At 33.7% G+C, this 144179-nt stretch overlaps 1 protein-coding gene across 1 annotated transcript; it reads right to left on the bottom strand.

The window, feature by feature from the left end:
* Positions 1-23757: 23757 nt before the first annotated feature.
* LOC149546400 (F-box/kelch-repeat protein At5g15710-like) lies at positions 23758-25292 on the bottom strand. The gene has a single exon (XM_089794576.1). The coding sequence runs from the start codon at positions 25153-25155 to the stop codon at positions 24400-24402; it is 756 nt and encodes a 251-aa protein (XP_089650702.1). The 5' UTR covers positions 25156-25292; the 3' UTR covers positions 23758-24399.
* Positions 25293-144179: the final 118887 nt, after the last annotated feature.

Raw genomic sequence — 144179 nt, 5'->3', positions numbered from 1 at the left:
AATATTTTTGCCAAGCGCTATGTTGCTATGGAGATTTTTCGACCGATATGCGATAGCGACATAGCGCCAAGGGTGTCAAGAACCTTTTCCGACCCACGGAACGTCGAACCCACCCCTACAACGTGTCATCAGGGTGTCATCGCGCTATAATAAATATTGTGCATTTCCTTTATAGCATGATGGCACCAACCGTCGGTACTGCTTAGATCTGACGGCCAAAAACTTGCAGGTCGTAACATTAAAATACTAATTTGGGACTAACTGTTGCACGAGCCACGCTTTCAAATTTAAATCCTTGGCAGTAAAACCAGAGGTAACACTTCTGGTGACTTGTAGGGGGCATGAGCCTGCTCAATGCATGACCAGTGCCTGAGAATGATCCATTGGGCCATGGAGTCAAAAAAGAGGGCCTAGAAAATACGAAACCGAGAGTTGAAGGAAACCCTAACCCTTAATGAGGAAATCAAGACATTAAAAACCCTTGAACTCTGGCTCTGTCTCTGCGACTTGGAAACAAAAATAGGACCTCCTTAGCAACCTGAGACTTGTCAAAACTTTGGGAACTGGCAACTCAATAAGTGAGCCATATGCACGCGCACTTATTGCAAAATATGAACAAACAGGAAGCAACTAAACTAACTATGTACATGGATTCACACCTTTTTCAGAAACAGGGCTTCAGATGGATCCCATTGACTAGAATGGGTAGAATTTCACCATTTGGCCTCCTTAGCTGGAATGCATTGGCTTGTTTGTGGCTGGAGAGCAGATAAGGGCCACTCCATAGTGGATCAAATTTTGAGTGCCTTCCTGGTTTTCCTTTGTCTGAGTCCCACTTGAGAACTAAATCTCCCTCTCTGAAGATTCTGGCCCTTGCCTTCTTATCAAAACTCTTCTTCATCTGCTGCTGGTGTATCTCCAGGGTTGGCATAGCTTTGTTTCTCTTTTCTTCTAGTTTAATCAATTCTGCCATTCTCATTGACATGGAACTATTTTCAACCAATTCTAGCTAATGAGCCAACTCCAAGGATGGGAATTCCAACGAGATTGGAAATCTAGCCTCCCTACCATATACCAGCACAAAAGGTGAATTCTCAATAGATCTCTTAGGTGTTATCCTATCAGCCCATAGAGCAGTCCTTAATTTTTTATGCCAGACCCTTTGATTGTCTTCTATCATTCTCCTTATGATTCTGATCAGATTTTTGTTGGAAGATTCAGCTAAACCATTACCCTGGGGGTAGTAATTCGATGATGTGCTCAAATAGATATTGTGACTCATTACCCATGCACAAATCTGGGTTCCAACAAAAGATTTGGAATTATCTGAGATGATAGTAGAAGGGGCTCCAAACCTAGATACCATTCCATCAAGGAATTCAACAATTGATGGCTCTGTAGCATCCTTCAAGGCAACTGCCTCTGTCCACCTAGTGAAATAATCGGTAGCAACCAAGATCCATTTATGACCTGCACTAGATGGAGGATTAATGGAGCCTATAAAATCCAACCCCCACTGGGTGAAGGGCTGATCCACCTAGATAGGATGAAGAGGAGGAGCTGCAAGTCTCTGTTTGCCTAAAAAAAAAAGCACATTTCTCACATTTTCTCACATACCTATAACAATCATGGAACAGAGATGGCCAATAATATCCAGCCCTCATGATCTTCATGGCGATTGTTCTTGCAGAGAAGTGGCCACCATCAGGGCCATCATGAAGTTCTTTAATCATCCTCTCAACCTGATCCTCTTCAATACATCTCAACAGGGTCCCATTAAAATCTCTCCTGAATAGGATATCATCAATCACAACATAGGGAATGAACTGCAGTCTATATTGTCTTCTTTTAGCTTTGTCCAATCCCTAAGGGTATCCATTCCCTGATAAAAAGTTCCTCATGTCATCCATCCAGCTCCTTGGGGCATTAACATTTCTTTCCTCCTGCTGCTCTGCAATTACCATAGCAGTCCCTTCATCTGAATCCTGACTTGATAACATTTCTTTGCATAATCCTCTCCCTCTTACTAATTTGGTAATCTAAATATCAACATCATATTCCATTACCCTAGTAATCCATCTAGCTCTCTTTTCACTGATGTCCTTGCTTAACAAGAAGTCTTTTACACTCGCATGGGGCACCAACAAATGGATCCTATTGTGGGATAAGAGGTGTCTAAATTTCTTCAAAGCTCTAATGACTACAAGGGCTTGCTTCTCGACAAAGCTATATTTTGTCTTCATATTCCTTGAGTCCTTCACTAAAGAAGGCTATGGGCTGCTCCTCATTCTTGTCATTTGTCTGAGTCAAGACAGCAGAAATACTTGACTCACCACCTAAAGTGTAGAGGATGAAATCTTTCTCAAAATTTGGGTTCATGAGAGTGGGAGCTAAGGCTATGGCTGCCTTGATTTCTTCAAAACTCTCCTTCCCCTCCTTGGTCCATGAGAAAACCATATCTTTCCTAAGCATGGCTATAAGGGGTTTCACTATGATGGCAAGATTAGGAATAAACCTTCTTACAAAATTTATCTTACCAAGGAAACTTTGCAGCCCTTCTTGTGTTTAGGAAGAGGAAGGGAAAGTATTGCTTTTGTTCTTTCTGGATCAATGGTCAATCCATCCTTAGATACAACGTGTCCTAGTAATTTTCCTTGGCTTGTAGCAAAGACACACTTGGCTGGGTTGAGGGAAACCCCAAACTCTCTACATCTTAGAAATACCTGTCTCAAATGATCAAGATGATCTTCTACATTCTTGGAATATATAGTTATATCATCAAGGTATACTAAGACAAACTTTTCAATTAATATTTTGAAAGCCACCTCCATTTCCTTTTGGAATGTGGCACCTGCATTTGTTAATCTGAATGACATCTTGCAATAAGCGTAGGTGCCCCATTTAGTAGTAAATGTTGTCTTATATCTATCAGATTCTTTAACCAACACTTGGTTATAACCAGAAAATCCATCAAGGAAAGAGAACCTCCTTGACCCACTGACCTTGGACAGAATTTGCTCCATAGAAGGGAGAGGATGGTGATCTTTAAGGGAAGCTTGATTAAGATCCCTAAAGTCCACACACAATCTGATTTCTCCATTTTTCTTCCTTACAGGGACAAGGTTAGCTACCCATGATGAGTGTTTGATAGGAAAAATTATGTTAGCCTCAATCAACTTGGATAGTTCCTTCCTCATTAAGGGTTCAATCTTGGGATTCACTGGCCTCTGTTTTTGCCTTATTGGTTTGACCCTATCAACTAAATCTATGGTATGCTGAAACAAACTAGGGTCAAACCCCCTTAAGTCATCATATGTACAAGCAATCACATCATTAAATTCTTGACATAGATGAATGAAATTTTCTTGCTCAGCCTCAGAACATACCTTCCCCATGTTAAGAGATTTTCCATCAGCAATTGTAACTGGGGCATGATCATCTTTTTCTGCAGCTAGATTCATTCCTTTGCCTCTTGTCTGATCATCAAGATTAAAGACACTCTCCAAGGTAATGAGACCCTTGGGAAACTTGTTGGAACTGAGGTGAATGATTTGATCACCATACTGATCTTGTAGTCTTGACTGATTTCTTTCTAAAAATTCTGCTTCATTCTGCAAGAAACTCACAATCTGCTCATCAGACTCAAACACTTGCCAATGAGTATTATTATCAGGAATAGCAAGCCTTACTACCACCTTTATTTGTTGCTTCTTCTCTTCCTGAAAATTCCTTGGCACATCATAAGATGCCCCCACTGCTGCAAGTCTATTAGCATATTTGTTTTCTTTCCTAGGAATGCTCTGGATATTAAATGCTTGGAAACCCTCAAGCAAATCCCAGACTTTGTGTTTGTAAGACTTGAGCAGGCAATTTTTGGTGATATTCTGATTTCTCACTTGGTTCACTACCAACTCACTGTCTCCATATACTTTCAAGGCTTGAATTCCCCTCTTTTGGGCAAGTAGGAGACCTTGGATAAAAGATTCATACTCGGCCACATTATTGGAGCCTAAAAGAGAAGTAGTATCTTATTTGTGCAGGAGAGATCAACATAACACCAGCCCCTGATCCATTTCTATTCCTTGAGCCATCAAAGTACATACTCCATATTCTACTTATGTCATCATTAGCTCCAACAAGATCTGGAACTTGAGCCTCCTTCTCTATTATGCAATATGTACTAAGGCCTGTCTCAAGAGTTTCCAACATAGGCTCAAACTGACATGTATTTTCCCACTCATCTAAGAAGAAATCAGGAATCTCTGCTATGGAGGTGGCAGGCTCATTTACTATGTCATTTTCATCCATCTCTAGAATAGGGCAATTCATATTAATGAAGTTGGGGGTGTAGGGTTCAGTGTGATGAAGGGCTTGAGGTTCTTCTCTAATTGAAGCATTGGCCCCATATCTGGTCTTAAATGACATATAAGAGCAATCAGCAGATATGAATCCACCTATTTGGGTAGTGAAGTCTCTTGAAAGACAGATGGCAAAATAGGGCTTGACTTGAACGAAAAATATGTCTTGAATCATAGTACAACTAGGGCATGCATGTAGGGCCATTTCCACATTCTTAAGGATGCCTACGGTTTCGATAGTACTCCCATCTAGTTGTAACACATCCCTAATAATGGGCTCATATTTCATTCCTAAAGCATCAGCAACACACCTAGGCATTACTGAGCTACTAGCCCCCGAATCTATCATGCAATTATGGACTAATTTGGCCCCTATAATTAGAGAAACATAGAATGGAGGAGGTCTAACCTTTTTATTTGTCTCCACATCACCTACTAGTTGTACTAAAATAGTGTCACTCTCCATGGTAGATGACTGATCTTTGGGTTCAATCTTTTCCAATTCTTGCTGCAGCATCCTTTTCTGCATTGGTATGGTGGCAACTGCATCCCACATCGAAATGCTTACATTGGTTTTCTTCATTTTCTCTACCACACTCAAGGGTGCATTAGGAATTTTGGCGGAAACTTTGGGAGCTGTACCCATGAGAGGCTGAGATGGAGCAACATAGGGATCACTTGCATCCTCCTTTCTTGGACCTTGCCTTTGCTGTTGTGAAGTGTTTTTCTGCTCATTTATTGTTTGTGTATGAGGTATAACACTCGAAGTTGAGGCCTGCTTAGGAGAAAGGGAGGTAGTATGTTCCATAGCTCTCTTCTTGCTTCTTGTGTTATGAGCAATGGAATCCTAGTTTACATTACAATGCTCCTCTATCTAGTGATTCATGAAAGAGCAATCACCCTCCCTCTGAATATATGAGGCCTCCTTGGGATAATCTTCCTTGTATGATTACTTTACTGCGGACTTCTAGACAGTTAGGGACAAATAAGATTCTGCCTTCTGACATAGGCAGTAGGCATAAGAATAGTTACATGAAGGACAGAAGTCTTGATCTTGGGCTAAGTTATTTTGAGGAACTAGAGCTTTGCTCTGATTTGAGCTTGAAGCAGCAGCATGACTATTTTGCCTATTCTGATCAAAAGAGCTATTCCAATGATTAGGAGGCCTACCACCACTTGGAGCCTGATGTTGTAATTGGGGGGGCTTGCCACTTTGGGCTTGCTGCCTTTCTAAGGCCACCACCTTGTTACTCATTTTTTGTATTAGAGAAAAACTATCCTCTAATCTCTTCCCTTGGTCCTTCAACTCCTTCCCCTGCTCTTGCAATTTTTTATCCAGAGTCCTCTCTCTTTTATCTGTATTCAGCACTAGACCTTGGAGCATTTCCTTGAGTTCATCTATTCCATTTGAGGATGTGGAAGCTTGGGGAACTAGAGTAAGGGCTTGTGATGTAGAAATTGTAGGAAGGGGGGCTATTGCTGGTTGGTGGTTGGGAACATTAGGAAAGAAAGGCATAGGAGGCTTTGGAGCCAACTTTCCTCCTTGTATTAGGATGTTCTCATCTTTTATAGCTGTCTCATAAGCATTCAGTAATGTATCTCCTCCCATAGTTTGGATTTTAGTGGCGATGTCACTGTTGAAAGCTCTAAGGTAATGCAAGAAGGCATTACCAGGGGTAGGTTTCACTATAGTAGGTATTCTATCCCATGTCTTTTGGAATGTGTAGTTAAAATCAGTCATACATTCATGGGGGGCTCTTTTTATTGTAGTCAGATGCTCTAGTAGTGACAAATGGTCACTCTTATCCTCAAAATGTTTGCATAATCCTGCTCCTAGTCCATCCCAATCAGTTATGGAACCATGAGCTAAGCCTCTATACCGCTATAATGCTTTTCCTTTTAAAGATGAGGCTAGAAGTTTGGCAGCAACATTGTCTTCTGTAATACCATGAATATTGCAGACATTCGCTACCTCTTGGATATGCTCTAAAGAGGAAATAGAAGTTTTACCAGTAAAATCAGGTATACTTTTTAGTGCAGATACTGGGATATCATGTCTTTGGGCTAACAGTAGAGGACTTCCACCATTAAAGGTGGAAAAAGCATGAACTCTTGGTTGTGCCATATAAACAAATGTTCTATTGATGAGTGTTGATGGCAATCTAGGCTCAGTTCGAACAATAGGGGGAGTAGAGGCAGATCTTACAGATATATCAACTATTATTCTACCCCTAACTGGTGATAATGAAGTTCTAGTCCTTCTTCTCCTAGGATTTGAAAGAGAAAGCTCTTGATATTGAAATTTACCTCTAGAAGATGCCCTTGTTTCAGTCCTGGGCATGAATTACTGCAAAATTGGTCTGGAATCAGACTTTTTTGATGTTCAGAGTCGCCAAGTACTTGAAGAATCAGCCTCTTGAAGGCTCGAAAACTGAAGCCAGCACTACTTCTTCAGAATTTATCTCTAGAATTCTTTCTTCTTGACATCAGTAGACCTGAAATCTTCTGATATGAGTCCCACTGGGTGCGCCAAAAATTGTTGTCACTTAGGTTTGCACCCTTGTCCAAGGCCTATGTGCGAGGACAACCTAGTGAAACATGGAAACAACCTCCAAGCTGTGGGACTTGAACTACAAGGTTGAGTCTCCAGAGAAGGATGGCTTCCTCTTACTGTTAAGGCACACCTATCTATTCTCAGAAGAAAAAGGGAGAAGGAGAGCACGAAAGCAAATCTACCTAGTCTAATCTAAGGTGGTGATGCACCAAAACAGAGTGTTCAGACTCATTTCTGCCCATGTATGCACTACAGAACTAGGGTAACATCCAAGGTCATGCATTCATTCAGACTTATATCGATCAACAACCACATACAGATCAGGAAACCAACTAAATAACACCAGGAAAAGAAGATTTCGCTTGTATATTATTCAATAGGCCAAAGATAGATACAGTATGCAGACCACTGATCTCAATGATACATCAATGAGAGGCAAAACGATGCACATACCCGTTGATGGCTGAAAGAGATGATACAGGATGCTTATCTAGCACAGAGACAAAGGGATTTTTTACACTGCAAGTCTGCAAGCAGTAGCAGAGAAAATCAAGAAGAGTCGACCCTAAGAACAAATCACCAAATTGCCTTTATAGATTAGGCATAACTGAAGATTTTTGCATTACATTCACTTCTCACCTATTGGCATTAACTTTCCATCCTGAGAATCCAATCAAAGATCTGATTGAACATGGCTTGCATACCAAGAAATCTGATATCCCTCTAAGAAATAGCCTGGAGAAGACAGGAACGGTGCCACAACATTCTCTGACATGGTAGATGGATCGACCGGATGGATGGAGTGTCTTCCTGCACTTGGCATTCATTTCGAGTTGGTAGCAATTAATCCCACTATCAGATTGTGGCAAAACTCGAATTTCTCATCATTCATGATTTGTGCACCCATCATAATCGATCAGTCAAACAAGCTCGACGAGCCAACTGGGCCATGCAGGCCAATCACACCTTTGATCTCACCACCCTAGATGTCTCTTATGTTTGACTGGGCGCTTACCACCCTTTTCGTGCGACTGAGCGCTATGTCACTATCGAAAAAGTCTTCAAAGATCTCGATAGCGCCATAGCACCTAAGGGTTACAACCTGACTGCGCCATCCTTCATCATCTTGCCATAACCTTACGTTAACTGCCACCTCGACTGCGATGATTGCAATGACCGCCAACCGCCAACCATCTTACTTACTGCGCTTCCAAATTTGGGCCCACGAGGACACGCGGTGCATGGGTGCTAACTCGCTATCATAAAACTCACACGGCTTCTCCATGGCAAGATAGTTCCTGCCGCTGATCTCTGTAGATCTGACGGTCACAAAACTTGACCTCCTGCGACCCTCCTTCTCTATTGATTCATCGGGCCCATTTATACGTGGCGTCTCCTTGTTGGTTTGATTGTTACTTAAAACTGACTGCACCAGCGGCATGAAATGTGGCCCCGCTAGGACACGTGGCGCACGGGCGCTATGTCGTCGACGTTAACTCCCGGGCAGTTCTCGATAGCAAGACAGTGCCATTCGTAGATCCCTGCAGATCCGACGATCGTGAAGACTCGCCATTCATTCTGACTCATGCACATGGCACCTCCCTATTTGGTTTGACAAAACACTAGCTGGCAACCGAAGACCTGATCCGCAGAGCGACCACGTGTCAGTTAGGCGCCATGTCACTATGCAAAAATCGAGACCAAATTCCCATAATGCCATAGCGCCCACTAATAGCGTGCCTTGAGATTTACATGTGTCCCCATCTGATTCACCATGTCGACTGCTTGCACGGTACCCGCTGGGACCTATCCATCTGATCGTTCCTTGCCATAGTGAACTTTCTGTTTGGGCGCTATGTCGCCATTGGAAAACGCATGGGTTTTTTGTTGGCACCATGGTGCCTCACCATTTTTTGAAACCTCCGGGCCGTGAAACTTGTTTTCTCGCCGCCATGAAACTTCTGACCTGCCGTACTATGTGATCTGCGACCGGACCCATCCCACTCGGTGCCATGTCTGTAACTGCAGCACACTCTGGATGACACCTGGCAATCCTTGGTGAGACTTGGTCCTATCTATCCACGTGGTGGATGGTTGCTATGTCACCATGATAAAATCCATGCATCTCCACCATAGCGAGATGGCACCATCGATCAATGCGACCCAATTTGACAATTGTGAGGACTTGTCGTACCTCGTGCTTCTGCCCTCCATGTCGATACACCTGGCATCGCCTTAAGACACGGTCCCACCTGACACTCGTCACCAGGGTGCGATGTCACTATCGTAACCCTCGCGCAACTCCTCCATAGCGCGATGGCGCTTACCGTTGATCCGAGCTGATCTGATGGGGGTGATTGTAAGCCCTGACTATGTTAGCCGTGCCGATAGAAACTCTGACCTAGCACACGTGGTTCCATCTGATTTGTCACTGCAACACCTAATTCTGTCGGTCATTGAAACTTACCGCCGTGAATATTTCTGTTGGGCGCTATGTCGCCATGAAGATTTTTCGGCCGATATGCAATAGCAACATAGTGCCAAGGGCGTCAAGAACCTTTTCCGACCCGTGGAACGTTGGACCCACCCTTGCAACGTGTCGTCAGGGTGTCATCGCGCTATAATAAATATCATGCATTTCCTTTATAGCGCGATGGCGCCAACCGTCGGTACCGCTTAGATCTGACAGCCAGAAACTTGCAGGTCGTAACATTAAAATACTTATTCGAGACTAACCGTTGCACGAGCCACACTTTCAAATTTAAATCCTTGGCGATAAAACCAAAGGTAACAAATCCTTAACAACTTTGGCAAGGCAGCTCAAATCTCAAAAAAAATTCTTTTAATATTGCTCAAGTTTTGTGCTTTTCATATGGTATTTAGCTTTAGTGCTTAGTTCTTAAACATGCTAGTTAACGTGGTTTTTGTCTACCATAGGAAGTTCATTGATACCAATTATATAATAAATGAACATTAGCATTCTTCAACATTTAGTTTCATTATAAGAGTGTTTGTTCCAAGTACTATTTCTGGGACTAAGATTGAATAATGATCCTTACTAAAAGTTACTCTCAAGGAATCACAATCTCTCACTTTGGAGAATAGGCACATGCTTCCATGGACACAAGTATTTCTCAGAGAAGAGTGATAAATTATCTAAACATGAATTGCTCAAATGATTTGAAGGACAACAAAAAATTTCTCAAAACAACGATAAAATTAAGAACATTGAATATCCGAAGGAGAAGCCACTATTATTTCAAGTTCTACTTATTACTTTTCTTCACTACTACCCTTGGGATTGAATAATTCTTTCTCATTTTATTTCCATTATCTCTATTTGGTCAATGTTAGATCATTGTTATTTTTTATTACTTCTTCCTATCTTAGATTCACTACCTTGGGAGGACCTCTTTTCTTGTCACTTTTCATGATTCATCATTTCCTCATGGCTAATTGTGATAACTTTTTCCACATGCCACTCTCTACTTATTAAGTAACACTTTTCTTCATGATTTTCTTTTGAATTTAGTATCTTTATTGAAGATGAGTCAAGGAGATTGTCTTTAAATCGTGACAACCTATGGATGACTATTGATCTTGAAAAGAATTGCTTAATTCATTATCATTGCATATCACAAGAAGCTTAATGCACTATCACTATCTTCTCCTCAGACTATTATTTTATCCTCAACATTATCTATAAACCCACCAAAGCTTGCAAACATTCAAGGCCATTTTCAAAGAACTAATTTTTCATCATTATCCAACTTTCTTATTGTAGTGGCCTTGTGCCTTAAGCTTCATTGCACCATATTGAGAACTATTATATTCATCCCTTAATTGTGAAAAGCCATTAGATCATTGTCTCAAGAAGATCTTTGGAACCTTTGAATTTTTTTTTAATCATGTTCAAGCCCCTCACAACATGAATGTCTCTATCCAAGTTGTGCTTGGCCATTTTTTGTTGACTCTTCATGACATTACCACACCCCCTTAACATGAATTTACACACAACTTACATATTCTCATGATAGTACTGCTGATTGGTCATTATAGATCACTTTCAGTGCACCTTGGGATCACTACAATTTATGATGGTCAATGGAATATTTTTTTCATCTCCTAGTTGTACTATCTCTGCTATTTTTGGACACCACCACTGTATTGTATTTATTATAATATTGAAAACATTTTGATTACCTTTCTAGCTGAAGCTTTCACTATTCTCTATCCTCTTTTGTACTCACAGTATCTTGAAGAGACCCAAAACATGGTTTGTCCATTGACTAATTTTGTAAAATTTGGCTGCTATATCAATCATTCAAATGCTCTTTCTATACTACTCAAAACATGAAGCTATGGATCAACATAAGTACTAATACAAGGCACATGAATGATACAACGAAAGATTCAAATTTATCATTGTAACTATGAGGGTAGCTTGTGACCCACTCTCTTTGACCAAGGACTTCATTAGGTGACTGTAGAGGACCACATTGATATTATCTCATGTAATGTGCTCTATTCTCCACATTGACACACTTGGAAAAGGACTATGTGCAATGTTGAAACCATTTTTGGAACAAACTTGGAACTAATTAAAAAACCATAATAGTTAAATTAGCAAAGAATAGTGTGTTTGATTTTGATGTTCCTTGTGATCTTCATTATTTTTATTAAAGTTTTGTTTTTCTATCTCCCAAATGACAATGGTCTCCTTGATAAAAAGGCCTTTAATCCTCTTTTATGACTACCTCCTTTAATGATGATGTTATTGCTCCTCTCTATTCATTTCTTGAGTTGTGTTTTCACTCACTATCATAGACATTATGACATTTATTGATGCAAAATGATATACATAATGCTCATAAAATTGTAAGGGCACACAATCCCTTTTGTAGAGTTGTAATGGAAGGCACCCTCTGGTATAATCATGTCTATAGACAATTTCTAAAGAAAACAAGATTTATTTTCTTTGAAAACTAAATAGAGTCAAAACAGGGGAATATCAAATCTAGAGTTGTAGAGAAAACATTAGCCTGGTGCCATGCTAACACCATTTTTGTTTAAGGGAACAATATTTTTCTAGGACTCAAAATGTAAATCCTTTTGGGTTACCAAACTAGATTGAATGTCATATTGTATGTCTACTAATCTTTTTTCCCCCTTTGTTATCATCTCTTTTGCTGATTAACTTTTGATTAATATTTTTGCTATATTGAAATAAATTGAATCCTACTCCACTAATAAAATCTAATTTGATTAAGAGCTATAAATTTTAGCCCATTCCATGTTTGTGATATGGAAAATCATTTCCCAAAATTTTTAATTTGTAATTTGTTTAATTGTGGTTTCCAACATTATTAGAAGAGAAACTAAAGCATGGTGTTTGAAAGCATTTATGTTTGAGGGTTTTAAAGAAAAGCATTTAGTTGAAGAAAATGTGCCACAAAAATGTTCTTTGCAATAATATTTTGGGCACCATGTAATGCCTACCCCTACCTGACTTTTCTAATTGTATTTTTTGATTATTGGTACTGGGTATCGACTTCCCTAAATTGCTAGGATGAGTGTACCCTATCATAGTATTTCAATGCTATAAGTGAGGAGATGACTCTTGAGTCTAAATCCTATCCTTATGCCAATTGTGCTAAGAAATAGGACAAGTATCTCAGTTAGTTTCACCTTTTCAAATTTGTCAAATGACATGAATTCGTGACTTTGACCTCAGAGTTTGACTTTGTTCTTTGACTTTTAGTTGAATTGTCATATTTGGTTTTGTGGCTTTCTTGTGATTTTATGTTTTAATTAGATACATTTAAAAGATAATTTAATGATTTAATGTAATGGAAATTTTATAAAGAAAAATTGATATTTAATTATATTTAATTAATTAAGAGATTAATTAAATAAAACAATTAAATTTAAAGATTTTATTAAAGTTTTAATTTAGGCATATTTATATTTATTTAATTTAATGATAATTATTTAGGAGTTTTATTTTAATAATAAACTCTAAATAATGTTATTGATTAACTTAATAATTACATTATTAACAAAGCTTCAGAAATTAATTAAAGAGAAAAAGCTAGTTATTTAAATAAAGATATTTTGTAATTAAAAATCTAAAAGTTAGTGCATGCAAAAGTAAAGGATATTAAAATATAATAATAGAAATTACTCAGCAAGTTCTCTTGCATGATTGCACAATCAGAGGCACAAATTCGGGGAGAACTATTTATCAAAGATCTAAAGCTCATTTTGCAATTACACCAGGTTTCGGAGAAGCATTTTTTAGAGGTAGAAGATTTTTCAGAAGGAAGGGGTTTCTTTCACATGCTTTGTACATTTACATATTTTAATGTTTGCGTCTTAGCATTAGATCTAGGTAGGATCTCGTGGTTTAATTTTTAGAGTGGATTTTCATACTTCGAATTCATGTCTTCTCCGTGTCTATTGTATTTCTATTTTTAGAATTCATCTCGGTTGAAACCCTTGTTTTCATATTTATTGTTCTTCATTTTTGAAGACATCTATGAATGAATTTCATCTATTTGAAATCCTTTTTAATAAAAATAACTTAAATTTAGAAAATGAATTTGTGGGTAGAGTTTGAAAGTGAACAAAGATTGTCGATTAATCAAATTCATTTGATTGCTAGTAAATTCTCTCTTACATCTTCTATTGAAAAGTTTATTAAAAATATATTTAACTATGCACACCATAGTAATGAATTATTACTGTGCTATTATTGATATAAAATAAATTATTATTATGCCATTAAATATTTTTATAAAAATTGGAGGGGTGCTATTGTGATGTGAATATCAGGATTTAACTGTGTGATTTTTGAGTCAAACTCGATGACCCATGTTTCATGAGTAGTGATTCAACTTGAATCCATCTCTCATGAGAATAAATGGAACACTTAGCACTCATTGGATCTAGGTGATGCTCACAGGGGTGAAGCACCGGGACTTCCTGGGAGGTCACCCATCCCAGTACTACTCCAGCCTGAGTGCGCTTAACTACGAAGTTTCCTCCATAGTTAAACCCAAAGCTTGCAACCCCATTTGCACCCCGACCCCCCATGCAGGCGAAGAGTCATACATAGTTGAATGACACCTCCGACATGATGCGTATAGATTGTACGAGGCCATCTTTCCTCTTAAAAAAATGGGTGGGTGTGTGGGCGGGGCAACTTTTTAACATAAAATGTACCCATGACTAATGAGAAATAAAGGAAGTGTCCACATAACCCTCCTTCCATTATATTTACATGATATCTATTTTTAGCAAAAGTTTTAGGTTTACTAAAAAAGAGAAGCAAGTCCACCTTATAATATTATTATGATTAAAAACATAATTTAGATTCTTAGCTAGTATAAGCTACTTTGTATTATTTTAATGGATATTTTATAAGTATCCATGCATTTAGTTTAATATATTTATTATCTTTAATTGATATCAATACTTTTAGTTTAATATATTTGTTAAAAGTGAAATGTTATTTTAGTTTGGATTTACTTTACTTATATATTATTTAGCTATATTTAAATTGTAGTTATTATTATATAGATTAGTTAATATATTATTATTATTAACATTAATTATGATTATAAAAAATTTAAACAAAATATCTAAAAGTTGGTGAATGAAAATATAAAAGATATTAAAATATAATAACATAAATTAATCAGGGAGTTCCCTCTCATGATTGCACAATCAGAGCCCCAAATTATGGGAGAACTATTTATCAAAGATCTAGAGCTCATTTTGCGATTACATGGGATTTTGGAGAAGCATTTTCTAGAGGAAGAAGATTTCTACAAGGAAGGGGTTTCTTTCACATGCTTCGTACATTTGTGTGTTTTAGCATTTGCATCTTAGCATAAGAGCTAGGTAGGATCTCATGGTTTAATTTTCACAGTGGTTTTAAATCCTTCGAATTCTTGTCTTCACCATGTTTGTTCTATTTCCATTTTAAGAATTCCTCTAGGTTGAAACCATTGTTTGCATATTTATTGTTCTTAATTTTTGAAGACATCCATGAATAATTTCATCTATTTGAAACCTTCCTTAAAAAAACAAAAATTAAATTTAGAAAATGAATTTGTGGGTAGGGTTTGAAAGTGAACAAAGATTGTTAAGTAATCATATTCATTTGATTGCCACTAAATTCTCTCTCATATCTGGAAAAGTTTATTATAATTATACACACCATGGTAATAAATTATTACTATTGTATTAGTGATAAAAAATAAATTATTATTGTGCCAGCAAATGTCTTTATAAAAATTGGAGGGGTGCTATTGTTTTTAAAATAAAATATTAAAAAAGTGAGCCACCAGCCACCCCCTCTCTACATGCAGGTCAAGAGTCATACATAGTTGAACGACACCTCCTATACGATGTGTATAGATTGTAAGGGGCCATCTTTCCTCTTTTTTAAAAAAAAAGAAAAGAAAACTGGGGGGAGGGGGAGTGGGTGGCAACTTTTTAACATAAAGTGCACTCGTGACTAAAGAGAAATAAAGGAAGAGTCCATGTAACCCTCCTTCCATTATATTTGCATGATATTTGTTTATAGCAAAATTTTTGGCTTTAGTTAAAAAGAGAAGCAAGCCCACCTTATAAAATAATTATGATTTAAAACATAGTTTAGATTCTTATCTAGTATAATCTACTTCATATTATTTTAATGGATATTTGATAAGTGTCCATGCATTTAGTTTAATACATTTACTATTTTCAATTGATATCAAAAATTTTAGTTTAATATATTTGTTAAAAGAGAAATGTTATTTTAGTTTGGATTCAGTTTACTTAGATATTATTTAGCTATATTTAAATTGTAGTTATTATTATATTGTTTAGTTAATAATTATTAATAAATTTAAATTATTTATTAATAGTTGTAGTTTTTATATTAGTAACTAATGTTAATTGCTAGTTTTGTTAATATATATGTTAAAATGATAATTATTATCATTAATAAATTGATGATTTTTGAATTAAAATTTAATAATATTTAATTAAGGTATTTAATTAAAATATTATTAAAATGAATTAGAATTGTAAATTGTGAATGGGTACTACTAAATTCTATTATGCTATTAATAATTTGTTAATCATTATTTAATAATTATTCAATTTAATTAAATAATTTTTATTTTATTTTATTTTATAATCCTAGGAGAGATCTGAAATTATGAATTGTGATTTGGAAAAGACACATAATTTTTATGAACTTAGATTTTTCTCTAGACCAGTCAGTTTTACATGTAAATGATTTTTATAACTAGGGTAATTTTATGATTTGAAAACCTTAGTAGTTATCATGCTTTGAGAAAATGAAAATGTGAACCTTGATTGAAATTGAAAACTTTATAAAGTCGAAAACTTAGAAATGAAAACCTAAACTCTTATATTTTGATAATGAATTGAACTATGAACAATGTTTAAAAGACTTTATATGAATTGTTGAATCATCTAGGATTCTAGTGAACTTGGAAACCATAGTAGTTTTAGCAACTAGAGAAATGAAAATTGAAACCTTGATTGAGATTAAAAAAACACATCATGAATTGTTGTACTTGAAAATAAAAATGAGAACTTGGAAACCTATAACTGAAAAATAAACTTTTGTGTTTTCCAAAACCTAATGAATTATGAAATTTTCTTTTGGATGTATTTTATGTGACATGTGATTTACTGTGTTGGATTTTGAGGTTTACTTAGCTTTGACCAAATTAGGGTGTTTACCAAAAACTTAGGAATTTTGTTTTGTGATGTCATGATGATGTTTTGATCATGATCTTTTATACTCAACCATGGTAATGTTATTTTGTATGTTCTATGAAGTTTTTTGATCTATTGATTATTATTGTTTTCAAGTGTTCTTGTGTGAAATTGAGGTGAATGGTATGACCTATCCTTTCCAATTACTTATATAAGACTGAGGTATTTGTATGATTTTTTTTCTTGTTGTTGTCATATTATGATGTGGATTCATTTATGTGTACTTTCTTGTATCGATCCATTTAGGATGATCATTTTAGTGATGCTTGTATTTTGACTAGTGTTTTCAATACTTTCCAATTGGTTGTTTAAGAATTGATGTGTGGTTTGTGGTCTTTTGAGATTTTTTACTTTACTAAGCTTAGGGTAGGTTATTTGTATCTCATGTTGGGAAGTGGTTTGCAATGGAGGCTGAGACCCTAAAGAGGCTAAGGGGTAACCCATTATAGGTTATTTAATAAGTGACAACATTTCATTAAATGAGTTTAAAATAAATTAATGAGATATTGGTACCATAGAAAGTCATTAAGGGGTTGGAGGATTAAAATACTAGTCAAGTAACCTTAGATTTGACTCATTAGTATACCTTGTCAATACGAAAGGACACTAGTGCCACATAGAGTCACTGGGGGGCCATAGGATTAAAAGACTAGCTAGGTGAGCTTATTGTTGGTTCGTGTGATGAAACTTTCCCACATGCATAATAGATTTCCTAAGTGTTTGTGTTGCCTCTGGGTTTAGTTGATGCTTGTGTCTTGGTACCCTTGAGATAGTTTGAAAGCTTTCAGGTGATTCCTTTAACCTAGCTGTTGGGTTTGACTTTTGAGTTTACTATCCTATTTGGGACTTGAGTTTATCTCCTAGCATAGTGGGAGTGGGCCATTTTGGGTTTCACATGGTCAAGTGGTAGTGCTTTTTTTATCCCATTGAGATCCAATTGTTGGATGTCATTGCTAGATGTGTTGTGTAGATGTTTCTTTTTATCTGATCTTGTATTTCTATGATGGATGTTTATACTATAAGTGTATTGTATTTGATTTCATAGATCTTATGAGATGATGCAATCTATTTCATTATGTATATTATTTTAGCCTCTCATACCCTGTGACTTGTACAATGGATGATTGTGCATTCTAGTTATGCCAAGTGGCATCATGTAATTGTATATTATCTAAATGGATATGTAATTGTAGCTATTCTTTAATATGAATGTGTTATATTTTGCATTTAGTATTAAAACTTAAATGTGATCAACATCATGGGACCCTAAGAGATGTAATCTGTTTTATGGTATGTGCTTATGTGTATGTTAATGCCTCCTCTATATTATATCTATTATTGTCAAGTTATTATCTTTATCTTAAAAAAAAACAAAATTGGTAAATTTAGTGGAACTTTAGTTTAATTTCTTTTGGATCACATGATGGGGTGTTACATTTTGAAAAGATGAAACTAACTCAGATACTTGTTCTATTTTCTAGAACAATTGGCACAAGGATAGAATTTGGACTCAAGAGTTATCTCCCCACTTATACCATTTAGATACTGCAATAGGGTATGCTCATCCTAGCAATTCAGGGAAGTTGATAGTTGATACCTATAATCTACATAAAATATGTGCATGTACATACACATATATTCTAAACTAAATAGGTAATGACATGAAGTGATACATCATGTAGATCCTGACTAGTAGGTGACTATGATTCACTTCCTCAACGACATCAGAAACGTCAAACACAAAAAAAACGTACACATACAATATACACATGCAAGTATGGGGTAAGTAAACATAGAAACCGCATATAATAAATCTATCTATCTAACCATCATGAGATAACTAAAATCACTAACTGAACATACTTATATCATTATTGAAAGGGTATACATAGACACATGAAATAACTAAATTAACTTAGTAACTCAGCACACATATGAAATAAATATAAAATACATTTAATCTAATCTGGTAACCAAGTACCAATAATCATAAAACACAATCAGAAAACTAGCCTAAAAGAATCCAACAATACAATCAGAAAAGTCAAGTAAGGGCAAGCATTACATCCACTCCCCCTAAAATTAGGCTTACTCCTAGAATCCTACAAGAAAGATAAAACTAAACTAGGAGTAGGCATCACAAATCAAGTCTCCAATCAGGTGTCTCACTTGCAAAGGCATAAGCACACAAAAGACCTCATCTATGAACAAACCAAGAGCATTCTGAGGGACACAATTAACATTAATTGCAGAATATATTTTGGAACATTTGCAATGATTATAGAAGTATGCAGATATTTTTTTAGAGCTTATTCACACAAACAGTAATAGAAGTATTAAAAATAGTATGTAAGCCGTGTATGTTAAAAAAGCTGCTTGGAAACAATTACATTCAGTTAGAAATGGGAGTGGAAAATTGAGGACAACTGAAAGTCCACTAAAAAAAATAAAGTGAACGACAAGTAGGAGGACCGGGCTCATATCTACCTAAACAGTCAAAGCTTAGTGCTATGTTTAAGGCTGGCCTCTAATAGCATCCCAACACTTCTTTTCTACATCTAATGATGTAATATCTAACCTGCTTCTGTTAAACCCACGGTAAGTTGACTTGTCCCAATAAAACCTTCTTTTAGAATACTATCACCCTAAAAAATCAGATATTAATGAAAAAATTAAATTTAAAAAATAAATCAATTTTGACTATTTAACACTTTTAGACTAAGAATGAAAATTTAATGTGTGATATTTAAATCCTCTATCTATCCCCTATCGCGTATCAGTAACTAGAGGATAGGGGATGCCGACTAGATCTTGATATATAGCCACGCCCTACCTTATCTATATGGTCCTAGGCCCGCTTACCCCTTCGCTAAAATGGGTTAACGGATCTGCTTCTGCTTGTATTCATCTGCCATTTTGTACAGGCGTTTGTCTGTGCATTAAAAATCTCCACCACCATTATGTTTTCCTCTGGAACAACTCGACTTCTCCGATTGATTAGTCATCGAAGGACAATCCAATGAAATCAGATCGTCTGAGTTGAGTAGGAGAGGGGACCTTTTTCTATGTCTTGGTGATAGGATTGCAAATGTATAATACAGTGGGAGCTCCAGCCTTTGAGCAGCAGAGAACACTTTTGCAGGAAGTAACGACACTAATGGAATCAGAAGCCAAAAATTCCAAGGAGAGTCTATATACATGGGAATTAGGTAGTGGTTGAAGCTGTAGATATAAATTGTTATTGAGAGAGTTTATCCAATGCGAAGGACGTAAGCGGCCAATAAGAAAAAGCAGAGGTAGAACAGGGATGAACAAACAGCGTTATACTTTCGAAGCACTGGGATGGAGTAAGATGAAACTTCCATTGTTTGGAAGCTGTTCTGAACTTGCCACTCACCAATGTGGGCAACTTGGCTAAAGCAATTATCAGTAGATCTTCTCGTAATATACCCCATATCATAGAATTCATATCCATTTCTTAAATAGTTGAAATTTGTTTCTTAGGAATCTCTAAGATATATTAAAAACTAAATTAGTTTCTATTAGATTGAATATTATCACGTCCCATGCAGAAGAAGGAAAAATATCATAGATTGATTTCATCAAATTCTATCATGTGAAACTTGTCCGCTAAGATAGATGTGGATAGGATAGCATTTCAAGAAATATCTTCCAAGCTGAAGTGCCGTATTTGTTTTAGGTTAGGTAGGAAAACAGCGTTTCACATTAACGCTTGGTCGCAGTCTTAAATTGCTTCCACAATGTTATTAGCACAAAAGATAATAGGTTATGAGAGTTCAGATGTTCTAAATGTAACGCGACCTAAATAATGTATATGAGCTTTATGTTCCAAAAACTATTGCCCCATTTAAATTTACCAAGAAAAACTCAAAATGCATGTAAAATGGTCAAAGTTTCCCAATATTCAAATGACCAATATTTTGAAGTTGCGTAGATTGTCACGAGTTCATAAGGTCTAATGTTTAAAAATATGGGTTAGAGATTGTTAAAAGAATCAAATCTATACTCAATTTATATTCAGATTATGTTGTATTCTTTTATTATTTAAGGATCAAAATATAGAGTCCTCTTACAATTTTCAGAGAATAATTGAGTTTTAAGATATCCTTCATTGTCACTTACATACTTAAAACTAAATAAAACTAAATAATAATGATTATAATGTAAAGAAAGGATTGCCATATTTTCTTATTAGCTAAGTATTTAAATCAATAAATAATTGGTTTTGTATAAGCATATTAATAATTATTCGATATCTTTATTGAACTATATAAGTGTTTTTGACTAATATTATAGTATGTTCTATGTATGTTCATCTAATACTTAAAAAATAATAGTACGAATTATATTAGCATTAGAAAGTATAAGAATCAAAATATAGAATTATTATTTGAAATCATCTTTCATAATGTTACAATTGTTAATATGTTAGATGTAACCATCAATTGGATTAAGTGTGAGGATGGTTGATTAAATCAATTTTAGAAAGTTGATTTCATTTTAATATGAAATTTCTTTCAAATATGAAAATAAAGTTTATTATAAGCAACCCTTTGACACTAAGGTATGGATAAAAACCATTACATCCTTTGCTTGAAAGTGGAGATGAAAATAAATACTACTAGGCTCTTTTGTAAAAAATGAGATTAAAAAATGACTACCTTCAAATAGAGGAATCATTATGTTTTCAAATAAGTTTTGAGATAACCATTCTAAACAAGTTTATTGATTGAAATCATCCTATTATAAAACATTTTTTAAAATTTAGAGAATTTGAAATCATATAGAAAATCCTTCAAGGAAGAATAGCTCTTGAGGGGATATATACATTGTACAAGCATACATGCATATAACTGATATTAGAGGATACACATGGATTGTCCGAGAAAAATATTTCTATCAAATATTTTCTCTACTTACTATGTTGTATATAGAACATTTTTTTGTTGAAATATGTTATAGTCATGAAGGTTAAAACTACCAAAAGATTCCTTGGGCGAGAGTAGTGTTTCAAATAATTAAAATTAGATACATATTCAAACTTCTTAAACTAATACGCCAATAGTGGCATGTTGTGATGGTTAAGTTGTTGCGTTGTTATCTTTGCCATCAAGGTTCAAATCTCATGGGGATGAGATCCCCCGTTTGTGGCCTCACTGGTTCATAGCTCCAAGTCAAAGCGTTTACCCCTCTTTAAAAAAAAAAAAACCTTCTTAAACTAATACAAAATTCAATCCTTGATAGAATATATTTGAATTGGGTATGGGGTCTGGGTCATTTGACAAAAGCTCCTTGTTATGAAGCACAAGATTAGAGGTCCAATCTCCTCTCAGTTGCATGGTACCAGAGGATGTACCACACAACCATGATTTATTATGTCAAAAACTTTCCCAATTACACTACAATTCATACAATTATGCCAATCATAACATCTCATTATGATTACTTGTAGTGGCCCTAGGTGTTCAAATTCTAGTGAGAATCATAACATATCATAATGTAGTATACTAGAAAATTAGTCATTGTAATTCATTTTCATCTTCTATGGATTTGGAGATCACTCCATGATATCTTTAGGAAAAACTATATACTTTTGAAAAAATACATCATAAACAAAGCATATAATGTTTATACATGTCACTTGCCACTTTTGATAGATCTTTTTATTCCTCTATGAAACCTTCTACAATTTCATAACACTACAAAAATCTTTGTGATGATGATCCAAATACTAACTTACATGAAGTGAGTTTATTTTATCATAAATACAACTAGACGATAATCAATATTATACGTATCATTAAGAAAAAAGGTGTCAAAACCTTTGATAATTTCTAGTATATTTATTTATTATTTTTGGGATCCTATTTGTTGAAGAAATATTAAGATGAATTCATAAAAAGAAAGATGCGATGGTTTGATTTTTAAATGTGATGATAGGTGTGCTTTTTTGGATTTGTAAGCTCTATAAATACAAATTTGTTAGGATTGGAGTTGTATTATGATTCACTCACAAGTATCATTATGTTGTTCAAATTACTCATGAATATAAATTTGGTGTTAAATATACTAAAACAATGTACTTATACAATAATATATCAAAATATCATTTATTATAAATAAGCAAGTTGTGTTTTGAGGTATGAGATTTTTATCCTAATAATATTTTCCCAATGCATACATTTTCCTGAGGTGGTTATTAATTATATATATTATATTCAAGTTACTCTAAATGCAAATCTAATATATACTAACAAAGGGATTAATGTTTTTTTGGGTACAATCTTCCCTACTTTGATTGGTGTAGAAATTTGATTCTTTCATCAAGATTCATTTTAGTTTGTATTAGAGGCATTAACAACCTTTATTTTGTTATTGAGTCGAAGGGGTTTATGAATCAATCAATACATGAGTGTGAAATGATTAGGAAAGGAACTCTAAGATAGACAAAATAGTGTTATGATCTCTATTCTCTTTCATAACATTGGAAAACACGGACATACCTAACTACTATCTTCAAAGAAAAGCTAGGCACATGTAATCCATATAACTAGGGAATTGAACTAAACTTGCCTAATAGAGGCCTTGTAACAAACATGCACTATCTTTGTTAGTTGTTACATTATCACCATCAAGTATGTTGAGCAAGAAAACTTCAAGGGGAAAAAATAGACTGGAAAAAAGAAAAAAAGAAAACATAATTTTTAAACTAAATAAGTAGAACCCAATATACTCTATTTAACTATAGTATATATATTGAAATACATTAAAATTGAAATTAATACAAGACCGTATATTGAACAATCGATAAATACTAATACATGTTTTTATATCAATATCATATGTTTATGAATCGGCTTTATTGACTTTTCAAATTAACTCTAATACACAAATATGTAATGTATAAATTAAATGAAAAATATATGCTCTATCTATCTATCTATCTATCTATCTATCTATCTATCTATCTATCTATCTATCTAATGTTGTACAGTCATTTCTTAATGGCAATTATATAGGTCCGTTCCACTCTATCGCATGTTATAATTAAACTTATCTTTCAAAGAAAGGGTCCTTTCCCACCATCCATTCAAAATCAATAGGCGACAAGTAAAACAATGTTTGTATCATACGCTTTCTTGAATAGAGATTCAAGACAATATTGCCTAGATTTAGGCCTAGATGTCTAAGCCCAAGGAAATCAGTGATACAGTGCATTCAAACAAAGATGATCCTCACTGTACCGTGAACCCAATACTAGCGTAATAAGAAACGTTAAGGCCACCAAACATTGTTGACCTCAAAAGCACGAACTGATGTTGGACGTGTTTGTACAAACATGCCCATCTCCCTTCCTCCAATGCTCTGAACAACTCTTCCTTCTCCATTACAAACAACCATTTTCTTCTGAGGCAAGTGCACACAAATCCATCCACTGCTATCTACCACAACTTGTGCACTTCTCTGGCTACCGAAGTCATTCACAATCCCAATATACGAAACTTCTCCACAAAGCTTCCTAGGCAATTTTGGCAGTTCTAACCATCTTTCATCCCCATCAACTTCATTCAACCTCCATAAGCACAGATCCTTAGTTTATACCAGAACCACCTTCCCATCATATCCAGTTAACTGCCAATGATAAAAACTACGACAAAGTGATCAACCGGATAACTGTGGATGTCCAGTAACATCCCAACACTTCTTTGTCAAAACTAATGAAACCACATCCAATCTACATCTATTCAGCCCAAGGAAAGTTGAGTTAATACAATAAAACCTCCCTCTAGAGTAAACCCCTTCCCCCAATGGATAAACTGATCTTATTGTATTCATCTGCAATTTGGTCCAGGCATTAGTCTGTGAATTGAAAACCTCCATCACCATATTATTTTTCTCTTCAACCATTAGAGTTCTTCCAATGATTAAAGTGCAAACCCTTGTGAAGCCTTCAAAGGCCAATCCAATGAAATCATAACGTCTGAGTTGATTAGGAAGGGGGAGCTCTTTCCATGTTTTGGTGACAGGATTGCAAAGGTAAAACAAAGTGGGTGCTCCATCCTTGGAGCAGCAGAGTATACTCTTGCAGGACGTAACAATATTGATGGAATGAGGCGCCAGAAATTCTAAGGAGAGTTGATATACACGGGAGTTGTGTACTGGTTGAAGAAGATATAAATTGTTGTTGAGAGAGTTTATCCAGTGCGAAGGATGAAGACGGCCAATGAGAAAAGCAGGGGTAGAACTGGGATTTAAAGAAGCCATTATGCTTTGGAAGCTCTGTGATGGGGAGAGAAGAAACTTCCATTGTTTGCAAACTGCTCTGAACTTCGTAATCACCAAAGTGGGCAGCCTGGCTAAAACAATTATCAGTAATTCTTCTGGTAGCCTGCGCCATATTTCATAATTCATCTCCATCTTCTCGTCGATTGAAATTTATCTTTCTGAAATCTATACATCTCATATTCAGCTTCAATTAGAAGAAATAGTTTTCTGGTCGATTCTCGCATTTTTATCTTGTCCCGAAGAAAAGAGAAAGAACCTCACGAATTGATTTCATCCAATTCCATCGTATAGAATTTTATAAGAATGGGATATAATTTGAAGACACGTCTGTCGAGCTGAAGTGCCGTATTTACTGACTCTAATTAACCAGACCTGAGCCAAAACGTGGAGCGAGTGCCGTATTTAACAACGTCATTTCTTGGCTACGAAACGTTTCAAGGTAAATGCTTGGCACGAATATTACTTGAGGATCATCTATTAAAATTGTTTGTACAATCTTCTTTCTAGCACGGGGAAAGTTAAAAGGACTTAAGGTTGAGAGAGTTCTCATGTTGAACATTTTGGGGGCAGGATCTCATTAGTAGGGTATTAGTCTCATCCTATTTCCGACAGTTATCTAGTATGGACTGTAGGAGGCTAGCTTCGATGGGGAATGTCTCCTATATAACCATAGTCATTTAAAGTATTATGTAAATTACGTTTAGCGGTTGAGTTGAGCAAGTAGTATAAAATTTTAAAATATATCTATTAATATTTTGTTGTAATGTTGCTATTATGATTTCACTGTGTAGTTTTTTAGTCAAATTCATTGACCTATATATCATGAGTAGTGATTCACACATGAATCTATCATTAGAACAAATGGAACAATTAGCACTAATTGGATCTAGGTGATGCTCATAGAGGTGAAGCACTAGGATTTCTTGGGAGGTCACCCATCCTAGTACTACTCTCTAGAGTGCTCTTAATTATGGAGTTCCCTCCATGGTTAAACTGGCCAGGCTTAACCAACACACTTGAAGCATTGAATAATACTATCTTCTAGTGGGCCTAGCCAATCTTAGCCAATAGCTTGGGGCCACTTTATGCATTGGGGTCAGGCTATTGGCTAATAGTGGATGGGCTCACTGGAAGCCACTATTATCCAATGCTTCCAGTGTGCTGGTTAAGCTACTCCAGTTAAACCCACTCTGCTTGTAACTGCATTTGCAAAACCTTCACCAAGTCTTGTGCATTATGAACCATTCATTAGAAAGTCCCTTAAGCTCATCAATTGATATATAGGAGATATTTTTGATAGCAAGTCAAATTGTAATATTGAAGTCATGATTTAGCTGTGTAGTTTTTTTAGTCTTCATAGCAATGTCACAGTTTGACTTGTGGATAATATCTCCTACTTATCTATTAACATTCTATTAGGTTCTGGCTATCACATTCATTTCAAGGATTGTAAAGAATTATATAGCATTTTGTATTTATTCAACAACTATATAAAATTATTTAAGATTAAAGATCAAATTTATAGTAAATATATAATATTTAATATAATTTAGATAGAGTAATTTTTTTTGTCTCTTGTTCTTTCTCTATATGATATCAAGTGTTCCTTCTCTTTATTGTTATCATAAATTACTATAATTTTACATAATTACTATGAGCTAATATGTATGAAAGTTCTTTTATATTATAATAATTGTATACTATTTTTTTAAAAGTAAATGTTTTGTCATAAAAAATTGTTATTCTAATTCTTTATAAATTGAAGAGAGTATAATTTATATCATCATAAATACACAAATATAATATCTAAAATTTATTCAAAGAACTATAAATATATGATATTATTGTTATCATATTAAAATGTTCATGAACTTTAAAAATATGCGCATAAGACTGAAAATGTAAACTTCTTAACAATTTTAAGAATTGCAAAATGAGTACATGTTTTGAAACCATTATCATGTGATTCAAGCTTGTAATTGAAGACTATAGACAATTTGAATTATTATAAGTCTTTTAAAAAAATCATTTCTATAGAATACTGAACACATGACAAGAAAAAAATATTCATATTCTATGGCTACTCTAGGAAAATAATCTAGAGAAGATATGTAAGATCAACTAGGACATATTATTTAATTATTTATTAACTAAGTTTTTTATTTCTTTTTTCACTTAAGCTAAACTTAGGCACATTTTATCCAACTCAATTTGTTTTTCTAGTTTTAGTTCCCTAGTAGATAAGCTTAATTTAGCTCCTACTATGCATTTCTTTAGTTCTTCTAAATTCAGGATTACAAGATATCTTCCTTTCTATAATGAAAGTCATTCATTCATTGTAATTATATCTCATATTGTGCATTTTTGAAACTGGTTCATAATTTAAGGGTTGCAATGGAGCATATTATATTTTCTCGATCTCTTTCATGTGATAGGTGTTTTTTTATAAATGATTCTTGGATTCTTTGGTTGTTTCATTAACTCCTACATGATATTAGAGTGGGGTCATAGGTCCAAATCCTCCTGAATAAGGATGGGGGTGATATTTTTGGTAAGTTTCTAGCATATCCCCTCAAGTTTCATGACATGATATCCAATAACCTCCAATAAGATCCTATGTGCTCAAAATGATCTAAGATTGTTGGGATCTAATAATTCTATTTAAGGAGGTATCTTAGGCTTTCTATTCACCCTTTTACTAGTAAAATAATAAAGGGAAATTATGAGTTGAATAGCATTATGGCCTTCTAGCACATCCCACATGGTTGTGTATCTTGCCATATTTGTATGGGCTTGTACATAAACAAACAACTTTACTAGGTAAATCAACTTGAGTTAATATAACAAACAATGTTATAGGTGTGATTTACTCTAGTGATTTCTATGAAACTATGAGCGTTATATAAATCCTTGAGTGTTTCTCCAAATTTTGGAGCCAACTTTAGGAAATGCATGGAAATTATCATAGCTTTCCATTCTTAGATGTTCTTGCAATAGATTTACATCTTGTTCTTCTACATGTAAATTTCATATGCATTGATGATTTGATGCTATAGATTGGGTTGAGTATATTATAAGTCCTACATTCCCACATGGGCTAGAGAGTTGTATCTTATCATGTTTATATCCCATCTTAATATCAATAATTTTATTTATTGCTAATTGAATTGGTATTGAATCATGTATATCACCCATTGATTAGTGTAATAGGACATTAGTCTTCCTAACAAAGCTACTTCATGTTCATACCTTGTAGACATATCATTATTTTTAATGGAGTGTCATGTTGTAGATTTGGAGGATTATTCTGAGTAAGCTGATATCCTTTTTGTTGATAGTCATATCAATGCTTTCAACTTATCTTTATCACTGATGTATCTCCTTGTTTATAATTTTTTTGTAAAATTATTTAGTTGTCACCTCCTACATTGATTGAGCATGTACATTGATTTATGGCATTATCATCTATCATGGACATGGAAATATTTAACAACATCCATAGGAACACATTATTACATTTGGACTCCTAGTTCTTTTAATTCATCAGAGTGACTTCTCCCATATCTAGTAAATTTGTTTCTTTGTAAGGCAATAAATATTGTTGATAAGTAGTGGGTCATATTTTTATCCAGACATCTATCATTGGTGCACGATCTACATAGTGATTGCAAGACTCAAATCCTGAATTTCTCTCTCTCAATGTGGTATTTATTTTATTATTTTGATAGATTTAGTACATGTGGGGACCTTTTGAGGCCTTAATACTTGTCACAGGTAAATTTTTTTTTTTAAATCTTTAACTTTTGAATATAAATATTTTTCTCATATGGTTTTCCTAATTTCTCAATTTAGAAAAACCTCATTCATGTGAGTTGTATTACTATGCATTGTTGTATACACGAGTACCTACTTAGGTACTCATTTTTAGGACTCATTCACACTATCTTATTGCATTTATTATTATCTTTTTTTTAAAAAATAAAGGAGGGGTGAAAATTTATTCAAGCTGAAAGAGAAACAAATACAAATAGAGAAAGGGCATTAGACAACCCTGTCAAGATCAACCAAGTGATCAAGGTGATGGGACAAGCCCATCGGAAGATGAGACTTATCAACAATGTTCCAATTACACATCTGATCAGAAGCCCACTTCGCCAAACAATTAGCAACACTATTCCATTCCCTGGGAATATGAGTAAAACTAATGGGCTCTAAAGAAGTAGACAAATGATGAATCTGGTCCACAATGAAAGCTAACTTCCAACTAACAACTTTAGAATGTTGCTGATTCAATAGATGTATCATCACTTGGGAATCAGATTAATAGATAAGCCTTCTCCAACCAAGATCACAAGCATTCTTCACAACATAAAAAATAGCTATGGCCTCCATTAGGTTGTTAGTCTGAAGACCTTTATATACTATCTCTACCAACATCACCAATACTAGCAGAGCCTAGATTTCCTTTGGAAGACCCATCCATGTTGATTTTTAGAATACCCTACAGGGGGGCACTCTACTCACTCAATTTATCATTCGTAAGGGATGTCTACACATCTTTCTTAGTAGATTTCCATGTGAGGGGGGTATATTTAGATGATTTTTGAAAATATCATCCCTTGGTTCCATAGCCACAGAAGTGTCACATTTTGTAGAAATAGTTTCCTGCAAAGAATGGAGAATTTTCCACCATAGGTGGAAAACCTCTAAAAACTCACCCTCAAAGATACAACAGTTCTTTTCCAACCATATATGCCAAATAATAAAGGAGGGTCCAAGAGTTTAGGAAACTTGAAGAAAGGAAGTCTTGATAGGAGCCTTGCCCTAATGAGAAAAGAATTCTGCTAGTGAGGAAACATGCCAACAGGATTGGTTCCACACATTCCACCAAAAGTGCCAAATATGTCTAGTGAAAGAGTAGTGGAAAAAGAGATGAGAGATATTCTCTTCACTATTCTAGCATGGAACACACATGGAGGGACCTTGGAAGCCACGCTTGCATAAATTATCCCATGTAAGACATTGGCTATGAACCACCAACCACATAAAAAAATTACATTTGGGCCAAGAAAACTTGTTCCAAACTTGCGTCCACCAAGGCATTTGAATGTCCCCCAATGTTTGTTGAAAAAGAAGCTCAACATATCCTATAGACACTGAAATTTTTCTAGACAAATCTTTGCTCTCCCAAGCAAGAACATCATTACAACCGAATTAGTACACTCACAAGACTACAAAATCTAAAACAACTCCTTCCTCTCCTCCTCAGATCCTCCCAAAGGCCATTAAGAAGGGTGTTTCCAATGAAAGGAAGGAACCAAACCTTGAATGTACCCTATCAGATAAAAATTAACTGTGTCGCAACTAAAAGCACTAAAATGTTGATAGAGGGAATGTAGATGAGGATGAGTGGTAAGAATAGGAGGGTGCCCATCCCAAGAGTCAAGCCAAAATAAAGCTTTGGATCCAAAATGACAAATCCAAAAGAGACCATCCTTAACCAACTGAGCCCCAAAATTTAGTGTATTTCAAATCATGGATCCTCTCCTTTCCAAAGGAAAGAAATGAACTTCAAGCACAACAATATCAAGAAAATACTTATGGGTGACAATACGAGCCCAAAGTTGATGTTGATTAGTACACCAATGCCAATAAAGTTTTGTAACAAGAACTCATCCATTTAAAATAGTCGATCATAAGCCAAGACCACCCTCCTTCTGAGGTCTACACACCATTTCCCATTTAACTAGATTTCATTTTGAAGTTGAAATGTTCCGATTCCAAAGGAATTGACAAGACATAGCATCAAATTCCTGAAGAAAATACATTGGGGTAGCGTGAACAAAACACCTATAAATAGGAAGGGCTTGAATAACTGATTTTAAAAGAGTCAAGCAAGTAGTAGCTGATAGCCATCAACGAGTCCAATGAATACCTTTTGCCGTAGTTTATCAAGAAAAACTTGACAAGAAGATCTAGGATGTCTACCAATAGTAAGAGGAATACCTAAATAAAAAAAGGGAAGAGACCTAATCTGAAACCTTAGAATAGTAGTAATACACCTCTAAATACCCTAGGGAGTATTGAAAAGAAAAATGGATAATTTTTTCTCATTAACTTTCTGTCCCGAAGCTGCAAGATACACATTAAAAGCATTCCTAAGAGAAGTAGTTTCTTGTAGACGGGCCTATCCCATAAATGAAGTATCATCCAAAAACTGGAGATGTGAAATAGGAGACAAGCCAGCACCCCATTTCCACCCATGAATCAAGCCTTGGTGAACACAAAGCTTAAGAAAGCATCCCAAACCCTTAGCTAGAATGATAAAGAGATAAGATGAAATAAGATCCCCTTAATGAAGTCCTCTAGAGCTAGAAAAGGGCTTTGAAGGAACACCATTTAGTAGAACAACAAAAGAAGCTGAAGTAACACAACTCGTAACCCAATTCACCCACTATTGGAAGAAACAAAAGGCCAAGAGGATCTTTTGTAGAAAAATACATTTGACTCTATTATAAGCCTTAGCCATATCCAACTTAATGAACATAGCTCACGTGTTTGATAGATGCATAAACTTCAAAAGCAATAACAATTCCATCAAGAATTTGCTTACTAGCCACAAAACTGCCTTGTTCTTCTGAAATCACAACTAGAAGGCATAGCTTGAGTCTATTAGCAATCAATTTGGTGATAATTTTGTACACAACATTACAAAGAGCAATGGGATGAAAGGAGTCAAGATTGTTAGCACCTTCCTTCTTAGGGATAAGAGTCAGTCAAGTATAGTTCAATGCATGAAGCATTTTCTTATTTTGAAGGGATTCCTTAACCACTTCCAAAAGATCCATATTAATAATTTCCCAAAATTCTTGAAAGAATTCCATAGGGAAGCCATCTGGGCCTAGAGCTTTACCTTTATTCATCCAAAACACAACCTCTTCAAGTTTGGCTATCAAAATTGGACGAAGAAGGGAATCATTCATCTCATTGGTGATAAGAGAAGTAATGCATGAAAGAATTAAGTTCTCCTCCTCAGCTACAACTTGAGAATCCTCAATAAAAAGGTTAGAATAAAAGTGAAGAGCTTCCTTGGTCATAGTAAACTGAGAAGAAATCTTAAGCCCTTTAGTAATAACAAGAGAAGAAATATACCATTTATTACAATGAGCCTGAATAGAATGATGAAAGAAAGTAGTATTTCTATCCCCTTCTTGCAACCAATCAATGCGAGCATTTCCCTTCTAGTAAATCTCTTCCTGAAGTTCCCATTCTTCCACATCCCACATTGCCTTACATTTAGCCCTACTAGGAGCCTTTGTAAGCCCTAAGTCCCTAATTTGGCAAGTAATCACTGCAAGATGATCTAGAGCATTCCTCTTTCTAGATTGAAGGTTTCCAAAGCAAGAAGTATTCCATCTCTTAAGATGATATTTGATATATTTAAGTTTTGTCTCAAGGACAAACATAGCCATGCCATAAGCATGTTTCTTAGGGAGTGCATCAGGAGAAGAAGAGAACTTAATTGACCAATGATCAAAACCTCTCCAATCAAGAATTTTAGAACTCGTAATTAGGCCATTGCTAACCCAATAACTGGGAACAAGAAACCTATCCAAACATTTTGAAATAGCTTCCTAACCACTCCATCTATTATTCCAAGTGAAAACTCCATTTGAAGGCTTAACATCAATAATAGAAAGAAAATCCACTTGGGCTTGGAAAAGATTAGAAGTGGACCCAAGCCTAGCCCAACCTCCTCTTTTCTCCTCAAGACTTAAAATGATGCAGTACAAGGTAGGAGAATCCCCAAAGGAGATGTCCTAGCCCCCAGCTATAGAACTATGCAGCAGAAACACAATAACAAGAAGCAAGAACACAAGGTCTGGTACCAAATCATAATAATATATTCATAAAATATAACTGATTACATGCAATGTGCCAGGCTTTAAGGCCTTCCCAGTTATGGCCAAATACAAAGCAAGTAATAGTTCTGCAAGATCCCTCAAGATCCAATCCCAAACCCTAGCTAGTCCAGATCCACACTTTGGTAGAAACCTCCAAGGAAGATCTCAACTTGTGCTCACAAGCCCACCAAGCGATCTCCTTGTTTTCCAAGCCACAACTACTAGCCCTTCTCAAACTCAATCCAAGATCCAAGGATAGACTACTTCACATTTGGCACTCTATCCATACATTCACATCTCCATCACAATCCTGCTGTAAACTGCCTCACCTTTGATGCTCTATCCATAGACTTAGAAAAACTTGCTCTTCAGCCACTCTCCACTTCTCCCCCATGGATGAATAATGCCTAAAGACTTCCCCAGAACACCTAATTATACCAATCTAAGCCATAGGTTGACCCAGAACACAAATTAAATACAAATACATAAATCAAATGACAAAGTCGGCCTCCTACAACAATTAAATTCTCAAAATTGATGTCTTAGTAAATTTACAATATCTCCTAGCTCCGAATGAATTAGAACTCGTACTTTGAACTATAGTTAGTACTCTAGGCCCTCTTCCATACTTGAAAGTTTCATCCTCTAACTCATTGTATAAAATTAGATACATGGCCTACAACAAGCATCAAATTCCTAAGCAAAGCCAAGCTCCTCCCAGACCATGCCGAGTGACCAAAGACCAAGTCAAGTCCCAAGACCATGCCGATTAACCATAGACCATGCCGAGAAACCAAGGACCATGCCGAGCAACCAAGGACCATGCCGAGTCCCAAGACCATGTCGAGCAACCAAGGACCATGCTGAGTCCCAAGACCATGCTGAGCAACCAAAGACCATGCCGAACTCCCAGACCATGCTGAGCACCAATCCTTTTTCAACTGAATACCAATCCAATCACCCACCAAAGCAACTACCGAGCCTCCTCCCATGAACTCCAACGTAGCCACTTAGCAAAACCAAGATGCTCCTACATCATAAAATAGAATTAAAGTCACCTCCTAAAATCCAAGGAAAATAAGGAGCACAAGAACACACACACCTAATGTGATCGAAGAGATGAATCTTCCCATGAATCTCAATAGGGGCATAAACATTTGCCACAAGAATAATCTCACTAGAGTCCAAGGCAGTAGCCACTATAGAGATTGAGTAATGGCTAGAAATCCACCAAAGGGGAGAAATCTTACAAGGGTCCTAGAATAGAGCCAAACCTCTAGAATTCCCTTGCGATCCAATACTTTGACAGTAATTGGCATACCAAATGCATGGAGTGAGCTGATGCATAACCTCAATAGAAACCTTAGTCTCTTGAACACAAACGATATTTGGAGAATGAATTACAATCAAATCATGAATAGCTTTTTTCATGGATTAAATTGTTTGCAATTGTTTGAATAGATTTTAGAATTACTTTACCTATTATTGTAAATGAACTTTAACACTAAATTCATAATTATTTATTAAGTTTCCTTAATAAGACTTCAATAACTCCTTATTATTATTTAAATAATAATTGTAAATGATGTTTTGTTATTATTATTGGTGTAGGTAGTAATGCATCTAATATAGTCAATTTTTAATTAATAAAATTAAAAGGTAATTTTATTAATTTTTTGTGACTAATAATGATCGAGGTAGTAAGATAAGTATTTGGATTTTGATAAACATTAATTAATTTAATAAAAATTAGTTTAATTAAATTAATGATGTATATAGTTAAATGAAAATTGTAGAATTGTTCTAGTATTGTTTGGGACTGGAATCATCTAATTATTTTAATAAGTAGAATAAATAAAACTTGCCTCTTTATTATTTTTGAGAATTGATTTAAATTAAGATGGGTATTTGGGCTTTTATTCAAATCTGATGATTAAAGTAGTTGATTTTTAATTTATGAAATTATTGTTAATTATTGATTGACTGATAATCATTGAGTTAATAATATAGTGATGTAATTATTAATTAATTTAATTAATTATAGAATTAATTAAATTTAATTGATAATTAACTAATAAAATGGAGTTTAAATTGAATCACATGATTTCGTTATTATACATTGCTTAACATTATTTAAAAAAGAAATCACATAATCCTTATTTTAAACATACGTCCGTGGGTACACAACACCTTGCTTTCATCTTCTCCCTAATTTTACCATAAATTGAAGTGTTGGATGAATAAGGACATATTATTCGAGCATTTATTAATTAGGGCCTTTAATTTATTTTTTATTTAAGTTAATATTTAACATGTTTCAGTTATAGTTAAGCCTAATTCATCTCCTACTATGCATTATTTGTATTCTTATAAATTTGTAATTAGAAAATCTCTTTCTTTATATAAATCAAAGAGTTTATTCATTACAATTATATCTCCTATTTCATTACAATTATATATATATATATATATATATATATCAGCCAGAGACCTTTTAAACTATTTTACTTGAGAGATAATCTTATATATGCACTCAAATCCTACTCATAATAAAAACATTAATTAGAAAGAATTACTTTGTGTAAGAAACAATCTACTCATCGATTAGATTACACATTGCCCAAAGCTGTAAGTATTGTCAGCACCAAGAGATGGAATGGCTTCATTTAGCACTATAATCTCTTCAATCTTTCTTCCTAAAACCATTGATGGTGATTAAGTAACAGAGTTTCTTTGAAATCTTTTACCGCGCCCATCAGCATTTAATAATATATGGGAGAATAACTCAAGTAATTACAAGTTATGGTGGTTAGGAATGATAATTATTGCGTCCAATTCACTTCACCTTTCCTAATTGTACTATTAACTCTAACAAATAATTCTCAAAGATTGGAACTGGCATAGAATGTAGTTGTTTTCATGATTTACATCCAGTCCAATCTAACTAATTGGAGAGGGGCATGATGTGTGAGTTTGCATGGGATTTAATACCTCAAGATTTAATGGTCCTTATTTTCTCCAGATTTCCCATTCCAAGCCTTAAAAAGCTGAAAGATTGTATGCAATCAACGGAATACAATAATTTCCTCCATTGGCACCACTTTCCAATGGTACACAACAACTGCACCAATTTCTTCTACTGCTGCATTTATTGTAGAGCTCAGATATGTGTCCTTTTAGAATCGACCTATAACAATATTCACAACTACACTATGGACGGTAGAAGCCCCAACCTGTAACTTTTAGAGACTCCCTTTGGATTTCTTCCCAACTTCTGTGAACGTCATATCTACTTGTAAGAGCATAATTTTGTGTTGTAAACACAATGGACTCAAAGAATCTCCTGCCTTCTATGTGTGCAATCCTGTTACAAAAGCATGGAGGCAGCTTCCTTCTCTAAGGTATCTAAAATGGTGGGACTTTTTTGCTTTATTGTTTGAGTCTTCTACTAGACTGATGTAGCAGGCCAATCTCAACCCACAGAGAAATTGATAAATTCATAAGAAAACACAATACAGATTCAAACTCTGCATTCTTCATTCCTCAAAATTGCTTCTACATGGATCTCTAACTCCATTAAATAACAACTACCCTCAAAAAACATTTCATTTTTGGTAACTTCTAAAAAACCTCTGAAAACAATTTTGAAGTTACCTAAATCTACCTTCTAAACCAAAAAAGCAAATTGCCAAATAATCTCCAAAATTTAGCAAGAAAGTTTGAAGTTATTACAAAGTAGAAAAAACAAAAAAACACCTAAGATATTTTAATACTGAAATTCGGAGGTCAAGATGGAATTTCTGGCTCTCAAAAAAAAATCAAAACGGCCCCAACAAAGTTGGCTTAGTTGGAATCCACCTTAACTATAGATTTTGAAAAAAAGCCCAGAAAATCTAAGAAAACCCAAATTCGAGTCAAAAGTTATGACTCTCCAAACTCCCTGCATCATAGACAATGCAAAATATTACTAGGAAGAGTTTTTATGAAAGGAGAACAACAATCTGATATGGAGATAGAAATGTACGAGTCCTCTACATCTTCATGGACTATGTTTAACATATGTGCATCCACTGCTCTAGTTTGTCCAAGAGGTGAAGGGATATATCATAAGGGGAGATTTTATTGGATCAATGCAAAGAATAATAGATCAACAAATGGGGATGTGGTGGAGTTTAATGTGGAGGAGGGGAGTTGGCATATAATTCAGCGGCCTGGTGATGGAGAAATGGGTAGAGAAGTTCCAATTTTGTGGTGTTTAAGTGGGGTTGATGGGAGACTAATGTTGGTGTACAAATACAAAGGTGTTAGTCTGTGGAAAATGGAAGAAGATAGTGAAAATGGAGGGATGATGAAATTGGTTGTTGAGAAGAGGACGAAGGAGTGGGAAATAAGGAATGAAACTTAGCCGCATGCTAGTTTGAATGAGAGTGGTTAGAGTTTGGTGTATCTTCTAAACAGAAATGGAGTGGTTGTGCTCGATGAACGGGGAAATATGGTGAGGAGAATCCAGATCAAAGAAATGAAAAAGATGAAAGTAATCGGAGATGATGGAACTTCACCAACTAGCTTGCATGCATTTGAGGCCAATAATTTTTGGTGGCCTTAGCTTTACACGAGTCTCATTTGCATCAAGGCATCTGTAAAAAGTGTACATAAATTTATCCATGCACCCCAATGTTGTCTGTATATAGATTAATCAATGCAATATAGTCTGTATATAAAATGATCTGTGCCATACCAGACAATTGGAATCCTGGTTCCAATTACTGATCAAATTTTAAAGTCACAAACACGCTTTGCATTTAAAGTCACGAACACTCTTCGCTTTTCGTATATCTTATGAGTCCTTTGCGTTTAAAATAGGTTTCCTCGCTTCATTTGATGTAAAATGTAAATGGTCTTCCAAAAATAGTTTGGGAAGGGTTGTACTTGCCCTTTACTTCAACGGCCAATCGATCTTATTTCTTTCCAATAAAAGAGAGCATGTTCTTGTGTTTATCTTTCATTACCTTGAAAGGAAATTAAAAGGAAAGTCAAAATTAAAGTAGTTCATTTAAACTAAGATGTAGTAAAAGATGACACAATAAGATAATATGTAATTTTTAAATTTTTTTATCAGTAAACAGTCGAAGTCTTGTATTATATTAAATAATAATAAAAGAAATTGTCATGGTAATCTCCGTTCAAATGGGTATTGGTAGCAAGAAACAGAGTAAGAAAACTTTCAGTCTTGCCCGAGACCAATGTCCTATATAGTACATAATAAAATGGGCATACTCCAGTGTAAATACAAATCTTCCTTACAAATTTATACAAATATTGACAAGTTAAATTATACAATATAAATACTTTCACTACATGGGTAAGAAGGCATGCACAAAGGAAAGGAAAATCGTCTAGGGTGAATAGATTAGATCAGTCAACATCTACAAAACACAAATAGCTAAATTTCCAATAGGGGGTTAATAACCCGCAATAAAAAAATATGGGCAAAAAATCAGATATAGATTAGAAAAATCTACACATAGTACCCTTTATTAATGATTCTCTTTCCTTCCTATTCTAATTTATCTAGATTACTTATCTCCATACTTTTCTTGTTATTTAAAATCATAAGTTGACATTATCTATTATTACGCTTAAGTAACAAATAGTATTTAATTTAATCTAAAATCGATGAAACTTGTATGATCTTTTAAACATTAATCTAATATGTTTATTCTTTATACAATCTATTTTCTTACCTTTTTTGAGATGAAATTAACAACAAAGGTTTATTATTAGCCTTAGAAATTTCTAATCGGGCTAGTTCCGTGCAATCTCTATTGATTCCTTCTAATCATATTTCTGATCCAAAGATCATATGTAATTTAGTTGTGTATCTTTCAAAATAATTAAAAGTTCTTTCAGTTTCTAATTTCTAAAATTATATATGAATTAGTGATAGTGCTAGTTGAAATATAATTTAATTAGAATAATATTAATACTAGGAAAACAAGCACATTCATTTCAAACATTAAAGAAATAGGAAAATATTCATGAATTTACTAAGAGGATTCATAAGACCTTGTGCCAACACTATACAAAAGTGATGCACAAAATCTTTCACCAAGGAAGATAATCTAATAGCTTATATGTCAACACATGAAGAATGGGCTTATGGGCACATGTCCTTAAAAAGGTTAGAAGTTGGCTTGTTACAAATTAACAATCTTTTTGGTGGGTAAGGTTGTGCAACTCGTTCCCATTTTTCATTACAAATGAATCAGATGAAAAAGGGGAATTTTTTTTTGAGGGGCTTCAAACAAAGCCAGGGCTTCCATTGAAGCCTCCACATGGCTTCGCTTGAGGTCATGTTGATGAGGCCGTGAGGGAATCAATCGGCTTTGCTCGAACCCTGAGCCACCCACGGGCCTACTAGGGCTTTGAACGAAGCCTCAAGCTTCATTTGAAGCTCCATTGGATTCATTTGAAGCCCTTTAAAACCCTATTGTTGCATGAAAAATGACATTTTTAAAGTTGTTTTACCATTTACCATTTTATTATCATGGTGGCAGTTTTGCAGTAGGGCTTGGAGCAAACTTTGTGACATTTTCAGTTGCATCATCATTCTGGGTTACCATTTTCAACCTCCTTTGAGCATTCAACATATCAAGTATATTCATTTTTGTATTATTTAGTCATTTTAATGATTTTTTAGTTATTTTGATGAATTATTAGTATTTTTTTTAATATTAAGTTATTTTTATGCATTTACTTAGCTTTTTTATTATTTTTAGTGTAGAAAATTATTTTTATTTTTATATCTTGTATTTTAGTTTAAATATTAGAAAATAATGTTAAAATTGTAGTCAATGGAAGAAATGATATGTTTAGTTTATTTAAAATGCTAGGTAGGTAAACAGTAAAAGAAATGATTAGATTTAGGAAAAAAATGATTCTAGATGTAGAAAACCAAAAATAAGATTCGATGTAGAAAACTAAACATATGATCTAAGATGTAGAAAACAAAAAAATGATTTAAAATTCTAGATCAATAAAAATAAATAAAAAATTACCTTCAATATCTAGAAACTCTCTCTCTCCTCACATTTGTCTCTCTCCTTTCTTTCTCTCTCCTTACCTTCTCTCTCTCTCTCTCTCTCTCTCTCTCTCTCTCTCTCTCTCTCTCCCTCCCTTCCCTCACACTCTCTCCCTCTCCCTCTTCTTACTTTCTCTCTAATCACTTTTTCTCTCCTCTCACTTCTCTCTCCTTTCTTTCTCTCTCACCACTTTCTCTCTCCTCACACTTTCTCTCTCTCTCTCTCTATCCTTAATGGTCTCTCCCTCTTCTTACTTTCTCTCTCCTCTCACTTCTCACTCCTTACTTTTTCTCATCACTTTCTCTCTTCTCACTCTCTCTCCTCTCACTTCTCTCTCCTTACTTTTTTCTCATCACTTTCTCTCCCTTCTCATTCTCTCTCTCCTCTCACTTCTCTCTCTCCTCATACTCTCTCCCACTTCTTAATCTATCTCTCATAGTCATCGATAATTCTTTCTTCTCACTTTATCTCTGCTCTCACATCTTTGTCCTTACTTTCTTTGTCATCACTTTCTCTTTTCACACTTTCTCTATCATCTCACTTCTCTCTCCTTTCTTTTTCTCTCATAATTTTCTAGCTCATCACTTTCTCTCTCCTCACACTCTCTCCCTCTTCTTACTTTCTCTCTCCTCTCACTTCTCTCTCCTTACTTTTTCTCTCATCATGTTGGTGTTTTAGGACTACTAGGTTCCAAATGACCCAATACTAGGATGTAGAAGATAGGACCTAGTCTAAGGATTAGTTATTTCCAATATTCAACTAAATTTTCTTCGGATCTAGACCAACTTCAACAAAATCACAAGGACTCTCTACACTTTAGGCTCTAGAGGGCCAAGGTGGGTGCACCTTAGGGATGGAAATGTGACTTGTTTTATGATTCTCTTTTTAGACATGTGCTCACTAATATTCTTCTTTTAGATATATCCCCTATAGAAGATAATGGTCAATAATTCTTTTTAGATTTGCAAGCAAATTTGTGATTACAATAGCTATCTATAACTCATAGGAAAATTACTATAAATAAGTAAAGACCAATAGTGAAATGCTTAAGTAGAAAAAGAAAATATTGATTTGGTTTAATTTGTGCTTTGTGTAACCATATGAACTCTTCAATTTGCATTTGAACTATTGATGAGAGCCTTAACCGATGCTAAATAGAGTTTACCCAACAAAAACATGACCTAATTAATTACCTTACAATTAATTTTATTAGCAATTAACTGTGAATTTCATTCTTATGAATATCCCTTCCACATACCTAGAAACCCTATCAATTCAATGAATCATGTACTTAACTCCTAGAATTAAAAGAAGCAAATGCAGAGATATACAACCCATCCAAGTTGCATTAAAATGAAAGAACCTTGTTCATTTCAATTTGAAAATTATAGACACATGGAAATGGAGACAAAATTTAGAGACATAGATATTACAGAACCTTCCTTTATATTAATCTTCCTTGAAAATAATATATTACTAGTATAAAGACTCAAGAATAACTCAAGATATGACAAACTATCATTATAGATTCAATTGGATTCCTAGATTGCAAAATTTGAATACATCACAAAAATTGACACTTAAACTACTGGACCGACTTCAACATAGCATAAACCCTAAAATTGTATAGACTTCAAACCTCAATTCCACATCTTGGAAATCCTTTTATGTGAAGGATTGCCAAAATCTTTAGATGGGTGGACACATGTCAATATCTTATTGGAAAATAAATACAAATATATTTAACATAGTTACATTATAGACATTCTTTGTATGTGGATCAAAATTCGGATGCAGTTGCAAAACTAGCAGGTGTCACTTTTAACATGTGTTTTTAGCACAATTATGTTTGTTTTCAATATCCTATTTCTTTCCTTTCCTTTTCTTTGTTCATTTTTTCTCTAACTACATCATGACTACATGCTTGCATTGCCTAATCACTCTCCCTAGATGGTAGGGCCTTTATATCTACAATGAATTCCCAAATGGCTATTCTTGTGTCTATATTAGGTCAGGTGGCATCCCTAACTACATCTAATTATTTGAGGTATTTTTTCCACTTGGCATCTGTTATTACCTTAACCTCTATAGTTATCTTTGACATCTCTGATTCTAATTTGTAGAGCATGTCAATCAAATCATACACCGCTATTACACCTACCTCATCCTTACAGTATGCTAGCAATCTAGGATGATTCAAAATGTTATCAAAGGATGCTAACCATTCCACCCAGTCCTTAACTCTTCCATCAATTTCCAAAATTATAGGCACAAAATTGGGTATCCTTGTGGTAATTGCTTTCATTTACTCTGAATTAATTACAACTTTTCAATAAAAAAACCATTAAGATCGTTCACCTTAATTGATCATTTTTCTGGTATTAATAACAACTACCTTGGGGAAATCTTTCTTCTATGCCAATAAAGGTACAAGGCTATCAAAAATGTGAGTTTAATGACAACATGTGATAAAAAGAGGGGATAGTAGGGAAACTACCTCTAAACCTTTGTATTTTACTCCTTGCAACACAAGATAGTTGTTGTGCACATTCTAGGAGACCAAGTCCAATGCCCTTATTTTATGAACTAGCAAGTTCTTCATTGTTTTGATTTTAATCTCCTTGCCTAATTCTAGATCCTCTTCATCTATTTCCATTGCTTGGCCTGATGCATCTCCCGTGTCAGGTACATGATCCTCTATTTGCACACCTCTATCTTGGATTTTTGTAGCTAATTTGATAGTGTTTTTCAGTGCTACTATTTCATTTTCCAACTTGAGGGTTTTTTTCTCCAAGACATAAGTCTTCTTCATTTCTTCCTCACAATGCCTCTAGGTTTTGATGTACCTCTCATAGGATCCCTCTAGTTGTGCTTGAAGGACATCCATTTTGTTCTTTCCTAGCAATGCCACAGAGGTTTGCATCCCATATATCTAGTTGTTAAATGTAGAATGCACATTCCAATATATTACATTCTCTCTATAGGATTCTTTGATTTCCATAAGGATGGGCTTTCGATCCTATGGAGCTAAACTCCATATACCCTTTGTTTCAGCATCAATGTTGTGGCCTAACCCTCTCAACTCTCCTAGTTGGTTCTCATCTTCAAGAGATATTGACTTGTCTTGTCCCCTCATCTAATCCAATAGAAAAGATGAACTAATATCCCACCCCAAGAAAATATTCATGCCACTTCTTCTCACCAGATGTTTGGCCTCTTCTGTAGTGAGGATTTTACTGATAGGATCATATTCTTGTAGTTTCTGTACTAACCCAGAAACTACCTCATCAGAGTCACCTATCTTTGTTTGTAGAGTAACTCATTTTGATTCAAATTGAACAAAAAGTTTTTAAATTCTTCAGTCTTGATGAAATTATCATAACTTATAAACTCATTTTCTTCTATGATTATGTCATCAATTATCTGAGCTTGTAGTTGTAGTTTCTTAGCCCTTTTCTCATCCTTAGTGTCTTGAGCCATCAAATAATTTCTCCTAGCATTGTCAAAGTAGTGGCTACCCATTGGCAAGATCTACAAGGCCTTTTGTGGAATCTCCACCATCTTTTGCTTCTTGTTCCTTTTCTCTACCCATTCTAAGCTTTTAGGTTGATCCTCCTCATGATCACTAATTTCAACAACAATGTCCTCATCAGAGTAATCAGAATCAACTTTCTTCCTTATTTCCTCAGGTACTTGGGCTGATATCTAATCAAAAATTTCAACACATTTATCTAGTCTAGCTTAGTAGTCCATTTTAGGATAGAATCCCTTAAAGGATGGATCTAGCTTTTTCATCTTCTGTTCAAAATTGACAACATCTGGGAACTTGATTATTCTTTCCCTACACATACTCTCATCCAATCTATCCGAAATGGCATCCTCTTTCCACATAGGTTTTCTAGGAGGTAAATTGTGTCCCCTCATGTTTTTAGAAAATTCCTGAATATAATGCAAGGGTCACATGTTCTGGCTAGCTCAATTGGTAATTTGTAGCCTCTTAAATAGGCATCAATTTCTTCTATAGCATTTTTGCCTATCTTAAAATCTCCTACCTTGGTGCATCTACAAAAAAAATTCTTTTCTTGACAACTTTACATAGATATTCTCTATGTAGTGAAATCAATTACCATAAAACTTCTACAAACCCTAGTCTCTCTGCAATATACTTGGGTAGAATGTGAGGTGGTTGAGACTATCCATATATTTTGATAACAATATACTCCTCAAATAGAAAAAAACTCAGGCCCAAATCATGTGTCAATTGTTTACCAGCATGAAAACACATGTTAGCCTTAACAACCTTCCTAACACTCCTAAGCATGCTTTCATTAGCCAATACTCTCATTTTTAAAACAATATGCGCAAAATCATTATAAAATAAAATAACATTGGAATCTAGGTACAACTTTTTCCATACTTGTGTCCACCTTTTCACTAGTAGCCTTTCTCCCCGTTCCTCTATGCATTCGAAGAAGCTTTGATCAAATGAATCATCATTTTTGAATAGGATCAAATGTATGATCATAGAGTAGTGAGGGAACCTAAAATTCTCCAAATGTCCCTACTGTGTAACAATGATTTCTTCATGGATTTTGTAAATTATGTATGTCACATAATCATATCCAACATTGGTGTTGGGGTCTTGAATATTCAAAGCCATGATATAGTATCCTCCTAGGGCATTCATGGTTCCATATGAACCTAGGACTTCGTTGAGACCAAAGATAGTATTCTAGAAATACCTTTCAAAGAATTCAAGAGGCATGACTTTTTCTACTTCCTTGTTCTTTAGAATCTCTCTCTTTTCCTTTTTGGACATATGGATGTGTCTTATAATTGCCCTGTCCATATAAAAGCTCTTCTAGCTTTTCAAATTCTCAGCTAGGTCATTGATGTCAATAGGCAATGACATTGGGCCTCCTAGATCAAATGCCTCTATGAATGTTTCTTTATGTAGGGCCAAGAAAATGGCTTCTGTCTCTTTGATAGAACAACTTGCTGACTAGATTGTAACATTTGATCAGAGCCTTTACCAGGTCAACATTCATAAATACATCTAGTATAATCGACTTACTCAAATTCAAAACCCAAGGGTTGCAAAATAGTACTTTCTTCATTCTGTTCTTGTTAAAGAACAAGAATAATTCATTTTCATTCCTATCTAGAACCTATGCATCTCTATAGAATGCATATGGATATTTGAAGGCATGGTCATTTGCAGATTGTGTGTTTGTAGAACCAAGCAAAATATGCATCCATTCTTAAACAAATGAACTAGGGATTTTTGATTGATATGTAGATTCTTTAATCATGGTCTGTGCAATTAATTTGCCTTCCTTCTAAGCCATTTCTCTAAGTAATTCAATCAACTTTGAATGTTGGATTCTAGATAATCACTGAAAATAACTATGCTACCCAGAATTTTCTCAGAAAACTCAATTAATATGCACCTGACAATGAAAATTTGTGTGTCTCTTAGAATTTTTTGACCTTTGCAATAGGAACATGACATTAATGGAATTTAAATCAGCACACATCAAAACCTATCAATCTTTGAAAAGATGAAAAAATCTTCACTTTTTCAAATTTCATACTTCCAGCTCATGCTTTCTTTATCCAACTCAGACATGGCTATTAAAAACTTCTTTTATGACTTTAAAACTGAAAGCTATGATGATGCAATGACCTTCTTTGTCAGTACTTTTCCATGGTTTCCTCTCTTTTCTTATCTCTAGCTACAACCATGTGAATAAGGCTATCTTGAATTTTTTGCAACCTCACACCCTTTTTCTTTAACTGCTAAATCTGTCTTGTGACATTGTGATTCCCTTTGTTTGTTCCTTCATAGCTTTCTTTCACTTTATCTTTTTGACCCCTATGATCTAGTGATAACTTCTATATTCATTACTTCACATCTTCATTGCGGTTTGGAACTTAACATCCTTCATACTTGTGATGATGAGATGTTTCATATATTTACCTTGTCACTTATTTGCAAACACTAGACATGATGCTTGCTCTAACTATGTGATGTCACATTGACATTTTCCTTAACAGTTTCTTCATCTTGTAGCATCTCAAGTTAAAATTTCACTTGCATTTGAAAGCTTGTGAAAGTGTGATGAATAGTTCTTTACCACTTCACAACTTAAAGTATTAATAACAAATGAAACTATGCAAAGATGTGATGATTACCTTTAACTGTAACACTTTGGTTATTCACAAGCTTGCAACTTCATTTCTTAACCTTAGCTTTTGGCCCAAGAAGATGCAATTGTTATTTTGTTTGACCGTCACTTCTTTTCCCAACTTCACAACCAAAGATCATCACTATGAATAAAACCCTATGATCTTGTGCTAGCATTTAACTTTAACTATTTTGAACTCATTACACAAGCTCACAACTTCAAAAATTAGTTGCAGCTAAACCTTGCAACAATGCAATTCCAAGATTTCACTACTTTGCAACTTTGACCCTGAGTTAATCACAAACCTTTGCAATGCTACAATGGTATAAGTAATTTACTATATGATTGCATTTAACATCATTGCAAATTAAATTGTCACTGCATTTCAAACCCTTCCAAAAGAGCAACATGTATTTCATCTAACTATTAGATGTCTTTTACAGTTTCACAACTTATAATCTCTCTTTGTGGCTCAACCATGTGATCATGTGAAATAGTTTTTGTTAACTATTTTTCTCACCAATCATTTCTTAGAAAATTAAAACATTAGTTTTCATTTTACCCATGTCATGGTATGACCAACTACTAACTTGACTATTTTCTTCATTGTGATTGCTTTGTAACTAAAAGACCTAACTCAACAATTAAACTTGTGAAGGCACACTTATAAGCTTTTGCAAACTCCCTGCCTTAACTCAAATTTTCTCTTAACTACTTGCAAAGATGTGCTAGTCTTAAAACTTAACCACTGCCATCTTTTTGCATCCTCATGACTTAGACTTCACTATTTATCTGACTGCTTGCGATGAAGAGATGCTTCAACTTTTACTGTTGTTTCTTCTCATCACACTGTTGTGACTTGAATTTCTTTAATCCTTCATTTACCTATGATGATGTGATCTCTATTGGACTTAACTACTACCTTTCTTTTGCACCATCACAACTTCAATTTCTCTATGCTTGAAGTGACTTGAAATCATGCACTTTCCATTATAGCACTTCTTCGCATCATGTAATTGAATAATAGCACTAACCACTCTAATGCTACAATGAACTATTTTAGAAGTTCCATTTCATTCCTTTACATTGTCCAACATTATTAGCGATCAAATGGATGTGATGTTGTGATTAAAGGGTTATTCTAACATTGCAACTTAAAATATAAAAGATGCATCGTGCAAAAAGAGCCAATAAAAAAAAATACTTAGGGATATAATCATATGAGCAAGGAATATTTTGTATATCCCTATTTAACAATTTCAAGTCAATTTTAACCTTTTGAACAATGCAAAGAACAACATGATAGAAAATTTCCAATCTATCGAATGGTTGATTCATGAAATTGAAGATCTTAATAGGAAAAAATGTCAGGAAGGAAACCAAATCAACGACAATAACTAGGAGCACAATGAAAAGAAGAGCAACTAGGATGGAAGCTAGCAACATAGCAACATTCAAGAACAGAATGCTGACTAGGAGGACAAAATCACTAAGGTTGAACAAAAAGTCCAAAGGATGGAATCCATCCATCAAAATCTAGCTAGTCAAATGATTGCCACTTTGAATACCCTAAATGAGAATATTGTTAGCCTGGGGGATTCTTTGATGAGAGCTATATTTGGGAGGGATATGATGGAGAAGGCAAGTTTGGACATTGGGTAGGAAGAGGATGATCTAAAAGAAACTAGGGAGAAGAGGGTACCCAAAACAAGGATGAGAAAGGAGTGGACAAATAGAAGGTAAATGAAGTTGCTATTAGTTTGTGGTGACTGATTAGGAAAGTACTATACATACTTCATCAATTCTTTGGAGCTCTAGATTTTATCAAGATTTTGGGCTGACATTTTCTAACCCTAAAGTGGTTTAATACTTGTATAAAAGAGCTTAGGGTTAGGGATAGTTTTCATAGTTGTGATGCGAAATTGGTTCTTGTGGCAGTATTGAGCTGTAAGGGATTGTGGATTGTAATCAAGTTGTAATTATTGGATCATAAAATATCAAACTTGCTATTTGGTGGACGTAGCCCAGGGATTGGGTGAACCACGTTAAATCTTGGTGCCTTGTGTTCTTTTCCATGTGATATATTATTTTATGTTATTGGTTATATTTGCACGTAATTGTTATTTCTGTTCGTAGTTTAATCTTAACAAGTTGTATTAGAGTGAGGTTGTTTTTTACTTATCCTCTGCAGAAAAGTCTCATAGTTGCATGGGAGTCTTATGGTCAAGTGGGAGAAATGGCATATGAGGGTAAGCTAAGGCTTGATAGGTTTAATGGGCAAAACTTCTAGTTATGGAAGAAGCAAATGGAAGACTGTCTCTATAAGAAGGATTTATGGAAGCAATTAGAAGGAAAAGCCAAGAATCAGGGATCTATGTCAAATGATGAATGGGATCTTTTGGATAGAGAGGCACTTGGAAGAATTTGATTATGTTTGGCACCATCGGTGGCATTTAATATTACAAAAGCAAAGACAACAGAAGATTTGATGAAAACCCTAACGACACTGTATGAAAAGCCCTCTGCTTCAAACAAGGTATTTCTCATGAAGTGTTTATTTAATATGAAAATGGTAGAAGGTGGATCTGTTATAGACCATTTAAATGAGTTTAATACTATTACTAGTTAGTTATCTTTTGTGGGTGTCAATTTTGATGAATAAATTAGGGCTCTCTTGAATTTGTTTTCTTTGCCTGAAAGTTGGAATGGCTGTGAGAAATTTTGTTGCTGGATCAAGAACCCTAAAATATGATGATGTGATCAGTGTTATTTTGAGAGAGGAAACTTGTGGGAAATCCTCAGGCGGATCTACATCACGAAGTTCTTTGAATGCACAAAGTAGGGGTAGAGCGTCTAAGAGAGGAAGTAATTTTAGAAATCATGGGAAATCAAGAGGAAAGTCAAAAGGGAGGAGGTCTCAATCAAGAGGACTGAATGACTATTAGTACTATGGGAAAATAGGGGACAAAAAGAAAGATTGTTGGAATTGAAAAAAAAATGAAGGAGATAAACCAGATGGAGACCAGGAGATGATATGGCTTCAGTTCTTCTTAGAAGAATTGTGACATCCTCAAAAGGATAATTATTTGTTCACAAATAGTCAAAGTGCCATTCATCTTGCAAAGAATTCAGCTCTACATTCAAAGACCAAACACATACAGTTACAACACCATTTCATTTGATTAGTTTTGGAGGATGGACGGTTAAAGTTAGAGAAGATACATACAAATGATAATCCAATAGATATGTTGACAAAGGTAGTAACAAGGGAGAAGCTGAACTCCTCTTTAGCTTTGGTTGGTCTTCTAGACTAAACATGAATAAAAGAACCATAGAGTCCAAGGTGGTTTGATCTAGTGGGAACCTCATGGAGTAGCGATATAGCTATAGGATCAATCTCCAAGTGGGAGATTGTTGTTTAGTGTGGAGCCTAATTAGTCCCCAAGTGGGAGATTGTTAGTTTGTGGTGATTAATAAGGAAAATACTATACATACTTCATAAATTCTTTGGGGCTTGGGGCCAAAAATATTTTTTGGGTCCTATTTTATCGAGCCCTATTTTATTTAGATTTTGGGCCGACATGTTCTAGCCCTAAAGCAGTTTAATACTTGTATAAAAGGGCTTAGGGTTACGGCTTAGGGTTTGGGACGACATGTTCTTGTGACGGTATTGAGCTATAAGGGATTGCAAATTGTAATCAAGTTGTAATCACTGGATAATAAAAATATCAGACTTGTTGTTCGGTGGACATAGCCCTGGGATTAGGTGAACCATGTTAAATTTTGGTGCCTTGTGTTCTTTTCTGTGTGATATATTATTTTTTGTTATTGTTTATATTTGCATGTAATTTTTATTTCTATTAGTGATTTAATCCTAATTGTTGCAGAGACCTTGTAGGATCTAGACAAGGAGAATCAATAGTTTGTGTTCTCTTTTTGTTTCGTTTTCTTTTGATTCTCCTTATCAAAAGTTTTTACAGTATATCTGAAATATAAATTTAATAGTTTTAAATTTATATTTCATATATACTATGAAAATTTTTGGGTTTCAGGATCCCTATAAAACCTTTTTTGCTTAATCAAAAATAAATTTAAGTCAACTTTGAATGAATCCCAACGAAACAAAAGACAAGGTTTTCCCTAGGGTTTTTATGTGGGTTAACATATCTTTTAGAATCTCTCAGTATGTCAAACACAATTCTTCTTGATTTTCACAAAATTCACACAAATTTTTACTAGATGAAAATTTAGGCCATCAAATCACTTTCTCTCTCTCTTCTCACTTTCCCTCTCCTCTTACTTCTCTCTCCTTACTTTCTCTCTCATCACTCTCTCTACATTCTCTCTTTCCTCACTTTCTTTCTCCTTGAACTCTCTTTCCTCTCACTTATCTCTCTCTTTTCTCTCTTTCATCACTTTCTCCTCACACTCTCTTTCCCTCTTCTTACTCTCTCTCATCACTTTCTCTCTCTTCTCACCTTCTTTCTCCTCTCACTTCTCTCTCCTTACTTTCTCTCTCTTCTCACTTTTTCTCTCCTCTCATTTGTCTCTCCTTACTTTCTCTCTCCTCACTTTCTCTATCCTCACACTTTCTCTCTCTCCTCACACACACTCTCTCTCCTTCTTCTTACTTTCTTTCTCATCTCTTTCGTAATATTAAGTTAACATTAACTTCCATTTATGTTCTTGTAATATTAAGTTCACATTTAGTTTGCGCATCATAGCCATTGATGGCATCCCACGATCAACCTTAGGATAAGAGATAGGGAGAGGGTCAAGGACATGAACATGATTAGGGATAGGGATAGAGATAGGGACAATGATAGGGATAGGGACATGGATAGCCCAGACAACCATAGGCTCAGGCTTAGGCTCATGGACATGGACATAATCAGGCTCAGGGATAGGGACCACCTACTGATGTTTCATTTATCCACCCTCATGTTTATGATATGATGACTATAGTCTATTTTTCAACTATATATATTGCTAGACTAAGATCATCTATTGAGAGATCTGAGGATCATCTATATAGAGATATATGTCAACAATTTTGGACTAGTCTTGAGGAGCTTACTAAAAGACTTAAATCATAGTTTGCATTTACACCACATTTTTTAGATAGGATTTTTGCTGAGCATAGTGCAAAGATCTCATTTGGTAAACCCTTAGACTAGGTTCAAAGTCTAATTTTTAAGGAGATTATCAAATGAGAGTTCTTTCTATTTTATGAGTGGAAGACCAAGGTCAGTGCATATTAGGTTGCTAGATGTGTTGTGCCATAGATTTCTTGTATGATATACCCTTGATTCCTAGCAACACATGGTCATTATCATAATAATGACCAAATTACAATATATTTTTGCTATAATTTGTATGGAGAGTTCCGTTTGGGGCACCATGTCAACTATTTAGATATTCCAAGATATTATGGTCAAGGACATGATAGATTTTGTGATCATGATGCACACTGTGGGTTGACTCATGTTGTTCCTCATCATTGTACATTGGTGGGATCTATGACCCCAATAGTGAGTCCAATAATGGTTGCTACTACAGATTGAGTTATTATTGGTTCTTATAGTTTAGCAGTTGATTGGATATGACACATTGCATCTGTTGCTACGAGCATTGCATCTGACACTCAAGGCAGATATCTTTTGAGTAGACCTATTAAATGCACATCATCTTTTGTGGCATCATTAAGTACCACACTTCCCACTAAAGAGATCTATACAATAATCATATTCCTACTCCATGAGATATACATGGTCTCACTCGAGAGCATGGACACATGGAGATGGCCTTGTATCTTCTATATGATCTTTTACATGCATATTCATACATCACAAATACACAGGGGATGCCTTTACATAGTGCCATAGAGATTATTTCATAGAGGCCTATATTTTGAGCATCCCATGATATACCATCAGGTCATGCACACTAGAGTACACAACCCTCTACATAGGACTTTAGCATTGAGCACTCTAGACAACACTCAACTTAGCAATTAGCTCAATACTCAGCTCAACACTTAGCTCAGCACTCAACACAACATTTTTTTGTAGCTCCACCTAAGGGGACCATAGAATTTGGTTGAGGTATTTTTATTATTACTAATGGACTTGATGTTCTTGATTAGCAATTACAAGATTTAAATCAGATTCATGTTCTAAGTGAGATAGGACCATATATGTACATGTTATTTTAGTGTACTAACTCTACACCACTTCCATCCTAGCTTGTTAGTCCTTTGTACTCATCACTATTTTAGAGGATTGAGACTATTTGAGATGAAGTTTCTATTGATGACACCTTAGTACATGTCACTGATGACCCTCTTGCTCCTCAAACCCAAGTACACCTCTTTTAAGTTTTATTTTTACAATAAAAAATTTCTATTTACAAGTATAAAATTATTTACTCATATTCTAAATGAATTATATTTTTGTAGGCACAAGTAGTAGAGCATGCTACTTCCAGTGTGGTCTTTGATCATAGTGGGAGGAGAGATGTTATTGTTGCGACACCTACTACTTGTGTGGGAAAAAGTATGATGGATAGGATACCCACTAATGCTCAAGTAATTTTTAAATAGAAATTTAAATTAATTTGAAATTTAATAGATACATGTGCACTTGTATCAATGCATTTAAATTTAAACATATGTAGATATTTGAAACTAGAACCCATGTATATATAGACCTATACATTTCTAACACATTGTTATATTTTAGTTTAGATGGCTTAGTTGATACTCCACAGAGACATGATCCTCATGATTATCGATCAAAGGGTCACTTTCTCCATATGCCCCTAGATGACTCTGTAGTTTAGGAAACATGCACATGCTGACTTTATCATTGATCTAATTGAGACATATATATTATATACATTTATGATTTTACACACACACACACACACACATAGATGTATAGATGTATATATATGTATGTATGTATGTATGTATTGATCTTTGGACATGTTTTTATGATTCATTTTTTATTAAACACATGATTGGTTTGAAAATTATTCAATCATCATATATGTTTCTAATTTATGGTCTGGATGTGATATATGTATTTCATTTATGGTTAGATGTACATGTTTGGTTCAATTTATTATTAGAAATATGATACATACATGTTTATGGTTTATGGGCTATGTGATAAACATGTATTTACATTATGGTTAGATGTGTGTACATGATTGGTTCAATTTATGATTATCTAAATGTCATATACGTATTTTTAGTTTATGGTCCATGTGATATGCATGTATTTAGTTTATGATTAGACATGTACATGAATGATTAAATTTATGAATAGACTGATTATATATGTAAATTTAGTTTATGATTAGATGTACATGATTGATGAAAATGTATCATGTAAACAAGTAAACTCCTAAACTTAATATAAAATGAACATGCAAGTATTCAATATAAGTCCTAGCAAGTTATACATGAAATGAACACATACATGTATACATTCAATATAAGTCCTAGCAAGTTCTTTATGAAATGAAGGGATGTACACACATCTAGACACATATAATGAACATACATATGCATGTATGAAATGGATTAAATAAAATATGAAATAGGAAATATCTAAGAAAGTGAGCTAGAAATATGAAATACGTAAGCAAGTGCTACAAATATGAAATATGTCAAGTGGTTCCAAGTGGTTCCACATGCTCATGGAGAAAATTTAATATTCTTTATTTTTCCTAAGTATCTAATCTCAACATTGCGACATCTACCTTTATGTTTAACTGGATGTAGAGATATGGATGTAGCAATAACATGGTGACTATATGGAAGCACTTTATTGTTAGGTTGGTAATCAACAAAGTAAATTCCATGTTTTACTAATTTGTGTTTCCTTAGATACATTCCCTCTAAAATAATTGAACCTATAGACCATGCATTTAAAATTTAATTTAATGTACATACATGTAATAAATAAATTCATCATTTAAATATAAACACACATAATTTATTTAATTTAGTGCACGTACCCATAGGAAATAACTTTCCATCACTTTTAGTAGGTTCAATTAACTTCATCCTTTCTGTAGTGCATCATAATAAATAGTAACTCTGATGCAAGAGTAGCCTAGGTGTAAGAGAAATCTTGCATCACCCCCAAAAATATTTGTATTTCAGTATTTTCTATTTTAATAAGGACTAGTAGTCAAGGTGGTTACTATCTATGGGAACTTCCTATTTTTAGCATGTTTTTCATATGAGCTCGAAATGTTCTCATTTTCTACAAGAATGTTCATTTTAGAGTTGTAAGCCCACTATTAAAATCTCATTGCTCAAGCATAAGTATTAGAGAAGATGTTGCAAATTTTTGGTGGAAAAAATTACAAAAAAATATCTAGGCTTATCATTGGAGGCCTTAGAATGCCTAGTTGAGGTCTAAAAATTCAATGGAAGGGTGCTAGCAATGTTCCAAGTCTATAGATTAGGAGTTGGCATTTTTAAAAAGTGGCTATAATAGCCAATTGGAGCAACGATTTGTGAGTTATGTCCTTTCAAAGTTGGGCTACCTGAAATATCTAAAATAATTGTCCAAGATGTATTTGGCCCACTCTATATGTATTGTTAGGGTCTATCGGCACTATGTATTAAGTTTCAATGTCTAGAACCTTCTTGAGTGGCATAAAATTGCCCATTTAAAAAAGGCCTGAACATTGTCTAGGACACCTCTGGGTGATAGTTTATAACTTGTCTTGCAGATTATTGTAATGAAGGCACCCATGTGGGTTAGCATATTGTACTTGAGCATTCTATAATTCCACATTTCTAATGCAAATAAAAAGTCCATATTTTGTTCTTACATTGGATGTTGTTTCTTTGTTTTTGTTATGAGTTTATGGCTTTAAGGGGAGAATCCTTCATCAAGTGGTATCAGATCTAGAGTTGTTGAGTGTGTGGATAGATCATTGATTATGAGGTAGCTCACACCAGGATCGTGGTTTGGGCTAAGTGTATAGACAGGTCATTGATTGTGAGGTAGTTTGCACTAGGGTTTTAGCAAAAGCACGAAAATGCCTCCATGTAGAGAGAGCATGGTGAAAGAGCTATAGGTGTTACATCTGAGGGCTTTTGAGGCCTCCAAAGGAAAATGCAAGCATTGGAAGAACAAATGTGAAGAGGAATAAATCTTCCTATAAGAGATGAAAGCAAGGATGAGAACAAAGTAGAAGAAAATGTTGGAGCAGGGGTAGTCCTAAACCAAGAGGAAGAGAGGCTTTTTAGGGCCATCTCCAAGATTGGAAAAATACTTAAGTTTGAGGTTCCCACATTTTCAGGAAATCGTAACCCATAAGAGTTGATTGATTGGATAAATGAACTATGAGTACTTTGAGTATGAAGATATTGAGGATCTAGATAGGGTCAAGTTTGTGAAGGCAAAACTAAAGGGACATGCAAAGATTTGGTGGCAAGAGGTTGAGTTGGAGTGAAATAGAAGGGTCAAAGCACAAACTTGTGCCACCCTTTTGCAAAGGCAAAGACTAACAAAAGTATAATTTTTCACCTTCAATTTTATAAAAATAGTACTATTATTTAGAATTTGAAAATGAAGTCAACTAATGAAATCTGTAGGAATTGATCAAGTTTAGAATTATAATTTTTAACAATTATTTGGATTAATAATCAATATATTCTCATAATTTTATAGATAATATTTTAGTTGCTGAAAAATGCTGAAAATTAGGGGTCTAGTTCCCACCACAAAACTATATCAAAATAAAATTATTTCCCTTTGATCTTAGACTATTATATGGAAAGCATATATATATCAACAACATTCAAAAAAAAAAATGGCTTTGGACTTATAGTCTCAGTTTTATAATCATTCAAAGTTCAACTCCCTTGAAATTGATAGTTTTCATCTCCCACCACCTTTTTCAAAAGAAATCTACTCTAACCAGAATAACACTTATACATTCTTGAAGAGGACTCTCTCCTCTAGAATGTCATATAAGTTTTAATTTTTTTTTATATGATTTACTATTTTTTCTTTCTCAAAATTGACATATTTTCGAGTGTTAAAATACGTTCTTGTCAAATTTTTCAATTATAGTATACTATATCTAATTAAAACACTATAAACTCTATATGATAATATATATGATAAACAATAGTAAGAGTTATTAAAATATTAGTTTTCTGAAATAATTATATTTCATTAGTAATTGGATACAAACTAGTATAAAACATGCATTAAATAGACATTTCCAATTGGAAAAGTGTGATACCATATATAAGTTAGCTAAAATGAATTTATCTGGATCATATCTTTTAGCAAAATTAACTTTTAGATAGAAATACTTAGATTCAATCATTCTGATAAGTTAGCTTGATAGATTGCATAGCTTTGTACTTTTACCAAGAAAGGGAAAGGACAAAATCACTAGATGGGATCGGATGATAGCTAAAATGAAGCAACAAATCACTCCTATGGATTACGAGCTTGATTTATTAAAGAAGATGCAAGGAATGAAGCAAGTAGCAAAATTTGTTCAAGAGTATACCGAAGAGTTCTACCAAGTTCTCATTAGAATCGACCATACAGAAGTTGATAAGGAGAAAGTTTCTTGTTATCTTAATGGGTTAAGACCAAGCATTTAGGAAAAGCCAAGCCTAGTTCAAATGAACAATATTGAGGAGGCATACCAATTTTCTCTAAGAGTTGAGGAGAAACTAAGCAAGAAGTTTGACAATAAGAATAGTGGAAGAGGTCATGGTGGAAGATCTGGTAGATAATCTTATAGAGGCCATAATAATGATTAGAAGAACAATGATGACACTGGAAATAGTAGTTAGAACCAAAGGTGAAACAATTCCAATCATTTCCATTATTAGAACAATAAAGATCAGAGAGGAAGAGATAGAGGACAATGATTTGGAAGAGGAGGCTTCTATGTGAAATGTTTTAATTATAGAGAAGAAGGGCATAGAGCATTTGAATGTACCCAACACTTATTGGAATTTACAAGTGGGAAGGTTTACTTTTGGGGGGGGGGGGGGGGGGGGTTGTGGGTGAATCAAAAGTAACTAACTTTAACATTTTAAAACTTTTAGCCGAGATCACTCACATGCATCTAACATATCTACTTAACAGAAAAAATAAAGACATGCATGAAAATAGATAACACAAGATTCTAGTAACCTAGAAATTATCCAAAAATGAGAAGGTAAAACTGGGGTGGGGATAACACCCATAAAGTATCCCTACATCAAAATTTAACTATTTAAGGTTACAAAGTTTGACCACTTCCAATAGTCTTCCCTATGAAAGGCCTATCCTATTAAAGACTTTATACCATATTAAAAGTGACCTTGTTAAAGGATTTACAAACACTCATTTGGAGTGTTACCTTATTAAAGGATTTGGCATCTTGTTGAAAGGCTTATAACATGGCTATTAAACCAAGCTATCATCATAGGATTTTCATTCCTAATACAATGGCTACAGAGTATTAGAAAGTCTTGACCTGATGACATATAATCTTCAATTGTTGATTCTAGATCCTCATTCTAGTCTATCTATTCTGATCCTTCCTTGAGCTGATATGTCTCTCCTTGAAATTATGATATCCAATTGTTGATCAACTAAATTCTACAATATTTTTCTACCTTTTCTAAATTTTTACACCCCTCTACACTTTTCTAGCATTCTCCCATAAACTCTCACACATAGGCATAAATAATTTTGTTTCATCCTTCTTTTAAAGGTTTCAAAGACTTAGGGTTAGGTATGAATCTATGATCAATATCCATTCTTCTTTTCTCACTCAATTCTTTCACTTTTCCTATTGGTTGCATGCATTCTCCACTTTTCTTATTGGTTGCATGTTGATTTGCATAGGGAATGCAAAAGATTTGATCTTATCCTTAAGATCCTTTGAGATTCATCATAAGTTAGATCAAAAATTGTTTACATATGATTTTGTGAAGGCACGAACTCATACGTTGATTCTGTGTTACTCAACACTTACTAGTTGCTAATGCTCAGCACATATAGGAATTCAATCTTAGTTGGCTACTATAGTAATTATGTTTATCTCAGCATCTATAATTTTCTTGGTACCTAGAGTGACTCAGCATCACTCATCACTCAACACTTGATACTTTATTGGCACCTAAAGTTTACTTGGAACTTGTTGAATTTTTGGTTTAGCACATAGCTCAACATCTGTATTATACACATCATCATCTTGAGAATTGGTTCAGTGTGTTGAAACTCAATTGTCAAAACCAAGTTGAGATCAATAGCACCAAGGAAGGATAGATTAAAGAACTGAAGGCCCGACTAGGGTTGCAGATGTTGACAAAGATGCTATATCCTCACATTCTGAAGATGCTAAAAGAGGAGAAGTCCTAGTTAATAGAAGAGTCCTACTGAGTGGTGAGAATGAACTTGATCAAAGAAGGAGTTTTTTTTTTGGAAGTACTAACATTTTGGCGTTAGAAATGATGGTCACCAAGATGAAGCTAAAGAGACAAAAACACTTGCATCATACCATATTACTTGGGTGCAAAATGACCACAAGGTTATGGTGAATGAGCAGTGCTCTATGAAGTTCAAGATTGGAAGATACTAGGACAAGGTACTATGTCATATCATACTTATGGACATATGTCATGTGTGGTTGGGTAGACTATGGTAGTTTGGAAAGCATGCTATACACAATGGGTGAGTAAATACCTATGCTCTATCCAAGGATGGAGTGAACCATAAGTTGAAACCATTGAAGGATAAAGAAGAAAAGGCCATCTGTCATATTTTTATTTCAATCTTCTCTATTTTAATAAGGACTAGTAGATAGGGTGGTTACGATTTATGGCAACTTGCTATTTTTAGTAAGTTTGTCATATGATATGGGAATGTTCTCATTTTCTATAGGAAGGTTCATTTTAGAGTTGTAAGCCTACCATAAAAATCTCATTTCTCAAGTGTAAGTATGAGAGAAGTTATTGTAGATTTTTGGTGGAAAAATTTGTAGAAAACTTTTTAGGCTCACCATTTGAGCCTTAGAGTGCCTAGATGAGGTTCAAAAAACTGATGAAAGGGTTCTATAAGTGCTTCGAGCCTCTAGATTAGGAGCTGACATTTTTGAAAAGTGGTTATAATAGCCAATCAGAGCAATGGTTCGTGAGTTATGGCCTTTCAAAGTTGGGTTACTAGAAATATCTAAAATAATTATCAAAGATGTATTTGGCCAACTCTATATGTATTTTTAGAGTCTATTGGCCCTAGGTATTAAGTTTCAATGTCTAGAACCTTCCTAGATGACATAAAATTGCCTATTTAAGAAAAGTTTGAACATTGTCTAGGATAACTCTTGGTGATAGTTCACAGCTTGTCTTACAGATTATTGAAATGAAGGGGCCCATGTGGGTTAGCATATTGTACTTGAGAATTCTCTAATTCCAGATTTGTGGCACAAATATGAAGTCCATATTTTGTTCTTGCATTGACTATTGTTTCTTTGTTTTTGTTATGAGTTCATGGTTTTAAGAGGAGCATCCTTCATCAAACTCACTCCTACATTTCCAAGCTCAACAATAACTATAAATACTTTTCCTATACACACAATTTAAATATCATACATGTATATTGTGAGCTCTAAAATTTCTTTGTGACTTTAATATATATATAAATTTTAAAATTTTACTTACCAATTCAAACTAGTCGAGTTATATGGTTATAATCAGTAGAAATCAAAGGAACATCATGAAATTTTTCATCCTCATCTTGATTATTTCAATCACTAACAACAAGTGGCAGAAAATTCCATAGACCTGGATACCCATGATCCTAATTGATGCATTCACTGTAATTCTGAGAAATGTAATAACAACAAAAACATGAACAATCTCTCATGTACAATGTCAAATTGTGATGAATGGTAGTCATAATGGAATGTAAGGATTATGTTTTTTTGTCCTCTTGCAACCATGCATAGTTTTTCTATCCACACCTGAGGACACATATTTAATATATATACAAAAAAAATTAGAGAATAAAAAAATATTCACATTTCATATGTGTATAACATAAATTAGATTTAAGAGAAAATATATATACATGTGCAAGTACATTTACCTAATATCTCCCAAAAGATTATACATGGTACTGCTTGACTCACTGTTGATGATACACCAACCTCATTTGATGCAAAATGTGGCTTGCACCATTCAACAATGTCATGTGCATTATTTATACAAACTCACTTATAATTCATTTGATACTTTGATAGATCATGTTTGATACAAGCTCCAACACCATCATGTTCACCTTTTCCACGTCCACTTTCAAAGAAACTCCATACATGTGGTATGTTTTCATCACAATGATATTGACAAAGTACATAAAATGGTCAAGATGATTTGAATTGTAAAACACACCCATCTGACCAAACATAATGTTTGTCAATACTTATTTCTCTTTCTTTGATATAGGAAAAACATTTCTTGAAATAATGTTCCACATAATGAATATCATGTTCTTTATCATCACTTATGTAGAAATGATATTTTTTTTAGATGACTTGTGCTTTAACTGCACTTTGAATACTGTCCAAATATAATTGTGCATGATGATAGCACACTTGTACCATAATATTAACTTGATCTAAAAAATAGTTTTATGATTGAATAACCTTTTGATGAACCAATGAATAGTTTTCTACAAAGTCAAAAAACGATAAAATGGTTCCAAGTGGGAATTTATCTCTAAGTTTTTGAAAGTGTTATGCAGGTTTCCACTTTGAAAAATGTGCAGGATGAATATATGGTTGTATCAAACTTTTGAATTTGTCCATAAATGCTTCAACAATCAGCTCCCCTTCAACATATTCTAATCTTTTCTATCCTTTCCCATATTTAATTTGATTCGTTACATACTTGTAACCTTGCAAGTTATCATTTTTGTAACATCAGTATCTTCATTATTCAAAGGAAAAAGAGCCAAATTATAGCATGTGTTAGATATTCCTCTAATGCAATTAATTTTACCAACATTATCATCTATTTTCTCACATAAAACAGATGAGATGGACTCACTTTTTCTACTAGGAGGGGAATTTTTATACCCAAAAGTTTCTTCTATAAATTTATAATAAACTTGATAGTGGAGATCAAATTTAATATGATAACGACAACAACAAGTTTCAAACACTTCGTTTCTCCTAACATAACATGGCTTCAATCTTTCAAATAATGTCTTTCTAATCATTATATTAGGATTTGAGCTACAAAATGAGACATACATTTCATGTTGTGTTATATCCAATGAATGTTTTGTATGATGTTCATAAAGGTTAGGTCTAATGCTATGTCTAAAAATATCTCTAGTACTTGATGAAAGATGAGTATTATCATTCCAAAATGATATTACCAATATTTTTGATTCTATCATCAATCATATCATAATGAGGAGCTTTACACATAACTGCCTAATTTCCTTCCAAAGTGTTATCATCCAAAACCATTCTCCTCTTAATGTATTTTGATATAGTTCTTCTACTAAAATCAATATGTGATAAAATTGAAGATATTTGTCTATTTTGGGGTATACTAATACTAAGAATACATTCCAGCATAACTCTTGTTGTAGTGCTATTATCTTTACTTCATTTTTTCTTCCCTATAGAGCTCAAACCTTTCTTAACATTTTCAATAATATCACTTTGCATGTTAGAAATTTTTCTATTTTTTGATGTTGTGTCTATAGCTAGCAATTTTAATAACTTTTCCAAGTTTTTCTGTTGAAGAACATGAGAAAGTACTTGAGCTTTTTCAAGTGTTTCCAAAACATCAAATTTACCCTCTATATCTTTTACTATCTTATTGAAACCTCATTTTTTTGGAAAAACTTAACAATTTAATATCAGCAAGTGATTTCAATTTATCCACATCCATTGTAAGAAAATGATTTAAATTTCTATTACTGATATTTTTCTTTACACTTATGACTAGTCTAATGTGTTCATCCATACCAATTTGTGAAACTAATCATGACCTTTGTCCAAGTTCTATTGGTTTCATGTCCTAAATTATCATGTCCTACATTGTTATGTCCTACATTGTCATGTCCTAGACTATCATGTCCTAGATTTTCATGAATAAAATCTTCTTCAACATGTATTTACTCATCTTTTAATTATTTTCTAAGACCTACATGAATATAAATGAATAAATTTAGAAAATTAATTATAAAATTGAAAATATACACATCTTTATGAATTTGTACACATGTACATACCTTCTCTTTTTTATGATAATTTGCTAAATTTTTCTCATGATTTCTCTATTTTGCATCAGTTGATCTATTTCTTTCATATTTACTTTGTCTTCCTTGATGTCATCCCATCTTTGATTTTCAAAAAATTATCAAAATATTTTGATTTATCAAGTCGGTCTTCAAAACACTAACATAATATTTCAAATTGTCTTGAGTCTTCTTCCTTTTTCTTCAAAATGGTAAATTCCTTGTAAGATTTTTGTGTATTTCTTTAAAAAATGAGCCTAAAATTATTTTTTATATCAAACAAATTTATTTTAAAATTTTTATTTTAGAGCAACAAGGTGCTTTGAGTGAATCCCCTAGCACCCAAAAGGACTTCCAAGGGGCAGGCTTTGTTCGAAAACCCCAGTCCCCAAAATGGCTTTCAAGGGGCTTTGATCAAATCCCCATGGTAACCAAAAAACTACCAAGGGGTTTTGAATGAAGCTCTCCAACATCCAAAGGAGCCAAGGGACTTCGAATGAGGCTCCCTGACATCCCAAGCTACAATGGGGCTTCATTCAAATCCCCTTGGCCCTAAAAGGGTTGGCTAAGGGGCTTCAAAGAAAGCCTCTTGGATGCATAAGGGGCTCTAAATGAAGCCTTGTGGGCCTTCCCATCTGGCCAATCTTGGTAGCCAAGAAAAAACCTAGGAGGCTTTCAAGGAATCCCCTCCCAAAAATTAGTAAACTACCCTAGAGGCTTCATTCGAAGACTCTTTAGTTGAAGTCCCAAAAATGGGCTTAGATTGAATTCATCTTCACTTGAAGCATCTAAAAAAGGAAATTTATAATTTTATTCTCAAATTTTGTCAAGTTTTCTTCTTTTGATGGCTCAAATAAGGGCCAAATAAGTTTAAAGTCTACAACTATTTTTGGAAATGTGTTTTCCTTTCAGTAGGCTTTCCAATGAATATATTTTTAACACATATTGTGTTTATTGTGATGTTTTATTTATAATTTTATTAAATATATATATATATATATATATATATATATATATATATATTTTTATCATTTTAGGAACCTCCATTTGAAGCCTTGGGAAAAATATAAAACTAAACAATAATTTTTTCAAAAAAATGATCATCAAAACTATATGTATTAGCTTTCTAGCAAGGAAAAATAAATTGCATTTTGATATATACAAATCAAGTTGTATTGATCAAAAGCAACCTATGTCTAAATTATTGTTAGTGTCACTTTGTCACTAAATAAAACCTATAATTTTTGACAAAATTGAACAAAACCAAAAAAAAAATTGCTAGTTATTGATGTTACTATTGTAGCATTGAAAGAATTTTGTAATTATTCATTTTTTTAAAAAAATAATGTTGATCGAAACACCCATCACCTTTTGAAAATATATTGATTTTTGTATAAAGCACTTGTTAGAGGAAATTAAAAAATGGAATTCAAATGAAATTATTAAAAATATTTAATTATTTTTAAGAAACTAGATAGGTAATGCTAAAATAACTAGTTTACATTATCATCAAATTCTTTATGATTTTGTAGTAATATTCATTTGAAAATCAATTTTTTGTTAAAAATATCCACTTTAGTATCAAAGTTGGGCAAAAAGTGGAAACCATTACCATGGTTTAACTCTACCAACATGCTTTTTTTAAACATAATGTCATAGCTATTTAAAGTGTTAAAATAGAGTTACATTGACTATGTGATGTCCTAAAATTATCAAATACTGTATTTTTTTTAATATGTGACTAAAAATTAATGTATTTATTTCTCGGGCACACTCCCCATTTATTGTAGCTTGTTGTCCTACATTATTTTTACAATATTTTGGGAAGCTTTTCCAAAATCCTTTATAAGGCTAGCATGTAGGTAGTTATAGGCATGTGATTTGGGTTATTTTATTTATATTGTAAATTCCAAAGGAGTTATGCTCATCTCAGCATTTTACAATTGCAAGATCTTTCATACTTAGCCCTCACAACTTTGATGGGATTCAATTCTCACCCTATTATTTCCTTGATACCTCTTTTCTTTAGATTTGGTACATCTTAAGTGTCATCTCTATTTGCAAGTGTATTTCTAGTTTGGTGACAAATTGCAAATATAAGTGTTGGTGTGCATCTATGTGTTTGGTGAATATTTGATTTTGATTGGGTATCTAATTATTCTCTCAATTTACACTTGGATCGACATCATTGAAGAAGCATGCTACATGATCCTATCACTTAGCATACACCATCCCTACCTACATAATCTATTAACTATATGGCTTGTATCATTCTTGTTAGAGTAAAGTATTAATTTCATTTCATTTATTAAATTCACTTTATGAACCTTTTGCATCTCTATTGAACAATTAATTAGTAATTATTAAATGACTTTTACCTTTTAGGTTACCCTTTTCACATTTCAATCTCCTTTGTAAGGATTGATCCTTTATAATTATCTTACATCTTTTTCATTTCTAAGAATAAAATTTGCTTAGTTTTAGAGCAAAAACCTTTGTCATCTTTTTCTTCTATGACAAGTTTATTTATCTGTAGGTATTTGATGGATTTATAGATTTGTATTGATCAAATGCTTCATGGTATCAAAGCTAACTCTGTTGTAGCTTGTTCATTATTTGGACAAAAAAGAGAATGAGGGTTTGACAAAATGGATCTAGAGCTTTTTAGGTATTACTTGTGCAAATAGGGGGGTCACTAATTTCTAGAGTATTTTGAGGCTAAATAGATATCATGGTTGGATCCAGGAGGTGTCAAATCCCCTATTTCCATATAAAATTTGTCCATTTTGGACAACATTGATCCAGGAGGCTAAATTTTTTTCCCTAGAAGGTCATGTGACCTCCTCCATGTAGAGAAAATAAATTATTTTAAAAAATAAATAAATTTAAGTATTTCTTTTTTTGGTATGCAACCCTCTTTTTTGATCTAGGTAATGCCTTCCGGCACTACCAAATTCTATCACCCCATTGAAGATTCTGTTGCCATCAATAGGTGATTGTTGAAGATTCTAGCTGCTATTGCTAGCTCCTAACACACTATCAAAACACTAGCCCTGTCACTATGCTCCACCTCTACCCCACCTCCGCTCATGCTTTGCTTGGATAGTTGGCTCTGTCATTGTGCCACCAGTGGTGTTTTTAATTTTAATATTTAAAAAAAAAAAATCTTTTTATGCTTAATGGGGGGCCCTATCGATTTATTTGAGATATCTTGAGCATACAAAGGTCTTTTTCAATCCAAAAAAAAGTATCAGAAAGCTAGTTCAAACACAAAGATAATGGAGTAGAAATTTTCAAATTGTTTTTTAGATTGATACCTATTTTGGCACTTGAAGTCTGTTGATGACTTCTATCTTGCGAGGGCAAAACTTCTTCATTTAGCTCCATTTTCTATTCTGAGAAAAGTGTGAAAAATATTTTCTTGAGAACTTTCTAGATTCTCTATCATTTCACCCGTATTGGATACTAGGTATTTGTGATTCATATCTTAATCTATTTTCCTCTTTTCTCATTTACACTTTCTTTCTATAAGCTGGGGTTTGATTATTTGCATTATGGGCAGTGTTTTTATATTACTTTCTGTTATTATATCAACATATCAAAAACATTCAAAAAAACCCTTCTAAAATAATGACTGAGACCTCTTCTAGTCTAGTAATTCTAAGCCCACATAACTATCATACATGGAAATCCCATATGCAATGACTTCTTTGTTCAAAGAGTTTGTGGTCTTGTCTAGACATAGTGAAGCCAATTTTTTAGAGTCAATACAAGACTTTGCAACACATGAATAAAATAGATGAAGCCACAGGTGTAATTTCTTTGAGTGTTACAGGAAACTTACAATTTTATCTTGAAGAGTGTTCCACTCCTCAAGAAATGTGGGATAATTTTAATGACTTGTTTGGCACTATCAATGAGTTCAAAGCACTCTAGATAGAGATAGAGCTTACTTCTCTAGTGCCTAATGCTTTCCTCTTTATTGAGGACTTTCTTATGAGGTTCAAACAATAGAGGAATTTGTTATAGGGATGTGGGAAAGAGAGGATAGATAAGGAGTGAATCTACTTGATTCTCTCAAAGCTTCAAGGAAAATTTTAGATTTTTTCTTCTAGCTTCCATTTCACTATGCATTCCTTTGATCCCAAATTTACCATGCCCACTTTTAAGGTCTTTTGTGATCAATTGACTAGAGAGAAATCCAAGCTTGCATAGTTGGATACTATCATCAATTCAAAGACTTAGGCATTGGTTGCTCAAACATCTATAGGGAAATAGAAGAAGAAATCAAATCCCAAGATAGATTCAACAAGAAATAAGAGTTCCTCCAAGTCTACTCCTAAATCAGATGTAGAGAAAACCTCTTAGAAGGGTAAATCTTCTAATTTTGGTGAGTGTCCTTCGAGACTAAGAAATTCACAATTGATCCTTGTGGTTTTTGTTGCAAGGAAGGAAATCCAATTTCCAAGTGTTAGAATCACCATGAGGCTTTAGTGGAGGCCATGTAGAAGCACAATATTACTTCTTTGAAGCCACCACCTCCTCCTTCAGGGAATGGACATACTCTTTCTACATGAGCATTATCCTCTAGAACTTCTTGAATTCTTGATTCCAGAGCTTCACATCATATGACACACTCACTTGATTTGGTTACCTCAATTGCTCATAATGTTACTAAATAGATTGAAAGTGGTGATTCTTCTTAGCTTTCAGTCATAGGTTTAGGAACAATCTCTTTAGAAAGTGGCTCACTATAGGAGGTTCTCTTGGCTCTCACCATTTCTACAAACCTCTTGTCTCTCTTTTAGATTTTTCATTCAGGCTCTAGGAAGACAATTGAGTTCTCACCATATGTTGTGGTTATTCAACACCTCCATCATACTGACCTAGTTATTTCTATAGGGAGTGTTGATCTTCAGTCTCACTTATATTAGTTTGATTTCTTTGAGAGCTCCAATTCTATAGGTGTTTCTCTCATTTCTCATGTAGACATAGTGAGAAAGCTTTGGCATGAGCATTTTTGCCAAGTCAACTATGGATATCTACAATAGATGAGTACACAGGTGCTAGTATTGGGTTACCTCAAATCTCTTGTACTAATTGTGTGTGTCAAGGTTGTGCACTATGAAAACATCACAGATATCCTTTTGGCAAGTAGATCAACACATGCTAAGGCTCCAATGGAGTTGATAAACAATGATCTTATGTCATTCTGTTTAGGTACTTGATATGTGCTCACCTTCATTGAGAACTTCTCTAGGTGCTCATGGGTGTACATTTTGAAGTGCAATCTAATGTCTTTGATTCATTTTGAATATTTAAGACATTTTTGGAGAATTAATCATGTCTTTCAATTAGGCATATACACACTTACAATGGGGGGAATATGTGAATCACTCTTTCATAAATGTTTGTATTGAGCATGGTTTACAACATCAATTCATAGTTCCCCACACTCCACAATAGAATGGTGTTGTAGAGGAAAAAAATGGGATATTATGGGAGATGGGAAATTATATGATACACTCTCAAGCTATGAGTTCTTCCTTTTGGGCTGAGGCTATTAATTGTTCCAACTATAGTGGATGAACACACAATATTGGGCACCACTTTTGTGACATGAAGAAAATCGCAAAACAATGGAAATTTTCAAAATTCCATTTTACATATGGTTATGCAAACATACTAAATATGTTCACGTAAACATAAAAGACTTATATGTCTAGGTGAATTTATTTTGTTAAAATAGGGTATGTTTGCATGAACATCCCTAATTAATATGTTTGTGTAAACATATAATTAAGGCGATTTTGAGATTAAAACATTTGTTTTTCCATTTTGCCATTTCGTTTTTATGATGAGTTGAATTTCATTTGAACATTGGAGCGAACATATCTAATTGGTTAGCAAGATACATCACTTTGCATCATTCTTCTCTAGATTCTAGTCATTGTGCTATTTCAGGTATGTTTATATGTTATTATTTGAATTTTTTTAATGTTTTCAAAGAATATTTCAATGTAAATTTAATATTTTTATTGTTTTCTTATGTTAGTTAATTTTATTAGTTTATGGTTTATAATTTTTTTCTATTTGTTAGTTATATATGAGTGTCTTGATTAAGTAAAAGCAGGTTATGAATGAACCAAAACTATTTTAAAAAAAGTCTTGCTAGAAATAGATAGAGCAATTAAGAGAAAACATGAAGCAAACCTCCAAAAAATAAAGAAGAGGTCATAGAGAGAACTGCTGAATAAGAAAACAAAAAGAAAGTGAAAAGACAACAAATGAGATTGCAAAGAACTAGCTAAGTCACCTTGATCAGGTCGAACACTTGGTTTGCTAGAATCTGCATGTTTTCAGGCACTGCCTTCACCTCATCCTTCTTGCCTATGTCTTCAATCTTTTTTGAGTGAGCCCTTGTGTGCTTGCTAGGACCTTGGCTATCAACAGCCTAAGGGGAATCGTAGCCTTTATCCATTTCCAATTTCTTTAGTAGAGTGCTCACATTCTCAGCCATTTCTTTTATCAATTTTTCCAGGTTGCTCGTCATGGCTTCCATCTACGTGATCTTTCCCTAGTTGGCATTAAAATATCTGTCCATTGCACTATTCTTTGCCTCTAGTTGAGGGACCTTCTGCATTAGTTTTTTAACATCTTCAGCACTCCAGACCACCTCCATTAATCTGTCAATATGTTGTCCAAGAGTGCGCTCACTGCGAGAAATTTTACTAGCATGCCCAACTTCCTTCCTTAAGGCTTGCATATCCCTACCTAGTGTCTGCATTTGATTTTTCATAACCCTAATTTCTTCAAGAATAGCCCTAGGGTTTCCATGCATCCCTTTAATTTTCCTTGGAGTACCTTCATACTTCTCACCATAATTCAACTAGATCCCCTATTCTTGAGAATCCTCATCACCTGACTCTCCTTTATACCCAAATTTCTTCTCTAGACATCTTGAGGGATATCTTCTCCTTTCCATCCAAAGGGGAAGAAGCCCTCACCACCAGACTTCCCTTAATTCCTCTTATCCTTATTCTCACTTTTCTTTTTATAATCCCTCACCAAATCCTCCATAAAATCACTCTCCTCTAAATTAGAGCAATCAACCACTTTTTTCTTCTTCTCTGAACTACTCTTAGTGCCCTTGTTACAATTCTCCTCACCCCCTTTAGCTTCATCATAGATTTCAAAGTCATAACCTTTCTCCTGTATCCTCCCTTCTATTTAATAATCAACATCCATAATGCGACCTTTGTTCCTCACTATCCTTTTAGATTTTAAAACATTCATGATGAGAACCATGAGACCCTCATGGAAAACATGTTTTCCATTTGGGTTTTTCTACATAGCTTGAACAAAAATAATAAGAGACTGCTTCAAATAGTAAGGAAAACTGATTTTGACACTATACCTAAAGTGGTTGGCCAGCATAAAATGATACCCATAGCATTTCATAAATCTCCCATCCAAGGTTAAGTACTCCATAATTACAAACAAAAAAAAGCACCATGGGCAAGAGACAAAGGCCAAATTGATATAAGACTTACCAATTTTGACCAGGCAACTCTTCTCAATCTCGAATTCAATAAATTCCTCAATAGCTTTGTCTGATAATTTCTACTCCCTGTAGAAATTGATACCATCAAGCTCCAAGCCCGTGGCCTCAGCAATCACCTCCTCTAAAATCTCCATATGCTAATTTCCCACCATAACTGAGCCCTCCTTCTAGGTTTTTATAAACTGTTGCATGATGGCTAGATTATTACAATTTAGCCTCTCCATTAACCTAGTTTAATTACCCCGCCTCGAAATATCACACAGCTCCTCCTCCTTCATCCACTCCATACAACTCATTGGTTCTACTCTTTTCCTCTTTCCTCCCATTTTCCTAACACTAAGAATCCAAAGCTTCTTCATTTGAAACACCCCAAAAGAAAAGAGTGTCACAAAAGAAAATGATAAGAATGTTACAAAAGACCCAAAATCTGTGCAAAGAAAAGCACAAATCATTGGAAATAAATGCCCAAAGCCTATGGCCACTTAACACCACATAATACCCCTATACTGGCACTATTATAATTTAAAAACCTTTTAAATAGACTACTTTTATCATGATGAAAAATTTGGCGACCATCCAGAGGTAAGGGATCATGAGTTCCCCAAATGATAGTATAATCATTTTTTCACACCACATTTGTTGCCCAGTCAGTAGTACCATTAGCCTCTCTGAAATTATGGGTAATAACACAAGTTTCAAATGAATTAATAATATGAATAGCCTCATAATAATATTGCTAATTTTCCATGAAGGTATAATTTTTTTGTTAAGACAATTAGTAATATTGAGTGAATCGCCTTCTAGCCAAATATTATTCACATTCATTTTCTTAGCAAAAATAAGACCATGAAGAGCAGCAGAGGCTTTAGCAACATGATTTTTTTGATTTCCAATTTGTATAGCTATACTTCCCATATTATCTCTATTGGAATTTCTAATCACAATACTACACCTCGCCTTGCCCAGGTTTCCTTTCAAGGCTGCATCAAAGTTGTCTTAAACCAATTGTTAGGAGGATAGTCCCATTTGGTATGTTCTCCAGGCTTAGGTCTATAATCACCCATACTCATACTTTTCAAATTCCAATTAAGTAGAACATTGTCTTCTCATTCATTACAAGGTTGTTTTTTAGAACATTGGCTTCTCATTCATTACAAGGTTGTTGTTCAGATCCCATAATTTTAATATTCTATATCATAAGAATCTTTATCTTATGGAAAACCTAAGTTGGACTAGATTCCACACCCCTAAAGATTCTATCATTACACTCCTTCCAAATACCCATCCTAGATATGGAAGAATGAAGTCCCATAGTTTACTTATGAGAGTATTCTTTGAAGGAGCCTTCCAACTAGTAAAGAATAGCTAAATTGTGGAAGGGAACACCCATTCAACATTCAATAAGAAGAATATTTTATCCCAAATCTTCTTAGAAAAAGGATAATGCAAGGTGATGTGATCAACTGATTCCCCATCATTCTTGTAGAGAACACATCTATTAATAATAATAATCCATCTCTTTTTAAGATTATCTAGAGTGAGGACTTTATTCTACAAAAGTATCCAAAAGAAAATATTGATTTTGGGTGTTACACCCTTCATCCAAGCCTTAGCCCAACATGGTTCTTCATAATCAAAAAAGGAATCAGCATAGGCTGAAGTAATTGAAAAAACACCATTGGGATCATTTCTCCAAATCAGCTCATCCTCATTTTTGTTTAAGAAGAATGCATTTAGGCACTTACTTAGTTCAAGAAAATTGGAGTCCACTCTATAGAGGTCCATCCACCACAAGAGTTCCAATCTGACTATTACAAAGCTCCATATACCTATTCCATCTTGGGTCAACACAGGGGGTGATCCAAAATCCAAATGTCTTCCCAAAAAAGAACTCTCTTGCCATGACCAACCTTTTGTTCCCTTTTCTAATAATATGTTTAATTTTTTTTATCATTTTTCCAAATCATAGATCCCCCTTGATGCATATTACTATTAAGGAAGTGGTAAAAGTTAGAGTTATAAAAGTTGTATTTATCATTCCAAATATTCTTCCATTCCCCAACCTCTTTATGCAATCTCCATAAGAGTTTTGCCATTAATAAATCATTTATAGAAGTAACCCTTTGTAAACCAAGTCCTCCCTTCTTATGAGGCATACAAACATTTTCCCAAGCAATGAGAGGGAGTCTTTTTTATTCTCCATACCCATCCATAAGAAAGTTTTCTAGATCTTTTCAATAGCAAGAGCATATTTTTTTTGAATTTTAAAAAGACTCAGAGCATAAAGCAAAACAATTTGCAAAATAGATTTCAAAACAACAACCTTATCTGCTTGACTAAAAAGGGATCCTTTCTAGCCCACAAGTTTCAAATAGATTTTATCAATCAATGAGTTCTAGAAACTATTAGGAGGGGATAATCACAAAGGTAATCCTGTATAAGAACTGGGCAAAGAACCAATCTCATAGCCAATAATCCTTTTTATCTTCAATTTTCTTTCAACACTAACACTTATAAAATAAATTCGACTTTTATTCCAATTAATAATTTGACCAGTAGCATTACCATAGTCCACCAAAGCCTTCTTAATATTCCTTGTATTCTTCACTGAGGCTTTTCCCATAACAATAGAGTCATCAACAAATTGTTTATGAGAATACATCAGAGTCGACAAGGAAGGATTGAGGCCCACAAAATCCCCATTAAGAACCATGTTACCAAAAAATCTCTCCAAACATTCAAAGAAAATGATAAAGAGAATTGGAGAAATAAGGTCACCTTGTCTGAGGCCCATAGAAGCCTTGAAAAAAGAGGAAGGAAAACCATTCACAAGCACTAAGAAAGATTCCAATGACACTAGCATAAGGATAAGATCCTAAAATCTATTATTAAAACCAAAAGATTCTAGAACACGATGGAGAAAGTGCCAGTCCACTCTATCATAAGCTTTAGAAAGGTCAAGCTTAAGAAAAAACCTTCCTTCTTAGATAGTGAGAGAGAATGAATATTTTTATGCACTATAATAATGGAATACACAATCTATCTTCTAGAGATAAACCCAATTTTCTATCTAGAAATAATGAGAGGAAGAATCTAGATAGAATTGTAAGGGTAAGAACCTTAGAAATGATCTTATAAAACAAGTTACATGAACTGATAGGCCTGAACAAGTCCATTCTATCAACACCTAAATTTTTAGGAATAAGAGCAAGGAAGGTGCTATTTAGCTCTTTTAGGATGTTCCTAGACCCAAAAAAGTCTTCACACCATTACAAATATCTGCCCCAATAATATGCTAGTACTTATGAAAGAATAGGAATGGGAATCCATCAGGATCAGGGGATTTGTCTCGTTCAAAGGAAAAAATAGCCTTATAAATCTCATCTGATGAAGGAATAGAGGAAAGAAACAAATTTTGATCCATAGAGAGACAAGAACAGATGCACTCTAGGAATAAATCCTACTTCTCCAGTTCCAAATTGGATCCTTGTAGTAGATTTTTAAAGAAATTCACTGCCTCCCTTTTGATAATCTCTTCATTATCTATAGGTCCCTCATCCATATTGAGTCTACAAATTCTATTAGCCATCCTATGCTTGAGAGTAGTCACATGAAAGTACTTAGTATTATGGTCACCATCCTCTAGAGCACTGCCTCCAAAATATTTCCTCTTTAGAGATGATGTCATGAAGTTCAACCAATTTGCCACTTTCCTCTTCCCTAAAAGTAATCTCATAACCCTCAGTCTAAATCCTATCTTGAATGTCCTTAGGTTCCTCCAAAATATTTATTTTTTTCTCAAAAATATTACCAAATGTACTTTTGTTCCATATCTTAATCTTTTTCTCAACATTTTTCAGTTTTGTAGCAACCCTAAACATTGTTGTACCTTCAACTTGAATACCCCACAACTCCTTAATTAGAGACTCCAAGCTACGATGGAGAGTCCATTTTTTTTCAAACCTGAATGGGAAATTATTATGAAAATTAATCTTTTCAGTAACCAAAAAAATAGGGTAATGATCCGATCCCACCCTCACTTGGGCACTAAGATTACATTTATACTTTAGGAGCCAGTCATTTCCAATGAGAGCATGATCTAACCTGACTTGGATTAGATCCTTACCAAACCTTTTGTTAGTCTAGGTATACTCAATCCCATGTAAATCAATATCATGTAGAAGATGTTGATCAATAAACTCCATTAAATCGATTCTATTATCTAGATTAGTTTGGCTCCCCCCCCCCCCCCCCCCCCCCCGCATTTTTCATTTTCTTTTAGTGGAGTATTGAAGTCCCCAATAACAATCCAATTCTTATAAGCAAAAAGCTTCCTTTGATTACAGATGTCTTCCCATAATGCCTTCCTACCCCATTTAGAGTTGGGAGCATAGACATTAGTGAGAACCCAACTAAAGTCATCTTTAGAATTTTTGAATCTAATATTCGTAAAATTAGTGTTTTGGGAGGTAATCTACAGTTGAATCTATCTATTAATCCAAAAAATAGCCAAACCACCTAAAGCTCCCTCTGAATCATTTCCAATAATCATTCCACCCTTAAAAATTGGGAGACATTCCACCTTATCCTTAAGAATCTTTGTTTCTTAAATAACCAAAATATCTAGCCTATTATCTCTTCAATAAATCATGTATATGAGGGTTGTTTAACCCTTGAATAGTACATGAGATTATCTTCATAATTTATGAATTTTTTTTCTTCAAGGATGGTTCTCTAACTACCATCAACAATGGTCATGATGGTCTCAGCTATTCTCTTCTGCAAATTGGAAGGTCTACCCATCAGAGAAGGGGAAGACCCAACATCCCCATTCTTAAGAGTAGTCCCAAGAGACTTAGAAAAGGGGCCTTCTGATCTACTCTATTGGACCTCCTCTTTTTCCTTGGGACCTTTCTTCATGTTCTTAGAAGGTGCATTCTCCCCTTCTTTTTTCCTACCCTTAATTCTTCATTTAATTTTTTTACCAACTGGAATCCAATTGGTAGCAGAGGCCTCATCTTCCCTTTGAGCTTCCTTGTCTTGAGAAATAGAAATTAGGTCCTCAACTTCACCTCTAACAAAGTTTCCTTTCTTTAAAGTTTCCTTGGCAACATGACTTGAAGGTAGAAAAAACACCAGTTGGGTCCCATCTTTTGCAAGACCCATCCCATCCTTAGGAATAACATCCTTATTAGCTGGGGTCTTCTTCAAACTATTCTCTATTAGAGATCTCTATCATGTTCTAAGCATTAATCTCCAAGTATCTCTCCATCATCTTTGATGGAATCTTCCTAGATTGACCAGCTTCCCCATCTTTAGGAATAACATCCTTATCAGCTAGGATCTTCTTCAAGCTATCTCTATTAGAGATCTCTGTCATGTTCTGAGCATTAATCTTCAAGCCTCTCTCCATTACCTCTAATGGATCCTACCCAAATTGACTAGCCTCCACATCAAAAACTATACCAACTTGCTACATCTAAAGGGGAGGCCTCACCTGGTCAACCCCATTACCATTTGCCTCTTTATTTAGGCTAGAAATCTGTTCCCTCAAAGTAGAGCTCTCTCTTACTACCACCCCATCTATCTTAAATCCTTATGCTATTCCTTTGAAGTGGTAGCACCCTTTGAAGATCCAAAATCCCTATTCATATCCTTTCATAGCTAGACTTTTTTATGCTTTTTGGGCTTATCTATTAATGAGGGACATTTTTTTGCCGAGTGCCTAGCTTTCTTATAGTGAAAGTAGACAAAGGGGAAAGATTCAAATTCAATACGTTGGTCCCATATGCCAAGTTTGGACTTTAATGAGATAGATTTAGGCATATCCACCCCTTGTGTAACACCGATACAAAATCTTGCATAGTTCGTCCTTTTTTTAGACACTATCACAGGGTCTAAGGAAAGGAGCTCACCAAAGCTATTGGCTATGCCTAAAAAACATCTTCCACTCAGAACTCGAGGGGGAGGCCTGGTAATTAAACCCATACTAGGGATTGAATAGCAGAGTCATCTATAGCATAAAGATTAGGAGAACCAAGGTAGCCTCCCCATCACCCAAGGACTACTACAAAGGATATCTTATTTATCCTCATCACAGGAAAAGCAAAAAGAGAGATACCTTTAGCCATCCCTGAAACATCAACTTGATCTTTCAAGCTCCATTTCTTGTACACAAAACTCCTCACATCATCAATATTGGGCCTAGCCCTAATAAACCTCCCAGCCAAAGTAGAATCCATGCTCAAAATGTTTCTATCAATAATCTGGTCAGGGATTTCAATGGAAAACTTACCTTTATCCTTTGTTGTTGTATCTTTAACTGGTGAAAACTTGATTTGCAAGTGGGTTGTACTCCAAAGAAGCCCAACCATTTTTTAATTGGCTTGGGCCCTCCTCCTGAGTCCTCCAAAATCCCACCTCCTCTCAGGTCCTCCAACATACCTCCATCATCAACATCTCCAAAAATAGAGGAATCACTAGTTGATAGTGGTCGTAGTCCTAGCATAGATCACACAGAATTCAAAATCACATTCCCATCCAAACCCTTCATGCCACTCCCACTTCCACTCGCCATTCCTTCCAAGTAAATTCTTAGTTAATGCTGACAAGGTTGCAAATTTCATGGAACGATACCCATAAGCATGAGATTCATTGTGAAGAATGATGTTTAATTCACAAAGTCAGTTATATATGAGTGTTATTAGAAAATATATTAGAAATTATTAAAAAACATTAGTGTAGAATATTACAAAAATATTAATTTAGCATTAGGAAACATATTTATAAAAAATTAGTGTAAAATTATATAATATTAGAAAAAGTTAGAAAAGCATTAGAAAATATTGAAAATACATTAATCTAGAATATGAGAAAATAACTAGTATAACATTAGGAAAAAAATTTAGAAAAATATTAGTTTTACTAGAAAAATATTAGAAAAAATGTTACATATATATTAGAAAATATTTTTAAAATATTTTTAAAAATATTGGTCTAGAAAATATTAGAAAAATATTACAATATATTAGAAAAACATTACAAAATATTAAAAACAATAGTGTAGAATATTAATAAAATATTACAAAATATTTAAAAAATTAGTATAACATTACTAAACAAATTTAGATTAATATTAGTTTTATTAGAAAAACATTAGAAAATATTACAATATATTAAAAAACAATTCAAAACATTTTTAAAATAATAGTGTAGAATATTAGAAAATATTTCAAAAAATAGTATGAAATTAGAAAACAAATTTAGAAAATTATTAGTTTTATTAGAAAAATATTAGGAAAAACATTACATTTATATTAGAAAAATATTACAATATATTATAAAAGAATTACAAAATAGTTTTAAAAAATAGTATATAATCTTAGAAAAATATTACAAAATATTTTTAAAAATGTAATCTAGAATATTAGAATAATATTAGGAAACAAATTTAGAAAAATATTAGTAAAACATTAGAAAAAACATTACATTTAAATATTAGAAAAACATTAGAAAATACATTTAAAAATATTAGTCTAATAAATATTAGAAAAATATGATAAAATATTAGAAAAAACATTAGAAAATATTAGAAAAATATTAGAAAAATGTTAGAAAATATTAGAAAGATATTAAAAAATATTTTTAAAATATTAGTTTAGAAAATTACAATATATTAGAAATCATTACAAAATATTAAAAAAAGAATAGTATAAAATATTAGAAAAGCATTACTTGAAATACTAAAAAAGTATTAATCTACAATATTAGAAAAGTAAATTAGTTTAACATTAGGAAATATTAGTATAGCATTAAAGAAAATAAATTAGTATAATGTTAGAAAATATTAGGAAAAAAATTACAAAATATTAGAAAAATGTTATAAAATATTTGAAAAAAACATTACAAAATATTAGAAAAAAAGTTACAAAATATTAGAAAAACATTAGAAAAAAAAAAACAAAAAATAGTGTAGAAAATTAGAAAATATTAGAACTCTATCTCCAACCTTTACCCTAACCATAATCTTAACTCAAACTCTAATCTAACCCTAGCTCAAACTCAAACCCTAATTTCTAACCTTAACTCAAACTCTAACCCTAATCTAACCCTAGAACTATAACACTAATCTAACTATATAACCCTAACCTAACCATAACAATAACTAAAACCCTAATCTAAACCTAGAACTCAAACCCTAATCTAACTCGAATTCAAATTCAAACCCTAACTTAACACTAAACCTAACTAAAGTTGCCCTAATCTAACACTAGAACTGTAACCATAATCTAACACTAACTTGAAAAATCTAGTTCCCTAGAATATAACCCTAATCTTAATCTAACACTGACTCAAATCCTAAACTAACCATAGCCCTATAATTCAAATCCTAACTAAAACCTAATCTAACTTAAAATCTAATCTATATCAAACTATAATCAAACCGTAATCTAAATTAAACCCTAATCATGAACCCTAATCTAACTTAAATCCTAATCTAATCGTAACACTAGAAATCAAACCCTAACCAGCCTAATCTAACTGAAACCCTAATCTAAGTAAAATCCTAATCAGAACCTAATCTACCTCAAACTCTAATTTAAACGTCACCCTAGAAATCAAAGCCTAATCAAACCTTAATCTAACTTAAACCCTAATGTAAATCAAAACCTAATCTAACTCAAACCCTAATCTAATTGTAATCCTAATCTAACTGGATAATCCTAACATAACCCTAACTGTAATTGAAACCCTAATCTAACCCTAACTAAAACTGAAACCCTAATGTAATTCAAACCCAAATATAATTAACTAAAAACAAAAACTCCAATCTAACTCAAATCATAATCTCATCGTAACTAAAAACTCAAACCCTAATCTAACTTAGACTCTAATGTAATCATAATTGACAACTCAGACCCTAATCTAACTCAAACTCTAATATAATCCTACCTAAAAACTCAAACCCTAATATAAATGAAACCCTAATCTAACTCAAATTGTAATGTAATCATAATTGAAAACTCAAACCCTAATCTAAATAAAACCTTAATCAAACCATATAATCTATCTCAAACTCTAATCTAACCATAACCCTAGAAATCAAACCCTAGCCAAATCCTAACTCAAACCCTAACCTAATCATATCTAAAAATTCAAACCCTAATCTAATCCTAACTAAAAAATCAAACCCTAATATGAATGAAATTCCAATCAAACCCTCATCTATTTGTAACCCTAGAAATCAAACCCTAACCAAACCCTAATCTAGCTCAAACCCTAATCTAAATCAAACCCTAATCTAACTCAAACTTTAATCTAATTATAACCCTATAAATCTAATCCTAACACAACCCTACTATAACTCAAACTCTAATATAAATCAAACCCTAATGTTGTTGGAATGTTTAAATGGGAAGTGGACTTTTGAGAGGAGGGGGGGTGAATAAGAAGTAACTAAATTTTATACATTTAAAACCTCTTGAACAAATAAATGAAAGTAAAATTCTAAACATATAAGCAAACATGAAATGAAAGACATGCATCAACACATGAATCAAGAGGTTTCGTAACCCAAAAACCCTCCAAGAATAAGAAGGTAAAACTAGGGTGGGGATGACACCCACAAAATCACTACAGCAATATGTTCAACCACTTCTAATGGCCTGCCCTATGAAAGGCTTTACACTATGTCAATAGTGACCTGGTTAAAGGACTTACAAACACTTTACAAGAAGTTTCACCATGTTAAAGGATTTACAATAGGTTGTTAAACCCACGTAATTCAATAGGATTTTCATCACCTTATCCAAAGGTTCTCCTTCCTAGCTATTAAGCTAACCTATCAACATAAGATTTCAATATCTAATACAATGGTAAGAAATTATTAGAACAATAGACCTGATAGAATGCAATCTACAATTGCTAGATTCAAGTACTAGATCTGCACTTCCTATTATGATCCTTGTTTGATCTGATCTCTGTGTGTGTCCCTTCATCTATTCTAATCAACTAGATGTGTAGATGCTACTCTTTCTACTAAGTCCTTGACATCTCTAGTAATTGCACTATTCTACAACAATCTCTTGGAAACTTGATAATTCCAATGACCGTAAAAAAAAATCAAAATATGGTGTCCAAGTCTCCTTATAAAGACATTGTGGACTTAGGGTTTGCAATGCAATCACAAACTTAAAATTCCCACTGAAATCCTTGGATTTCACCTATAGGTTGTATGGTATCTCTAATTTTTTGATTGGTTGTATGTTAATATCATAGGTAAACATAAAGGTTTGATCTTATCTCTTTATCCCTTTGTGAGTCATGCAAAAATAGTTTTACATCTTAGTTTGTGAAGGCACAAACTATTATACTAATTCTATGTTACTTGGCACATATTGCATTACTGGTGCTCAACACATGAATGCTCGTGTATTACTCAGCACCTATTAAATTCTCTGTTACTCAAAACATGAATATTCCTAAATTTTTTTACACATACTAAATTATATTTTTCTTGGCATGAACTATGACTCGACACCTATTGAGGTTCTGACTCCACATACATAGTGTACTTGGCATATATGGTAGAATTGGTTAAGTGTGTTGACACTTGAATGTCAAAACCATTCTATGACCAAAAATCTCCCCCTTTGACATGAGTGTCAAAAACATTTAACTATACATTAGTGAACTAGCCTTATTGAGTACATTATTTATTCTTCTCAGCATACATCCAAAATTTCAAAAAAAATTAAATAACAATATACCTTATGAATCCCCCTGAGTTGATTGTCCCTTAATCATTCTTGAAATTGATGTTTTGTGTTGATGTGTCTAATTCTCTCTGCCCTTTTTCCTATTCCTATATCCTGTGCCTGTATGTTGTATCTAATCTATATGGAAATCATATATCTGGTCTATTTTCCACATGATTGTTAAAATTTTGCATCTCCACTTCACTTTGTCTTAATACTTATCTCCCTCTTTTGGCTATCTATAGAGTTTCCACTTTATTCTCAAAATGAATGAAAGAATGTAATAAAAATTATCAAAATTTGGTATTCTCCATATATCATCATATATCTCCCTATACCTATCTCCCACTAATGTATATATCTCCCCCTTTTTGACATTGATGTCAAACAATTCTAAGGAGTAATAACATACTTAGCCAAAAAGGTACTATTTGCCTCTAGAAGTATATTCAAAGCTACATCCAAATTCTCCAATGCAATTTCCAATGATTTGTGCTAGATGGTAATCTCAGCAGTAAGGTGTACTAGTCCATCAACTGTAGAAAGGTTTGAATCCTTCTTGAAGGTTGTCTCTGCATATGCTTGCTCCTTTTGGAGGACCTCTAAGTGTAGGGTTATTGAGGATTGAATTTGCATCAAGTTTTCATTTATGTTTGCCTCCTCTATTGTTAATACAACTAATTCCCTCTGTGTATGAAGCATCTGTGAAAAATCCTTCTCACTCTATAAGCTAGATTTGTTGGAAGTTGCATGCTAGAAATTTTGAGATTTCTTTCCAAGCTCACTATTCTTTGGATAGTTTCTTGTGTGAAGTTGGAAAAATCACATAGTTTTTTGTAGAATGAGAAAGTGTTCCCAAGTACATTTTTCACTCTTTTAAATTTCTTAGCCAATTCAACTTGTGCTAATTCTATATCATTAGATATTTTCTCATTAACTTTGCATTGGAATTTTCTTTCTGACCATTCCATGAATTTTACATTAGTGTCTCGGTCTTCATTAGTCACTTGGTCAACTATGTTTGATAGTTGTTCTATTATAGGCCTTGTTTCATCTAGTGACTGCAAGTTGAAGGCATCCATGAAGATGTCCTTTATCTCAATCAATCCTTTCCTATACTTGTATTCTCTCCTTAATACTTCTTTTCTTTTTCTCCTATGCAATGCACCTTGTATTTCATTGATCTTTTCTATGGTGAGGGTGTTGGATTCATAGGAGGGAATGATGATCTCTTCATCAAGCTTAGGATCTTCATAGTGAAGTATCCTGGCTAATTTTGTAGAGCTCAAGCCTAGTGTAGGAACCTATAGTAGTATAATTTTAGTGCTTGGCTTCTAAAGAGTCTAAGTGGGAGTGCCTAATTTTTGTAATTCAACCAATGTCTGTATTGCAGTTTACTCCTCATCTGTTTTTTCTTCCTTCTCTTCTTCTAATTTCCCTTTATCACTCACAATAACTAGGGGTGTACTTGCTAACTGTTCTTATTTTCTTGTATCTTCCCCTGTTGCTGCACTCGACATCTTAAGTGCATCGGTTATTTCTCTTGGTGTATATGGTGGTGGAAGTAGTAGGAGTTTAGTAGTTTTGGTGGTTAAAGGTGGTTCTTGTGTTTTCACCTTGACTTCTTTTGAATCTGCTACTACCTTTTACAACTCATCAACACTGACCAACATTGGGTTTGAGCATAAATGTGCTTGTTGTGTGGATTGGTCAAGGATCTTTGAGACATCCTCTATAGTCAAGGGATTGGCATTTCAACATGAGGTGTTAATAATATCCTTTATTTTTATGGTCTCTGCAAGTGTGATGGTTGCATGAGGAGGGCTAGGAGGTGGCAGTTGTGTGTCTTGCACACTTTTCTCTTGTTGTTCATCTATTTCCTTTTCCTCTCCTTTGACCAATTCCTCCTATTTTTCTTCCTTATCCTCCTCTTCTACTCTTCCTTACTCACCTTTCTTCTCCTCTTCATCTTTCTTCTCTTCACCCTTCTTCTCCTCTTTCTTTCCTATTTCTTTTACTTCTTTTCTCTTGGCACTGGCTTTTGCCCTATATTCCTCTTCAAATGCATCATCTATTTTCTTGTATATAGACTTCCACAATTTTTTGGATTTACTTACAACATCCTCAATTTTATTTTGGAGGATACAAAATGCTCTAGACTTTGGTGAAAATCTTCTATTGTGCCTCTTATTTGCATTAGCTCTTTGACCTTTAGTCAAGTCAGGCAGCAATCTAGCTAGGGTTGATTCTCTAATCTCCATTTCCATTTTCAAACAAAAAAGCCACTTATCTTCAACTAATTTGTATAGCTCCCTAGGCATTGTACCATCTAATTCTAGAGGTGTGTGTTTGTATTCAGCCATCATTGCATACACTGATTCCTCTATTTTAATTTTCTCTTCTTTATTGAGCTTATTAAAGTCTAGATTCTTTAAACCATTCAAGTTTTCTTTTCTAATATTTACACATAACTTGTCAATTATAGACTTAGGATGAATTACCACACTAAACTAGCTATTGTCATCTAACTCTATTCTCTCTTCATCTAAGTCTAGTTGGGCAACATATTTCGTTCTCTTCCTTGGTTCTTTAGTAGTTTGCTTCGTGGCTTTCTTCTTCTCTTTGGCTTCATCTTTTACCTTTTGTATTGCAGCCTTGGTGGTAGCCCTTGTAGTCGGTTTTTTTATTCTAACTATAGTGGGATTTGTCCCCTTCTTTACCTTAGGCTAAGATGCAGGCTAAGTATTGGCCTTCCTTTTTTTGGCTTTGTCTTTCGTGGGTGCTTCCTCGGCTTCTTTTTCCTTAGCACCTTCTTCTTTGTCCTCACCTAGGCCCTATGTTAGTTCCAATGGCCCTTGCCTTGGCTCATCTTCTTCATTTGGTTCTTCTTCCTTTGCTATAATGCCTACTACTTCTATGTCAGCTCCAAATCTTTTCTTAAGCTTTCTTATCACTTTGTCCTTCTTCTTCACTATAGAGGTTGTCTTCAAATCTATTACCACCCTAGATTTGACTACATCGTAAGTCCCAAAGGGTTTTGCAGACTTTTCTATGTCCTCTGCAAGTAAAGTAGTAATTTTAGCTGAAGCTTGGCCTACATCAAGTTCATATCCAAGTGGCCTAAGCCATCATACTCTAGGTACCACTACTTGAATGTAGGTGTAATCTATGTCAGAAAATGTCATTTATATGTTACTCAACCAATGATACTAGTATGCTCATCCTTTATTTCATGGACTTCTTGAAGTCCTCAAAGTAGCTTGTCATTTGGGCATCAAAATTGTTTCCCATCTGCTCAATAAACTTATTGATTTGTGCAACTATTGTCTTGTCTGGATCCCAATTCACCTTTCCAACTGATGGAAATTCTTTCATGACATAGAAAAATATACAAACCGATACTGATCCAAATTTGCATTGAGATCCTTTAGATTTCCTTATGGCTCCCAAATTCTCATTAATCTATTGAAGCATGAGCTTTGCAAGATCATATGTGTGATCCTTCTTTACTAGTTTATATGCAACATCCACTGCTATACATGGCACATAGTTCAGTTTGCTTGATTGATAAAATTTGTGGGATATGACCTTGATAGAAAAACTAAGTAGGGGTTCTGCGATGATGTCAATGGTCATTCCCTTGTTGTTCTATTTTGCACTAGTATTTTTCTCTATAGCCTCCCTTTTGTCACTCCTCTGGGTTTTTGGCTGATCTAGGGTTGGGAATCTAGTAACTGTATGAACAAGTTTCTTAGTGATTTTCACTAGCCCTATTTCTAACCAAAATGCTCCATCATGAATTAAACTTAGCACTATAAAAATCCATTTAGTCTGTAAAACAATGGGGAAACTAGGGCATTGGTTAGACCCTTCTTCTCAACTACTGAGAACTCATCCTTCAGTATTCCCTTTTCATACAACTTATCAAAGGCGTTGAAAATATCTAGGTCTCCTATGGCTCCAATCTTATAGTTATAGCATTTCCACACGTCTTGGACCATAACAACTTTGTCTACAATGATTAACAGGGCACTGACTGTGTCATTTTTGTATGCAACCTCAGGGATGGATTTAATTTTTGGTTGCTTAACTTCATTGCTAACAAGTTGGACTTCATGACTATCCTTTCCCTTTGTGGTTGTAGACACAGATGCCATTGTAACTGAGCTAGGGTTTAATATTCAAATAAACTTTTAAATACTATGTAGCTTGGTACTTGATGAAATACCTTTAAATCGAAGAGTTTGTGCTGAATTCTTGTTGAAATCCATGCAAATTGTTGTTGAATCATTGTTTGATCACCTCTTCACTCTTCTCATTTTTTCTCTATGTTTGAATGACTTGAAAATGAGTTATTTTCAACTTTATTAGGTTCAAAACCTAGCATTTTTTGCATAGTGCTTATACTTGTTAACTTGACATCTAAAGGTTTCATCACAACTTGACATCAACTAAATTCTATTTACTCAATAACCACTAACATATCTCGCTCGGAATCAATTGGACTTTCTAGCTCATCATATACTAGAGTTTCACTTGGCATCCAAAGGCAACTAAGTATCTTCTACAAAAAATTTCAAGTTTTAACTTGGCATCTTTTCTCATGAAGATATCTTCTTTACAACACTTATTTGTTCTCTTGGGCTGATGTATGATACATCTTTATATATATTAACCCCATGTATCTATCTTGTTCTTAATTGGATGAAGTGTGATCACTTGACCTCTTGGGTGAAGTGACCCTTCCATTGGATGTGCTTGATCCGTCTCTTCTTTGCCATGTCTTTTTTATTTCTACCCTGATATGTTCCACATCAACTTTTTCTTTACCTTTGTTGGGCAATATTTGCTAACATGTCTAGTCTTCAACCAATTAAAGCATGTGGTTTGACTTAACCACCTATTGTAATTTACCTTGAAGTGTGTTCTTAAACAGTTCTAAGGAACATGACCATATTCCTAATAGTAGTGACAACTTTTCTTGGTATTGTAATCCCAGTTGTAGTGGTGTGCATAGTTGTTTCTCATTGCAAGCTGATTAGGTGTCCACATATGCTTGATTTGCACTCAAAAGCTCTATGTCCATACTTTTTGTAGTTGTAGTACTAACTATCAAATCTTGCTGTCCTCCTGACTTTGGTTCTACAATCTTGTGTTAGGTGTCCTTGCATATTACACTTGTTACAATAACCTTTTTTTTTGGATGTGACCTACTGATTGGTCTTCCTACTCCTGCATGCATTAGTAGTGTGCCCCTTTTTATTACAGAAATGACAAGTGGGTTTAGAGTTCTTACCTTTGTCATTCCTTTGCTCTGCACTCTTTGATGTCTCACCTTCTTCAACACTAATGAATTATAGTCTTGAAGTGTCATTGTTTAATCTTGGTGATTTTCGCAACTGCTCAAAATGATTGATGGCTTCATTTGACTCGTTGAAGCTCTCTGCTATATCTTTTTGTCTCTTCAACTCATTTTTCAATTTTTCATTATACATTTTTAGAGTGGAGATCTTAATGTCCTTCTAGTTTAGCTCATGATGACCATTCATCATATGGATAAGTGTATCCAACTACATGTTTGAGATCTTTGTAAGTTCTGTGGACTTCTCCTCAAGTCTATTTGTAAGGTTTCTTTTTCCATCCTCAAGCATGGCTCTATCTTAAATTGCTCTTTTGTTTTGTTCAGTTATTTAACGTAGCATCATGGCTTGTGATTCTTGTTCCATTTCAAGAGATCTTATCTCTTGTGCTTGAGCTCTATTTTTCTCCATCAATTCTACTATTTATACATCAAACTCCTTAGAATTTCCATTAGCAAACACTCGTGTGGTGTCAATCTCCTTTTAGTGTGTGTCATTCTTAGTTATGGCTATGTCCTTCCTTCTTTTCAAGTATTTTCTCAGTTCTTCTCTAGCTTCCTCCACCTTGTGTAGAGTGAGGTGCACATCAATCACTTGATTTTCAATAATCTTCCCAAGTTTAAAGACTTCCATCTTCTAATCTTTTTCTCCAAGTTGTTGGACTTCCCCTTGTGAGAACTAGTGCTCTAATACCAATTTTTGGAATGTTCAAATGGGAAGTGGACTTCTAAGAGCAGAAGGGGGGGGGATGAAGGGGGTGAATCAGAAGTAACTAATTTTTATCCTTTTAAACCCTCTTTAATATAAAACTAAAAGAAAAATGCATGCATCTAAACATATAAGCAAACATGAAATGAAAGACATGCATCAACACATGACATAAGAGATTTCGTAACCCAGAAACCCTCTAGGAATAAGAAGGTAAAACTAGGGTGGGGATGACACCCACAAAATCACTGCAGTAATATATTCAACCACTTATGATGGTTAGCCTTGTTCAAGACCTACCCTATTAAAGGCTTTACACTATGTCAATAGTGACCTGGTTCAAGGATTTACAAACACTTTACAAGAAGTGTCACCATGTTAAAGGATTTATAATAGGTTGTTAATCCCACCTAATTCAATAGAATTTTCATCACCTTATTCAAAGATTCTCCTTCCTAGCTGTTAAGCTAACCTGTCAACATAGGATTTCAATATCTAATACAATGGTAAGAGAGTATTAGAACAATAAACTTGATAGAATGCAATCTACAATTGCTGGATTTAGGTACTAGATCTTCTCTTCCTATTATGATCCTTGTTTGATCTGATCTTTGTGTGTGTCCCTTGTTCTATTATGATCAACTAGATGTGTAGATGCTGCTCTTTCTATTAAGTCCTTGACACCTCTGCTAATTGCTTTGTTCTGCAACAATCTCTTGGAAACTTGATAGTGTCCAAGTCTCCTTATAAAGACATTGTGGATTTAGGGTTTGCAATGCAATCATGAACATAAAATTCCTACTCAAATCCTTGGATTTCACCTATTGATTTCATGTTGTCTCTAATTTTTTGATTGGCTACATGTTGATATCATAGGTAAACATAAAGGTTTGATCTTGTCTCTTTATCCCTTTATTAGTCATACAAAAATGATTTTACATCATAGTTTGTGAAGGAACAAACTATTATGATGATTCTGTGTTACTTGACACATATTGCATTACTAGTACTTGGCACATGAATGTTCCGGTATTGCTTGGAACCTATTAAATTCTCTGTTACTTAGAACATACTACATTCTATTTTTCTTGGCATGAACTATGACTCAACACTTGTATACTCCTCGACATTCATTACTCACTTGGCACCTGTTGAGGTTTTGACTCGGTGTACATAGTGTACTCGACATATATGGTAGAATTAGTTAAGTGTGTTGACACTTGAATGTCAACACCATTCTATAACAAAAAAATCTATCTCAAACCCTAACAAAACCCTTTAATCTAACTCAAACACTTATCTAAATAAACCCCTAATCTAACCCTAACCCTAACCTAACTAGATAACCCTAACCCTAACTAAAATTGTAACCCTAATCTGATACAAACTCTAAGAAAAAACCTAATATAATTCTAACTTCAAACTCAAAACCTAATCTAACTTAAACCCTAATATAATCCTAAATGGAAACTAAAAACCTAATCTAATTCAAACCATAATCTCATCCTAACTGAAAACTCGAACACTAATCTAACTCAAACCCTAAACAAACTCAAACTCTAATGTAATCCTAACTAAAATTTTGAACCCTAATCTAATTTGAACTCTAATGTAATTCTAAATAAAATCTCAAACCGTAATCTAAATGAAACTATAATCAAACATTAATCTAACTCAAACTCTAATGTAATCCTAACTAAAAACTCAAACTATAATCTAACTATAATCCTAGAAATCAAACCCTAATCTAATCCTAACTAAAAAACTCAAACCCTAATTGTAACTCTAACTCTCATGTATGATATATTGATGTTAGATTATGTATGATTACATATCTACACCACTACCCAACCAGTTACACATGTCACTTCACTCATCATTTCCTAGCTAGTTACTACATGCCACTTCACTCATCATTACAAGCAATTAGAGATTGTGGCACTAAGGGTGGTCAGTAGGTGTTGGAGTTTTAAGAGATGATGTTAGTCTAATGATCATCCTCCACCTCCTAGGATCCAACTACATATATATAATAATTTTAAATTTAAATATATGAAATTAAAAAAATTAGTTCAGATAGATATTTAAAACTTATAATAAATCGTACAGGCACAACTCATTGAGCACATGATTAAATCTAGTGTTGGGTCAAGGCATGTACATCAGAGAGAAGATTCTACTCATTATACACCATTTCCCAACTAGTTACATAGGCCATGTCACTCATCATTGCTAGTAGTTGGAGATTGTGGCAGTGAAGGTGGTTTAGTAGTTGTTGGAGTTTCAGGAGATGATGCTAGTGTATTCTAATAGGATGTTGACACTAGAGGTGCATCGATAGATGATATGATGGAGTCTGATGATCATCCTCCACCTCTTAAGAACTAGGAACATATATATAATATTTTTAAATTTAAATATATGAAATTAAAAAAATTAGTTCAAATACATATTTTAAAGATATAATAAATCGTGCAGACACAAGTCATTGAGCACATGATTACATCTAGTGTTGGGTCAGGGCATGTATGTTAGAGAGAGGATTCTACTAAGACATCCAGTCATGCTCAGGTATAAGTTTTAAGTAGTCTATAAAGATATTTATGTTTCAAACTCTATGCACTTGTATTCATATACACATGTGTATATATATGTTTAGATAGTTCCAATGTATATATATTTGCAGGGCTCAATTGTTGCACCTTGAACACAAGATGTATACGAGACTTGATCAGAGGGTCACTCTATTTGTATGTTTCTTGAAGGGTCCCTCCAGTAGTAGTAGATATATAATTCAAGATACTTACATACATGTTTATTTCAGTACCTTGATGACATGTACATTTCACTATTTATTTGACTATTTAGTACTTTAGTAGTTGGATGACATGTATTTGAATTTTTATATTTTACCACATACATGTTTATTTGAGACTTACAATTTTCATATGTATCAATTTCAATAGAGATATTAGATGTAGATGTTTATTCTTGAGACATACATGTATGTGTATATATTTATATTTTAGTACAACATTCTTCATGAATTAGATTATAGATCTTAAACTTTAGATTTGTATGTGATCATTATAAGATAATAAAATTAACTTCTCTTTACCTACTTCAATAGTAAAATATGAAGAAGTTTCAAATTTATCTATGAACTTAATTTATTTTGAAAATAATAATAATATATGGTGATTGAATTGAATTAATATAGGTTTCTAAAATTACTAAATTAACCCAAATGATTTAGATTACAAATTTAAAATATTATATTTACTTATAGTCATTATAAAATAATATATTAGTAGGACTAAAGATACATATTTGGGACTAAAGATATAAATTTGTTAAATCTATTAGTAGGTATAAAGATACATAATTGTTTAATCAATTAGTGAGGCTAAAGATAAATATTTGTTTTATGTGGATAAAACTAGGCTAACTAGGTAAGCCAATATATTATTTTAAAAAACTTTTACAAAATATAATATTCTTAACAACCTTAATCCATAGTAATTGATATTATTAAAAGATATACATTTAAAAACACATTCTAGCTCATCACTGCATTTCTTCTGACTTTCCTATTAATAGGCCTATGTGGAAGGGGATTGATTTTCAAACCCTTCTCACCATGCATGAGCTAGTAGCCATACATGGCTCTTTTGTTATCAAGAGCATATGGAAAGCCTGGGAAGCTATTAAGCCTTGGATTTGATGGGTTGGAGATAAGTTTTTCAATGGCCTCTCCTTGAATCAATAAAACATTTGGTGGTCTCCCCTGTTTTCCATTTAGGGTTCTCCTCTCACCAAGACTCAAGGTGCTAGTGCTCTGCATTTTTTCAAATGTGGCATGAAGACCCCTAAGGACATTTTCTCAAAGTCAACATGAGTTTCATGTCATGGGAGGATATACAAGTCCAATATCACCTTGGTCATTTAGATCGACAAACTTTTGACCTTCTGCTATCTTCCATCCCTATCCACTTAATTCATAAAGTGGGGATTCAGTCTGTGCAACCTTGGTGACATGATTGGCAATGGTATCTTGCCACTCCATTTTCCAATTACAAGCGCAATATGGGATATAGATGGCTTTCACCCCATATTCCAATGGTGGACACACTTAACCAACAATGGCATTTGCAGTCTTCACTTTCTCAATGAAGAAAACATTTTGACACCATTTGGAGTGTTATTACAGAACCCAAGATTGCCCATTTTTCTTGTTTCCTTGCCTTCCAAGGTCTTCCCCTAGGGTCTTGACTCAAGAACATTGGGGTTCATGATCCCAGATGCCCATTCTATGGACAACTAGAGTCCTTTTTGCATATATTCTAGTTTTGTAAGTATGCTCAAAATTATTGGCACTAGATTCATGATTTTTTCAAACCGTTTAGGCTTGAACCATTTTCATGGCATATGATCCTACTGGGTGATTCCCCCAAAGTTACTCAAAAGTTCACCCAAATTTGGCATACCTTTAGGATTGAAATTTTATTTTCTCTATGGAAAGATAGGAATGTTGTTCTTTTCACACACAATTATATGGATGTGTACATTGTTATGTACACAAAGGCATACATTTGTAACAATGTACTTATATAGATATAGGTGCAAGCTAACAAAGTTGCCCTTGAGGTAGCTCACCTATAGGAATTTTTGAACCATTGGGGCAATGCTCCCTACACTATTGCCAGAGTTCCTCCAGATCCCTCGACAAATACCTCGATGCCTCGTGGTTGGCACTAGTCCTTAGGCTACCACTCACACACTCCATGCTCCCAAGCTTCTCACCACCCCTCTCCTAGTGGTGGTGATGGCAAATGGAGGCACCACTTTGCTTCCCCACCCCATGGCGGCTCTAGTTTGTCTCTAGCTCCTCCTCCTGGTGCTTGTCAAGTGCATTCTGGAAAGTGGCCTCACCTAGACCTGGTGATTTCTCCTCCATGGCTTGAGGTCAAAAATACAGAGGCTACAACTAATCCCCTGGATACTATTACTATTGATGATCGCTAGAATGTTCCTAGCCTAGCCCCCAATCCCAGAGATGATTGGCATTTTAATGATAAAGATGATCCTCCTCCCTCAGCTAGCACTGCTTTGCTATCTTGATGTTGATATTTATGTTGTTTTTTTATGAATAGTTGTTGTTTCTGGCTGAGGCCTTGTTTCTAAGTTCAACTTCGAGTGTTTGGACTCTTTCATAGGGTGATCTTGTATCCCTTGGCCCCTTTTTTTGTGAATTCTAATCTTAGTATATTTTGTTAATAAAAAAGGACTATTCATCGAAAAAACACATTAATAAACTAATAAACGAAGAGTATGATCCTACAATAAACTAACATTAATATTTAGTTTTTTAATTAACTAATGATAACTAAGAGTATGATCCTAGAATTAAAAACACATAATGAGATGAAATTCAGTAGTTTGAAAAGAAGTTGATAAAGTAATTCTAACATATTAAATTATCTTTGATACATATCTATCTAATGATTGTGTAAGTCAAACTAATTTTTATTGCCTATTTAGATCAAGTTGTTATTATCATACATCCATGGTAATTAATATTATTAAAATGTATACATTTAAAAACACATTAATAAACTAATAGACTAACATTAATATTTTTTTTTTAATAAACCAATGATAACATAATCTTTAGTTTGGGATGGTAATTAATATTATTAAAATGACACATTTATAAATTCCAATTATTCATTAGTTCCATACTTCTTAATTCTAGGGTCAAAGTACAAATCTATGTTATTTTTTAGGTTGACTTATCAGAACAACTAAATTTGAGTATTTCTATCTAAAAATCAATTTTGTTCAAACATATGATCTGGATAAATTTATTGTAGCTAAGTTATATATGGTCTCACACTTTTCCAATTAGAAATGTCTGTTAAATGCATGTTTCATAATAGTTTGTATCAAATTACAAAGGAACTAAAATTATTTTAGAAAAGTGGCATTCCAATAACTCTTACTATTTTTTATGATAATTTTTTAATAATATATAAACACCATTTTCTAGAACTCAAAGTTAGGAATATTCTCATATAGATTTTATAGTGTGTTAATTAGATATTCTATATTGTAATTAAGAAATTCTGCAAGCACATATTTTAACACTCGAAAAGATGTTACTTTTGAGAAAGAAAAAAATATTAAATCATATGAAAAAAAAAAAATTATATGACATTCTAGAGGAGAGAGTCCTCTTCTAGAATGTATAATTTTTCTTCTAGTTAGAATAGATTTGTTTTTAAAAATGTGGTGGGAGATGAAAACTATTTATTTCAAGTGAGTTGATATTTGAATCATTATAAAACAAAAAATATGGGTCTAACACCAATTTTTATTTTTGATTGTTCTAGATACATATGTTATTTATAACATAGTCTAAGGTCAAAGTGAAATAAGTTTTTTTCCATATAGTTTTGTGGTGGGAACTAGACCCCTAATTTTCAGTGTTTTTTAGCAGCTAAACAATTATCTATAAAAATTAGGAAAATATATCAACTCTTATTTTGAGTAATTATTAAAAATTATAATCCTATACTTCATCCATTTCTACACATTTCATTAGTTTACTTCATTTTCATATTCAAAATAATAATACTAGTTTTATGTCATTGAAAGTGAATAGTTATACTTTTGTTAGCCTTTTCCTTTACAGAGGGGTGACACAGATTTGTGCTTTTATCACCTAAGATGTTAATTTCATCTAATTATGTGTTTTTTATTCCAATTAATATATTGCTTGAAAGGAACTAATAAGATACCATACTAAATTCTAAAGATTATGTTTAATAAACTAATGATAACATAATCTCATTATTATGGTAATTTCATCTCATTATGTATTAAGGCAAACAACTTTAAGTTAATTCAAATTATTATAAAATAAATCATATGAAGAATTAATATATATTCAAGATAATATTATTAAATTAATATAACATTCATCCCTTCTAATTGTTAAATCAATTAGGTAGATAAAAATATGCTAGTATGTAAGCCAATACACTATTTTAAAAAACTTTTACAAAATATAATATTCTTAACAACCTTTATCCATGGTAATTAATATTATTAAAATGTATACATTTAGAAATAGATAATTAAACTAATAAACTAAGAGTATGATCCTACAATTAGGAACACACAATGAGATGAAATTCAATAGTTTGAAAAGAAGTTGATAAAAGAATTCTAACATATTAAATTATCTTTGGTACATATCTATCTAATGATTGTGTATGTTCAAACTAATTTGTATCTCCTATTTAGATCAAGTTATCATTATTATTCATCCATGGTAATTAATAATGCTAAAATGTATACATTTAAAAACATATTAATAAATTCATAAACTAAGAGTATAAATATTTAGAAATACATTATCTACCGTCTAAAAAGTCAGTTCAACCATGATGTACAAGTTATAACATGTAATATCTTCTCACGATCTTCACTGTCTAGTCTCCAGTTGTGATGTACAAGCTTAAATTTGACTAGATGTAGATAAAGCTTGGTAGCAACGACCAGGTGGCTATATTGTAAAACCTTTTTATCAAGTTGATAATCAACAAAATGTATTCCATGTTGGACTATTTTGTCTTGCCTCAAATATGTTCCCTGTATTACAACAAAACCTGCACCACAAATTTAAATATTTTAAGATTTGATAGATATAAAGGTACCTAGATATATATAGATTCATATACGTACATTCACATGTATGTATAATACCTATGGGGAACAATATTTCATCACTTTCTTCAAGATTAGATAACTTTGTCCTCTTTGCAGTACGTCACAATAGATAATAACTAACACCTTCATGAATCTCAAGCTCAACAATCACTGTAAATACATCTTCTATAGAACATACAATATATATAAGACAATTCATTGATAATATGAATAACAAGTTGAGATTTATTTTTGTGATACTTACCCACTTTTACCAACCCAAAGATATGATTATAATCATAAGAAATCAATGGAATATCATCACAATTTCCATCACATTTATTAAATGTATTGGTAACATCAAGTGGTACTAAAATCCATGCACATGTATATCCATGTGTTTTATTGATGCATTCTTGATAGTCTTCATTAATGCAACTGTCACAAAAACATGACTATTTTCTTGTCTTCAATGTCCAATTGCGATTATCTATACTCATGACAATATGTAAGGAATGTGTCTCTTCTATCCTCTTGCAACCATGCATTTTTTTCTATTAACGCATGAATGTTCATTACATTGAAAATATGGACAAATTAAATTTAAATTTCAACGAATTGAAAGATCAAACTTAAAAATGAAATTTTAAAACATAATTGTATAAAATATAAACAAATGTACACATCTATACCTAGTACCTGTCAACTCATTATTGATGATGTCCTAACCTTGTCTGATGCAAAAAGAGTCTTACACCATTCAAAAACATCATGTGCATCATTTATACAAACTCCTTGATAATTCATTTGATGATTCTGTAGAGCATGTTTGATGCAAGTTCCAACACCATCATGTTCACATTTTCCATGCCCATTCTCAAAGAACTTCCATATGTGTTTTATACTCTCATTACGATGATATCTACATAATGCATAAAATGGTCTAGATGATTTGAACTATGCAACACATCCATCAGACCAAACATAAGGTTTATCAACATTTATGTCTCTTTCTTTCAAATGAGAATAAAGCATATTGAAGCAATGTTCTACATAGTTAAATGTCATGTTCTTTATCATCACTTATATAAAAGTGATATTCCTTTTTAATGACTCATGCTTCAACTATACTTTGAACACCATCCAAATCTAACTATGCATGTCTATAACAAACATGTACCACAATAGAGACCTGCTTAGAAAAGGAGTAATCTAATTGAATCTCTTTCTGATAAATAAAGGAATAGTTCTCTACAAAATCAATGTCTAATATAATTGTTCCAAAAAAGGAATTATCTCTCAAAGTTTGAAACTATTGTGCTTGCCACTTTGCAAAAAAAGTGTGATGAATATAAGGTTGAATCAAATTCTTAAATCTATCCATATATTTTGCACTAGATAACTCCGCTTTCACATATTCCAATCTTTTTTTTCTTTCCCCAACATTGTTTCATTCTTCACATACTTGTAACTTTTGCAATTTAATTTGTTTGTTACATCAATATTTACAATTTTTAAAGGAAATAGAGCCAATTCAACACATGTTACACATAAACCTTTGATGCAATTTATTTGACCAACTAGATCATCTATTTTTTTCCATAGAATGGATGGTATAACCTCACTTCTCCTATTAGGATGAGCAACATGGAAACCATATGTGTCTTCTACAAACTTTTGAAATTCCTGATAGTGAGGATCAAACTCAATATGATGATGACAACAACATGTTTCAAACACTTTTTTTGACCTCACAAAGTATGGCTTCAACTTTTCAAACAATGTTTGTCCATTTTTTATATTAGGATGTTCACTACAAAATGACACATATAACTCATGTTGTGTTGTGTACAACCAATGTTTTTTATGATGTTCATATTGACCAAATGTAATCCTATGCTTGATAACATCTCTACTATTTGATGAAGGACAAGTGTTATCAATAAAAAATGATATGACTAAATTTTTTAATTCCTCATCTGTCCTATCAGAATGAAGTGTTGTACACATGATTTTCCAATTGCCTTCCATAGTACTATCATCCAAAATTAATCTTCTCTTAACATATTCTCCCACTGTTTTCCTACTAAACCTATTTGAGATGAAATTGAAGATATTTTTCTATTTTGGGTCATATTCTTATTTACAATAGACATCAACATCACTTTTCTCACCATGGACTTATCTTTAGTTCAAGACTGCTTTCCTATGTTTCTCAAACCTTGTTTAACAATTTCAATCACATCAGTTTGCATGTTAGAAAGTATTCTCTTCTTTGATGTTGTGTCTATACCTAACAATTTCAATACCTCTTGCAACTTCTTTTGTGTAAGAAAAAGTAAAAGCAACTGAGCTTGTTCAAGTGTTTCAATGTTATCAAATTTAGTCATTATTTCTCTTATCTTCTTATTAGTTGCAAGTGTTCTCAATTTATCCACATCCATTTTAAGTAAATGATCTAAATTTTTATGAGAAATTTCATTCTATATATATTGGGCAATATTTATGAGTTCATCCATACTAGTTCCTACACTTGATATTCAAGAAATGATCTTGAGCCTTCTCCAACATTCATTGTTTGAGATTCTATAGGAAAAGATTTTGACACTTCTCCAACTTTTAATTATTTGGACTTATGTAGGGAGTGATCTTGAAAATAAATATATAATTATAGACCTTGTTTAATTCAATGATAACATGCCAAAGTCTTCAGAAGATTTGTTTCTTCTGCTTCATGAGATCTCTTCCTTGCATTTTTTTTTTGTCTTCCTTTCTTGTTTCCCATCAAAAAATCATAAAAGTAAATTTTTTTTTTATCTTGCCTTAATAAATTTACAGTAACATTATAAAATTTTCACAATAACTTTATAACATTTGGCTTCACTTTCAAACTTTTTTCCTCACTACAGGTGACATCAGCATTTTTTTTGACATGTTCACGTGAATAGAAGATATTTTACATGTTTGCATGGACACATTAAATTAAATTTCTACATGTTGGATTATTTACACTTATATATTCACGTGAACATATAAAAAGTGTTCACACGAACATAGTGTTTACGCAAACATGTTAATTTATAAAATTTTCGTGTTGTTTTAAAAAAAATATGAAATTGGCTATTTTGACCCCCAAAATTGTGATTGACTGATCTCCTACTATAAACAAAATGTCAATTTTTGCTGCTCGGAACAAGCTTTCCAACTACTATAATTATAATACATATTATATTCAATAAGATTTTCAAATATGAGTTTAACTCATTATAGGTTCATTAATGATTGGTCACTTTTTTTTTGAAAAATATATAGGAAATAGGCTGTTAAGATAGCTTTCTATTAAAAAATTAAAAAAAATAGATTTATGATAAATTGAGTTCAAATTATTTGTGTCAAAATGAATGTATGTTTGAATTATGATTGATGTCACTTCAAAACTTCATAAACTATACAATATTCAACCAAATTGAATCAAACCAAATTCATCCTCTAGATATTGATATTATAAATCCAACAATGAAACAATTACCTCATTATCATTTTTAGAAAAAAAAAATTATGCATGTCAAGTGGACTGTTACTCTTTAAAAATATGAATTTTTCATATGTACCACTTTTCAGAGAAGAAAAAATTGACTTTAATAATATTTTTTTAAAAACATAAAATTATGGTTACAAAGTACGAGAGAGTACTAGAAATCACTAGTTTATGTCATTTTTAAATTATTCATAGTTTTAGAGATATAGTCACTCAAATGTGAGGTTTGTTTCAAAATTATTAATTTCATTGTCAAAATTGGACAAAAAGTGACCCCCACTATTGTGGGATCACCCTATTCAGAATTAGAAGCCTCACAAGGCATTCCAAAACTTGACTCCTAAGGAGGGTTGGACTTATGTCAAGCCTAATGTTTCTGCTCTCTGCATTTTTGGTAGTGAGGCATGAGCATTTATTCTAGATGATCAATAGAAAGAAATGGAAAAGAAGAGTTGACCATTCATTTTTGTTGGCTGCTGTGAGGATGTTAAGGCATACAGGTTGTTTGATCTTGATTCTAGAGATGTCTTATTTTGGTGAGATGTTCAGTTTGACGAGTGTTATCTTCCATCTCCAACTTCTTCCTCACTACCCAATACTTCCTCTACTCCTCCATTCAATTATCCATCCTATAAGGAAGATCTTGACATTGACTCCCCTTCACCACCTCCACTAGATGTTTTGTGAGTGCTCAAGTGGGCTTGTGATACTATTGATGCAGCTAGACTTTTGGTAGGTGATCATATAGAAACTCATCATACTCATGCACAGACTACTACTAGTGACCTTTTGAGTACTCTTCTTTGATGAAGAACTACGCATGGGATCTTTTCCCTCTTTTGAAAGGAAAAAAGTTGGTTTAGTGTTGTTGGGTGTACCATACCAAGTATGCAGCTATAGATGGTTCTATTGATAAGTACAAAGAACATCTTGTTGCAAGGGTTTCTCATAGGTTCAGGGTATTGATTACTTTGAGACCTTTTCCCCTATTTCCAGGATGAATTCTATTCACCTTCTACTCTCTCTAGTAGCTTTACAGGGATGGACAATTTTTCAAATGGATGTGAAGAGTGATTTTTTGCACGGAGACCTTCATGAGGATATCTATATGGAGTAGGCTCATGGTTTTGTGCAAGTCTTTTCATTGGTATGTTGGCTATGGAGGTCTTTGTATGGTTTCAAATAGGCCCCTAGGGCTTGGTATGAGAAGATGGATTCCTTCTTACTTGCTTCATAGTTCACTCAACATCATTATGATCCCATAGTTTACATTCAACATCATGGGGATGACTTATTGATACTTGTTTTTTATGTTTATGACCTCATCATCATAGGAAGCTCAATCTCCATGATACAAAGTGTTCAACAAGCATTGAAAGAGTATTTTGAGATGACATATTTTCAACTTCTGCACTATTTTTTGGGCCTACAGGTTGTCCAGGCTTCAAATGGGATAGCCATACTCCAGTAGAAATATGCTCTTGATATGCTTTAGAGATTTGATATTCTTGATTGCAAGCCTACCCCCACAATTTTTTAGTCAGGTGTTGTTTTATCTATCACTTTCTCTACACCTATAATGGATTCCACACTATAATAATAGCTTGTGGGTAGTTTGTTGTACCTAACACACACATGTCCTAATATTTCCTTTGTGGTTGGACTTGTCTCTTGATTCTCCCATGATCCTCATGAGATTCCTTGGAAAGCTTCCAAATGTATCTCGAGGTATATTAGAGGTACATGTTATGGCATTCACTACACATCAGGGGATCCTCACATTGTTGGTTTCATAGATTCAGATTGGGCTAGTGATATTGATGATCGCAAGTCTACTTCTAGGTTTGTATTCTATCTTGGATCTGATCCTATCATAGGGTCTTGCAAGAAGCAACATGCTCACACATTATCATCTACAGAGGTAGAATACAGGGTAGCTATATTGGCTAGTCAGGAAGTTTAGTGGCTTTGATAGTTGATGAAAGAGTTTTGATTTTCTCTTGATAGTCTCACCTTTCTTTGGTGTGACAATCAAAGTGCTATACACATTTCACACAACCCAGTTAAGCATCAACATACCATTGAGCTTTACATGCACTTAATATGTGCATCTCATTTAGGATGCCACTTGAGCTTGGAGTACATTCCTACTACTAAGCAAGTTGCAGACATCTTCACTAAACCTTTTGCATCTACATAGTAGCTTCAATTGCATTCTCTACTTGGGGTGAAGTTAGTTTTCCTTGGGGGGTCTAAGTGATAAGTCCTTCCTTCCTTCTTTTACATGCTATCTCTTTTAGGAGAAGAGCTTTTTCCATTGGGTTTTCTCTATTTCTCTATTTCATAGAGATTTATTTGTGATTAGGTACCTCATCATGCCTTGTTGTTAGGACCCGAGTTTTCTTTTAGCATTTCAATGTAGTTTCCTTGCTCTTTCTACATTGTTGCTCATCTTAAGGGGTTGTTAGAGTAAAGTGTTAATTTAATTTAATTTATTAAATTCTTTTTATTCCCTTCTTAACATCTCACTTTATGCACCTTTTTCATCTCTATTTAATAATCAATTAGTAATTATTAAATAGCTTTTACCTTTCAGGTTACCCATTTTTAGTTTTAATCTCCTTTTATAAGGATTGATATTTTGTAATTATCTTACATCTTTTTCATTTTTGAGAATACAATTTGCATATTTTTAGATTAAAACCCTAGCCTTCTCTCATCCTTTTCTTGTGTGACAGGTTTTCTTACATGTAGGGATTTGAGGGTTTTGTGGATTTGTATTGATCAAATCCTTCAATCCTCTCCTTGTATGGCACCCTCACTTCCACACCTACACACCATACACCAGCCTCAACATGACATATTGTTCTCTTAGACAACCGTTCCCTCTCTATATGAAAAAAATTATTCCTCCCATCTAGCAACTTTTCCCTTCATTGTATATGTTGTACTATCTTTTCCAACTACATTGTTGTATGCTAAACCCTAACATACTATCATTTTTTCTTGTATTCCTTCCTTTCATACACTCATGGGAACATTAAAGACAATATTGGCCCACTCAATTGTTCTAATTGGTGAAAACCAATCCTTGAATTCAAAGTGGAGAAGGACATAATATCATAGATAAATTGGACCTCAATTATACCCCATTTTAAATCATTGGTATATTCCCACTTACTGCACAATATGAATGTAACTTTTGCAATAAAACTTTCTTCATACTTGTCCTTTTTATTATTATTAATACATACTCATACTCTCAAAAATTGTATTAATCTGATCATTGTAATGCATATAAACATTGATGCATATACTATAAATAACTTGTCAAAAAATTTACCACAAGAATAATAAAAAACAAAAAAATTATATCATTACTTTACATAATATGCAATATACAAATAAAAATTTTAAGGTATAATGTGATCACTAATATAAAATATCTTTTAGTATAAAAAAAAAATTTCAACTATAGTTACTAGAAATATGATGGGAGCCCTTTGTTTCATGTTTTTATTGTAGAAACTAGTTTCCTATTACCAACAACCATTTCTAAGTGTAATTTTCTGATCTAGGTTGTTACCAACCTATTTACTTAGTTGCCATCACAAAAAATGAGCATGGAATTTGAAGTCATTAACTAAATTAAAATATAATTGAATAATTATTCATTTATGGTAAAGGTTCAAGATTAATTTTGTGGACTTAAATTCTTTCCATAATAATAATGCACGAATTTCAACTATTATTATTTATAATAGATTTGTGGAAAATTAATGTAGTGCTAAATGTTATAATGTTAAATTGAGTAAAACTATAAGTTGATTTAACATAGTTTATATCAAAGTACAAGTGAGCTAGCGACATTAATTTATAAATTTTTTATTTTTTTTACAAATAGTTAACTATTAGATTAGTTTAATTTAAATGTAATTATTTAAAAATGGATAACTATAATATTAACTTTTGATTAAATGATAGATTTATTGGACATCTCAAGTGATTATTTTATAAATAATTTTAAAATAAAAGAACAAATTATTAATTATATTATGTATATGAATATGTGTATATGTATATACATGTACTATAGGTATCATCCAAGGCCATGATGATACTCATTGAATCACATTAAAATATAAAAAAGTACTAATTAATTTTAGAAAAATGCCTTTCTAAAATAGGATCAAATAAGAAATGATAATTAAAAATATAAAAAGAATATAAATAAAACCTAAAATTAAAATATAAAATCATTAAACTAATTTAAAAGAAAAATTGAAATATAAAAAGAATGTTAACAAAATCTATATTAAAATATAAAGAACTAAATGAAACTATAATTAGGTCTAATGAATGGTTAAAATGCATGAAATGAAGTGACTAACTCCTTCAAACATGATATAGGGATAAGCAAATTTCATTTAGGAGGGAGTTTGGTTGGCGAAAAAAGATGAAGAACTTGTTTAAAGAGAGAAGATATCATATGAATAAATATTAATTTATTATTGACAAAAATATGTCTCTTCCTAATATGATGCAATCATTCAATAACAAAATATTTAATAATAATAATCTCTAAATGTGTGAAATAGAAGGTGAATATACATTGTTGAAACTCTTCATGAAAGAGATAAAAATCTATCAAGAGATAATAGTATTATAGTAAATATTTTTATAGTAAGTGCAGATATATATATATGAATTCCAATTTTGACCAAGTGTTTCAAAGGAAATAACAAAGATATATTAATGAGAGATAAAAAGAAATTTCTTGAAAAGGAAATTCCTAATGGACATAAGTCAAAGTAACAACACATCTATGAATTGAATTATCAAAAGGATCTGGCAAGAAATCAATGAAATTAGTAGTAGCACTTCCTCAAATCCATTAATGAAATCATTGATAGGAACTTCAATAATAACCAAAAGATGTTTCACATTTCATCAAAACATGAGGCCACAGAAAGTGTGCTCACATGAGACAAAACACTATGCATGAACAAAGATGATCCTTTCTCCAATTTGCCACAACAATAGAATTCATTAACACAAGGAAAATGCCAAAACTAAAATATTAGACAATTATAACAATGCAATAAAAAAATTGGCTCCATTATTATTCATCAACATACATTCGCAAAAATAACAAACTATGATAAGAATAACTGCACTCATAATGAGAGCTCCAATAACATATATTATTGCATCAAAATAATAGCTAGGAGTACATATTACATCCATGTATTTAAAAGAAATCATCTCCTCCCTTTGTGTTAGGAGTGAGAGCTCTTTAAATGTAAACTTATGAAAAAAATTAATAAAACAAAGCTAATTATATACAAAAGAACTGTCTAAGTGGTGTTAAGTTGGTCTCCACCCTTGTTTATATCCATTAATGGGTGCATGAGTCTTTACATGACACAAAAGAATAAAAAATGAATATACAAGAGGAAGGAAGCTATGAGATGATCTAGAAGTTTTTGGAAGCTATAAAAATGAAAGCTTAGCCTTCTTTAGGCATTTTTCGCAATTGAATTGTTTACAAAATGCATTTCTGATGCATGAAATTCCCTATAATTAACAACTAGTAGTTAACTATCAATGCACTACTTCTTTAAACATTTCGTTGCACCTATGTGAAAAGTACACTTGTGCACTTTCAAACCTTGGTGATATGTTCCAAAAATCTAAAAATCTTCTAAGTGCTAAAACTAAATTTTTGACATCTAGGTTTTCATCCCTTCTACACCAAAAGGTTGTTTATATGCTTGCCTTTAAATTCTCTAGCATCTCCACAACTTCACTATCTAATAATATATCTAATGCACCATACTTGTCCTTAACTACTTGCTAGTAGTTACTTACTTCTATTCTAGTATCCACAAAATCCTCAAGCTTTGTGTTGAGTTCCAAGAATACTTCTTTAGTTTTGAATGCTTCTCATCCATCATCTTTAGACAAAGCATTTTTTTAATGTGTCTCTAAATTTTTGAACAATTGATATAACCAAGGAAAGCTTATTCTTTAACTCATCTTGAAAAATCTAAATGCTAGTGGCATTATAGTACCTTTTAGCTTCCAAAAATTACTTTTGAGGTTTTTTCTTTTCTTGCTAGATTCCCTTATATAATCCCTCCATAGCTTTATTTATCAAGGATATCTTCTCTATCAAATCATGTATCTTACCTATCTCTTTTGCTAAGTATACTTCTATTAGCATATGGTACCTTTGACCCTTTATTGATTTGAGTGCTTGTAAATCATTAGCACGGGTATGCACTTCATTCATCACCCAAAATCTTGGTTTACAATGAAAACCAACTTGTCGGCATTAGTCTAGATATGGTGCAATAGATTCAAATTTCTCTATATTATTTGCAATCCTATCTCTTCAAAACATTCATTCCATTACTAAAATGCTTCTAAAAATGAATTCATTGTGTCCTTACCTGCTTCCTTCTTAATGCATCTCCAAGAGTGATATTAGGATTTTCCAGTCAATAGGTCCCACTACTTCATTCAAATAGCCTCTATACAATGCATTCTTCTTTCACAACAATATCAACTCTGATTCATCCTTATCCAAGTGCTGAATCACTTCCTTGAGGCTTGCAGTAATCAAGATTTTAGTCATGTCCACTGTGGGCTTTCCCAATATGATCTCCTTCATTTGGAAATTGATGGAGTTAGTTTTGTAGTGTTAGCATGAATGAGAGGAATGGTGAGATGGGCAAGAAGATCCTTATCTTGATTCTTCATAATGAAGGAAAGTGTTCTAGGATTACCCTTAGGTGGCTCAAGATTCTTTATTGCTTTTATCATTACTTTATTCCTTCCACTTTTGTGAGCTCTATCTTTTTGTTCTATCAAGAAAAGACATATAATTGGATGAAAAATTTGATTTAGAAGGAGGCTCCTTTACCTTATTACTCCTCTCCAATGTCTTCTCATGCTGAGGAAGTTCTTTAGAGGGAGTTTCTATGCTTAGTTGGGATAATGTTCTAGCCTCTACATCTAGGAGAACTTGTTGATATTCTTCTACTCTTTTCCCTTCTTTAGATACTTCATTGGCCTAAAGTTGTTGATATTCCCCTTGCTCATTATCCTAACTTTTTTATTCTACTTGGAATGTTAGAGGAGTAGGTGGTGGTGGTTGTGGTTGAATGCCAATAGGTCCCTAAGGTAGGGGAGATAATTGATTCCAATCCTCTTCCAATGGCTCATTTTTTGGGGTATCCCTTATCTTCTCACCCACCATCTCGTGCATATGGGCATGAAGTCAAAATTTGAGAGGTCAAAAATATTGGCCCCCTCATCCTCCATCTTAGTTATTCGCTTCTATTGCTCATCTTCTAAAGTTTCTATCTAGATATTCTCCCTTGGAGTAGATAAAGGTGTCGGAGTAGAACTTCTCTTTCTCTCATCTTCTACCTTAGATGCGCATGTTCTCTTATTTAAGGAGACAAATTTGATTTGTCCCCCTTTTTCTCATTCTTTTCTTTTGGAATTATTTTTGGCACTTGTCGTGAGGGAGTTCTCCTCTTCTTTCACTTCCTCCATTTGACACCTACTATTGCTATTTGTATTCTAGAACTATTATGTACTAATGGGGAGGCTTCTTCCTCTAAGGTTCATGGTGGTGGGATCTCTTACTCTTTTGAAAATTCTACCTATTGTTTCTCTAGTTGAGCTTTCTCTCGTAGCAGCTCTAGTTGAAGCTTCTCAATTAGCTCTAGTTGGGATTACAGTGCTTGATGCTCATCTACTTTCTTCCTTGTGTTAGGGGATTCCATTTTAATTTTACCTTTTACCTTGTCACCCTTAAAATAATTAGTCTCCCACTCATACCCATGTACCATTTTTTCCATCACTAAATATTTAGTAGGGTAGGTTGGTATGGTGACTTTTGGCACCTTTTCCTTTTTGATGCTTGGTAGTAGCTTGTAAAGGTATGGTCTAGGGAAGTGGATCAATATGAAATGGCTTCCAAGTCCATTCCCTTGTTAGTTCTACTAAATTTCTACCTTGATGATCTATGTCATCATTTTACTCACTTCCTATTTCTATGTTCATAATGGGCCTTTCATAGATTTTATCTCTGTTATACCAAGGATCCATTACCTATGGGACATATTTTTATATGGATTTTAGGGGTATCTTTATTTTAAGCACATTTTCTACCAAATGTAGACTCATCCTACAATATTCCCTAATGTAGATATCATAGTCATCTATTGCATTCATCAAATGATCTTTGAGGGCTTCTTCATGCACAAACCACTTCCCCACTAGATATTTAACCATCCCAATATTATCAAAATATGGGCAAGGATATTGGTATTTTTCCAAGGGATATTGATTCTATTTTGAGTCAAAGGTAGAAATGCCCTTTTTTTCTTTACCTCAAATGCTCCAATGGTGATTGGTGAAACCCAAGTCTTCTTGTGTTGTTTCCTCACTCTATCATAAGAAGAAATGAGTTGGTGAGCTATTTTTGAAAGTATGAGCCAATCTAAAGCATACCTTGGGATATTCTTGGGGTACAAAAGAGTACCAACTACTAAGAGATATTTAAATGTCTTAAACTAGATGTAGTAGGCTCCTACATTATTTATCCTTGTTGTCACCTCTAAAGATATTTGTTTAGCATAATCTCCCTTGATGAATCTAATGATGGAAAATATGAATCCATCATTGACTACCATGTGTTGCACACTTTTTAGTGGGAGATTCTTCTTCACTAGTAAGAGTAAACTGTATAGCACCAAGCATTTGAATCTTGCATGCTCCCCTTCTTAAACAACCTTGGGTAAACTATGGTCTTAACTGCTAGTAGTTATACCATATAAGATTTCATATAGAAGAGTGGCTCTATATTGATTGAGACTAATTGCTCATCCAAGTTGTCACTTAGGATGGTGGCCCAATAAATAGTAATCATTGTGGTCTTGATGGTCTTAATGAAGTGGACCATCCATGTTTGTAGGTGACTTGTTGCAGGGAGGCCCATTTCTCTACTAAGGAGAACAATCAAATATCTGATGCCATTCATCATGTACCCTTGAGTCATGTCCACCTTTCCAACTCTCTGACCCAAAGGTGTCCTATCAATAAAGAATATGGATTGTACTAATTTCTTAGCCTCTTTCTCATTTTCCCTATACCATCTGTCCACTCCATCATAAGATATTTGGAGATATTTATTTGGCCTTAGAAGGTGGAAAAGTTTATCTATGCTGCATGATCTAAGGTAAAGGACTATCTCACCTTTGAAACTCTTCATGACCTTCTCCTCTATCAAATAGTGTTCAACCAATGTCATGATCAATTCTAAAGATTGAACTAATGTAGGGTGTGAAGTGGAATTCACCAAACCACTTTAGATCAACATTGATATCATTTTTGACCTCCCCTTTGGTTTGTTCTTGATAAACTATACATTTTAAATAGGTAATCCCTTGTAGGGGACATTACTTTAACACAAACAAACTAGAATATGAAAATTTAAATTTAATAAAATCAAAATTATTAGGTGAATATAATAACATATCTAGTTAACAATAGAATTGTACAAAAATGTAGCATGCATCATTGTCAAGGTAATTGGAGAAATTTCTTACTAGAATTGAACCAAGAAAGGCATTAGAAGTAGTTTGGGAGAAAGTATAATGTCATTCGTTAAGCCTTCTAACTTAGATGAGCAGATTATATATGGAAAAGGAATGCCTAATAGATGAGGAGTGATTTATTAGAGCTACTAGATAAATATAGGAACATGATGTTATAATTTTAAATGGTGTTTAACCTTTTTGTGCTCAGTAACCTTGGAAAAGCATCAATCAATAAGGTTTTTAACAAAAAATTCATTTTTAGAAAGAATTATAAAGATTGATTAAAGTGAGGATGATTAGATTAAATTTTTCCATGTGAATTTAGCTCAAAACAAGATAGAAGAATCAAATAAGAAAAGAGATATATTGGGCATATGTCAATAAGTAATAAATAACCTTAAGTACAAATTATGATAGAAATATGGGAAAAAAATAAGGGTGGGAATCCATTTTTAGTATTAGAACAAATGCGTCGGGAAGCTATTGACAAAAAAATGATCATTTCACCATGAAATATATGTAAGTGTATTGTTAGTTACAAGGGGTTATGAAGATAATAACTTAAAATATTAAAGTCTTCAATGTCCCAACAAGAATCACACTTCATTTGGCACAATTTTACCTTAATGCTTCCTATGGGAGTTTAGTAGAAAACCTCCATACAAGGGTTCGAGAGGAAGTGATCCTTATAGGGTGTAGGGGAAGTGTACAAGGTGGGGACTTGGGGTTGTGCTCACTATTTTGATACATGGTGGGTCGAGGACCAATGCCCCCAAAGGAAAAAATGAATTTACTATTGTAACAAGGTGTAGGGAGCTATTTTTTCTTATTGGATGATTTATTTTATCCCTAATTTTGTAAGTAGAAAAATTCTTGTATAAAATAGATTAGGGGTAGGTATTTTATGATATATATCTAAGAAATTAAAGTCCACCAATTAGATAACTAAGAGAGGGTAGGTGAATTAGCTATGGCAATAAAACAACTCTCAAATCTTTGTTAATTTTGAAACATGTGAAAAATAGATGCAACAACCGTAGAAAGAAAAAAATGCATAATGACACAAGATATGTTAACCAGGGAACCCTTGATCATAGGGAAAACCATGGTGAGAATGATGCCCATGTAGATGATGTACTAATATAAAAGTTCCTTGTGAAAGCATAGACCCTATAAGGATTCAATGAAATGAAATCAAAACATACGAGTCCCAATTAGGAGACTTTGAATTATTGTTAGGATATTCCAACCCTATTAGGATATTGAGGAAGACCACTAAACCTACTATCCAAATAGCCTTAGTATTACTCTCCTAAATAATACAAGTATGAAACTATTGACATTAAGATCAATTTGTCTATTAGTGACTCAACACTTACTCAGTTGGTTACATTGCTACTAAGCTCTAGAGTTGCTACTGAGCTTATCATTTCTGCAATGGTGTTAACCAAGTGTCTCAATTGCTATTAAGCTAAACAAATAGTTTACAATTTATGATGAGCTACATAGTATCTACCAAGCATTAGAGAGAGTTCTTATTATAGCCCAAGAATAGTAGTGTCTACTGAGCTATTGAGTAGAAGAGATGGAGACTCTAGTGTTAATTCAGCCTTACATTATGTTAGTATTGATAGAGTCATGTAGTGTGATTCAAGTGATTTAGTTGCTATTAAGTTTCTTAGTGTTCGCCAAGTCACACAGGGTTGATTAAGTTTGAGCTGCTTGAAAGTGATTAGTATGGATCAAGCTTTGACTTCAACCAAGTGCTAGAGTTTGACAAGCATTAATAGTGTTTGTCAAGTATCAGAACATCAAAAAGTTTGTCTATAGAACTTGACTTGTAGTAGTTGGGATAACTTTGTGAATTATGATGAATTTGGTATTGTAGCCAGATCCTAAAGGTAATAAATTGGATTGGTATATATGCAATGCATTGTATCATATCCAAACAAGTATGTCAATGTGGTGAGTTTCAACACATTGGAGCAAACTGTGCGAAACATCACATAAGAAAAAGAGATACTAGAAAGAGATGTCATATTTATATAAAACTTGGACATCTATCCAAGAACTATATGAACATAGGAAAAGTTGAAGATGAAAGGAAAGCTAAACATGACAACATCAAAAGACAAATGAGGTAGAAATTGGTACAAAAATATCTAGAAAATGCAAGCTAAGGTCTTGAAATTGTTAACACCCAAATCAATGAGCTAGGTGGCACAACCATTTCAACATACTTCCCTATAGAAATCACTGGAACTATGATTCAAAAGAAGTCATCTAACATTAATTCTAGCTAGCAAGTAGAAAGATCCACATCAACATTCAAGATGCATAAGGATAATCAAGTGATGATGGAAACTCAAGACCTTAATGAGAAAGGTTTGGTTGCAAGAGCTTACCAAGCAAGGTTAGGTTGCATATCTTTTTAGGATGCATATGTCGAGTTGGTATTTCCTATGGAGTTAGAAGACCTTACCAAGTTGAAGGTGTCTTTTGTGCATTAAAGACCAAACTGAGTGGAGGAAAGCCTATTGTATGCACCCTAAAATGGTCACCTCAACAATGGGCCCCCATTATTCAATTTATCAAGTTTCTTGAATCAATGGTTTGCAATATTTTATTAAATCAATTCAAATCAATTTCTTTGATCAAATTCGATTATTTCATTTCTAAGGTTGATCATTTTATCCTAAGTCTTATTTAATTAAAAGAAAATCTCCCTTTTAATTACATAAAATAAGTCCCCATTTAATTAAAATAAAACCTCTATTTTACTTAAATAATTCATCCACATTTAATTAATTAAGAGAAAAACCCTTCTTTTAATTTAATTAAATATTTTCTATTTAATTAAAAGAAATTGCTCCTTTTGAATTAAATAAAAATCCCACTTTAATATCTCTTTTTGATTAAAAATAAAATAAAATAAAATAAAAAACTAAATAGATCTTTTTTAAATTTTCTCTACACTTAATTGCACATATCTCTAAGTGGGAGTTATCTTTTTCCTCTTTCCACTTTCTTCTCCAACACTCCTTTTTTCTCATTGGTGGAATTTTGTTTCACATGGATCAAACTTTATTATCCCATATTGGTTATGAAAAGCCTCTCACCTCCATATTTTTCTTTATAAGGGAGAGCCCTCTCCTCATTTTGGAAATCCATGATTATAGATTTGCAATTATAATCCATTATTATGCTATTGTTATGATGTAGGTTTGAAGAGCGATTTTTGAAGGAGTTTGAATACTAAAGCTTTTTGTTGAGAACTTCTATCTTCTTGTCTTCTTCTGTCATGCATCCATGGCTTCCATCATGAGGTTCCATACTTGCATTTGCATATTAGCCTAGATCCATATTTGTTTTCATAGATTAGTATTGCGTTGTTGTTACATTTCCTTTCTTGCATTGTTTTTCATTGTTATCACATAGATTAGTTTTCATGTCCATTTTCATGTATTTTGGATGCTTGAATCTCTTATTTAATGGTGTACTTGCATGGGCCTAAGCTAGGTCAAATTGAGGGCTTCCATTACAAACTCTTGCACTCCATGAATAGAGAGCTATGAGCCACCATTCAAGACCTGATTCTTGAGAAATCTTGGATATAATAACTCATAAAAGGTATATATTTTTAGCACCCAACATGGTACCACCCACCTTTACTTGCTCATTTTAGATATTTTTAGAGTTAACTCCCTTGTGCAGATTTGTTTAGAGACAAAAGAATCCTAGATCTAAAAGATTTAATCATATATCACAAATGGCTAGGTATATTTATATGAATTTTTTTTCAAGGTGGAGACATATCAGACAAGCTCCAGTCCAATTTTCAAATTTTTTTGAGGTATTTTTGATTTTTTCTAATTTTTTCTTTGTTTTTAATCAAAAATAATTTTAAGGAAAAAATTAGTGATTTTTTTGGAAAACTCTACATCTTAGGAAAGCTCTCTAAATTATAAATAGATTTGGTTCTTTGTTTTTTAATTTTAGAGATTATATTAGGGCTCAATAATTCAATTTGCAAAAACTGGTCTATTTTGACAAAATGGCTCCTTAGGACACAAATGAAAATATATTTTTGAAATTCTAACATTTTTGGGAAGCTCTCTGATTTTGACAGGGGTCACTTTTCTATATTTAGGGTTTTGGATCCAAATTCATATCATATAGGTCCAATCTTTATGACTACGTCAAAAATCAATAAAAAAAGGACATTTAATGAAAAGCTTGCATTTAATTTTTACAATGGATCAATGCATGATGTGAACCTTCATTTGGGTTATTTGCTGATTATTAAAACTTTTAAAAATCAAATTTTCAAATCTATCCCTAGTTTTGCATGAGTTGGACATATATTGCATATCTTGTGTTTGTTGGTTTTGTTTATTGCTTTGTTCATTAGGAGCGAGTGTTCAAGCATAAATGAAAGGTACAACAAAGAAAAGACGTGTTGCAAGGATTACAAGGTATTTTGTTTGACCTCTATAACATTTAAATTTGGAACTAAAATGAACATCTCATGTGTTTGGCTTGAGTGCTTTTACATGCTTTCATAGATTCACACTTCATTTGGTACTCTAAAATTGGATCTAGATTTGCTTTCATGCATTTTTGTTTCACATAGTAATTAGGCCCTATGAACACTATTTCAGAGATCTTAAGAGACTGAGCTTCATCCACTTTCTTTACATGTGAAGCTCCTCTTGATGACGGTTCCCCTTGTAGGTAGAGAAGGATATTTGTTATTATCTCGCTATTCTGCTTGGATTTGTCCTCAACATCCATTAGTTTTCTCTCTTTTGAGATTGGTGGTGTTTGTTGTTGGATTTTTAATATAGTTGAAGAGGTGATTTCAAATTAGTGTGTCAAAGAATCTTGTTTTCTACATTTGGGTAAGGTGAAGAGGCTAGAGGAGTATGCTCTGTTCCTTTTTGGGCACATCAAAAACTTGGATCCCTTGAATCCAAAACAAGTCCCCATGTGGTACAATTTTGTGACTCTTCTTTGATTAGAGAGGGTTAAACCATAGTGGACATTCCCTTTTTTGGGTCAACCATGTGGATAGTGCATCAAAATATGTCAAATCCTTGGTGCATCGGGATTGGAGTTCACCCACTCTAGCTTGCAAAAGTTGTAGAGTTGAACATTACTAAGAACCATAGTGCTACCAAATTTTATGTTCTAGGACTATGTGCATGATTGGAAAATGTTTTGAGAACATACATAGTAGTGGTTCTAGGGATTAGATTGATACTATGACACTATTCTTGTTCATGTGCAAGGTTTCTTTGTCCATTTCTCTTTGTTTGAAGACATTTACTTGAAATCCTTGGTTGCTATATTGCGTTCCTAGTTTATGATTAAAAATCTATTGATACACCTAGTTAGACATTTAAAATGAACAAAATATCAGTTTCTGAGTCAAGGCTTTATGATCAAATTTCTTTGTGCCCTATTATTTTCAATCTACCTAGGTTGATTCAGTTCAAATTAGGCTACTTACCCCATTGTTAGAAGCCTATTTGCACCTTGGGTTATTGTCCTTTGACTTATTGAATTAGTAATCATTAATTTCACAAGAGACCTTGTTTGGAGTTGTGAGTTAGAGACCATCCTTGTTGTGAAAGATATACCTTGGATTCTTCGATATTACGCTTGGAGAATCTTAGTAATTTCTTGTCCATCCACTTTCATCAACATTAAATTTTAATTATTTATAATTGGGGTAAGTCATCCTCCTGGTCCATATGTGCTAGGGTATTCACTCAAAGTTTTAGGCACCTCTGTGGTAGTGTTGGTTTACGCCTATTGCAAAATTCTATCTTATCATCTCTATTTTGGACAAGTTAGTGCTTTTACTATCCTAGTTTGGTACCAACATTTCTTAGGGTTATCCTATCAACTAATACCTTTTATTTCATGTTGGTTACGAGTGCTATTATATGTTTCTCAACATTCAAATGATCTCAAATGGTATCAAATTTTCCAAAATGACTCTTGGTCTTCTTTCTTCTTCATCTTCCATGTCTTTGTAATCTCTCATTTCCATTCTTCCTCTTCTTCATATCTTCTTGATTCTTGTCCTATTATCATATAGTCTACCTTCTTCTATTCATCCTTTCTCTTCTTCCATGCTATATTCTTCTTATTCTAGAACCATGGATCTTGAATATCTTGTTAGGGATCCTTGTTTTAGCTCAGATGAACTTGATCTCCTTCTTAAATTTGAAAAGTGTTGTTACTATAATAGATATATGGATGCTAACCTTTTGGAAAAAATGTTTGAAAAAGGAAAGAAATCAAACATTTTTCTAGGATCATATGCAAGATCATATTTTCCTTCTTCTATATATTCCATATTTTCCAAGTCTTATCATGATTCTTCTAAACATCATTTAGATTCTTCATCTTCCAAGTCTTATCATGCTTCTTCTAAATATTGTTTAGATTCCTTACCTTCCAAGTCTTATCATTATTCTTCTAAGTATCCTTTACATTCTTCATCTTCTAAGGCTTATCATGATTCTTGTAAATATCTTTTAGATTCTTCATCTTGTAAGTCTTATCATGATTCTTCTAAATATTGTTCAGATTCTTTATCTTCTAAGTCTTATCATGATTCTTCTAAATATTGTTCACATTCTTCATCATCTAAGTCTTATGATGATTCTTCTAAATATCATTCACATTCTTCATATTCCAATTCTTACCATGATTCTTCTAAATATCATTCATGTAGGTCTTCACCTACCTCTTCTTCACAATATCATTCTTCTTCTACTTCCACCAAGAGTTTTATTCCTCTTATTGAGACATATCATAATGAACAACATGAAAAGTCTTGTGATATGCCTATCTATAATTCCTATAGTGACAATGATTATAATGATGATGACTATTATATTCCTACATTTCCTAAAAGTCCTCCTAGTCATATGCCTATCTATAATGCCTATAGCGACAATGATTATGATGGTGATGACTATTATATTCCTAAACTTCTTAAAAGTCCTATGAGTCCTATGCTTATGCTTAAAGGGGATGAGTCATAGATAGATATTGATGGTAATCCATATTACTCTAATTCTGAAAACAACATTGAAAAATTTTGTGAACAATACCTAAATGATAAATCTACATTTTTTGAGGAAGAGAAAGCATTTTTTTGCACTGAAATAAAACATCAATGGCATAACAATTTCTCTTCTCAAAATCCTCATGCTGAAAATAAAGATTACACTCTTGAGCAAGATCATATTAATTTTGAACCTTTGTCTTTCGATGCTCCCCTTCCATCTTTGACTTCCTCCATTATCCATACATCCCCTAAAGAATCAGAGTCTCTCAAATCTTCTACCAATCCTTCATCCAACAATGATCCTTATGCTTTTCATGTGCTTCCTTTTAGTTATCCTTAAAGGTTACCTCTTAATGAAACTCAAGCTAAACCTTCATTTGGCTACAAATACTTTTGATAATGATAAACCTAAAGAGCCTAAGCCTTCATGCACTAGAATTTCTACTTCAGCTAGTCCTTCATCATCTATTCCAAAGTCTTCCATACAATTACAACATGATTTGTTCTCATTAGGAGTGGCTTCGTGTCAAGAGGACTCTAAAAATAATAAAGAAAAGAATATAAAGAAAGATCAAAATCAAGAACCCTCCATGTCATCCAATTATTTTCACGATGTCTTTGGTCCATTTCATGGTTCTTTTGATCCTATGTGCCCTTTCTCATTCATTCCACAATATCTTATGTCTTCTCCTAAGCAAGATCAAGCTACTAATTACACTATTGAGCTTATTGAAATTCAAAATGACCTTAATACAGTTGCTTATGCTATCCAAAGATCCTTGTCAAGATCAAAGTATTCCACCTTTTTCTTATACCACTCCATGTTCCCTTCCACTTTCTACTCTTCCTAAGTCTTCTCAAGCTTCAAGTAATCCTATGAAAGAAGTTTCTCCTATTCAAGATGTTCATGATTTGATTGAAAATTATGATGCTCAATCTAAAGATGTTGATTTCCTTGATTGTTATATAGATGTTGATGAACTTATTGATTACCCCTTTGCATCTTCCACATCCATCCTTGGACCTCCTCCACAAATACTAAATGTTCCATGTCTTCCTTCCATCTTGGGTCCTTATGTCCCTTCACTTTCCCCTCCCAACTCTCCTAATTCTTCATCCATTTTGGGTCCTTACATCCCTCCCTCTCCTATCTTTCCTCAAGTTCAACATAGATGTGTATCCTTGAATCCTTTTCATCCACCCACTCACCTAAACTAACCATATCACCCTTCTTCTTCTACAAGTCCCAAGTCTTTTGAAAGTGACTTGAATGTTCAACACAAGAAAAATAAGCAATTCAAGAATCCATATAAAAAAGAAGACCAAAATTTCTCCTCTAATTGACATGAGGGCATAAAGTCAAGAGAGATATCTAAGAAAAAAATTATAAGACAAATATGGGTTCCAAAATCCATCATTGAAGATATTATCTCTACATCATCAAAAGGAAATGAAAAGAGGCCTATAGCTATATGGATTCTAAAGTCTCTCTTGAGAGAGTCTGATGTTGAACAACAATTAAAGTTGACATTCAATATTCCAAATGATTCCACTTCATCTTCTTCCAAAAGCATTCTTCCATTCCATGCACTTAAACCACAACCTCTTTTATCCACTCACCATACACCTTCACATATTCGTTCATTGACATTTTATCCCTCCTTTCACCACCCTTAAAGGAGTATTTTGACATTGATCTTTCCTTTATTTCCATTTTACAATCTCACTCACTTTGCATAAAGCCATATCCTCCATCTTTATCTTCCATCTTCCTTTCCCTATTAGCATCTTTGAGCATGTCATTTCAACTCCTTTGATGACATGGTTTACTTTCAAGGAGCATTATGTAAAAAGATTGACTTCTTCCAATAAATTTAAAAAAATTGAAAAAACTTCAAAAAAAATTAAAATAAATAAATAAATAAATTTGAAAATGTGCCCTAGTGAAAACCTAGTAACTAGGCACCTTGGTAGCAAAAGTAAAGAAAAATTTTGATCTTAAAATTTCTCGTTATTCTAGGACTATTCTTGAGAAAGAAAAGATTGAAATCCTTATTAGTAACATGGTTCGTAAGATGAAGTATGAAGTTAAGAAGATGGTTTTTGAGTGCTTTGATACCATGGTTGAAGCTACATTTAGAATTGAGGATATTTTGAGAGAGAAAGGTATCTTGACAAAAAATGAAAACAACAAGGATAAATGAAAGAACACATATTGGAATAAGAAAAAACAAGTGGTTAATGATGGATTTGTGGATTCCTCAAAGCCTAAAGACCAAGCTATTCTCCATTTGGCTAGTGCTAATCAACAAAGTAACAAGACAAGATATCAAGAAAGGCCTAAAGGAGAGATATGAAACTTTACACAGTTGGGTGAGTCATATGAAGAGATATTTACGAAGCTCCTTGCATGTAATCTTGTGTGCCCTTATGATGTTGCAAAGTTATACATACCTAAAGTTAAGCCATGGTGGTGGGATGAGAAGGCCCATTGCAAGCTTCACAATGGCATTGGACACAATATTGAAAAATGTGGGAAATTTAAGCATATTGTTGAAGATCTTATTGAGAATGGAAAACTTGAAATAGATGGACTAAATGCCAATGCTGATCACATAGCATTCAAAGAGTCTTTTCCCAAGTATGAGAAAGGGGAAGCTTCCCAACCTAAGAATGCCAAGGCTACAATCAATTACACTTATGAAAATGCGAAAAATGTTGTCAATATGCTTGAGGTTGTAGAAGAAAGTGTCAACATGATGGAAGATAAAGATCCCAATGGTTATAATTTAAATTTGAGCTCTTCTATCCTTGTTGAAAAATCTATTTTGGTGCTAAGGGGTGCTCACTCTAGAGAGTCATCTCAAGTTCCCCTTGTCATTAGAAGACCCAATTCAAACCAATCAAGTAAACCTAAGCAAGTGTCTTCCCAAAGTCTCAATGTTGTTACACGAAGTCAAGGTCCCCTTGTTATCAAAGGACCTAGTTCAAACCAACCAAGTAAGCCAAAAAAAGTGCAATGCAATAATGTTCCTTCAAAACTAGTGGTTAATCCTAAGTCAAATTATAATCTTGTTGATCAATTACAAAGAACCGCTTCTTAGATTTCAATCTTTGAGCTTTTAGAGTTGTCTCTAAGACACAAGAAGGTTCTTAAGGATGCTTTGCGCATGGTAAAAATCCCCAATACTTTAGATGTTGATCAATTCCAGAACATGGTTAATCATATTGCAAGTCCTCATTATATTTTCTTTCTAGAGGAAGATGATAAATATTTGAACCATACACACAATCTTGCACTTCATATTGAGGTCATGATACATAGGACTCGTGTTAGGCATGTGTTGATAGATGGGGGTGTTGGGCTTAATATTTGTTCTTTGAATCTTTTAAAGACATTGGGTTATTCTGAACATGTTATTGATAACAAAAGAAAAATTACTATCAAAGCTTATGATCAGGAACAAATAAATTCAATGGGTTTGGTTGTCCTTCCTATTAGGATTGGCCTTGTGGAAAAAGATGTGATGTAGGAGCATCTAGTGGTGTAAGGGCAATCCTGTTTCACCCAAAAATATGCATAGAAATAATTTTTGGTTACTATATTTTCATTTCTAGATACCCATTTGGGTCAAATAAAGGTTCCCACTCTCACAATTCCATTATTAGTTTTTTGGGTTAGAGTTTTTAAGCACCTTGGGATTCATGTTGGTGTTTGAAAATGTTACCAATTTCCAATCACCCCAATTAGAAAAAAAAATATCTAGGGGTAGCTAACTCCCATTGTCAACATATCTTTTTAGACACTGGGCCAACTATAAGGCGTGACCTTTTTTCTACTTTAGGGTTTGCAAAACCTAGGTGAGTGAACCTTAGATCTAATTAATATGGTACTAGTGAAAAACATATCCCTTGATAAAAAAAAAAGTATATTAGAACCCTTATATCTCCTAATAACTCATGTAATAACATAGATCTATAGTAGAAAATTGCAAATCCTATGATATTCACAAGCTAAGTGAGGGCATCACATTTAGGTTCTTCAACATGAAAGGGAAAAAATGTTTAATTAATGATGTTGAATTCAACAAACCCTCAAATATGTAGTAGTAATAATTAATGATCCTGTAGCTGATTAGTGCCTAATCCATTGGGAAAATCCATGAATCAAATGCATACATATGGATATCTGATACTTATTTATATATTGAGATATGTGGTCTATCTATTTACCTTGTAAATAAACATCTATGCTCAATCTAAACCTCATTCTTACATGATAACCTTCTCGATAAACTTGCAACCATGTTGATTCTCTGAAGCATTTACATAATTTCTTGAATTACAAGAAACAATGGAACATCATATAGCCTTAAGGGATAGCAACTATGACCTAGGCTATTTGTTCAAAGACCATAAAACATTGGAAATTCATTATGACAAGAGAAAAGAATCAAAATGAAACTAATACAAATCTTGTTCATTTTTATTAATTTCCTTGAAATAATATAACCAAATGCATGAAATTAACTAATAAAGAACCTAATAGATCTAAACTATCTGTATTTATCTTCCTACTACTATTCATACAAGAGAAAATGCTAAAGAATGAAGGTGGAATCATAGATATGGATCCAACAAAGTGGTCTCACAGAAGGACTGAAGATTTCCAACCAACAATGGTCTCATAGTGAAAAAACTAGAACCCCTACAATGAAATAAAGATAGAAAGATATAGGAGAAGATAAATTCTTGGATCTGATCTATGCTAGACATGTGCCCACTTGGAATTCAATCTTCTGCAACTGAACAAGCTCTCTCTTCCTTTTACCATTTTGATCTAATTTGGTTTCATCATTTCTTTGTAACTAATTTGAAAATATCTTTTGTTGAATGATGAAAACCATTCTGTAACCCAATTATCTAAAAACCTTATGAAATGGTGGTGAAATTTGAGTTTTTACTGAGTGAATGTGATCAAAATTCGACCCAAACTGCATTTTCATTACCTTTTAACCACATTTAGGTCATTACCAAGTCAAAAATTAATTCTAAATTTCCTCACCTAAATAATGTTGCAAAATAAGAATCTAGAAGAAAACCTCCTCTAGCTTGAACTAGTTGCATTTTGTGCAAAAATTGACCTCAAATTGGAAAGTTCGGATTCTCTAAGTTCCAATGATATATAATAGCACATATTTAGCCTACCAGAAACCTCTTAAATCTTCATTTGAAAATGTTCCCCTTTAGTATGAAACTTAGGTTTGTCTGCAACTTTGAATTTAAAAATTCAAAAATTTAAAAACATTAAAGTTCAAACTTTAGATTTAAGGTCCTTTTTGCATTTACAATCTCTGATGTGCAAGTTTTGAGGAAATAATAATGAAAAACAACATTTCTTAATATTTTCCAATTTTCTCCTTATACTTTGGTCTCAGGTCAAACTTACTTTGACCAACTACCATGTGGTAGTCCTTGATTAGCCAATCCTTCCATCAAGTGCCATGTCACCATCTAAGTAGGCCTATTGACATGTGTCAATAGCCTGCTTACCTGCACTTTTTAACTACCTTGCATCTTCATGAAGTGAGCATGCACTCACAATTGATCTAGGCCACATGGCACAATCTCATGCATCTACCTCAATTCAAACTTGTGGCACCACCTCATCAACAATCAAGACCCATACCATGTGGTGCCAATCTACAATCCCACACTTTTTAAATAGTGAACAACAAGTAATCTTGCAGGCAAGCACCCACCATACGATTAGGACACATGGCATGATCGTGTGTGTTTTGGAGTTTTGACACTACATCATCAAGCTTATTCTTTGGTCTAAAACTTTGACATCACCTCTAGTTGTCTCGTCCAAGTGAGCTACGAGTGGGGCCCATCATGGAACCTCCAGCTTCTAAAAGCCTTCCTTTCTTAGATGTTAGAACTTATGTGTGATTTTGTATTTAAAAGCTTAGAAAGGCCCTCCCACGGGCAATGTGGGATAATGGCCTCTATTGGCCTTTCCCTTTTATGAGTACATTTTTTTTTTGCGTGGGAGCTTTGTTTTGGTTCTTTGATGGTGGCTTTTTCTTTAGCTACTCATCCTCCTTTTATTGCCATGCCTTGTTCCTTGCGTGACGTTGCTTGGAGTGGGAATCTTCTTGCATGATGTTGGCTGGCTACCTACGTGAATCTCCTTCAAGTGTTACATGATGTGGGTTGTTGTTCATTGCTTATGGCTATGTCCCATATACTTCTCTCAACATTTACCTCCAGTTATAGCCTTGCTCTTCTTTTTGGCATGGAGTTTTCATCAATCTTGTAGAATACCACTTATAACTATGAGCTCCTTGTTCTTTTTAAAACGGGAGTTCTGATGACTCATGGCTTCTACTCCTTTGAAATGTCAAGATGAAATAGTGGTCAATGTGGGATTTCATGCTCATTCCACATTGCCTATGGTTTGCCTTTAACTAGCTGCATGTTCCTTATTGAAATGGTGACCTTCCATGCTACATCCTTCAATGCATGAGTCTTAAACCTATGGCTTTGACTTCATAGCTCCATGTTGTGGCCTGCTTCATGTTAATATGCAGCTTTTTCTTGCAATGCATGAGTCTTCCTTTATGGTTGTCGGCTTCATTGTTGGGTAGCTCTACTTTTTAATTTGTTGCTGCTCTTTTACATGTTGACTGCCCCCTTTTACATGGGGCATGGCCTTCCCTTTATAATGCATTGGAGACTTTGTGGTTAGTGGCTTCCCTTGTTTTTCCAAACACTTTACCTTGCTCCTCAATAAAACTCCCATGTTCCTCTCTGCATGGGATGCCCTTTTTCTCATGTGGACTAGCTATATAACCAACTTTTTTGGACTTCATGTGCGATGCCTATTAATGTTGAATGTGTGGGAGCTTTGTTTCCTAGAGTTTCTTTGTACTTTGCTATGCTCCTTGCTTTTCTCTACTTCACGTGGATTGTGCTTTTATTTAGTTGGTGGGGCTTCTAAGCTAGCTTCTGTCATTGTGTGAGATCTTCAATGTTTCCTACTACTTGTTCTTTTGAAATGGCTTCCTACTCCATGTCTTTGTCATAGGCTCTACCCCTGCTTTTTTGGTGTATAGATCTGATTCAATCTGCATCACCTCTCCTTTTTACCATTTGTTTTCTGCTATTTTTTCTTTACCATAGCATTGAATACTTGCTCCCCATGCCATGGATTTTTTGTTTCCTACAAATAACGAACCTCTACCAGCCATAATACCTCTACCTTTGGCTTAGATGAACCAATTTTAACCATCCTTATTTATTAAAGTATAATTCTTTTGCAATGAATTGACCATTAGGTACCTAATCCCTCCTTTTGTAGTCTTAAATTGCTTCTTATTTAAGCTCTTTAGATAGCTATAAACAAAAGTAGGTAAAGAGAAATGTATATAATTTTATCAAAAGTTGCACTTATTTTCTCTCTTGTTATGTTACTGAAAGTTAAAAAAAGGTGCTGAGGCTTGCCATACTAAACAAAGCTGATGCTATCTGTTATTATCCTTTAAACCAAAGCAAGCCTTCTTGGACTTCCTCAAAAATATCTATGCTAGTCTGAATATACTTCTCTATGGGCCTCTGATCAAGCATTTATTAGATTAATCACATCATCAGGCATCCCCCATTTTGTTAGAATTGATTATTAAGCAATTCACTCTTCATCTTATCAATCTAGGGGAAATTAGTCAGGCCCTAAAGTGAGTCTAACTAAAAAAACTTTGTTTCTAGACAACTGAACTGACAAATTGATGTATTCACTATGTGATACTCACTAGAATCAAATTCGAGCTATAGCTAATCCTTAAAACTCATTTTTACCTCTTCTTGCAAACTATCAATTTCATGCCAGGAGGTCCTTTGACTAGCCTTAAAAACTGACCAAATCACCTAATAAAACTCTAAAAACTAGCACACTAACTCTTTGTTCTACAAAATTTCACCTTGTCAAATCTCATCTCATGATGAATTTGAGGTCAAAAGATATTCACTATCAAATTTGACATCTCAGAATTATGTGCAAGAAAAACAAGTCAGAAAGCAATAAACTGGTTTTGGATTTGGCCTTGAAAACTAGGCAAATGGGCACTTGGGAAAAAAAAACTTGGGGCATTAGTTTGGGGTCATGATGAATAACTGGGCACAAATGGCGGATAGTCAAAGTGAGCTACTCAAAATTGCTAACTAGAAACATTGACAAGATAACATTTTTTCCAAATGGATTCGTGAAAACTTGCAAACTGGCACACTTGGAGTATTTTTAGAGTACAACACAATGGTACAATTCATTTTATCTTACCAATCATGGATCTAAAGTTATGACATCCCGAATAGGGGTACCAAACAATTTACATTTCTTGACACCAATGAAAAGATAGAAATTGCATTTGGAATCTTGTTTGAAAACTAATCAAACAGATTTGTCATATGTTGAAACTTGAAACATAACAAGTATTTGACCTCTAAAATGAAATGTAAGAGGAATTTCATCATTTGGGTCAACTAGTCAAAAGTTATAGCACGTCAAATAGGACTTCCCTGAATTATGTGCAATATGCATCAGTATGAAAACAATAAACTACCAGCTTTGAGGGGTTCAAAACCTACTCAAATTGTTTCAAAATGACTCAAAATTTGAAACATAGGCTCCTGAATATGGATACTAGACACTCCCAAAGTGGTGGGTCATGAAACATTTCTAGGTGTGAGATATTCACTTGCAAACACAGTCTCTTGTCGCCATCTGATACTTAGGTGAAATTGTAGATTTGGAATTTTCTCAAAATGAGACTTCACAGAATAGATCAGAATCTCAATTTATCTTTATGGAACACATGGATGGGCTGAATGGAAAGCTTTAGAAGCATTAAACACCTCATAGGACTCAAGGGTACAACCAGGTATAACTGCATCAAAAACTTTCATAGGGCTCAAATTCTCAATGGTACTCAAAATTGACCATGCAATTTTTAGTCCCAATAGTGGCTCTGTTTGGGGATGCATTTCACTTGTGGGCATGGCAAGGATTTAGATATTTGGAGGAAGCAAACCATTCCCAAAAAATTCTCTCAAAAAAATTTATTGAAAGTAAAGGCAACTACCTCTACTATATACAAACAATGGCGTAGGGCGACCAAATTTTCTCACAAACTTTACCTCTATGAAAAACCCAATTCTCATTTGCATTTTTCTAAGGTAAATTGAAACCCTCTTTCCAATGAATTCCACCAATTGGATTACCATCTTGAAACATAACACTTGGAAAAATTGAATTCACACTTTCATTCTCATAATGCATACATTCATCAGTATTAACTTTGTATCCATGCTCATTATGAGATAAAACATCAGCATGCTCATAATTACACAAAATGTACTGACAATCAAAATCCAACAATGATTCATGTATGGTGATTGAAAAAACAACGACTTCATATTCTACACCATTCACCAAGTCGCTTGTTCTAAAAACTTGCAACTCACCTCGTGCCTCTGAATGTGAAAAGTATGTGAAATCTAATTGTTGCCTACTTGTAGTCATGTCATTCACTAAATTAGATTTATCTTCCACTGAAAACTCTTCACACTCAAAACATTGATTAGTCACCATACATGAAAATTTGTTCTAAAAGTGTTGATCTAAACAATGTTGATCACAATCAATTTCTTCATCTAACTGAATGCAAGAATAAACCTTGAACTTATCTCTACAAGAACTGTCAGCACATAAAGAAAATCACTATTCAAATTAACAACATTCACTATTTTCCTCTTCATTGCATGAAACATCAAAATATATTGTAGCATAACTAACATGAGAAGAATCAGAGACATCATTAGACTTCGCTTCACTAACATGCTCCACATCCAAAAAATCGTCATGTGCAAAAATATTTGAGGTACTATTATATACACCTCCAAAATCCAAGAAAGATTGTTCAGATTCTACCTCTCTTTCCACATCAAACTTTGGGGAATTGATTTGACTAAATGAAGAAATATTATGATGGAAAATATGAAGATCCTTAGAAACACTTACTTTCTTTTCAAAATCATGAGCCAACAAAATAGAGATTTGATTAGGGCTCAAGAAGACTGCCTCATAAATCTTCTCTCAGCTACGATTATCATCCAGATGGCATGAAGAGTTTACAACAACAAGATCATTAGTTTAACAATTTGGAAAATTAGAATTGTTACAACATTCATTCTTTTCATAGCAATCACTACCTTTACTACTATTACATAATTCCTCAACTTCATATTTACAGTAACCAAGTTTATTTTCACTTTCATATCCATCTTCCTTATGCTGATTTCAATTACCCAATTCACTTGCATTGAAATCCTTCTCTTCACATTTGAAAGACAGATTATCTTTCTCAAGAATTAAACCTAAAACTTACCTATATCAAATCCTCCTCTAGATATAATGGATGTGTTTGTAAAGATACAAAACTCTGACATCCAACATCTTGTGCACTAGGTGTTTCCTATGAGATACAAATGGCAGAGCTGATGGAGTTGGAAGAGAGAAGAAGTCAAGCCATGCAAACCCTAGAAACACATCAGCAATAGGTGAAAAAGAGCTTTGACAAGAAGGTTAGGGTCAGAAACTTTAGAGAGGGTGATTTATTTTTGAAATGGGATACAGATAGGGCAAAACCAAGGAGACACTCAAAATTTGATGCAATGTGGAGTGGTCCCTATCTGATTGTTAGTTGCAAGCAAGCTAATGCTTTTAAGCTAAGCAAGCTTGATGGTGAAATTTTGCCTATCCCAATAAATGGGATCTATCTCAAACCATGTTTCTGATAGGGCTTGAGGTTTCATGTACATATGTAGCATGTTTTTCTTTCTATTGTTTTGCAGCATTCCAAGAAGTGCATCAACACAAGTTCTCCCTATAAGATAGCCAATTTTTTGAAGTTTTGAAGGTTGCAGAGTTGCAGAGATAGATTTTTTCAGTGTTTTCTCCCGCAGAGGTAGGGTTATGGTTTTGTAGTGCACTGATCCAAATCTTTTGCGACTCTACAACCCAATGGATACATAAGGACACTAGTCATGTGCATAGCTAGATTGCATCCCCTTTGAGTCGCCAGAAATGTTACCTAATTTTACCCCCACTAAAATTTGAATTTTGAATGCAAAACCCACCCAACAGCCACTTCTCATCTTTAATATTATTCAAATGGCATGGAAATATCAAAAAATAAAATGATTAAACCTTATGATATTTCTTCATGCTAGCCTGCAACTTTCCTTGCCATTGGATCTTGTTACGATCTACGGATGTCGCTATCTCACTATGAAAAGTTGTGGGGTTATTTTCGATGGCGATATAGCGACCGTCAAAATTTTACTACGGTACTAAAAAATGACTTTCGGCCTCAAATTTTGATAAGTCCTTGAAAGTCACTATGTCACTATCAGGAAATTTGTGTTTCTTACCATTAGCGACATAGCACCTTGATAGAAAGTGATCCTAAGAAAAACTTTTTTAGAAGATGGGTCCTAGAGAATGTTCTATTAGATATCAGTTTGGCACATGATGGAATCTAGTGGGATACACATATACACCAAGGAAATTGACGACACTGGAGGTCACTATCTTGCTATCAGGAAACTTGTTTTTCTCACCGTTAGCAACATAGCACCCAGCCGGTAAATAGACACATGGCGGGACCTCAAACGACGTGGAAAGGTGACTAGGATGAATTTTTTTTTTTTGTTGCCAGCAGTGCATATTCTTTTGTGTCATCAGTGCCCCGGACCCATGCTCATTCATAAAACATGTTAATGATCCCGATTGTCAGATAAATGCATAATCAATAGTCCTCGCTATCTCACTATGGCAAGGTGCTCACTGTTTATGTATAGCGAGATAGCAATTTAGTAACATGTGTCCCAGTGGGCCTAGCTAAGGCATTAATAGTTAGTTTCAAGGTGGCTCAGTTAAGTTGGTCAAACCGTGTGGAGACCTTGCAGGTGGCAAAATGAAATAAAACAATTGGTCCATGTAGCCCATTTTGGTTGTAGTATTCTATTGACTTGCTAACTTTGCTGATTTACAAGCCAGAAATGAAGGAGATCAAATTTTCCTACAAGATCTAATCCCTATGATCAATGCCAACCACTCTTGGATGAATGTTGAACTTAGTGAACGAAGGAGAATGCTCCACCACCTTAGTTTATCCATCTACTGGGTCGGGATGGTTTAATGGCACCATTTCTATCAGAGCCCTATTTTGACAGATCAAATTTTCTCTAGATCCTTATTGAGACTTAATGGCAGTGGTTGTAAGAAAAACTTCAGAGGAAAATATCTCAGTTATGCCTGCACTATAAAGGCAATTTTTGTAGATTTTGTTCTGGTCGCCTCTTCTCTGACTTCTTTGTTATTGCTCTGCAATTTCATTGTAAATTCCCTTTGCCTCTGAACTGTATGACATTTTGTTTTATCTCCTTTAGTCATTGATGTAAAGTGCAAGAACTATTTGCCTCTCATTGATGTATTGTAAAGATCTGCAATCTTGCATGACTATATCTCATTTTACCTATGAATGATATATAAGTGAATCCTTTCTTTCCTTGCATCATTCATTTGGGTTTTCTAATTTGCATGTGATTGTTAGATTAAAGCAAGTCTGAATGTGTATATCTCTTGGTGTCATGATGGTTCAATAGTGCATGTATGGGTAGAGATTGGTTTGAACACTCTATTTTGGTGCATCACCCCCTTAGATTAGAGTAGGTAGATTTTCTTTTCATGCATTCCTTCTCCCTTTTCCTCTCCAAGAGTAGTTAGGTGCACCCTAATAGTAAAGGAAGCTGGCCTTCTCCAAGGACTCAACCTCATAGTTCAAGTCCCACAGCTTGGAGGTTGTTTCCATGTTATACAAGGTTGTCCTTAGGTAAAAACTTTGGAAAAGGGTGCAAACCTTTGTGAAAATAGTTTTTGGCACACCCAATGGGACTCTATTCAAAAAATTTCAAGTCCACTAGTGTCAAAAGGAAGATTTCAAGATTAATGCCAAGGAGGTAGTACTAGCTTTGGTGTTCAAGCCTTCAAGAGGCTCATTCTTCAAGTACTTGGCAACTCTGAGCTTCAAATACATCTAGTTGTAGACTAAAGTTGTAGTAATTCATGCCCAAGGCTGAAACAAGGGCATCTTCTAGAGGTAAATTTCAGTACCAAGAGCTTCCATTTTCAAATCCTAGAAGAAGGAAGACTAGAGTATCTTTATCACTAGTTAGGAGTGCAATAGTAACAAATACACCTGCAAGATTTATTTCTACTCCTACTATTAGATCTCAGCCTAGATTGCTATCAACACATATAAATAGATCACTTTTCTATATGGCATAGCCTAGAGCTCATACTTTTGCCACCTTTAATGGTGGGATTCCTCTTTTATTGGCCCAAAGACATGACATACCAATAGCTGCAATCAAAAGTATACTAGAATTTACCAGTGAAACTTCTATCTATCCCTCAAAACACATTCAAGAGGTTGCAAATGTCTGTAATATCCATGGCATTATAGAGGATGATGTTGTAGTTAGGCTTCTAGCCTCATCCTTGAAAGGAAAAGTATTACAATAGTATAGAGGTTTGGCTCATGGTTCTATAACAGATTGTGATGGATTAGGAGCAGGACTATGTAAACACTTTGAGGACAAAAGTGACCATTTTTCACTTTTAGAACAGTTGACTACTATAAAAAGATCCCCCCATGAATGTATGACTGATTTCAACTATAGATTTCAAAAGACATGGGATAGAATACCTACTTCAGTAAAACCTACCCCTGGTAATGCCTTCTTGCATTACCTTAGAGTTCTTAACAGTGACATTGCCAGTACAATCCAAACTATGGGAGAAGATACCTTTCCTAATGCTTATGATATAGAAATAAAGTTAGAAAACATCCTAATACAGGGAGGTAAGCTAGCTCTAAGGCCTCCTATTCCTTTTTCCCCTGATGTTCCAAATCACCAACCAGCAATGGCTCCTCTTCCCACAACTTCCACATCTTCAAATGGAATAGATGAAATCAAGGAAATGATATGATCTATGATGCTAAACATAGGGAACATAGATAAAAAATTGTAGGGCCAAGAGAAAAAGTTGGAGGATAGCTTCTCTATCATGCAAAAAGTGAGCAAAAACGTTGTGACTTTAGAGAGATAGCAAGCTCAAGATAGTAAGGCTCACCAATTGCAACATCAAACTCTGAATAGTGGTAGGCCTCCAAATTAGAATTATGGGTAAAATTCTTTTAATCAGAATAGGTAGAATAGCCATGCTTCAACCTCAAATGTAAACCAAAGTAGGGCCATAGTTCCTTGAAACAACATGGTCCAAGATCAAGTTTTTTTTCCCTCGTGTAACTACTCTTATGCTTGTTGTATGTGTCAGAAGGCTGAATCATATTTGGCTATGACCATCCAAGAGCATATAGGAGGACAATCATACAAGGAGGACCAATTTAAAGATGCCTCGTATATGCAAGGACAAGGTGATTGCTCTTTAATGAATCATCATCTGGAGGAGCATTGTAATTTAAACCAGGATTCCATTGCTCACAACACTAGGAGCAAAAGAAGAGCTATTGGAGACGCTACCCGTCCTCTTCCCAATTAGGCCTCAACTTCAAATGCAATACCTCATAAACAAGTAGTAAATGATCAATCAAATACCCTTCAACATAAAAGGAAAAATAATGGTAGAAAAGATGTAAGTAATCCTTAGGTTGTTTCATCTCAACCTCCTACAAATGCAACTCCCAAGGCTTCTACCAAAGCACCTACTATGCCATTCAGTGTAGTAGAACAAAAGAAGAAGACAAATGTGAGTATTTCCATGTGGTATGTTGTTGCTACTATACCCATGCAAAAGAGGTTGTTGCAACAAGAATTGGAATGTATTCAACCAAAGGATCAACCACCCAACATGGAAAGTGCCAACAACCTAGTACAGCCATCAAGGGAGGAAGAAAAAAATAGAAAGGTTAGACCCCCTCCATTTTATGTTTCTCTAATTATAGAGGATAAAATAGTCCACAATTGCATGATTGATTTAGGGGCTAGTAGTTCAGTGATACCTAGGTGTGTTGCTAATGCTTTGGGAATGAAATATGAGCCCATTGTTAGGGATGTATTACAGTTGTATGGTAGTACTATCAAGACTATAGGGATCCTTAGGAATGTAGAAATGGACCTACATGCATGCCCCGATTGTACTATAACTTAAGATATATCCATTGCTAAAGCCAAGCCACATTTTGTCATTTGCCTGTCAAGAGACTTCATTGCCCAAATAGGTGGTTACATATCTTTTAATTGGTCATATATGTTTTTTAGAACAAGATATAGAACCAAAGCTTCAATCAAAGCAAAGCCTCTAGCCCTCCATCATACTAAACCCTATACCCCTAATCTCATCAACATGAACTGCACTATCCTAGAAATGGATGAGAATGACATAATGAATGAGCCTTCAACTTCCCTAGTAGAGATACCTAATTTTCTCTTAGATGAATGGGCTAATGCATATCAATTTGATCCTATGCTAGAAACCATTGAGACATGCCTCAGTACATATTGTATATTAGAGAAGGATGCTCTAGTTCCCAATCATGTGGAGACTAAAGAAGATGTGAGTGGGATATGGAGTATGCACTTTGATGGCTCAAGGAATAAAAATGGATCAGGGGCTAGTGTGGTGTTGATTTCTCCTGCACAAGTAAGATACTACTTCTCCTTTAGGCTCTAATTTAGTTGCACTAATAATGTGGCCGAGTATGAATCTTTGATTCAGGGTCTCCTACTTGCTCAGAAAAGAGGAATTCAAGCTTTAAGTGTATATGGAGATAGTGAGTTGGTGGTTAACCAAGTGAGAAATTAGAATATAAACAAAAGCCTAGTTGTTAATATCATGGAAATTAGTTTTGAATTTTTTTTTTATGAAAATAAGGAAAATAAAAAATAAATGATACTTATACATATGATGGGGCTCTCACTATGAATGAAAATCTCAAAGGGTCTATGATGCCAAATCTGCCTAGACTCATCACTAGTTTCCACACCATATACAATAACGAATGTAATTAAATTTCATTAGCGCAAGAATTTTACAAGAATGCATTGATGTTCAATCACTTTAAAAGAACCTAATTACCTTTCCCTTATTAGTGGGTTTTGCGTCACCCCTCACACTGTACCCCTTACTAACAGGTTATACCTATAAGAGAAGAGAAAGATTATAAACCATATATGTTTCGATATCAAATAGAAAAATAATGAGAACACAACATAATGTATCGTAGATGTCTCACTTTTAAGGCCAAATGAAATACCTGAGTGTGTGATATCATCAGCTTGTCTGAGTTCCTCCTTAGTCATCAACTAAACATGAATGAAGATCACATACATGTATAGGTCAATATGGGTTAAAATTACTATATTATATAGATTAAATTTAAATTAGATATGTCATAACAAAAAAATGTATACATGTACCAACATAGATTGATCCCATGCCTCTATATGAACCTCCTCTCTCATGTCAAGGTGTATAGTCTCTTTATGTGTGTTTAGTGTATCCTCCTCCTTAAATACAAACTAATACATAAAAAGATCATCTATGGGACCTAGAAAAATATTCTTGCATGTTATGAAATCATGGGGCACACAAACATGTGATGATCTTGTCGATGATGAACTCATGCCAACATTTTCGACATGGGTAGGAAACACTAACCTAGCCTAGGATATCAATTGGCTACTCAATCTATGGATGGCTCTAATAGTGCAAGAGATGACCTCTACAATGATATTAGGATGTTGCACTAGAGGAGAGGGGAAGACATCAGTAGGTGGGACAAATGTATCAACTTTCTTCCACTATGGAAAGGGTCTATCCCAAGGAGATCCTCCTCCTACACCCATGTTGGGCCTCATGCTCCAATAGTTCACCTTAATGTACAACAAAAATTCAGCATAATAGTTTTTTAATGAGATTACATGAAACCTCTAAATTGTTTTGTAGAGGTTTGTCAAATACAATCCACCAATAATCCCTAAATTTTAAATGCATAGCCTCAGTTGTGCACCATTTAATTGATAATTTGGCATTTTTGTGGTCTACTTTTTTAGTGGTTTTTGGGTAGGCAAAAAGATTAATTATATCATATTTACTTATGTTTAGGGCCACAACCTCATCATAGTCCAACCCATCATCAAACATGGCATGTATTTTCTCATGCTAGTGAAGAGAAATTTTTTTTTCATTGGTAAGTGTTTAAATATTATCCACTATGGTGTTTAACATGGATGACATGGGAGCCAATGCTGGTATACTATTTTATGTGGTTTACAAACTCGCCAGTTCAGTGAGATTTTCATATATCAAATCTTGAATTCAAGGAGAGTTTTGAGGGGATAGGGTACTGTTTGGTTGACAATTTTGAGGGGTTATTGGATCATTTTGTGGAGTGTTATGAGGAACATATTCCTACCTTAGTGTCACAATTCGGGTCAGCCATACCTATTAAATTGCAAAACAACATTTCTATTAAAAAAATCTAGTTTTCAACAATTTCTATAAAAAACCTAATTTTTAATAATTTCTATTAAAAATACCTAATTTATATTAAAATTTATTTAAAATCATAAAAAAATATAGAAATATTGTTACCTATATCATATATGTTGGAGTTGATGAAAGCCAACTCCGAAGATGCCCAAGATCACCTACATACGAGAAGCTGTCAAAGAGAAGCCAAGAAGAGGAAGAGCATGGAGCAAGGGAAAAACCCTAAACAGACACGAGAGACAAATATGAAAACACAAGAAAAAATTTATTTACAATATGCACAATGCCTTATGTTATGTTATGAAAATACAATGAGGGAGAGGTTGCTTATAAAGACCTCAAGGAAGCTTGTAGAACAAGCTAGAAGGTGGTAGAAGATAAGGACGACAACTCAGTACATATCCACAAAAGATGGAACATGCTAGAAGGGAACAAACTCTTGTGTTGTCAACAACTAACCACTACATGCATTAAATACTAAGTATTAAATAAATGCACATACCTAAGTAAGCTTAAGTAAATAGAATAAATAATTAATAAATTATTTACTCTAACACCTCCCCTTAAGTGCAACTTAGGGAAATGCCTTAAACTCACAAAACTAAGATGAAATGCAGAATGGGTCCAAGCAACAAGGCCATTTTAGGTACCCAAGTACAATGCAAGAAAATGCAACCTCTGCAAATGAGGAAAAAGAGAAAACCACACAGGAAAAGCCCTCCCCCAAAAAGAGGTAAGAACCTAGTGAAGAACTGAAGAAGTCTCCAACTAGGAAAATGTCCCCTAAAATAGGAACAAGGAGTGATCATGAAGGAGCCACAAATCTATCAAACTACTAATCTAAAGAACTTCCATGGAAGAAGAAGGCACGAACCAAGCATGTTGATATGGTAGATGATCCATCTCACCGAAATGCATACGTAGCCAACCACTGTAATCGCCTTGTATATAGGATCACCCACTGAATACATAGTTCACACTATCGAACCATCAAACCAAGGATGCATTAGAACAACAACATAACCCCACCTTAATGTAGATGGGGTGTGATGATAGGAAACTGAGAAGGAGGGCCAAAGACTCCTGCAGACGAACCAAGAACGATGAGAGAGGGAAAGACGTACAAACCACCCATAAAGACATGGTCAAACTGACTTTGCATGGGGCTAATGTCATGGAAGTGACACTCACTTGACAAAGGGAGAAGGCCTAAAATAGCAAACAACTATCCCCCCCATGGTTCTTTATAAAAATAGTGCATGTACAACTAACTCAAAACAACGTTCATGACCTCCGAAATGCAAAAGTGGCACTTTATCTTAGTGCGATACATAAAAGTGCTTCAAAATGATAGCTACAATGATCAAAACTAAAACAAGCTAATACAAAACATAGTACAGCCTAAAACAAGAGAAATCATGCCCGAAAAATGATCTTCAGGCCTAAAACACTCAAAATATCCACCATATAGAAAAAATTCCAAAACTATGATAGAAAGAGCAGAGGCCAAAAACTAAGAAAAAAGACTACATTTTTGAAAAGTACACAGAACCAGCTTTCCATAAATATAAAGTTTTCAAAAATTGGGCATGGGACGCAAAAGATATGCTTGTTGCAATCAAAAATAGAACTTTAAACTTTGATTGCAAAAATAGGCAATAAAAAAGCATCAGAAACTAAAAATACCTACACCAAAGTCTCTGCCTCGAAAGCAACTTTTTGGTGCTTCTTTCGGATCGGAAAAAAACCTCCATATGCTCAAGTTATGGCCAAAAAACCAAAGGTAGGTCTAAAACAAAATTAGAAGAGGTGCATGCAAGGTTTGATGATGCAAGCACTGACATTAGCAAGTCACGCAATTAAATTTGACGGACATGTCAGTCATCACATAAAAAGAGGTGCCACATGGCTGCCATGTGGTAGTGCCACATGGATGCCACATGGCAGAGTAGATGACATGGCAGGCGCCACGTGCTAATGTGCCACGTAGCAGACCTGCCACATGTCAACGGATTGTAGCTGCTGACATGACAAAGAATGCTAAAGTGGCACCTCAAAAAGCACAGTGTGCAGATTGACAGGTGTCAAATGATGACAGTATCCATGTCACTGCTGAATAGGTAGGTGGCAGACACAGAAGCTCCACCGGCAGAGCGCTTAAAAAAATGGCGGAGCGACGGAGGGTGGCGCTGTCAGGTGGAGATTTGAAGTGCCACCGGGAGGAGGTGGCCCCCTGGCCAGGTGGGGAGGGCTGCAAAGCAGATGATGGTGTTGTTGATGTTCACCACTGTGGGCCATAAGGTCGTGGCATGGCAATGGCTGCTGGGTGGCACACCCAAAAACAATTTTTTTAAATTTTTTCAATTGTCGCGCGTCCGTATGACCGTACGGAACCTCCCTAGACTAAAAAAATTTTGTCTCCAAAATTGACAAGTTTTATATGAATCCTAACTGTAAATGGCCTTCCAGATCCAATGGTGATGTCTGTTTTGCCCCAATGTGCTCCAAAAAATCACTAATCCCCTAATTTGAAAAAAAATGCATAAACAAACTAGGGTTTGTGACTTCAAATCACGGCTTCAAAAAATCTTCAACCAAGTAGCAGCAAGAAGGCTTTGATACCATGTTGGAGTTGATGAAATCCAACTCCAAAGATGCCTAAGATCACCTGCATGTGAGAACCTATCAAAGAGAAGCCAGGAAGAGGAAGAGCATGGAGCAAGGGATAAACCCTAAACGAACATGAGAGTCAAATATGCAAACACAAGAAAAAATGTATTTACAATATGCACAATGCCTTATGTTATGTTATGAAAATACAATGAGGGAGAGGTCACTTATAAAGACCTCAAGGAAGCTTGTAAAATAAGCTAGAAGGTGGTAGAAGATAAGGATGACAACTCAGCACATATCCACAAAAGATGGAACATGCTAGAAGGGAACAAACTCCCGTGTTGTCAACAACTAACCACTACATGCATTAAATACTAAGTATTAAATAAATGCATTTACCTAAGTAACCTTAAGTAAATAGAATAAATAATTAATAAATTATTTACTCTAACTATATACCAATTCCTATATCTAATACTGAAAATGGAGGCAACACAAACCAAGCTAAAAAAAAAAAGCCTAATTTGCTCTTAGCTTTTTCTTTTCTATTAATCCTAGCCAAAGGCTTCGACTATCTGATCCAATATCGAGTACCCGATAATGAATTGAATACCCAATAAGGTTTGGCCCAACCTTTTTGCCTTTTTATTAGGATGGGTGGAAAAAAGTTAGAGCATATTTTGAAACAATTTTTTGACATTTTGAAACCCCAATTTTTTAACATCACCACTTTTTGGGACATGATCTTGCACATACCCTACTACTTTTTGTGACTTTAAAGTTTTAAAAAAAAAATCATGCTTATATGCATTTATGTTGCATACTTTGGAATTTTGTGGCATTAGCGTAAAATAAATACTTCAGATTTTTGTTCAGATATGTGACTTCATTTGATGAATTTTCTCTTTTCTTTGGACTTTTGGTGATGACATTTCTCTATCACTATTGTTATATGGCACATCCAAAAAAAATTGTGCTCATCACTTCAAAATTCCTTGGATATTTTGATTAGATGTGTGACTTTTAAATACAATGCGTATCAAAGTAAATGATAAGATGTAACATTATAAGCTCATAATTTATGCTTTTGCAAGCAAGGGCTTTTCTTTGGAAAAGATATCCATGTTAATGATAAAAGTTGTACTTCATGCTTTGACAGAATAAATCATACCTTTAATGATCAACACCCATAATGGATACTTCAATTTATATCCACAACATTTCTTCATGGATTTTGTCATTGCATTTCCTCCATATATCAATTATATATTGGATTTCAATGCCTTTCTTATTTCAGATTTGCATAGACCATGATGTTCTTTCCATCTAAATTTGATGCTATAAAAACATGGACATGACCTTTGGAAACATATTGTTGATGTTGACATATTTACATATATGTTGTGATGCACCTATGCTTGTGCTCCTACCATACTTATTTTCAAATTTTCTCTGTGCTTCTCTTATATGTCCTTTGTTCATGTACTTGATATTTATATTAAGTTTGACTATTAGCTATTAATCCTACTTTCTTTTTTTATTTCATGGAATTTTATCCATGTATATTGCCTATTAAACATCATTGAATACCTCATTACAAAGATAAAACATACAAATTCTTGCTTGCTAGTTAATGTTGACATACTTGATCTTTTCAAAATGCATTTCTAATCATTTTTAACCAGATGAGATATGTATTACTACATACATGAAAAACTTTCTAGAGATAAGATCAAGGTTTGGGCTTAGCAAAACGGATGCATGTGCAGGGTACAATGACTAGATAGGCTAGACATTTCTTAGATCCATTGGATCTAACTTCATCTTTTCATGTGACTATAGGATTTGGTGCTAGAATGTAGGAAAACATGAGTAGTAGTCCATCAAGAGAATGCATGCTCAAAGTGAGCAACAACATTACGAGTCATTTAGAAAATGACTAGCCCCTATGATTTTTTATTCCTTATTTCCTCATTTTCACACATTTACTCATGGCTTTTTTTGAAATTCAAACCCTAATTTTATGTTTAGCTCGTTTCATAGCTTGTGTGAAACATTTTCGACATATTGATCAATAAAGTTGAACAGGAAGAAAATGGGTCCTATCCTCAATCCAAATTTAGCAAAAGGAATGATCCAAATTGATCAATCACAAGGAAGTGATCAATGGAAAAATGAATCTAGTAGAGGAAAATATGGAAAAAGAAGTAGAACCTATGGTCTTCCTATTGATTAAATGTATTTGAAATTGGAAATAAATAGAAGAAAAATACTAACCTTGAATAAAGAAAATACTAATTTCTGATGTCTGTATATAGTTTCAGGGAATTCTGCAACCTATTTTGGGCTGGAAATGTTGAGATAGAGAAAACCCAGAAGTCTTTTATCTTTTTGAAGGGAGGTTGACCTTAAACCTATTTACGGGGCACAATCTTACCTTGGGGCACAATTATACCCCAAAAACATGACCTTGACCTACACTACTCCAAAGAAATTTTTGTTCATGAAACTCACAATTTTTATGAGAAGTGTATCTGAATCTACTTTTTGATTTGTTGTTCCACACATGTATCTGCAAGAAAAATGGCTTTATTGTTTGGATGATGGGTTTGCCTTAGTCAAGCCTTAGTTTGGAATCAACCTTACAAATGGAATTGAAAATAGATAATGCTAGCAAGTAGTAGATGTAAATCTAACAATGAAGCTATGACATTAATTAGATATGCAATTGTATTTGAAATGTAAACAAGTATATTGATATGAAATCTTGAACATAAAATTAACAAATGTAAATCAAAACCTCCATGAATGTAAGCCAAGAATCCACCTTGAAAGAAGTATGAATAGATCTTAAAGATGAACAAAAGACCTTGAAGGAATATTAGACCACAATGATGGTTATATCTAGGGTTTTAAATGAGAATCTTGAATTCTTGAACCAAATCCCTTCAAAGGCTTGAATGCTTTAATCCTTGATCTTCAATGGAGAACTTGAGTGATAGAATGCTTTCTTGATCTTAAAAAGTACGTAGTTTCTCATAGATAGTAGATTCTTGCACAATAATTGGCTTGTATATTTTTCTTCTAGAAAGTGTATGTGTAAGATGATATGCGATGTCAAAATGAGGGAAGAAGGCTTTCTTATATAGAAATCTAGAGGAAAAAATTCTAGAGAAGCCAACATTGGAGAATTAAACCCCTAGAAATGGACCTAGATTAATTTTAATTTAAGAGTCTACCCTTCCAAAAACTAAAACAGTCGACCAAAAAGTAGGGAAGAAAACTTTCCAAAACTTGAGAACCCAAAACTTTTAGAAATTGCAAAATGGGACTTGGGGTTAGGGACAAGGTTGACCCTGCCCTAGGTTACGGTCAAGGTCATCCTTGACCTAGATCAGGGTCAAGGTCGACCTTGACGCAAAGGCCAAAGTCCTCAGTTTCATAGTGCAATTTATGATAAATAGGCTAGAAATGAAGAGAGTTAAGCAAAATAGGCAGATACCCTTAGGTGATGATGCTTAGATAACCTTAGCATGCTCAATACCATCATAGGGACATTGTAGCTAAAATGAGGTTGGTTTTAGCCTAAACCCAACCAATCAGATCTAACAGAGTAGACAATTCGATCCTAGAACCAACAATTTGAAATATGCATAACCTTGCTCATTTTAACTAAGAAATATTGCAACTTTTGACCCAAAAGTTGTTGAATAGGTTAAAAAAATTTAGGGATGCAAAACTAAGGTATTAGGTTACTTATTACATTATAGGAATCTTAACTAGGATCCTAGAATAGTCTTAGATAGACCCATTTGACCAAAAGATGTCAAGAGCAAAAATTGCTCGAAAGTTGCAAAGTTGCTCAAAAAGTTGATTGAGCAACTTTTGCAATTTTTGAAAAAAGTTAAAAAAATGGAGGTTTGTCCATAAATAGAATCTGCATCATGATCTCCAACACATATACACTCCTCTAGGTCATTTAGTCATTTCCCAACCAACTTTTGCACTTGGTTGTGCATTCTTGATAACTTTTGCAATAATTTGTAAAAAATGCACTTTTAATAAATTTACATTTCATAACATTTTAACAACTTTTTGCTCTATTATGCAATTTTTCTCTTTATGTGCTTTATATTGGGTGGTTAGCCACCTTTTAGGACTCATCCTCAATTCTTTTAAACTTTATTGCCAAAAGTTGCTCAAGCAACTTTTGAAAGTTGCAAAGTTGCACAATGCAACTTTTACACTTTTTTGCAACTTATCACCAATTTTGTCAAATGACTTTCCTATCATCTGAAACTCAACCACAAAGATTACCTATTGTAAAAACCTAACCCTAACTCTTCATGGATCACATTTAATTCCTAATGACATCATTATGATGCCTTGTGTTAATCAGAGGGCCATTTTAAGCCTAAAAGGGGTGACATAGTGTGACAACAAGGACACAATCCAAAACAACCCTATCCAAGCTTTGCATATGTTGTAGAGAAGTCAAATCAGTATCCAAATCTATAATTTATTTTCTTGGTGTTTTGGGAAATTTGGAAGAAAAATTCAAGAGGACTGCCATCTAAATCAATATAATTTCAAGATAATTAAATATATTTTTAAGGATATCATCAAACCCACAAAAAATATATATATGGCATCTAAATATGCACATGTCACCTTTCTTCTCTTTTTTATATACAAAATTTGGCATCTAAATATGCACATGTGACATCTCTTATTGGATTTTTATACAGAATACAACATAAAAATATGCACATATTACATGTCTTCTCTTTTTTATTTACTAAATTTGGCATCTACATATGCACATCACTGCAAAGTTGCAACACTTCAGATAGCATATATATACAAAATTTTCAAAATTATTCAACAATATGTGGAATGATTCAGCTATATAACCACAATCAATCAAGGGAAATATGTCCTTACTAACACAATTGTACCCAAGGGAAATATGTCCCCTTTTGAACAATTATGTCTATATAGATTAAATTTAATTTAAGATTCTATTTAACCCTTATTGTATCAAGTATTACCTCATGATTAGACTCACTTACTTTCCACAACTTCTTGTAAAGAGGCCTACCATGATACAATATCAATTGAATATTTTTTCCAACAATTAGGTGAGATTAATGAATAATATGATTGTGTATCTTAAAATCCTCAAATAACCACATAATATATTTCTTTATAGGATACCTACATTTAATTGTAAAGACAATTTAAAGTTAGAATTGATACATTATACATGACAAATCGACACAAAGAGATCTTCATGGCAAGGGACAAAAATATACTAAATTCTAAGCCATGTGCCTATCACAGCGACGGATCCTATTGGGTACCCAATATCCTTACCATCAATGACTATAACTATGAGTTTCTTTTTGGGCTCAATACACCAACATAGAAAGTAATCTATTCCTTCATCATTATTGTGATATGATATAACTACATATACATGACCTACATTATATAGAAGGATAAGTTAATGGAAATACTAAGAGTAATCTATTTTAACTAAGTACTAAATTGATAACTTAGTACTTGGTTCAACTAGGTTGATATCATGCTCAAAATCTATTGATGCTTCAACCTGGTTGAGTTGTAGTGTTTTAGGAAGTTGATATGAATCAATTGGATGCAAAAGTCTACAAAACCATTGGTCAACCCACTCTTTTGATCACATTCATTCCATAAATGTTGCATACACAAGGAGCAAAAGCATGAAATCTTTCTAGTATGAATAGCTAGTGATGCTACATTTGAACGTTAAAATGAATGCATCTCACTTGATCATATAAGTGTACAAAAATCTTTCAAATTTTCCATGTTATGTTCACGTATCAACCAAAAATATCTAGAAACCATAAACTTACCTATATTACCTAGTCCCATAGATAATTACACCATTGGACAATTCTTTCAACATTTTCTAATATTAGAACATGTTCATACTTTAATCCCTCTCCACTAAGGGCACTTTTCACACATCCTCTAGCACCATCGTGCTCTCCCTTTCCATTTCCTACCTCAATAAAATTCCAAAAATGTTGCACTCCACTTCTCACATGCATCCTACTCAACCAAGAGATCATCCTTGCATTCTTGAATTGTGTGGCGCAATCACTTGACCATATAATGTGTTGAGTGTATCTTTCATCTATTTCCCTCAAATTGTCATAGAAAACTCTAAAAGATCCTTGCACAAACTTTGATGAATGAGTTTGATCATATCTAATGTAGAAGGAAAACTTTCTTAATACTTTTCTATCATCCTTTGTGTTATCATGTGCATGAATAAATGCTATGAGTACACAAATTGACACTTGTATAGAGTTGGAATACATTGGTTTCACTTCATTTTGAGGATTTAGTTTATAATTTTTAGTGAGGTCAAACTAACACAATTGTACCCAAGGGAATATGTCCTTACACAACTTGAATTGCTCATCTAACCATCTAGCTCCGTGTGTATGACCTATATAGTTGTAAACTATTTTCCCTTGAAAAAATTTCATTAAATATACTAAACATACATCACTTTTCACTAATTCACACCACTTTAATTCATTTCCATCTTTAACACCATATATAACTGATTTGTACTTTCTAAGACTAGTGCCTTACTAATTTCATGTGTGCTATTTAGATGTTGGCATCTATTCAACTTTTGCAAACCACCACATTGAGGGCAAAAACCTTTCAAACACATGGTCTTATAGTAAATACACCCATAATCTGGCTTTCATAGTACAATTGCAATAAATTCTCTCAGTGACTTAGGAGGTAATTGTAGACCATGTTCCTACAATATTTTGTTAGTATGCAACGTACAACATAGATAACAATAAACATCATAATGCATAGAAAACTCAACATGAACCTAATTTAGGAACATCTTAGGTGTGAGGGAAATCTTGTATCACCCAAACATATTTTTACTTTCAACTTGTGTCTTTTTATTTTTAGGCTTTTCTATTTTAATCTGGTCTAGTAGACAAGGGGGTTGCTATTTTTGGGAGCTTTCTATTTTTAGGAAATTTTTCATAGAAGCTCAAAATATTCTCATTTTCTACATGAAGGTTCATTTTAGGATTATAAGCCTACCATAAAAATCTCATTTCTCTTGCTTAAGTATCAAAGGAGTTATTGAGATATTTGGTGAATTATTTTGGAGAAAAATATTTGAACTCTATTTTGAAGGCCTTAGAGGCCCTAGATGAGGTTCAAAAACTTGATGGATGGGTGCTCGCGAAGATTTGAGCCTATAGATCAAATGTTGGTGTTTCTAAAAAGTGGTTATAGTAGCCAATCAAAGCAATGGTTCGAGAATTATGGCCTTCCAAAATTTGGCTAGTCAAAATTTCTAAAATTATTTGTCAAAGACATATTTAGCTGACTCTATATGTATTGTTATAGTCTCTTGGCCCTAGGTATTAAGTTTGACGATCTAGAACCTTCTTGGGTAGCATAAAATTGCCTATCTAAGAAAGGCTCTAACATTATTAGGACAGATCTAGGTGATAGTTCATAGCATCATCTTGTAAATTATTGTAATGAAGGCTCCCGTGTGGGTTAGCATATTGTAATAGTGAATTATGTAATTTGGCATTTGTGGCAATAATAATAATCCCATGTCTTGTTCTTGCAATTATTGTTGTTTCCTTTCTTTTGTTATGAGTTTAAGGTATTAAGGGGAGCACCCTTCATCAAGTGGTATGTAGTGCCCACCCATAGTTTATTTTTCTAATATATTTATTAAACTCTTATATGCCTATTTCATGGATGTGTTAGTTTCAAGTATATTATTTCATAACATGGACTAGACATATATTAAACGATGATTACTTAGTTGACTATATTTTATGTATTGTTTAATGATTATGGTTACTAGTGCATTAATGATGCTTTAATGATTCATAGTTAATAAATGCAATTTTTTTAATAGTAATGTCAAATGATTCTTTAATGATGATTACTTCATATTTTCTAATGATGCATTATTTTATCTGACCATTTGATGTCCAACTTATAATTATTTTGATACTTACCCCATACTTGCATGTGTAAAATGTGTCTGTTTATTTTTATCTTTCTATTTGTCATGTTTGATGTGGTTAAGGGTGGGAGTTGTAGTCACCTGCTAGTCAGGATCTATATGATGTACCACTCCCTATCATTTTTTGTTTAGTTTAGATATATTTATATAGATATACATGCTCATCTTTTATGTAGAATGTAGGTACTAAGCATCAACTTCCTTGAATTCCTAGGATGAGCGTGCCCTATCACAATAATTCAATGGTAAGAATGGGGAGATATTGTTTATGTCCAATCCCAACCATAGCCTAAATAATTATCATACAAAGAGGACTCATAATTGACTTTCCACCCTTTTTAAACCTATTAGTTTATCTGTGTCTGTTTTGGTAATGTTGCTTTTATGTGGATTTCACTATGTGATTTATTTGGTAAATGGTTTAATTATATTTTTTTGGTTAATCATATAATATTGAGAATTAAAAAATATTATTTGATTAAAAAGAAAATATCAAAGTATGAGAATATTTAATTTTAAAAAAAACTAATTAAATATGTGCTTTAATTTAGAAGTCTAAATTTAGAATATTGGTTAAAGAGAAATTAGAATATAATGATATTTAATTAATTATTAGCTAATTATTAATTAATAAAATATGTACTTCAGTTTAAAAGGTTTAATTTTAAAATATTAAATATTAAATGTTGCTTTATTATAATTATTTATTTAATCATAATTAAATTAGAGTTGTATTTAAACAATGAGCTTTGATTATTATTATTAATTTAAATTATAAACTATACTTTAAATTAGTGTTTCCACTAATTAATAACCTAGAGGAAAATAAAATTTCAAAGAATGAAATTTAAATATAAAGTTATAGTTCTAATTGTGACATAATTATATTTATTTAATTTAATGATAATTATTTAGTTCTAATAAGTAATGTTATTAATTAAATTAATAAATATATTATTAAACATGATTGAAAAATTAATTAAAGATAGAAAGCTAATTATTTAAATTA

Source organism: Cupressus sempervirens, chromosome 7 (genome assembly GCF_028749045.1).
Source record: "Cupressus sempervirens isolate cs-2001-9-10 chromosome 7, ASM2874904v1, whole genome shotgun sequence".
NCBI lineage: Eukaryota > Viridiplantae > Streptophyta > Pinopsida > Cupressales > Cupressaceae > Cupressus > Cupressus sempervirens.
This window is presented reverse-complemented; position numbering and strand designations above follow the sequence as displayed.

What these genes read in the sequence shown, in the direction of transcription:
- LOC149546400 (XM_089794576.1), bottom strand. Translation starts at nt 25,155, where the DNA reads ATGGAGATGAATTATGAAATATGGCGCAGGCTACCAGAAGAATTACTG.